The sequence below is a fragment of the Pongo pygmaeus genome, chromosome 15 (assembly GCF_028885625.2).
Source record: "Pongo pygmaeus isolate AG05252 chromosome 15, NHGRI_mPonPyg2-v2.0_pri, whole genome shotgun sequence".
In the NCBI taxonomy this organism is placed as follows: Eukaryota; Metazoa; Chordata; class Mammalia; order Primates; family Hominidae; genus Pongo; species Pongo pygmaeus.
Window position 1 is genome coordinate 84,979,140 of NC_072388.2, and position 144,179 is coordinate 85,123,318.

Consider the following 144,179-nt stretch of genomic DNA (forward strand, 5'->3'; position numbering starts at 1 on the left):
GTGAATAGTGCCACAATAAACATATGTATACATGTGTCTTTTCATAATCCTTTGGGTATATACCCAGTAATGGGATTGCTGGGTCAAATGGTAATTCTAGTTCTAGATCCTTAAGGAATCGCCACACTGTCTTCCACATTGGTTGAACCAATTTACACTCCCACCAACAGTGTAAAAGCATTCCTATTTCTTCACATCCTCTCCAGTATCTGTTGTTTCCTTTTTAATGATTGGCATTCTAACTGGCATGAGATGGTATCTCATTGTGGTTTTGATTTGCATTTCTCTGATGACCAGTGAAGATGAGCATTTTTTCATGTGTCTGTTAACTGCATAGATGTCTTCTTTTGAGAACTGTCTGTTCATATCCTTTGCCCACTTTTTGACGGGGCTGTTTGTTTTCTTCTTATAAATTTGTTTGAGTTCTTTGTAGATTCTGGATATTAGCCCTTTGTCAGATGGGGAGATTGCAAAAATTTTCTCCCATTCTGTAAGTTGCGTTCACTCTGATGGTAGTTTCTTTTGTCATGCAGAAGCTCTTTAGTTTAATTAGATCCCATTTGTCTATTTTGGCTTTTGTTGCCATTGTTTTTGGTGTTTTAGTCATGATGTCCTTGTCCATGCCTATGTCCTGACTGGTATTGCCTAGGTTTTCTTCTAGGGTTTTTATGGTTTTAGATCTAACAGTTAAGTCTTTAATCCATCTTGAATTAATTTTTGTGTAAGGTTTAAATAAGGGATCCAGTTTCAGCTTTCTACATATGGCTAGCCAGTTTTTCCAGCACCATTTATTAAATAAAGAATCCTTTCCCCATTTCTTGTTTTTGTCAGGTTTGTCAAAGATCAGATGGTTGTAGATGTGTGGCATTATTTTTGAGGCCTCTGTTCTGTTCCATTGGTTTATACATCTGTTTTGGTACCAGTACCATGCTGTTTTGGTTACTGTGGCCTTGTAGTATAGTTTGAAGTCAGGTAGCATGATGCCTCCAGCTTTGTTCTTTGGCTTAGGATTGTCTTGGCAATGCGGGCTCTTTTTTGGTTCCATATGAACTTTAAAGTAGTTTTTTCCAAGTCTGTGAAGAAAGTCATCGGTAGCCTGATGAGGATGGCATTGAATCTATAAATTACCTTGGGCAGTATGGCCATTTTCACGATGTTGATTCTTCCTATCCATGAACATGGAATGTTCTTCCATTTGTTTGTGTCCTCTTTTATTTCGTTAAGCAGTGGTTTGTAGTTCTCTTTGAAGAGATCCTTCACTTTTCTTGTAAGTTGGATTCCTAGGTATTTTATTATCTTTGTAGCAATTGTGAATGAGAGTTCACTCATGATTTGGCTCTCTGTTTGTCTGTTATTGGTGTATAGGAATGTTTGTGATTTTTTCACATTGATTTTGTACCCTGATACTTTGCTAAAGTTGCTTATCAGCTTAAGGAGATTTTGGGCTGAGACGATGGGGTTTTCTAAATATACAATCATGTCACCTGCAAACAGGGACAATTTGACTTCCTCTTTTCCTAATTGAATACACTTGTTTCTTTCTCCTGCCTGATTGCCCTGGCCAGAACTTCCAACACTATGTTGAATAGGAGTGGTGAGAGAAGGGCATCCCTGTCTTGTGCCAGTTTTCAAAGGGAATGCTTCCAGTTTTTGCTCATTCAGTATGATATTGGCTGTGGGTTTGCCATCAATAGCTCTTATTATTTTGAGATATGTTCCTTCAATACCTTGTTTATTGAGAGTTTTTAGCATGAAGGCCTGTTGAATTTTGTTGAAGGCCTTTTCTGCATCTATTGAGATGATCATGTGGTTTTTGTCTTTGGTTCTGTTTATGTGATGGATTACATTTATTGATTTGCATATGTTGAACCAGGCTTGCATACCAGGGATGAAGCCCACTTGATCATGGTGGATAAGCTTTTTGATGTGCTGCTGGATTCGGTTTGCTAGTATTTTACTAACGATTTTTGCATCGATGTTCATCACGGGTATTGGTCTCAAATTCTCTTTTTTTTGTTGTTGTGTCTCCGCCAAGCTTTGGTACCAGGATGATGCTGGCCTCATAAAATGAGTTAGGGAGGATTTCCTCTTTTTCTATTGATCGGAATAGTTTCAGAAGGAATAATACCAGCTTCTCTTTGTATCTCTGGTAGAATTCGGCTGTGAATCCGACTGGCCTGGATTTTTTTGGTTGGTAGGCTATTATTTATGGCCTCAATTTCAGAGCCTGTTAGTGATCTATTCAGGGATTCAACTTCTTCCTGATTTAGTCTTGGGAGGGTGTATGTGTCCAGGAATTTATCCATTTCTTCTAGATTTTCTACCTTATTTGTGTGGAGGTGTTTATAGTATTCTCTGATGGTAGTTTGTATTTCTGTGGGATTGGTGGTGATATTCCCTTTATCCTTTTTTTATTATGTCTATTTGAGTCTTCTGTCTTTTCTTCTTTATTAGTCTTGCTAGTGATCTATCAATTTTGTTGATCTTTTCAAAAAACCACCTCCTGGATTCACGGATTTTCTGAAGGGTTTTTTGTGTCTCTATCTCCTTCAGTTCTGCTCTGATCTTAGTTATTTCTTGCCTTCTGCTAGCTTTTGAATTTGTTTGCTCTTGCTTCTCTAATTCTTCTAATTGTGATGTTAGGGTGTCAATTTTAGATCTTTCCTGCTTTCTCTTGTGGGCATTTCCCCCTACACACTGCTTTAAATGTGTCCCCAAGATTCTGGTACATTGTGTCTTTTGTTCTCATTGGTTTCAAAGAACATCTTTATTTCTGCCTTCATTTCATTATTTACCCAGTAGTCATTCAGGAGCACATTGTTCAGTTTCCATGTAGTTGTGGGGTTTTGAGTGAGTTTCTTAATCCTGAGTTCTAGTTTGATTGGACTGTGGTCTGAGAGACAGTTTGTTGTGATTTCTGTTCTTTTACATTTGCTGAGGAGTGCTTTACTTCCAACTATGTGGTCAATTTTGGAATAAGTGTGATGTGGTGCTGAGAAGAATGTATATTCTGTTGATTTGGGGTGGAGAGTTGTGTAGATGTCTATTAGGTCCACTTGGTGCAGAGCTGAGTTCAAGTCCTGGACATCCTCGTTAACTTTCTGTTTCATTGATCTGTCTAATATTGACAGTGGGGTGTTAAAGTCTCCAATTATTATTGTGTGGGAGTCTAAGTTTCTTTGTAGGTCTCTAAGGACTTGCTTTATGAATCTGGGCGCTCCTGTATTGGGTGCATATATATTTAGGATAGTTAGCTCTTCTTATTGAATTGATCCCTTTACCATTATGTAATGGCCTTCTTTGTCTCTTTTGATCTTTGTTGGTTTAAAATCTGTTTTTTCAGAGACTAGGATTGCAACCCCTGCTTTTTTTTTGCTTTCCATTTGCTTGGTAGATCTTCCTCCATTCCTTTATTTTGAGCCTATGTGTGTCTCCGCACGTGAGGTGGGTCTCTTGAATACAGCACACTGATAGGTCTTGACTCTTTATCCAACTTACCAGTCTGTGTCTTTTAATTGGGGCATTTTGCCCATTTACATTTAAGGTTAATAATGTTATGTGTGAATTTGATCCTGTCATTATGATGTTAGCTGCTTATTTTGCCTTTTAGTTGATGCAGTTTCTTCCTAGCATCGATGGTCTTTGCAATTTGGCATGGTCTTGCAGGGGTTGGTACCGTTTGTTCCTTTCCATGTTTAGTTCTTCCTTCAGGAGCTCTTGCAAAGAAGGCCTCATGGTGACAAAATCTCTCAGCATTTGCTTGTCTGTAAAATATTTTATTTCTCCTTCACTTATGAAGCTTAGTTTCGCTGGATATGAAATCTTGGGTTGAAAATTCTTTTCTTTAAGAATGTTGACTATTGGCCCCCACTCTCTTCTGGCTTGTAGTTTCTGCCAAGAGATCTACTGTTAGTCTGATGTGCTTCCCTTTGTGGGTAACCTGACCTTTCTCTCTGGCTGCCCTTAACATTTTTTCCTTCATTTCAACCTTGGTGAATCTGACAATTATGTGTCTTGGGATTGCTCTTCTCAAGGAATACCTTTGTGGTGTTCTATGTATTTCTAGAATTTGAATGTTGGCCTGCCTTGCTAGCTTGGAGAAATTCTCCTGGATAATATCCTGAAGAGTGTTTTCCAGCTTGGTTCCATTCTGCTCGTCACTTTAAGGTACGCCAATCAAACGTGGATTTGGTCTTTTCACATAGTCCCATATTTCTTGGAGGCTTTGTTCATGTCTTTTAACTCTTTTTTCTCTAAACTTCTCTTCTCACTTCATTCCATTAATTTGATCTTCAATCACTGATACCCTTTCTTCCACTTGATCAAATTGGCTCCCGAAGCTTGTGCATGTGTCACGTAGTTCTCGTACCATGGTTTTCAGCTCCATCAGGTCATTTAACGTCTTCTCTACACTGTTTATTCTAGTTAGCCATTTGTCTAATCTTATTTCAAGGTTTTTAGCTTCTTTGCAATGGGTTCAAACATCCTTTCTTTAGCTCAGAGAAATTTGTTATTACCAACCTTTTGAAGCCTACTTCTGTCAATTTGTCAAAGTCATTCTCTGTCCAGCTTTGTTCTGTTGCTGGTGAGGAGCTGTGATCCTTTGGAGGAAAAGAGGTGCTCTGGGTTTTAGAATTTTCAGCTTTTCTGCTCTGGTTTCTCCCCATCTTTGTGGTTTTATCTACCTTTACTCTTTGATTATGGCGACCTACAGATGGGGTTTGGGTGTGGATGTCCTTTTTGTTGATGTTGATGCTATTCCTTTCTGTTTGTTAGTTTTCCTTCTAACAGTCAGGTCTCTCAGCTGCAGGTCTGTTGGAGTTTGCTGGAGGTCCACTCCAGACGCTGTTTACCTGGATATCGCCAGTGGAGGCTGCAGAACAGCAAATATTGCAGAACAGCAAATATTGCTGCCTGATCCCCTCTGGAAGCTTCGTCTCAGAGGGGCACTTGGCTGTATGAAGTGTCAGTCAGCCCCTACTGGGAGGTGTCTCCAAGTTAGGCTACACGGGGGTCAGGGACCAACTTGTGGAGGCAGTCTGTCCGTTCTCAGTGCTCAAACACTGTGCTGGGAGAACCACTGCTCTCTTCAGAGCTGTCAGACAGGGATGTTTAAGTCTGCCAAAGTTTCTGCTGCCTTTTGTTCAACTATGCCCTGCCCCCAGAGGTGGAGTCTACAGAGGCAGGCAGGCCTCATTGAGCTGTGGTGGACTCCACCCAGTTCGAGCTTCCTAGCTGCTTTGTTTACCTACTCAAGCCTCAGCAATGGCGGACGCCCTCCCCCAGCCAGGCTGTCACCTCACAGTTCTATCTCTGACTGCTGCGCTAGCAGTGAGCAAGGCTCAATGTGCGTCATACCTGCTGAGCCAGGCATGGGATATAATTTCCTGGTGTGCCATTTGCTAAGACCATTGGAAAAGTGCAGTAATTGGGTGGCAGTGTCCCAATTTTCCTGGTACAGTCTGTCACACCTTTCCTTGGCTAGGAAAGGGAAATCCCCCAACCCCTTGCACTTCCTGGGTGAGGTGATGCCCTGCCCTGCTTTGGCTCGCCCTCCATGGGCTGCACCCACTGTCCAACTAGTACCAATGAGATGAACCAGGTACCTCAGTTGGAAATGCAGAAATCACCCATCTTCTGTGTTGATCACACTGGGAGCTGCAGACTGGAGCTGTTCCTTTTTGGCTGTCTTGGAACAGACCTCCAAAATTCTAAATTTAATCATATCTGTAATGTCCTTTTTGTTGTTGTTGTTCTTACTTAAGGTAACATTCAGCGACTCCAGGGATTACAATGTGAATAGTTTTCGTGGGCTATTAATCAGCCTACCAAAATATTCATCTACCAAAAGAACATAATTACCAAGCTGAAGTATTAATTCAATTAGAAATGCATAATTTATTTGTGAAATTCCTTGGTTGGCAGTTAGATGAATAAAGAAAAAATAAATAATTAAATAGATCTATTCTGGTTTATTTTTTTGAGTGAGTGACTGATAATTAAAGTCTTTATGGAATATTTTATAGAACTTGCCAAATTATTAGAAAAATTAAAATAAGAACATATTAATTTAATCTATGATTAACATATTTTAAAATTAATGATGACAAACTTACCATGCAAGATTTTCAAATATATTAACATTTTTAATGATCAAAATCTTTTGGCATAATAGTAAAAACTGTAAAAAGTGACCAGTGGAAAGAAAATTAAAATAATTGACAACATGAATCCTAGCTATGATCAAAAAGGAATACAGAAAATAGTGAAACATTTTCTTATGGGCTTTAATTCTGAGTTTAAAGATGAATTAATGTATCTTGTTCTTCATTCCATATGTTGAAATAAGCTGCAAGGAATACGTTTAAATGGAATCAATTTGTAAAATTAAGGATGGCAACCAAATGTAATGTTCTTTTCAAATCTTAAGAAGATTAATCAATAATGACTGTCATGATAACACTAAAAGTATAACGTATGAGTGTATAGTATGTCATTCATAAAGTTTCTCAGTAAAATTGTGCCAGGGAGAATTTTGGATGCAAGTAATAGAAAATCTTGCCTAGAGTGTCTTAAGCAATAACAACAGTTAATTATCTTAAATAAAAGGAAGCCTGGAGATTGGCAATACAGGGTTAGTACAGCTCAATATTTTTACCAAGAGCATTATTCTACTCCAGTGTCTGCAGCTTGTTGCTTTTTTGATCACAAGCATATTGAAATATGGTTTCCAGATGGCTGCAACACCTCCAGACATCATGACTTCATTCAAAGCCAATAATCATAGGAGATGTTGATAAAAATGGGTTTTTCCACAAGTTATTATTTTTCCTTTTTGTTTTTTCCAGCAAATGAAAGAAACAATTCCCTGAAGACTTTTCAGGAAACTTGATCAATAGACTCAATGGCAAGAAATAAGTGATATGGCCACAGCTAGCTGCAAAAGTCTGGCAAAGAAAGATGAAGTCTATATGCTTAGATAGTCATTATTAATCCTTGGGATTGAGCATGTAATTCTTCTAAACACAATCAGTGTATCTTAGCCAGGAAAAAATGAGTAGAATAGCTATTGGTTAAGAACTAAAATGTGTGTGGCAGAAATCTATAACATTAATGCAGTACACAGGGGATATTATATGATGATAGAATAATATATCAAAATGTGGATACAAACAAACTATATAATGCTAAAATGCACTTACTAAATAAATGAAGGTAAATTAAAATGGTGCTCAACATTCATTCATTTATTCATTCATTTGATGATTAATTACTGTTTACTATATATCAGGTATTATGCTAAATCCTCAGTGTATATTGTATTAGTCAATGAAATGATCTCTGCCCTACAGAAGCTGAAATTGAATGGTTGCCCCAGTAAAAATGGAATAAACTCTAGGAAATCTAGAATGGTTTTATGTCTCTGGTGGCATTTAAAACAGTCTCAGTTTCCTTGGAGATCAATCCTCAAACTTTTAATGGCATGTGTAAAACTAGAAGGTCAATTCTAGGAACATATTTCAATTTTTCAGAATTGTAAACGATCATTTAATGAACAATTAGAAGCAACCAAGTATCTAATAGCAAGTGCATGGCTTATTCAACCAAACTTTTCAATGCATTAAAATTCAAAAAGGGCACTAAAAGGTACGGTTTTGGACTATAAGCTTGTATAGAAATTTGTATGTGAAATAACAACATGAAAAGAAGATAAAAACAATATATTGACATGGACTACAATCTTTCTTACCGATCACAGGTCTGAGTACATGTTTTTACTACTTACATCATGTCTCCTCTTATGGACCATCATCAATACCTAACCTGGAAAATTTTCCCTGCTTCTTGTCATATACTCAAAATTAATTGATATTTTTTCTCTTAACACTAATAAGTTTTTAATTACTTCCTATCTTATCTGTTATCACAATGAATCAAATTAGTTAGGTATGCTTATGTGTCTGGTTTTTCAACACCTCATTAAGGGAAGAAACAATAGGCCATTCATCTTTACATTTCTGGGACCAGAGACATAGCAGTTTTGTGTGCTCAATATCCCCAAATATGACTATCACAGGGAAGGTGCCCACAAAATGTTTGCTGAATGAATCTAGTTAAGTCCTCAATAAATACCAGCTGAGTGAATGAATGGAACTTCATAGAACTATAATCATATTGATGATCTGCAGTAAATTTCAAATTGTTTAATACAATTTAACATTCATGATATGCATTTTTCAGGTAAAATGTAACAGCTTGACTGTTGTACATTAGGATGTTCTTGAAATGTGAAATCTAAATAAATATGTATACAAATTTGAATATCTCTTTTCGTGGCAGCTCTCCTTGGCTGACTTTTCTGGATCCCCTTTTGGATCTACTGAACTCAGTATCACACGTAACTTAGCTTTGTTTGATTCAACCTGCCACACAGTTCACCAGCCTGGATCTTGTTGATGTAGCTCATTATCCATAAGTCACTACCTGCATTGTTTAATTTAAGATCTGGGGTAACTGCATACTTGTGTTTTGTTGTTGTTTCTTTTTTTGGGGGGAGAGGAATTTACATGAAAGCAGAACAGAGAGTACCATGATTATACACTAAATAGAATAAGAGAACAGAGTATCATTACTTTTTATTCTCTTATTCTTCTCCTCTCAACAGATTACCCACAAAGTGCTGTTCACTGATTTTGTCTCCTTACCTACATTACAAAACTATGTGTTTTATTTAAATATGCCACCAGCAAATCATCTGAGCATTCCACTTGAATTAACACCAGGTTTATACACACAAAAAGAATAATGAATGGATGGTTCAAATAAAGAAGGTGTGCATACATATTTTGCTAGGGTCTCTGAAATTAACCTAAAGTAGCCTGGATCCCTGTTTCAAAGTGTTAATTACAGTGCCGGGGCATTTCTATTTTTTTTCTCCTTTTTGTGAAGGTTTTGATGTTTTCTCCAATAAGGACAACTATCTAGATTGCTTTAAGTGAATGTTCTTAAAAGCTGCTGGCAAAGATAGACAAATCTAGAAAGCCTTGATGTTGTATAAACAATATTATTTTCATTACATGTACTTCTACACATTCCCATGAAAAATTAAATTTTGGCTCCTTTTGAGAGCCAAAGGTGAGTGTGTGTGGAGTGAGGGAGATTTATATGAAAGGACACAATGCAAAAGATGAAAATAATTCTATCCCCTTTCCCTTAGACAAATGGTTTGGGTTTAACTGCCCTTGTTTTTGTTGGATGTGAATAGAAAAGAGAAGTATGTTAATCTTCTTTTTCAAAACATACAGACTTATGGAAATGGAAGTGAACAGCTGTTCAACTGTCAAGTCACCAGCTAAATTCAAGTCTGAGAAAATAAGACAATCTGTTTAAATGAAACTTTATGTGAATGAAGGCCAGGGTTTTTGGCACTTGTGTTTGCAAAAAAAAAAAAAAAAAAGAAAAGAAAAAAATTTTAAACAATTGTTACTAAAATAAATAATCTTTTTCTAGGATGACCTTTGTTTGTTTAAACTGTTGGAAAATCAATATTTAAAATGAAATCTAGAAACTGAAGTGTGCCCTCTGCAGGATCACCAGAATGATGGGAAAACTGAACACAATCAACTCATGAACTCCCCAAGGTCAGAGGTTTGGTCTAATTCAATAACTAATATCTAGAAGGTATTCTAGAAAAATGCATGTTGACAGAGTGAGCAAAAGTAACAGTCAAAGAAACCCAGGAATCACATTTCATGCCTGTATTAGTCTGTTCTCACACTGCTAATAAAGACATAACTGAGACAGGGTAATTTATACAGGACAGATGTGTAATTAATTCATAGTTCCACATGGCTGGGGAGGCCTCATTATCATGGCAGAAAGCAAAAAGGAAGCAAGACACGTCTTACATGGCAGCAGGCAAGACAGCGTGTGCAGGGGAACTGCCCTTTATAAAACCATCACATCTCATGAGACTTACTATTACAAGAACAGCATGGGAAAACTCTCTCCCATGAGTCAGTTACCTCCTACCGGGTCTCTCCCATGACACATGGGGATTATGGGAGCTACAATTCAAGATGAGATTTGGGTGCAGACACAGCCAAACCATATCATATCCTCTGTTTTCCAAAGATCTTATATAATTTAGTTCTACTTTAGAAAACTTAATCCAATGATAATTGGCAGTATATACAGTTGTGTAAAAGATGGGCAATTGTTTGCATACTTGTAACAGTTCAGAAAATTAAGATATAAGTTATTGGTTAAGAGAGGGAATAGCCTCTCTCATTATGACAAAAATTAATAGGTTGATTATTTTTTTCATATATGATAAAAATCTTAGTTCATATATGTTTCAATTTAAAAGACATGAGAAGATAATATGATTTTTCCTCCAAAGTTGACTGGTTGGCTATTAGGCTGCAAATCTCATAATATAATGACCTTGGTATTTAAATATTGGACATTAGATTTGCAGGTGCAGAAAATCAATTGTGTCAATATACAAAAATTTTATTATACTATTACAATGATTCACACTAAAAATATTTGGCGGGGATTGATATATAAATATACATGGCAATGTATTAATTTATAATGGTGGTGATTTCTCTAACCACCTTCACCCTGGCTATATATCATATAGTCATAGTTGGAAACCACCGGGGAGGGTCACTCCAGCTGAGAGAGGCAAACTGTCAAGTCCCTACACTCTGACATCATCCTGCTCAAAAGGGTTCTCCATCCGCCGTTGCTCTCTTTTCTATCGGTCAATGCCTCATGTATAAGGAAACATGATCTTCTATCATCCACTGTACTGTTCTTCTCAATGTTCGGCACTTGCTTTTTTTGGACTCAGCTCTGTACCATATCCTCATCTTCAAAACTTTCCCACAGTATTTTCTAGAACTATCCCTCTAGAATAATAATTAAAAAAAAAAAACCTATCTTCAACTTCTACATTCCCTGCCATAAGTGAAACTTGACTCATCTGAAGATATCACCTGTACTGTTTCCCTCTTAATGCTAGCTGCTTATTTTCTGACACACACACACCCACACCCCTGGATGGTGAGGTGCTATTTCTGAACTCCCTAAACTGCAGTGGTACTTCTAGCAATAAGACACCATTCTCTTGTAAAACTAACAAAAAACACATGCACATACTGTATTGGTTTGTTTTCAAATTGCTATAAAGAAATACCTGAGACTGGGTAATTTATTAAAAAAAAGAGGTTTCATTGGCTCATATTTCTGTAGTCTGTATAGGAAGCACAGCAGCTTTTGCTTCTGGGGAGACCTCAGGAAACTTATAATCATGGTGGAAGGCAAAGGGGAAGCAGGCACATCTTATATGGCTGGAGCAGGAGCAAGGTGTTAGAGATGGAGCCACATACGTGTAAACAACCAGATTTCTTGAGAACTCTTTCACCGTACAGTACCAAGAAGGGATGGTGCTAAACCATTCATGAGAACTCTGCCTCCACGATCCAGTCCCCACGTCCAACAGTTTGACTTAAGATTTGGTGGGACACTAATCCAACTCACCTACACACACACACACACACACACACACACCCACACTCCCCCCCATACACACTCACACTAAACACATTTGAGATTCATTTGAGATTCATGATGTTTCACTATACAATTCCAACTGCTTTCTTATTGCTATCATCTAACTTCTGGTAATTGGTTCACTAACATATCTTCACCCAAATTCTGTGATTGCCATCCTTCATAACACATGAACCCTCTATGCTTAACATACTCATCTCTGAAGAATCTGTCCTCTGTCCTATCATACATCCGTATCTCTCACACTATGAATTTTGTTATAAATGCAGATTATCTCTACTACAGAATTGCCAATTCAGTTATTACACTCTCTGAGTACAACTTGCTTTCCTAGCTATGGTCATTTCTGTACTTCAGTGAGAGTCCCAGTTCATGGCATTTCCAAATTCGTAGAGTTCTTTAGGCGTCTCATTTTTGTTATCAACATTACTTTCTAATCATAAATCTTGTTCAGAATTTCTTGTTGACAATTTCTTCTCATCATTATATTAAAAGTGTCAATTCTTCTCCACATATTTTCAAACTTGAACTCAGCCTCCCAGTTCCCAGCCAAAGAACAATCTTATCTCTTCACATAGAAAATATATCATCCTCAATTTCTGCTTCCACCGATACAAACCTATCTACACTTACCTCTATTTTGTCCTGCTTCCTTCTGCTTAAGCATAGGTACTTGGGGACTGTTTCCTCTCACGTTCAAAGAAATCTTTTCTTATATGAGTTCTCCATTATCTCCTATCTATTCATCAACATTCTCACATTAAGATCCTAACTGTTCCAAGGAAAGTGTTTCTGCTTTTTTAGCTTTATGGATTTTCTACGTTGATTCATTTTCATGTAAATAGAAAATGTGAGATAAACTTTTATCTACCTTATTGAATATTAAGTAAACTAAAATGCTTAAAAAGCGTTTTTTCATACCGAAGAACTAAACTTTTCTCTGTACTTGGACACTTTGATAAATCATAATTGGTCGTTTACAGATGGGAAGCTTACTTGCAAATGTTCTAAAGATGAATGCTTCCTTTTGTATGACATTTTGATATAAATTAAGATCCATGTGTTTCATATATTGCTGAAAAAAATAGTGTTAAAACAATACTTCCTCTGCTGAATAATATGTGAAACTGTATCTTTGATTAGTGATCCTGTCTCCTCTTCCACAGCAAAAAATAACCCTCAAATTTCTGTAATTCTTTCCTACTTCCTTTGCTTCTGCTATGAATGTTTTCTTATGACACTGGAAAAAGTTTTAGTAGCTAACTATATATATTCACATACATACATATGTGTGTATATGTATGTCTACATATATGTGCATATCATGTGTACATATTTATACATACACATTTATATCACAACGACAATAGATATAGCATTATATGGCTCCTCTCCCACCTGTTATTTTAGGAGCAGCTGTAATTCCTAAATAAGCCTTTATTCTATTGATGTCCCTAGGGATTGTCCCCATTTGCGCCCAGGAACTCATTCGTTACCCTAATGTAGCATCTGCAGCTATTTTTGTTTCTTATTTTTCCTGTGAGGAGATGCTACAGGAACTACAGACCCAGGAAATCAACTGTTATGACTGACTCTCAGTTAAAATCGGTGCCTGCCTCTGAGCTATTGATGATTCTAAAAAGTACAGCATCTACTACCATTACTTCCTTATGTATAAGATAGGCTATTGATCCTACTGCCATGTGCAGTAGTACTGATTCTCACAAGTTTTGGTGCTGTTTCCCAACTCTACACGTGCCACAGTAATTATCAGCATTTGCCTTAATATATGTTGGGTTGTTCCTTGAAATGAGAATTCTCATCTTCCCATTTATTATCTACTAAAAATCCAGGCCAACATCTGGCCCTTCTTGGCATAGATTGGGATTCAAAGGGCCTACCATGTATGAAGCAGATTATTGATTTTGGAGTAAGAAAGATCAATGGGAGTATATCCAGATCTCAAGAGTTTTATTACACAACATGGGAAAGAGATGTGTGAACAACTATGTGGCCATGGCTGTAATGGAAAAATGTAGAGAGTGTTCTGAAAGCACAAAGGAAGAGATATCTTATTCTGTCTGAGTGTTACAGTTTGTCACAGTAGAGAAAGTCTTTCACTGGGTTTTAGATGGTGGAATAAATTCACTCAAGAGAGAAAAAAAAAGGAAAGAAATCCCAAGCATAGAATTGTATGAGCAAAAGGAGTAAGCATGAATATTTATTCTAATTCTGGGAATCACAGAATACTCCCATGGCATTAGAGTAGAGGTTAAAAATCTCAGATGTCTTTATGGGTCAGGAGGTGCTAAAGTCAAACCATCTAGATGTTGGGATGTAGAAAGAGATTTTAGTCGCATGCCACATGATAACATTTTGGTCAATAATAGAGCATGTATATGATGGTGGTAATACCATGCTCTTACTGTATTTTTCTGTGCTTAGATATGTTTAGGTACACAAATACTTACCATTGTTTTCTAATTGCCTACAGTGTTCAGTACTGTAGTATGTTGTAGAGGTTTATAGCCTAGGAAAAATAGGCTATACCATAGAGTGTAGGCATGTGGTAGGCTATATACCACCTAGGTTTGGGTAAGTATACTCTATGAGGTTTGCACAATGACAAAATACCCAATGATAGATTTCTCAGAATATGTCTCCATATTTAAATGACACCAGATTGTATTCATAAAGTACATTTGTAAAGGGCTTATGCACTTCCGTCTGTGAAAGAAGCAACCAGTGTTCAACTCCAGATAATTGTTGCCATGTTGGAATAATGGATTGGCAAAGACAGATCTTTTTTTAAATTTAAAAAGTACATATTTTAATATGAAATTTTAAATCTCAAATGTATAGTTTTATAATATTGGTACGAATTATATTTTTATTTAATTTTTTGAATTCTCAGGGCTGCCACTCTTTAAGCAAAATAAACAGTTTTTTGAGCATCATCTCTTTTTTGGGTCATCATTTTGCAAGATGGAGATTGTAAGTGTTGGATGAGATGTCATATGAGACAGTCATACTAAGTTTGTTTCTGCTAGGTCTGAAGTAATAGGCCAATCAGGAACCATTGTTTTGCCTTACTCTAAAATGTTCCACCACTGTTACTGACAATTATTCTCTACTCTTTTTTTTTTAAGATTCTTCTTGACTTTGTCTCCTTCTATCTCTTAATCTTGGATTTATCTCTTGGATAACATTTATCTTGGATCCATTTGTTCTTGGTTTCTTGGAGACAGTTTCTTCGTCTCATTGGCCAACATTTATTCTTTCTGCTGTTTCCTCTGGGTTCAAACTACATCAAGATGGCTTGTGTTTCATAATCATTCACTCAGAAATCAAATTCTGTATTATTGTTCAAGATCTTTGTCAGAGAATGTGGCTTTTACATGGAAGAGGGGATGTACAGACAAATTTGTTCCAGGTTCAAAGGAACTTTGCTTAATATTCTAAGGAAATAGGAATATATGGATCTAAAAATAGAACATTATTGAGGATCTACAAGCAAGGAAGTAGCAACATTCACTTTGAATTTACATAGCAGTAGTATGAAAATGGATCATGAATGAAAAAATATCTAACTCTCAAGGAAATCGTTTTTCAGCAACTTCAACCTTTATCATTCAAACCTTTTTTGTGAAGGCCTGCACCACTTGTCTCCATCATATTATTTATCACTAAGTAATAGCAGTGTCTCTCTCTTCCTCTCTTCTCTCTCTCTCTCTCGCTCTTGCTATCTATCTATCTATCTATCTGTCCTTATTATTTAATTCCACTGTGCTAGCAATGTATTTTAATTCTTTCAAATTTAAAAATTTAATAATGTATGATTGTGACACAGAATAGAGTCTGTGTGTTCACAATATGAACATCTTGGTAAATGTCCTATGTTCATATAAAAAGAATCCGTGTTCGGCCAGGTGCGATGGCTCACGCCTGTAATCCCAGCACTTTGGGAGGCTGAGGCGGGTGGATTATGAGGTCAGGAGTTTGAGACCAGCCTGGCTAACATGGTGAAACCCTGTCTGTACTAAAAATACAAAAATTAGCCGGGTGCAATGGCGGGCTACTGTAATCCCAGCTACTCGGGAGGCTGAGGCAGGTGAATCGCTTGAACCCGGGAAGTGGAATTTGCAGTGAGCGGAGACTGCACCACTGCACTCTAGCCTGGGCAACAGAGCCAGACTCTGTCTCAAAAAAATAAAAAAAGGCACGTTTTGCTGTGTTTCAGTGGAGTATTCTATAAATATCAATTAGACCAAGTTGGTTGATAGTATGTTCAGGTCATCTGTGTACTTACTGATTTAATGTTCTGTTAGTTGGTGAGTTTTGAAGCTTCCAAATATAATTACAGATTTTTCTATTACGCTATCAGTTCTATCCATTATTGTTTCATATATTTTGAAGGCCTACTATTGGATCCATACAAGTATTTAGGATTATTATTTCTTGCTGATAAATTATGCCCTTAATAAAATTTGTAATATTCTTCATCTTCACTGGTAATAACCCTTGTTCTGATGGCTACATTTTCTATTATTAATATAGAAACATAAGCTTTCTTTTGGTGTTCAAATAGTATTATTTTTCCTATCATTTTGCTTTTAATCTGTCTTTATGTTTAAAATTAGCCTCTGCTAGATAGCATATAATTGAATCTTATATTTTTAAATCCAATTCAGCAATGTTTGACTTTTAATCGAGTGTTTAGGCCAATTGTACTTAATGTAATTATTGACATGGTTGGATTTTAATCTATTATTTTGCTACTTATTTTCTTTTTTTCTATTCCCATTCCTTCTTTTCTGTTTACTTTTAGATTAATTGAATCTCAGGTTTTTGTTTGTTTGTTTGTTTGTTTGTTTTGAGACAGAGTCTCACTCTGATGCCCAGGCTGGAGTGCAGTGGCACAATCTCAGCTCACTGCAACCTCCGCCTCCCGGGTTCAAGCAATACTCCTGCCTCAGCCTCCCAAGTAGCTGGGACTACAGGCACATGCCACCACGCCTGGCTATTTTTTTATTTTTAGTAGAGACGGAGTTTCACCATGTTGGCCAGGATGGTCTCGATCTCCTGACCTCATGATCAGCCCACCTCGGCCTCCCAAAGTGCTAGAATTACAAGTATGAGCCACCACACCCAGCTTCAGGTTTGTTTTTTATACTCACAGTTGGATTATGGCTCCTAAAAGTATTTATAGCTATTTGAGGATTATTACTCTTTTAAATTGTTTTTGAATTGCCTACCCTAGAGTTTACAATATGTATCATTAATTTATCACAGGCTACCTTCAGGTAATATTATGCTACCTTTTAAACAGGAAAAATCTTACACAGTATACATTCAATTGTTCCCTACCATTCTTTGTACTATATGCTACCTTTTAAACAGGAACAAATTTACGCAGTATACATTCAATTCTTCCCTACCATTCTTTGTACTATTGTTGATATAATTTTACTGCTACTTATGTAATAATTCCACAATATATTTTATTATTTTTGAGTTAAACAATTAGTTATCTTTAGAGTTTTTAATAAGAAAATATATTTTACTTTATGTTTATTTTGAACATCCATGGATTGTTTATTTCTATGTGTTGATTGAGTTTCTGTTTTGGTATCACAGTCTTCCTGCCTGAAGAATTTTCCTTAAGATTTCTTTTTTTTTAATTTTATTGTAACTTTTATTTTAAGTTTAGGGGCCCGTGTGCGGGGTTCTTGTAGAAGTAAACTATGTGTTGTGAGGGTTTGGTGTTCAGATTATTTAGTATCTCAGGTAGTAACTACAGTACCCGATAGATTTTTTTTTTTACCCTCTCCTTCCTGCCACTCTGCACCTTCAACTAGGCCCCAGTGTCTGTTGTTCCCCTCTTTATGCCCATGTATTCTCATTGTTTGACTCTCACTTATAAGTGAAAATAAAGAGTATTTGGTTTTCTGTTCCTGCAATCATTTGCTTAGGATAATGTCTCCAGCCCCATTCATGTTGCTGCAAAGAACATGACCTCATTCTTTTTTATGAGCATTTCTTATAACCCAAGTTTGCTGGAAATGAATGATTTTGACTTTTACTGAAAAAGTTTTAATTTTCCCTTCATTTTGGGTATATTTTTGTTGGGTATAAGACTCTGGGTTGATAGACAGTTTTCAAAATTATGTATAAACCACAGTTATCTATTACTCTATTGTATTCTGATTTCCATAATTTTTGGATCTTTTCTATGTCCTTCTCTTCTGCGTGTAATGTATCCCTTCTTTTTTTTCCACTGGATGCCTTTAATATCTTCTGGTTTTTCTATTTTCAGCAGTTTGTCTATGATGAATTTCTATCCTCCCTCCTCTTCCCACCTTGCTGGTGCTTCTCTGAGATTTTTAGTCAGCAATTTGATGTATTTTATTATATTTGGAAATTCTGGGTCAAATATCAAATATCCTGTTAGAGATAGAAGTGGTCAGGTGGGAGAGAGAGAGAGATTCAGATTTTAAGGAATTGGCTTAGGCTCGCAGGCAGGAATTTCCAGCAGGTGTCAATGTTGCAGTGTTGAGTTCAAAGGCTGTCTGTGGACACATTACCTGTCTTTTTAAGGAACCTTAGTCTTTTCTCTTCAGGGCTTCAACTGATTGGTTGAGACCCACTCATGTTACGGAGAATAGTCTGCCTTACTCAAAGTCTAGTGATTTAAATGTTAATCACACCAAAAAATTTTCTTCAAAGCAACATCTAGACTGATATTTGACCCAACAATTGGGCACTATAGTCTAGCCATGTTGACACATAAGACTGACCATTACAGGTGGAAGCTAATCTAGTGAGAGTTGAACTGGATTAAGGTTCGGTTATTTCTACAGTTACCTTCCATGGACTTCAGCTTAAATTCTCCAAATGTTGCATTAGTGCTTAGAATGGAGGCAGGGTGCTGGAGGAATTCTTCTTATAATTGTGTCTCCACCGTCTTCTTTCAGCCATGCCAGAATATGTGAACTACATAAAGCGTTGTTTTACCGCACTCTTGCTTCTCCCTCAGCGTTAGACTGTTCTTGCTTACTGTTCTGTGCTAGGATAATTTGTGGGGCAGGGATGTTCTACTGCATCTTTAATCTTAGTGAGGCGTTGTGTATCTTATCCTTAGGAGTAGGTTTCACTGTTTCTCTCAAGTAGAAGCCGGTTTCTGCTTTGTATATACAGTCTGACTAGAATGCTGTCTTCTTGTCCGTCTTCCAGTTACAGGAGATGACTATTTGTTATTAGCATGCAATCTTAGGCTCAAGGCATTTCCTACAATTTTCCCAGTATTTGAATTTTTTCTTTCGTTCTTCCCTCAACAGCAATGTGTCTTTACCTGTGCCTTGTGATCAAGAGGGTTTGCCGAATCTTCCTCTGTAGCTTAAGACATTTGCTTCATCGGAGAAAAGGGTTTGGAGAAATGCATCGTGTCTTTTGCCTGTATCCTTTGAATTACTAACCACCTTTTTAATCCCAATCACCAGCAAGTGTGGGCTCCTTGGTTTCCTGCCCTGCTGTCATTCTTTCTCCTTAGCACCTGGTAGAGGCTTGTGGAAAAGAGGTTGTAAATGACTGCAGATTCCTTTTTGTTTCAGGTGCTTCCAGAAATTTTGGATTTCCATGTTATCCTACCTATGAGTTGGAAGCTGATGTTTTATCTCATCAATTTACATGATTTTACGCAGCTAGATTGGTGTCTCTTCTTAACACACTCTGCTAGGGGAGACCACCCTTTGTTTCTTGCTTTCGAGGAGAGATTGTCCTATTTTTTTAGATTTTTATTGCCTTGAGAACTCACCTTTTAAAAAGTAGAAGTTATTATTTCAAAATTTATCTGGATTTTTATTGCTGTTAGAACAGGAACAACATTCTTTGCAGCATCTACATCCTAGACAGAAGTAGCATCTTTATATTTACTTGTTATTTCCCATATCACCAAATAAGATGTGGACTATCTTATTGAATATGTTTGTTGCTTAATTATTCCACTTCACACCACATAATGCAGACTGAAGTCATGAGGCTAATTAAATGCTAAAAATATTTATTGACTGATTCAGTGTTAAAGATCATTTCACCATCTATGCATAAGATTTTCCCCCCTAAACTGGATCATATAATAGCTAGAAGCTGTATTCTGAATTTTAAAATAAAATAGGCATTGGTTTCCTATTTGCAATAGGTTTGGGCCATCTAATTAGTTGTATTTGTTTTACAGAAACTTACAGTTTAATGACCATTACCTTGATAGCTCATTGCTTATGGTGCAGTTTCATTATACCTCTGTGGTTTCCCCAGACTTTCCTCAGGTTTATGATCCAAACATCCTTTCTCTCCATAGCTCTTTAGTTGAGAATAAAATTTTCATTATTTGCAGTGAGAAAGAGGCTAAACAGCAACTGAAGCTTGTATTGTTGATTGTGTTTTTAATGTTATTACCATTAGGAGTACTAAGCATTGATTAAATGCCCATTGTGCAGTGAACTAAGTAAGATAGCAAAACTTGGTATCCCTGCATGGGAAACTTACATCCTTGAAAAAAATGATAGACATTTCCTCTTAAAAAATATCCAGTAGTACTTAAATTTGCTTTGTGACACTAAAAACCTTAGACTTGGTGGAAAGTTGGTTGTCAGCTGATTTAAAATCCTCAGGTGGGTCTGAGTTCCTGTACAACATCCCTTTGCTTGAATGGTTTCTGTGCTTTTCCAGGAAGCAAGATCCATTATTAGATAGCTCTAAATGCTTTCTTCTCCTGAGATAAAGCCCAAGATAAGTTATGGGTGAATTTAACATAGACGGGGGTATGGTCAAGATAACCCCTGAATATTAGGGTCATTATTTTGAGCACAAGACAGGAATTATTTTTACCCACCTCTTCTTGTGCAGAGGGGAAAAGTCAGGTCATAAGATTAGGTCAATAGGATGGTTGGGAGGCATTTTAGCTGAGCAAGTCATAAGGAAAGACATCTTTTTGGCTGTCATTCTGTGGTCAGTTGGTGTTTATTTCTTGGTCAGGATGGTAGGGAGGACAAAACTGAGCATGATAAAGGTGATCATTTGTTTCTTGTGTGTAAACTCCTAACTCATCACCAAGTTTTGACATAGAGTGTTAAACTGAGCACATTTTATTTAGAGGACATGTCAGGGTGTGCATCCATTATTTATAGAGAGTAACATGCACTTAGTAGAATGTGAATTCATAAACGGTAACTATTTGTGTATTGCATTAGTTTTTGGGGGGCTGTGTGATACTGTGAAACATATATTTGGTCTTCATCCCATTTCCTAGCTTATGTTTTCCAAGAGTGTCTTTTGTATGCTAATAAGATGGCTGGTAGCTGGAGGGCTCTAGATAGCCTCAGGTTCAGGGCTGGTTGCCAGGTCAAACAACCTCATGATTATCAGATTGGAACTTTTATTCCCTAACCCTACTCCATTGACCTCCATTGAGGAGATACGGGCTGAAGGTTGAGTTGCCAGTGATGTCATCGGTCATGCCTATGTAATGAAGCACCCATCAAAATCCAAAAGGGTGGGTTCTGGGGCTTCCATCTAGCTGACCGTGTTGAGGTTCCTGGAAGGTGGTGCACCTGGAGAGGGCATGGAAACTCTGCCTGCTTCTCCCATACTTCTCCCTCTGCATCTCTCCCATCTGGCTGTTCATTTGTATCCTTTGTAATATCCTTTATAATAAACAGGTAAATGCAAGTAAAGTGTTTTTCTGAGTTCACTGAGCCACACTAATGAGTTAATGAAATGTGGGCAGGGGGCATGGGAACACCAATTTATAACCAGCGGGTCAGAAAACAGGTCACAACCTGTGCTTGTGACTGGCTTCTGAAGTGGGGGACAGTTTTCGGGGACTGAACCCTCAACCTGTGGGATCTGACATTATCTTCAGGCAGATGGTGTCAGAATTGAATTGAGTTAGAGGACCCAGAGGACCCAGCTGGGTTTGCTGAAGAGTCACCTGCACGTTTGGTTATCAGTAGGGAAAACCCCTCACATATCTAGGGTATAGTTGGAGAAACTGAATTTGTTTTTTCCTATGTCTTTACAGGCTGCCATAATAAAGTACCATGGACTCAGTGGCTTAAACAACAGAAATTTATTGTGTCTTAGTTTTGGAACATAGCAGTGCAAGGTCAAAATGGTAGCAGGGTTGGTTCCTTGTAAAGATTGCGATTGAGAATCTATTTTGTCTCTTTCCTAGCTTCTAGTGGTTTTGTTGGCACTTCTGGCTTTCCTTGGTTTAGAGCTGCATTACCCGGATCTCTGTCTTCATATTCACAGAGAGTTTTTCCTGTGAGTGTAATAGTGCCCAGATTTTCCCCTTTGGTAAGAACACTAGTCATACTGGAGTAAAGGCTCATCCTACTCCAGTATGACCTCATCTTACCTCATTGCATCACCAGTAATCTTAAGATTGTTGCAGATGTCATGAGGTAAGATGAGGTCATACAACGGTAGGATGGATCTTTGAGGCACTGGGGGTTAGAACGTCAACATTTGAATTTGGCAGGTGATACACTTCGACCCACAACAGGTGTGTAAGCAATAAGATTAATGCTTTAAAAGATTCTGATCCATGAGCTTTGGGAATCCATCCTTGAAAATGCAATGGTTTAGAAATTACAAACAATTATAAGCAAAATTCCAACAAAGCATAGTTGTATAACTGTATAACGAATTAGGAGTGTCAGGACTAAGCTTTCTGTATAATGTTTTGAATTCTCAGATATAAGAGAGCACTCACCTTGTGGCTTTAACTTTAATCTTTGCAGGATACACGCAAAAGGAATAAAAATATTTTTGTTAAGGAAGATTGCAAAGAGTTAAGTTTTAGTTTTATAAATAAAGAGAAAAGTGGTGAAAATAATTCAAAACAAAAATAAATCAAAATGTCATGTGTAATGAAATGGCAAGAGATTTATTTTATAATCTACAGGTTGCTTAGCTTGTTTTTGTGCCACAGTAACTTTCCATGGGCAGCACGGAGAGGCAGAAAATGTATGGTTATGCTTTTTATTCACGATGTAACTTTGGGTTTGCTGTTTTACCCCTGAGTCTTTAAACTAAATATGTAGCATTCTTACAAGTAAAATGGGAAAAGTAAATCAACTTGTAATGAAGGCTTGATGAAGCTTAGGCTATGCTAATGAAATATTAGTTCTATTCTTTCACTTTTTTTCCCTCCAGATTTTAACCCCTACTTTCCTGTTAATCAGGAACGTGATTAACAGGCACTGGCCTTGGGGAAAGGGTGAATTTGTAAAAGTACATTTGCTGAAGGAAATACGCAAACATACTCATTATGAACATAGACACAATTGAGTGAATAAAATTTAGAATTTCTCATATTACTTCTCTAACAGAACCCAGTTTATAATTTTTTAAAAATTAAGATAATGTGGAACAGAAACAAATTTGGAAAATCAGACCTAAAATGTCTCTAGTACATTTATCTGCTTAATGTTATATTTGTATTAACCACACCCCATATTCAATAAAACCTTAAAACTCCTAATATTTAGATTTTATTTTTAGATTTATGTATTTAAATAGCAAATTGATTAAAACTTTTTCTGGTAATCAAATCTAGTGAGAGAAAAATCATAAAGATTCCTGTCACACAACGGCAATAAAAATCAATGAGTACCTTCAAATGTTTGCAAGAAAACTTCAAAACAAAACTTGTTAAGCTCTGCATCAATAAGCATTGGTGCAAAAAATTATTGCTTATCCAATCACTAAGCCCTGCTGAAATTTTTCAAGTGCCTTAGGTCCTGAGAATCTAATGATACCTTAGCACGAATCGATAATATAAGGAAGAATGAGAAATGGACTATTAAATTTCTAGAAAAATGGAATTTTTTTTGTAACATGTGAGTGTGTATCTCGTGTCTTAAATAACATTCTCTTTTTTTGAATTTCAAATTTATTGACTGGTTTTAATGCAATCCCAATTTAATGGGTTGGTGAGTGTCTGAATAATAAAAATACACATATTTCCCATTGAACAATTCCTCCTGTGGTTTTGTTTCGTGATTAGACCCTGTGAAAAGCTCATTAGCAGATGTCCATTAGGCAATTTACAATATTTGCTTGAACTCACTTTGGTGAATGAATTATCTTAATCCCAAACTAATTTCCAAAATCTCCTGTAAAGTCAAAGAGCCACTTGTATATTTTCAAAAAGACAAAGGAAAAAAATATTTACTGGTTACTTATTACTAAGCAAACAAAAGTAGTTGAGAATATTGAAAATTAAACCCAAACCTTTAGAATGAGTTATGTGACCTGTTCATTGGACCACAACTAAAAGGAAAAAAATAGTAGGCATATCAGTTTGACTTTTTTTATTGGGTACATTAAACTATTTTAAGATCCTTTGTCACATTGATTTCTTCACTTACTCATTATTTGTTTTTGTTCATTAAATTATGATTATTTTTGGCCCAAGTGCAAAAAAGAAGATATTTTATTAAATTGGGTATGCAAATCTAATTGCAAACACTACATCTAGAGGCATTTGGACATTTTTTTCCCCACCTGGTTTTCAGATTTGTTACGTAAGTATGAGCCCATAACCTCTCATCTATAATTCTCAAATCCAAAAGCCCCGAAAGCTAAATTAAAAAAATAATAATTTCTTAAAAGCAAAACCTGACCTTATGTGAATCAATGGGATGGTAAAACCTGAGGTCATTCCCACTAAATGTGAGCAGTCAGATGTTTCACAGAAGAAATGGTGCTATTTTGATTACTGGCCTGCTGAAAAGGTTTAAGGTAGATGTACTATATTACATTTACAAACTCTCTAAAATTATGAATACATAAATAAATCTGGCCCCAAGGGTTTCCAATGAGAAACTCCAGACCTGCATTTTCTCCCTTCTTCCCTAGAAGAACCTATATAACTTCCTAAATATCACAAAAGTGTTAATCACTGTGTGTGTTTTGTACATTTATTTATTTGATATTTGCTATAGGAATGATGCTGACATCATAGTGACCCATTCTGTGGGTAGAGAGACTGATACCTTTTGAAAGATTGAAATTATTTTTCATCACCAGAGGACTTAAAGCATTACAATTAACTTAGAATAGATTTCCCATACATTCATATGATAAGGCAGAAGGTAGGACCATTGATGTTGGTAATAATTTTAGTAAGACCTGTCTTCATTTTGACTATGGGTATTGTTATTATGTGGGCCAATGAAATAATTCATTTCTGACATGCAAAATAACTCATTAAATATAAGTGTCTTTTGGCTTGAAAACCCAGTTCATTCTGCTAGAGTGATACATAGGTAAGAGAGTCTGGGATGCTACAGAGTCAGATGAAATTTTAGCTTTTAAGATTGAAAAGTTCTATGTTAGATGGAACAGGTCTCCTGGGAGACAGTTTCATTATATCCTTGATGTTAGCAACGTTTCTCTGATAGAATTTTCGTTTTCCTAGTTTCATTCCATTGGTCCTGGGCATGTCCTTTTGCACTACTCTAAATAATTCAATATTTTGTAATAGCTCCTAGTAAAGGGCTCTTTTCACTTCCATTTCCTGCCCTCACATTATCCAATAAAACCTTTAGTTTAAATTTGCTATTCTTTAATATCTTTTAATTTTATTCTCTGGACCTTAGTCTGTGATTCATCTGTCTTTTACTACCCCAGTTTCTCTACCAGATATGGTCAGAGCTATCTAATGAGAATAATAATATGCTTTTATACAGAAGTAGAACCAAATGCAGCAATGCGTATCTTTTTTGCTAATAGTTCTGGGACATTATAGGTTGCTTCTGCCAAAAGCCAGTTGCCTCTCAATTCCCAGTAAGACAAATTAAACCTCATGAAAATGGTGAGTAGAATAATTAAAAGTCAAGAAATAGCTGGATTTTTTTCCCTTTAACAGATGCAAACACCAAACTTACTTTCTATCTTATAATTAGCTAACATTTGACATTTTGTTATTTTCTTTGTTTTCCTTGCCTGCATTTTCAAAACCACCGTTTTACATGTTCCAAAATATCTTACTTGGAATATTTCAAATGCACCTTCTTGCATTGTTGCTGTCCTCTTTCTTTTACCTTACTAATAGCATTAGGGAAAATGTATTGAGAACTTTTCTGCTCTTTTTGTTGTACCTTCGACTTAGTAAATCATTGTGCAAGACAGGAGAGTGAACATCACATGAGTTCTACTCCTATTGAAACTTTCAATATTGTAAAGAAACAGACATATACAAAAATTAGAAAAAAAATACCATGGCCCCTAGTTAAAAGTAAATATGAGTGACCGGAGACAGGGACCTGAGATACAAAGAAATGAGTGTAAACTACCATCAGACTTCCTAATAGAAATTATGAGGATGCCACCTTAAATTCACTTAACCTATAAATTGGTTAAGATTAGAGTCAATTTTGATATATGTAGCAGATTAAACATGACCACAGATTGTTTGCTGCTTCTCCCCTGGAGTTATGGAGACCATTTTTTCGTACCCTTGAATCTGGGCTGCTTTTGCAACTTGCTTTGATCAATAGAATCTGATGAAAGTAATGTGGTAGTTCTGAGCCTAAACCTCAAAACTCTTTACAACTTCAGTTCTTGTCGTCTTGAAACACTGAAACTACCATGTGAAGATAGCAGACCTAGCCATGCTGAGGATAAGAGATCCTGTTGCAAGAGGGGTACCAGAGGGGTACCTGAAGAAAACCGACAACAACCATCAGGACTATGACAGGCCATCTTCGCCCACCCCAGCTCCTGATGGCACATGAGTGACCCCAGGCATGACCAGCAGAAGAATTTCACCTCTGAGCTCAGACAAAATTGCTGACCATAGAATCATGGGCTAATCAGTTTATTGTTACTTTGAGCTACTACATTTTGGGGTTGGTTTATTATGCAGCAAACGTAACTAATATGTACAAAAGCAAACATATAGACAAGGCCAGAAAAAATTGGTTTAATAAAGGGAATAATTTAAAAGTGTTTTGTATGATAATACACTGTTTGCAGTTTCCCTGGAGGTGTACATTGGTCCAGCTCTAATGCTGATAATACCATCATCAAAATCAAGCCCTTGTACTTCAATCAAGCTCTTGTCTGTGAAATATGCAAATGGTTGGGTCGAAGATATTTAACCCTTTGTTTTAAAAGGGTTATTAGAACTTTTGCAAAGAGTTGAGAAGAATCAAATCAACAAAATAATTAAACGTGCTACTAGAAAAATCAGGTACTTACATGTAAATTTTCAGGTGCTTTCTAATTTAAATTTTATTTTCATCATAATAGTAGATGTACACATACATTTTTCACTCCTACCATTTCTGTTCCACTTCTCAGAGCCAACCACACTTAAGTCTTTTAGCTCTTTCTCCTATTTACTTTTATGCCTTCAGAGAGCATAGTTAAAAGTGATACATTTTGATTTTTCAATTTTAGATAGTATCTCTTGATTTCTTATCATGGCTGAAGAGGATGTAGCAGCCACACATATATCACCACTCCAGCTATACATACTTCGCCTTTCCCCTTTTCCTGTATATAGTACTTTAAATTTAATTAATATTCAGCATTGATTTATGATTACAACATAAATAAATGTTCTTCAAAGTAAAGCCATGCAATGCATACTTTCTTACTTACAATCTTTTGTATTTTCTCTAAAGTTAATAATTGCTTCCCTTATTTATTTTCTTAGTCTTCCATGTCTCCATTACTAATTAATTGCCAAATTATCTTCTGGACTTATAAAACTTGTCACAAAATGATAAAACACATCTGGGAATCAACCTATTCAACTTTTTCCTTGTAGACAAACTATAGTTTAAGACATCTAGTTTCCTGTCCAATATGGACTTTTCTCCAGGCATAATGGACAGCTGTTAATCCTAGTCTGAAAACTTTCCTTAACTGCAATACTGGGAATTCCTTTCCTTTCTGCCAGGCTGGTGCTACTGTTTCCTAGATCCTGGTTTTTCTTTCTTCCTTGGATTAATGCTTTTTTTGTTGGATCTCATTCCCTAGTAACTTCTTCGCAAAGGATAAATGGCAACAGAACAACTCTGATTTAGAAACCCAGGAATTCCATACACCCTGCAGTCTAGAATTCGAACAGTCACACCTAAGGCAGGGCAGAGTACATTCTGCCCGGTTTTCTGGGCAGCTCTCACATGAAAGGACAGTTTTTGAGACATGGTCTGAAAATTTGTTAATGCATGCTCACATATGATTGTTGTTTTGTACTGAATATAGTATTATAAGATGGGTATCATTTTTTCTCAGAATTCTGAAAGCATTGCATCAAAGTGATGTATCTTTTGATGTTACCTTTTTAAGCCAAAACTTTTTTTTTTCTTCTGAAACATTTGGAAACTTTTACCCTGGTTTTCTACAATTTCTACATGGTGTAACCTGGCACACGTCTCCTTTTATTCATTTTGCTGAGCTTTATGCAATCCCGTTTTATTTCAATACTCATGCCCTTCCAGAACTAAAAAAACTGTATTTATTTGTTCATTTGATGTATACATTTTCCTCTTAGTGTTTCCAGTTCTGTCTTCCTAGAACTCTTTTTAATCATATTCTGAGTTTATATTATAATTTGACTGTTTTCTTCTCCAATTTTATATCTCTTTGCCTTTTGTTTTACTGTTTTCTTAACTTGGTTTTCCCAGTGTCTATTATATTTTAAAAAAATCTTTGTCATATTTTCAATTTTTATGAGTTTATTCTTGTTATCTTAATGCTTAAATATTCTGTTGTTCAATTGATGCAATATATTTTCTTATCTGATACTAATTATACTATGTTTATAGGCTTTTTCTGCCATAGGCGTTGCCTCTGTTTCCTTGAAGTTCCTTTATTTTGTAGAATTGGTTTGTTGTCTTTCATCTTAGAGGCTTTCCATAAACATACCATAATCCTTGGCCAGCCATTTCTGAGAGGTCTTTAAAAATTGGAACCTAGCTTGTCAACTGGTGGCTTTCACTGTAGAAAGATAAGAGTGCAAAAAATGTGTCATTTTTATTGGAGGTTCCCCATATGTCTATTTTTATAGGTTTTACAAATTGTAACTCATTTCAGAGTTTTGGATGTGAATTGTAATTTGGCCTCTACTTATGGAGGTGTGAGCTTCGGCTTTGAATGGCTTTCTAACCATCTATTCATCTGTTCTCCAATTTCCAACATTTTATTTATATCTCATAGTACCCAAATGATTCTCTCCCATTCATTCTCTTCATTTGTGTGGATTTATGATTTTAAAAATAATGACTCATTCTTAATGGAGGTTCTAAGGGAGATTAGAGATTTACATACATGGTAATCTACTATGTTTTACCAAACATGTTTTAATAGTTTTATTCTTGGTCCGATAAATATTTAACTTAGAAGAAAATATTTTTAGCTGGCAGTACATTTAATTGGCATAGAATTTAAAAGGTTATGCTTCTCAATGAACTGTCTGGCCTCCGTTTTTAGAGGCACTTGTTTTCAGCTTCTTTTTTTTTTTTTTTTTGAGACAGAGTCTCGCTCTGTCGCCCAGGCTGGAGTGCAATGGTGCAATCCTGGCTCACTGCAACCTCCGCCTCCCAGGTTCAAGGGATTCTCCTGCCTCAGCCTCCCGAGTAGCTGGGATTACAGGTGGCTGCCACTATGCCCAGCTAAGTTTTTTGTATTTTTAATAGAGACGGGGTTTCACCAGGTTACCCAGGTTGGTCTCGAACTCCTGACCTCAGGTGATCCACCCGCCTTGGCCTCCCAAAGTGCTGGGATTACAGGCATGAGCCACTACACCTGGCCTTTGAGCTTCTTATATCATCTTCTGAGTGTATCACACCCATTCTGCCCTTTGATGTTTGGCACTGGACAATAAGAATTAAAGATCCTTCCAGATTAGTTCATGTAGAAGTATCTCAGTCTTTACGTTAATTTCATTATTCCAATAAATGATTGTTGCATTGAATGAATATACCATAATTTATATGCATTTATATAACAATCACCATATTGATGAGTATTTCAAATTTTTTTGTTATAACATCTAATGCTTCAATTACTATTGCTATAGAAACAACCTTTAATCAAGGAGCTTATATATCTGCAGGGCAACTTAACTAGTAGAACTGTATTTTTAAAATGTAAGTTTCCATGGAAATTATGAAAATTTAGATTCCAAAAAGGATTACGTGAAAGTATTGTTTTCCAAAACTGTTACGAACACTGGCTTCATAATATTTTCAATTTTTGCTAACATAAAAAAATTACATTGTAGCTTATGTGTTTTTTTCATCTTTTTATGAAGGAGGTTTGGTAGCTTTTCATATTTTTAGAAGCCTTTTTTTTTTTTTGCTTTTCTATGAATTATCAGTTCACATTTTTTGCCCATTTTCTATTTGGTTTTAGACAATTCTCTTCTTGATATCTAGAGGCTTTTTTTTTAATTAAAGCGTTGTGATATAAGCTGTAAATTATTCACCAAATTTGTTGTCTTTCAATATTGTTTATGTGATGTTTTTGCTATGCAGACTTTAAAAAAATTGTTACAATTAATTATATCGGTGTTTCCACTTATGGATTCTGGATAGTTTTTTTCTGATATATTAAGGTCTTCCCTTCTCAAAAGTATTAATATTTGTCATGTATTATTCTAATCCTATTATGTCGGCATTTTTTCCTTCCTGGAAATAATTTTGAAGTAAGGCAGGAAGTAGAAATTCAATCGTTATTACTAATGGCTACCCTTTTCCCCAAAATCATGTATTAAATAATTTTTCTTTTTTCCCAGTAACTCGAAATTTTATTATTACGATATCATGTACTAAATTCCTGTGTGAATTTGGCATATTTCTTGGACATTCTGTATTGTTCTATTGATCTGTTCGTCAATTTTTCAACTGGTGCCATATTATTTTAATTATTTCAGCTTTTACCCATGTTTTAATACAAATGAAAGCTAGTTCTCGTTAATATTTAAGTTTAGAATGTTCCTGTCCCTTCTTTCTTATTTAGTCATATACTTATATGATAGAATAAGCTTACCATTTTACAGAAAGAGAGTTAGTTGGTGTCTTCATTTGACTTTGTTAATTAGAGTTTAATGTGGGAAACTCCATTATGTGAACTATCTTATACACACTATCGCTCATCTTAGCATTTAAATTTTGTGTCTTCTCATAGCAGTATATACATTTTTAATATTAATCTTGCGTATTTCTTCTTAAGTTTATTACCAAATATTTTATTATTTCCAATTCTACTTAATATTTCCCAGTGATTGTTGTTTACGTAACATGTTTATTTTTTCTACAAGTTAACTTTGTATCAAGTCACCAATTAAACTATATTATCATATATATTATTTTCACTGTAGGTTTTCATTGCTTTTTTAAGTTAACAAACACGTTCTTCAAATAATACCACTTTAATGTCTCCTTCCTTTTCAAGCTTTAAATTTAATTTAAATTTAAATTAACAAATCATTGCTTGATTTGTTGTCTGGTACCTTCTAAAAATGTTAAAATCAGTTAGTCTGCATATATATGTATACATATATATAATATATAATATTATTTTCTTACCAAGCTTTAGAACATTCTTGATAGATTTAAAAATATGTCTTTTCCTCTTATATCTTTTTTCTTTTTCCTCTCTCTCTCTTTTTTTTTTTTTTTTTTGAGAAAGAGACTCACTCTTTGCCCAGACTGGAGTGCAGTGGCACAATCAGGGTTCACTGTAGCCTTGGCCCCCAGGGCTCCAGCAATTCTATTGTCTCAGCCTCCTGAGCAGCTGGGACTACAGGTGCGCACCACCATGCCTAGCTAAGTTTTCTCTTTTTTGTAAAAACGAGGTTTCACCATGTTGCCCAAGCTGGTCTCGAACTCCTGGATACATGCTATCCATCTGACTCAGCCTCACGAAGTGGTGGGACTACAGTTATGAACCACTGAGCCCGTCTCCCCCTTTTCTCTTCCTGAGCCCTCATTCTTCCTCTACCATCTTAATGTTGCCATGTATGGTACAAAGAGCAAATGCCAGGTGTTTCTCAATAGAAATAAAGTGGGAAAGAGTACCCGAATTTTCCCATTTTGTGGTTTGTGATTTATAAACTGTTTTAATCAAATTCACAGTCACCTTTTGACAGAGTGATCCAAGGGAGAGAATTGGTGAACCCACCAAGAATGGGGTTGTAGGACACCTGACCCATTCTCTTCTTTCAAACAAGGGATCAGATTAGTAATTGTGGCTATATGATAACTCATTTTTAAAACTTTTTATTGAGGTAGGGCACATATACAATGAAATAATAATAAAATATATAATGTTAAGTACATACACATTGTACAAATATATGTCTCTGACAACCACTACTGAGATAAAAGTATTGAAAATTTCCAGCATGGCACGTGTATCACTTTCATCTCAAGAACTCATCCTCCCTACAGCCTGTGTTAGTTTCACCTCTTCTTGAACCTCATATAATGGAATCACACAATATATACTTTTTTTTGCCCAGCTTCTTTTACTTAACATAGTGTCTGTTCTGTGTACATCAGTAGTTTATATATATATATATGTTTTTTTAGACGGAGTCTCGCTCTGTCTCCCAGGCTGGAGTGCAGTGGCGCAATCTTGGCTCACTGCAAGCTCTGCCTCCCAGGTTCACACCATTCTCCTGCCTCAGCCTCCCGAGTAGCTGAGACTACAGGAGTCCACCACCACGCCCAGCTAACTTTTTGTATTTTTTGTAGAGATGGGGTTTCACCGTATTAGCCAGGATGGTCTCGATCTCCTGACCTCGTGATCCGCCCGCCTCAGCCTCCCAAAGTGCTGGTATAACAGGAGTGAGCCACCATGCCCAGCCAGTAGTTTATAATTTTTATTATGGTTTCATATTATACTTTATGAACATACAATGAATTACATAGATGCTATTGTCAATGGATATTTGATAGTTTTCAGTTTTTTGATTTATTTAAAAAAAGGACTTTTTTTTTTTTTTTTTTGAGGCAGAGTCTCGCTCTGTTGCCCAGGCTGGAGTGCAGTGGTGCAAAAAAGGACGTTCTTTGGTTTTTTGTTCTTGCGATAGTTTACTGAGAATGATGATTTCCAATTTCATCCATGTCCCTACAAAGGACATGAACTCATCATTTTTTATGGCTGCATAGTATTCCATGGTGTATATGTGTCACATTTTCTTAATCCAGTCTATCATTGTTGGACATTTGGGTTGGTTCCAAGTCTTTGCTATTGTGAATAATGCGGCAATAAACATACGTGTGCATGTGTCTTTATAGCAGCATGATTTATAGTCCTTTGGGTATATACCCAGTAATGGGATGGCTGGGTCGAATGGAATTTCTAGTTCTAGATCCCTGAGGAATCGCCACACTGACTTCCACAAGGGTTGAAAAACCAAACACCGCATATTGTCACTCATAGGTGGGAATTGAACAATGAGAACACATGGACACAGGAAGGGGAACATCACACTTCGGGGACTGTTGTGGGGTGGGGGGAGGGGGGAGGGATAGCACTGGGAGATATACCTAATGCTAGATGACGAGTTGGTGGGTGCAGCGCACCAGCATGGCACATGTATACATATGTAACTTACCTGCACATTGCGCACATGTATCATAAAATCTAAAGTATAATAATAATAATAATAATAATAATAATAATAAAAGAAAACAAAAAAAAAAGGACGTTCTTACACAAAATTACTATTACCTGAAAAAACCTGTTTTGGATATTTTTATTTACTTATGGATATTAACACATTCTTTTCTTGGCTATGTACCTGAGAGCGGTATTGATGAATCATATGGTAGGCATACATTTAGTTAGCTTTAGTAGATAATTCCAAATATTTTTTCAGTCTGCCTATATCAATTTGCATTTCAACCAACAATGTAATAGAACTCCGGTAGCTTCATGTCGTTGCTACTTGGTACCATTAGACCTGTTAGTACTAGCCATTTTGGTGGTAGGAATGGTACAGGCTGAGGTTTTAATTTGTTCTCTTCTGATGAATAAACATGTTATGCTCAAAAGCCATTTGGATATCCTGTGTTTTGAAATGCCACTCACATTTTTGCCTAATTTTAATTGAATTTGTTTTTACTTTTTTATGGTGGAATTTCTTTATTTATTCTGGATATAAGTCATTTATTTGATACATACATTGGAAGTGTATTTTTCTCAGTCTTTGAATTATCTTCTTGCTTTCTTAATGATCTTTTGATGAGAAGAAATTCTTACTTTTAATAAAATCCAATTATTATTATTTTTTTCCTTTTAGGGTTAGTTGCAAGCTGTTTACTCCAATGTCATGAAGATATTGTGCTATGTCTTCTCTTAGAAATGTTATTATTTTGTTACATTTAAATCTATGATTAATCTTGAATATTTTTGTGTATGATGAGAGTTGGGGCCTCAAGATTCAGTTTTTCAAATTATCCTAGCATCATTTGTATAAAAGGCCATCTTTTCCACGACTGAATTGTAGTGATATCTTTGTTATTAATCAGGTGACAATATGTGTGGGCGTCTGTTTCTAGACTCTATTATCTTCTTTTGTTTATTTCTGTATCTTGAGCCAATACCATAATTTATTTACTATTATAGTGTTATACTACATCACTGTGTGGTGGTATAGATCTTTCAACTTTGCTCTTCTTCAAAATAATCTTGTTTAATCTAGGTCCTTTAAATTTCCTTACATCACCCTGTTTACACATCACACACACACACACATACACACACACACATACACATAGTATGCTGGGTTTTTATTGGGATCAGATTGATTCATGAAACTTAACATTGGCTGAGCTTTTTTGCTAAGTACTTTTTATTCAATAATTTTTGCAACACTTGTGTGACGTTGTTCAAACAGTCGTGTGACATTCGTACTATGTTTATCATCATTTTACTAATGAGTAATCTATGCTTAGAGAGTGTAAAAAATACCCAGGTAAAGTCAGTATGCATCAAATAATACAGACGTGATTGGCTCAAATACCTATTGCATAATTTGTTGAAAGGCAGCGTCTTTTTTAGAAATTCTGTGAGATCTTTCGTTTTGGAATATTGAACAGACAATTTAATAATGAATAAAATAAACAGTATGAATGTAATTCAAGACTATTTGCCCTTGGAGTTGGAGCATAACAAGGAGTTCTCAGTATCAGTTTAACACACTACTGGCTGTTTATGGTAGATAATAATTACATGACAAAATAATTTTAGATTATTAGTGATAATAAGAAATGGGCCTGTTACAATAATAATTACCTTTCCCTTCAAGATAATATGACATAGCTGTGGCACTTAAGCTCATTTAGTTCTAAAGATCCTATGACTAGAGTTCTATTTCACCTTAATTTTAAAACAGGTCAGATAAGAATATAAGAAAATATTTGGTATTTCTTCTTTTTCCCTATTACTTGCTTGACTGAAGATACTGGGCAAAATTGGGAGAACATAATTATTTTTTCAATCTATATTTATTGATCTTGATAACTTCAACCTTAGCATCCTAATTATACTAAAATAACCAGTTGGTGATAATTTTTGCTGCAAATAGGATGCTAACAGATTTTCAAAACTAAAGCATTTTCTGTTTCCCTTTTCTTTATGGGCCATTGCTGTATTTTCCACCTCCTTTATGTAATCATTTTAGTATCCAGTGGTGTCACAATGCCCACTGAATGCCCAAGGTTCAGATGTGACTCAATCCATGACTACCTTCCCACGCAGTTTGCACAGTCAAAGACAGCATTCTTTGCTTTGAGGCTAACTAAAAAATCCTCATTGTCTGATTGTAAATTCTTTTGACAAGGTTGTTTGACCTAAATTTTTGACCAAACTAAATTAATATTAGGAAAATTAGAATAGTGAGAGGGCCTGATTTTAAGGACATTAAATTTCTCAATGGAGATAAATTTCTCAGTTACCATATAAATGAATACAGTATTTGACATAGACCCTCTTCTCTTTCTCATTTCATTTAACTTTATTCTTTTGAATGTGCTGATATGCTTGATTTTATTAAATCATTGGTTCTCAAGCACTTCCTTTAGGTTTCCTAAGGAAGGGGTTTATAACTCCTCAATTGTTCCCTTAGCCCCTTTACCTTTACTTCCCAGCAGTAAAATTGGCACTTCTGTGCAAAATTCCATTATCCATATGGTAGAAAATATACCTTTTCAGTTAAGTCTGGGATTAGGTGAACATTTTAATGTTTGTGATTCTACATAGTTTTTTTTTTTTCTTGTTTTGCTTTATTGGTTCTTGGGTGGGTCTAAGCATGCACTTCTATGTGTAAACTCCATCTTTGGAGAAATATGAACAAGGATCTTCTGGAAAAGGCTATCATTAAAAATCTTCTGAAGGTAAATACATGTTGCACCAGAGAAGAAATAATGAAAAATGAATCTAAAATCTTCATTCAAAGCATACTTGAACTACAGTTGACAACTATAAAGAAGCTCCCTTTGAAAATCGCAATCATTCTTCATGAGGGACGTCAGAGAGGGAAAGCTTGTCTTGTCTTGTCACTGAGGCTTCCTCAGTCCTTAGAACAGTGGCTGGGACATACAGTAAAGGTCACTTGTTGACTGATTAAATTCATTTTCCATTTATTGGATTGTGATCGTGCAGTCCGACAGAGGTTGGAGAAACCTTTACAATTAAACGTATCATGGGGAAATGAGGGCCATGAATTTAGGTGGAAGCAAAATTGAGGAGAAAACTGAGTAAATTATTAAATAAAGTTGATCATTATTCTTCAAGTTCATCTGCTATTTAAGAAATAGTGTCTTCAGTAGGCAAGTACCTACTGAAGGCAGAGTTAGAAATGTAAAGCAAAGCAGTGATGAGAAAAAAAGTTGTCAGACGCAGAAGATCATGTAGTTTCCAGCTAAAATGATCTTCTAATTACTGCCCCAAGAATCATACTGAGCTAGTCATATAGGGAGAAACATTCCTGTATAATTCCTTAAAGTCCTTAAAAATCATCATCATCATTATTATTATAAAAATGTTATTATAGTTTCTATTTTTGAATATGTGAAATATGGCAGGCATTGTGATCATCACTTTATGTAATCATCACAAAATGTCCTGTGAATTATTATTCCCATTTACAGAAGAAGAAACTGAGACAAAAATTAAATAACTTGTTTGAGGTCATACAGCTGGTAAATGTCAAAGCCATGACCAAGGTTTTCTCATGACAACACTAATGCTCTTAAGCACTAAGGAGCTTTGCATCATAAGAGTAAAATCTCTGACAATGTACGCTTTTCCCTCAAGATTTATCAGCTCACCTTAGTTTGACGTCACCTTAAATTTCATAAGTTGAATGTGTAGATTTTAATAATATAAATAAAAATATTCCCACTGGATGGAAATCAAGCTTTCTCCACCAGCCGCTCTACCCTTCTTTCAAAAGAACCCTAGGAACCCCTGGAGTCTGGGATCAAACTAATGCTAGGTTAGAGTATGTGGTTTAGAGTATTAGAAATAATGGAATTGATCAGCCATCCCCAGAAGTTTCAGCTCTGGGAACAGAGTCATCTTCAGTCATACGACCTAGGTCTCTATAAATAATGAAGTGGTGGGTGTATCGTGGTATGGGGGAAAAGCATCAGAACTGCACAGTGATTTCTGAGAAGTTATTTAATCTTGAAAGAAACCAGGAAGTTTTAAATGGTCTGTACTCTAGCCAGACTCCTTATATTATCTTCATTATTTATGAATTACTGGAATCTTAATACTTATTTTATACTTTTGTAAATCATCACCCTTCTACTCATTTCTTAATTATTTTACTATATATGTGCATATTCTTATTCCTCAAGTTTCTTTCTGTTTTGTTTTGAAGAAATGTAATAATATTTCAAATTACTGCCTTTGTCCCCAAGACATCTGCTTGGTACTAAGAATCCCAAGTTTGCATGAAGAAAGAGAAAATATCTGCTAAGTGGTATTATATAAGCAAGTGACTTCTTTAATGGATCCTGGGCTGTTCTTTGTCTTTAAGTAAAATAAACTACTACAGCCATTAAAGCTTTCTAACATTACTGATCCCTAGAAAGTGTTAATCTGCAAATAGTCAATTAAGTGATATTTTTGCTACGCTGAGCATTACTATTTGGTAGTTTGACAATCTGTCTGTTGAAAAGGGAAGACAGCCTTTTGAGAAAACTATTTGTAGTCACCGGGTAACATTGATTATCTATGTTTGCCAATGCCTGGAGAAAGGAAAATCATTATGAACGACTCAGATTGCATATAAATATGTTGATAAATATGTTTGACAATGTTCAAATGTATTATTTCCCTTTACTTGAAAGAAAATTGTTTGCCAATCTAAGGAAGGGATAAATGACATACACAAGGCAGACTAGCTCCTTCTTTATCTTTCTTTATTTCCCTGCAGAGCTAACATCTCTACTCCTCTGCAAGATGACCTCCTCCTGCATGCACACAGCAGCCACTGGCTCATAGCAGCCTGAGAGCCCCCAAATCCCTCTGAAAATTGCTGTGAAACAGAGATTTTCCTCTTTCCCGAGAACCAGAATGAGTCAGAAGCCCAGTACACATGGGAACAGTTGAGCCTTTGGATCTTCTGTGCAGTTTCTCCTTTCTGATAAGTTATTCTTTTCCTGCAAATGATTCTCTCCCAGATAACAGTCTGAGCAGGGAGGAAAAGAAGAAATGGACAATTTGTCTATTGAGTCAAACTTCAAGCAGCATTTGATGTACCCTACCCTTGGAAAAGGGCTAAAACTGCATTTAGTTTGTGGCAAATGTGAATTATCATCTTTCTATGTCAAGTTGTTCATGTCTTTTGATAACATAGCAGATGATACTTACTCAGAGTATTAATCATGGCACTTAACCTACTCTGAAAGAAAACTCAAATACCCTTAGGGAGAGCTTCCATTACCAGGATATCCAATATTCATTTGCCCTAAGTGCAATCTCCAAAGATGCAGTCCTATTTAAATAATCAATTCTTCTCAATCACCCCACCCAACAATGACTGGAAATTACTCCAAAGAAAAGAAGAATGGAATAATCAACTTTGAAAGAAAGTCATTTTTACATTAAACTTGGAACCATTTTTTCTCACTCTCGTCGTTTATATTTTTCCAATACATATTGTAAGCAAACATATACGTCAGTACATATCACTCGTTGAATTTGTCAGTCAAATCTAAACATCTATAGGGGACTGGTATTTGTTTAGCCAAAAGAAGCAAAATAAAGAAAAATGAATTATAAAAAGCAAGTTATAAATGTAGCTTAATATTTGTGATAATTTTATTAATCAACGTAATTTGCATCTTTGCAACAGGTGTCTTGAGTATATTTTTGTTATTGAACGTGGGTCAAAGAGTGAAAACTAACTCATAGAGTTGGAATTTGCATCTACACATTAGTATCATTGGTCCCAAGGCAAAAGCCCTCTTCCTTTCATTTAAAAATGAATATATAGTTTGGAAAATTAACTGGTTATTCTAACATTGCAAAATATCCAAGTGTGCATTCACAGTGAAATAAACAATGTTTGGGTCTTGGAAGAGCTCCATGTAATGATAATGTGAATTACTTTAGTTCGTTATTTTTATTGATCAAAAAACTTGACAGTAACAGAATCCTGCTTCATTATAGTGCTGTATAGAACAAACTATACCACAGCAACAGCCATCAGAGGAATAATTTATGATTATAATAATTCCAATCTTTTTATGACACTTTGCCCTGTATTCTTTCAATTGATCTTTACACAAACTTTATGGTTTTGGCAAGAGAAAATAAAGACCTAGATATGGTCCTTTAGTGCTTTACAGAAAGTCTTTTTCTTTAGTTACATTGATATATGTGACTTCAATGTTTAAGTAGCTTGACTTTAGAGAGTATTAGAGTAAATATTGATAAATCTGAATAGGTGTCTCCTGGCGTTCTATGCCAATGTATCACAATGGCATGGCCTGTACTTTCCTGAAATGCTAAGTCAATGTATAGCTTCTGGATCTACACATTAGCATTATAGGCACTGAGGCAAAAACCCATTCCCTTCAAAATAACAGTGACCTTCCTAATAGAGGTAATGTCTCCTCTGTTCCCCCCCAGCAACTTTCCAGTCACCCACAGGGATCCTCTCAGCTAAATAGCCATCAGCTTCCTTTCTAATTTTATGGTGGGAGGATAGGAAAAAGACATACTCCCTGAGGCATTTGGAAAGTTTAATTGTATTTTTGAAGCTAGTTTCTCATATAGGATGCAAAATTTTTCAAAATATAATGAATTTAAATAAAATGTAAGATAAAATGAAGGTGGCTGTTCTTGATGATTAAAACTATCTTATTAAGTGATTTGCAGTATACGTTCTCTACACAATTGATGTGTGTGATTATTTATTGATTTACCTGGGTTTTGTTGTGGCATTGTTTGTAAAATGAAACCAAAATGCCACTTTTATTCTTTAACCTTAGTTAACTAAATAATTTCCTGGTTGATCTTGTTAATTCCATAGGCATGAGGTTGAGGGGAGGGTATTTACTTTTTCTGTTGCTATCTCGTTGTTAGTGATTACGTTTGAAGTTATTTGTACTTTTTAAAGAGACATAAACAAGTAGTCTAAGGTATTGTATGATAGATTTTTCCAGGTAAAATATTTCAGACCCCCAGCTTATAAGTTGCAATGAATTTCTGTTTAGGGTGATCACTGTCCCTCGGGGTTATGTTGGCTATAGCTGGCAGACAGTAAGGGGGAAGTGGGGCACCCAGAGTGTTGAGTGCTTATTCATTCTTAATGTGACAAGACAAGGGGCATCATTGAAGGTCATGCAAAAAATGTGTTACTTATGTCAGTTGAATTCCCAGATATAGATAATATATGATTTAAGCATCATAATTGACTCTTTGTTCTCATTGTCAACACTTTAGGGTGACAATGGAGACAAGAGAACATAGGCCAATGTAGCATGTGCATTTTAAGCACAATTTTCTCTCTTTCTTGGATTGATAAACTTATTATGAGGGTGTATTAGTCTTAGTTCTCCAGAGAAACAACAAATTAGGAGCATATATGCATATATACAGCTTATATGCATATGGTGTTGGTTTACATTGTTACAAAGGCTGAGAAGTCCCAAAATCCGCAATCTGCAATTGGCAATTTGAGACCCAGGAGAGCCAATGGTATATTTCTAGTCTGAGTTCAAAGGCCTGAGAACCAGAAGAGCTAATGATCTAAGTAAATTCTAGTCTGAGCTCCAGGGCAGAAGAACACTCATGTCCAAGTTCAAACACAGTCAGTCAGAGAGTGGATTCTCCCTTACTCCACCTTTTGCTCTAGTCAGGCCCTCAAGGGATTGGATTAGGTCCACCCACATTGGGAAGGGCAAACTGCTTTACTCAATCTGTATTCAAAGGTAAATCTCATCCAGAAACATCCTCATGGATACGACCAGAATAATGTTTAATGAAATATCTAGGCGCCTGTGCCCAGGCAAGATGACACATAAAATTAACCATCAAAAAGGGACTAGCTATGGCCAAGGTTAAGGCTTTTGAAAGAATGATTTGCTTAAATTATCTTTCTTCTGTATAATTTCTCTATTGAAGATCCATGCACATTGCTCTGGAATGTGATTTGTCTCAGATCAATTCAATTCACCACACATTCATTGAGCCCCTATGCTTACAAGATATAATGCCAAGCTATATGGGAAATTGAGTGGCACAAAAGCCTTAAGAGTGTATAATCTGGTATTGAGAGATGAATATCCCCAGTTGTAGTGAAAGGCAGAATATAATAAGCAAAATAAGACAGACATCAATTAACTTCCAAAGGAGGACAAAGAAGGGAAGAATTTATTTCTGCTGTATCAAGAGATACATAAGAAAAGGTTTAAATTTGCCTGGATTGTGAAAGATGAACACCAGGGCTTGAAAGTGGTCAATTTTATATTATAATAACTGTTCCAATTTGATACAAATATGTTTTTGAAGCTCAGAAAATTTCTTGAATGAGTGAATGTAAATTGTGGCAAAAAGCCGAAAGAGAACACTAATTTTACCACAGGATTTGCCCTTAGCCATTTTTGAAGTGGAACTATTTTGATGGAATCCCCAAGGAATTCCCTGAACATAAGACGTGCGGTTAAGGTATTTGTCATCCTTCTACCCAGCTTCTACCATAAAGGTATGGTCATTCAGAAGGTGCAGTGTTCATTGAGTGTCACCTACCAGGGAAAGAATATAGACCATGAGACATCTTAAAATATAAATTTCAATCATCTTTTTCTGCAGAAAGTACTTACTCTCTGCAAAGAACTAATGTTGTTTTATGAAGTATTGAACCTGGAGTAATGATATAATGTGCCTTTTGGTTACAACCTGTCTGTGACAGGTTGTAAAAAATTATCTTGGAAACATAATTTTAATAATTAGCTTTCATATTAAGTCAAAAATTATTGCACAGACATTATTTCTATTAGCTGTATGTGTAATAGAATAAGACTGTACTAATAAACACTTCTGTAGAAATTAATATTTGATTTATGTTAATTTGATCCTGACTCATAATTCTAATCCTTAATGATTAATGGGTACTGTATGTATGTGCAAGATGGCAGGAGAGGACAGAAAAGTTGAATTTTTAGCAGGGTAATAGAGAAGGGTAAGGAGTAAACAAGATATAGGTGTTCTTTACCACAAATAAAGTCTAAAAGAGAAAACCAAAGTTTTCTACTAGAATAGTTGACAATGATGTGTGTTATTCATTTAGTAGCCATTATGTATAAGTTATGTGCTAGTCATCTCAATATTGAGAGATCCCATATTATTTACAACCTTATATAAGAAAGAATCTGAGATTGAGACAAAATTTAGTAGTTTTTTCTTGTTCTTTTTTTTTAATTTACACAGAAAGCAAATAATAAAGCTCAGATTCAAATAAGAATTAATTTTACTTCAGTCATTCAAAAGCTCATACGCTTTTTAATATATCACATGGTTCTTATACAGTAAAGCCTACATCAGTTTATTTATTTCATCATTGAGATGTCTCTTGCATTCTTCGCCCCTTTATATACTTCCTCTGTCCTTGACTTGGCTTGAATGAACTCTTTCTTATAGCATTGCAATGTTTTTTTCATCTGATTTTTCTGCCTCTAGTTTTCCATTTATGCCAGTTGTCTATTGCTTGTCTCTCCACTCCAAATGCACTCTTGTTTGTGCATTTATATCACCTAGGTTTGTGATATAGCTGAAACCTATAAACGTTTCTCTTTTGCCCACAAACACAAGGTTTGCTCTGTTAGTCAAAAGTGCCACACAGACACTGCAAATCCATAGCAGAGGAAGAGGTTCGTCTTTCTGATCCTAAAGGGTTGTTTTGTTTGTTTATTTGCCGGAAAATTGGCAATGCTTGGTGCACAGTAAACACTAAGTAAGAAGGACGTTAGCTTTGCTTTAATATAAATAATAATTTTATTACAACAGAGATGTCTCGTCAAGAAATGAGATACTTGTGCATGTACATATTTCCTTACAGAAAAATGTGTTCAATATAGTTAGCTATTCCTGTTGCAAGTGATCCTCCCACCTCAGCCTCCTAAAGTGTTAAGATTACAGGCATGAGCCACCGCGCCTGGCCATTAGCTATTCTTGAACATAAGTCAGAGCAAGGAGAGTGACTGTTAAATGAGTGACTATTGCAAAGGAATTCAAATTCCAGATAAGACATCTGGGAAAGGTAATTGTTAAGATCTTTTGACCCTTGATAGTTTATTCTTGATTTCATAGAAAAACAATCCAGTGAAACATTTACTGCTTATCTTCTTAAATACTCATTTGTGTCTGTGTACCTTGTCTTACCATTGTGCTATTTTTCCTTCTAACAGTGTTCTCAAGGATGTACCAGTTATACAGTAGAGTTAATTTATTTGTAGTGAATAGGGATGCAAGTTCCTACTTCTAATTTTCAGTTTTAATCACCAGAAAATGCATGGCTGCTTGATGGAAAATACTAGAGTTTAATATGAAAACCTTCACGTCAACATTTCAGTTTTCCCTCATTGCCTCATTTCCCTAACAAATACTCCACATTCTCCAGTGTTTAGCAGACAATAAATCAGTGCTGTGGCTCATTTAACACTCATATTGGAAGGGATTTATTCTCCCTAAAGCTTCAGAAGTTGGGCCAAATATTCAATTTTTATATATTCAACCCCTCAAATCCAAAAGATGTGATATGAACCAAACTAACAACACAAACAAACTCTCTGGGGGAAAAAAATAATACAGTGGATTTAAAATCACTAATAGATAAAATGAGGACACATTCCCCTGGGTGGTATAGAATTTCTGTCCTCTGCTCCAGAGGGTGCATTCCTTTTCAGCAGCATAAATCTATCTCCTTTGGTCAAAGAGATGATTTAGTCTCCAGAGCCAAGAGAAAAATCCTGTTGGATATTAGAATTTGGAGAGTTCTAAATAAAGTCCTGTTTGGAGGACTCCAAACAGGAATTTATATGCCAGAACTGGTCAATGGTCCATCTAGTTGAGCCTCCTGCTTCCTCCTGCATCGAATGATGGATGTGTTAGAAGAAAGGAATAAACTCGCCATGATGCCCCTAATTGAGAAAAATAGCCACACCAAGGAAATTTCTTCTTAACTCTGGTACTGGGTTAGTTTATTCCATCATGCCTGAGGCCCGATAACTATTTACCTCTACACTACTGTTACAGAGAAATTCTTTTATTTTATTTTTATTTTTGGTAGGAACACACTATTAAATTTCTCATAAGCATTTAATTCTTAATTGAATCTTATTAACTTCTGCTGATTAACAACTCACTGTAGAGTGAACAAGCAATCACATTCCACCTCTTAATTTTGCTTAAAAACTTCCAGCTAAATGTACATAAAATAGTGATACCTCTAACTTTATTTCTTAATATTATATGCCTATAAAAAATGTGACCCACTGGAAGTCAACACATAAAAAATTCTCTGTAATTAGTTATAAAATGTATTATTTGGTTATTAAACTACAAGGAGTGAAAGTTCAATTCGTGACTTGTGAGTGTTTCAAGCCCACTCTGTATTATTTGCTTAAACCTTGTAAGAACCTCATATTTCTTTACTAGGAGAAAATTGCCACTGAGCTAGACTACATTAACATGAAATATGTTTAACGATATCCTTGCTTGGAAACTACTAACAATGTGTTAACAGTTTTCCAGGACACTGTGGACAGTGTATTTTACTTTTTTTTTGACAACAGGCTGCAAACCACTTTATTCAACTCTGTATTACGTTGTTAAGGCTCTGATGGAAGGACTTTAAGTAAACAATCTATGTCATCAAAGGACTCAACTCATTGTCATCACCTATAGAATGTTGAGCAATAAGGGCAAGGTCAAATCTTGCATTAGAACTCTGTGCTACTGTGAGTTCACTGCTACTCAGGCTTTCAGAGCAGGCATTTATGCTTGTTGGCAGACTAATTAAGGGAAATGATATGCCAAAAGAGTTCTCGCCTCATCATTTTTTAAAATGTGTTTACTCATAACTGTGCTTGGATTGGTGGTCAGAAGGGCTAGAAGAAGCATTAATCCTCCAACAATTCTCTAATTCTTTTTGCACGAACAGCTTACGTTATCACCTGTTTTGAGTGAAACGCCATAAATTGGTCCCAGGTAATTGTAAATCATATAGTCAAATATGAAAGCTCATTCCTCTGAATGGTAATAGGTTAACAATCAAATATTTATTTATTTATATGATTAATGTGACTAAAATGAGGTTTATTTAAACAGCATAGAATGAACATCAAGAGAACAGGACTTCTGCCTGCATGCCCCAGATTTGAATCCTTGGCCCAAACAGTCATTTCTATGTGCAATTAGGCAAACCATGTATTGTCTATTAACCTACTTCATAAGAGTGCGATGTGAAGATTATAACTTTTAACACACTTTTAGATCATTGTTTATATTATTACCACTATCATTATATTTTATGATTTATAAATTATGTGATTAATGTGAATAAATAAATTATGTGAACAGAGTATTCTACAACTAAACTACTTTTAAAAACCAGAGTAGATTATGAGTTGTTTGAAAGAGAGATAGAGAGAGAAAAAGAAATAAAACTTTGACAATAATATGTTGCTCTTATATAGCATATTACATTGTTTTCCTTATTTGAGTCTCACAAACATCATGTAGGGTATGTTAATTATTATTATAAAACTTTGAGAAGAGTGTATTTTTTCCCTCTAGGAACTAAGCTCCTTTAGAAAAATAATGTGAATGTACTTTTATACTGTTACAAGGTAGTACTAGACTGATAAATATGTCCTCACAAATGGACATAGCACTTGAAAGGTTTTGGAGCTATATGGCTTGTACATGTCATTATTATATTGTTTTTAAGTGAATATCATTTTCTCCAAGCCCATGCATATGTGTATAAGCTTCTGTTAGAGGTAAACAGGTAGATGACAAGTTGTTTCTTTGCTTAAATTTTAGTTGCAAGGCAAATTTCCTAACAGCCTCTGTTCCATGTACCTGAAGAGAAAAACAAAAGACAGGAAATGTAAAAACTGGCAAGAACTTAATACAAATTTACGATGAACTCTGCATGCACTGACATAGGCAATGTGAAGACCCTAGAATGTATACTAACACCCAAGTATGCAAAATCTACAGGGCCAAGAATAGAATCTGATATATAACGAATGCTTCATGAATATTTCTGTATACACACACACACATCTATTACATTTTAGAGGATAATTTATTTTATTTACTGTGTAGTTTTAAAAAATGTTTAAGTGATACAAAATAATTGCACATATGCAATACAAAATAATTACAGAGTCATATTTTGATACGTGTATATAATATCATGATCAAATCTGAATAATTAGCATATCCATCTCCTGAAACATTATTTCTTTGTGTAGAGAACATTCTAAATCCTTTCTTCTAGCTATATGAAAATATACAATAAATTTTTATTAACTATAATTACCTTATAATGCTATAAAACCTTAGACTTCTCCTTCTAGCTATAATTATGTATCCATTAAACAACCTCTCCTTATCCTTCCCTCCCCACTACCCTTCTCAGCCTTGAAGAGCCACAATTCTACTCTTTATTTTTAGAAGCTAAACTTGTTATCTCTCACATATGAGTGAAAACATGTGATATTTGTATTTCTGTGTCCGACTCACTTCACTTAACATGATGTACTCCAGGTTCATCCATGTTGCCATAAATGACAGGATTTTATTCTCTCAAGGCTGAATAGTATTCCACTGTGTATATATGAACATTTTCTTTATCCATTCATCTGCTGATAAAGACTTAAGTTGACTCCATATCATGACTATTGTAAAGAGTGCTGCAATAAACATGGGAGCACAGATACCTCTTTGATATACTGATTTTCTTTCCTTTAGATAAATACCCAGTATTAGGATTACTGGATCGTATAGTATTTCTATTTGTAGTTTTTTGAAAACTCTGATACTGTTTCCCATAACGTCTGTACTAACTGACATTCCCACCAACAGTGTATAAGAGTTCCCTTTTCTCCACATCCTTGCCAACATTTGTTATTTTTCATTTTTTTGATGAGTCATTCCAACAAAGTTAGCCATCTCATCGTGGTTTTGATTTGCATTTCCCTGATGATTAGTGATGTTAAGCATTTTTCCATATAATTGTTGGCCATTTGTATGTTTTCTTTTGAGAAATGTCTATTCAGATACTTTGCCCAATTTTAACGGAATTATTTGTGAGGTTTTTTTTTGCTGTTGACTTATTTGAGTTTTTTTTTACATATTCTGGATATTAATCTATTGTCAGATGAATAATTTGCAAACATTTTCTCCCATTCTATAGGGGTCTCTTCACTCTCTTGTTTCCTTTGTTGTGCAGGAGCTTTATAGTTTGGTAAGACTGCATTTATCTATCTTTGCTTTTGTTGCCTATGCTTTTGAAGTCTTATCCATAAAATTTTTGCCCAGAACAAAATTCTGAAATATTTTTCCTATGTTGTCTTTTATTAGTTCTATAGTTTGAGGTATTATATGTAAGTCTTTAATTCATTTTGAGTTGATATTTGTACATGTAGAGAAATAGATGTCTAGTTTCATTCTTATGCATATGAATATTCAATTTTCACAGCATTGTTTATTGAAGAGGTTGTCCTTTCCACAGTATATGTTCTTGGCACCTGTGTTAAAATCAACTGTCTTAAATACATGGATTTATTTCTAGGGTTTGCCATTCTATTCCATTGGTCTATTTGTCTCTCTTTATACCAGCACCATGCTGTTTTGGTTGTTATAGCCTTGTAATATATTTTGGAGCCAAGTGGTATGATGCCTCCAGCATTGTTTTGTTTTTGCTCAGAAATACTTTGACTATTCAGAGGCATTTGTGGCTACAGACAAATTGTTATCTAGGATTTTTTTTTTGTTATTTCTGCAAAGAATACCATTGGTATTTTGTTAAGAATTGCATTGAATCTGTAGATCAGTTTAGGTAATATGGTCATTTTAAGAATATTAATTATTTAAATCCATAAACATGAGATGTCTTTTTATTTTTTGGTGTACTCTTCAATTTCTTTTATCAATGTTGAGTAGTTTTTATTGTAGAGATGTTTCACCTCCTTGATTAAATTTATTCCTAGGTATTATTTTTTGTAGCTATAGTAAATTGGATTGCTTTCTTTATTTCTTTTTCAGCTATATCATCATTATTGATGTATAGAAGCACTACTCTTGGTGGAGGCAGTTCTAATGGCTTTCATTTGGTCTTTCTCACCATAATAGTCCTCACCCTACAGATCAGGGAACCAAGGTGGAGATTCTGCCAGATGCTGAATAGGTCTATTCAAATTATGCACCTGGACCTGGGGAAATAACCAGAAGATGGGTTTGGGAACCCATGTAAGTTGAACCTGAGCTTGAACTCCATTAATCACCTGACCTTGTAACCCCCTATTTTAAATGGAGGGCCACAATGATGTTTCAGGTCCTGAAATCAATGTCAGTTCAGAGTCAGTGTCCAGCAGTCCCAAAAAGTTCTGATTATTTTCCTTTCCCCAGTATTTATTTACCTAAGTAAAAGGTCAGAGTTTCCTTTGGGGAAGGATGTAAAAGATTGACAGTTTAAATTGTTGGCAGTATACTGGGGTCCTTCCTCAAGGCGACTCAGCCTCCCCTTCCTTCAAGGGGTTCTGGGTCTATAAACTGGCTCAAGTCTGGAAATTGATTGAGGGTCTATGATTCTCTATTTTTATGATTCAAGTTAGACTTGTGTTCACTTGATCTAGACGTTTGCTGCATATACAGATCAAGTAAGAATGTAGCAGGCTTTCCATTTATTTTGCTTCAAGGAGCACCATGATTAATTAGACAATGTTGTAGGTCTACCTGGGTCAGACGATTCTGATTGTTGTTTTGCCTCTGCTGTCTCTTGCTGTAACCATGTCCATCTTGCCTTTGGCAATTGAGTGCTGCCACTTGGCCCCTGCCACCTTGGGATACAGTTACTCCCATTGCATTTAGGTTTTAAAATTAAGTGACTGTGGTTCTCACTGTATGGTCTGGAATACATAGAAGAGAAATCTCAGAGGTCTTCAAGGATGCTGGTTCTCTCCTCACAAATCTATTTCTCAGAGTATTAATGAAAGGTGTATCTTCTGGACCCTCACAGTGTGGGTGACTAGGTTTTATGTGAAAAATCTGCGTTAGCATTCTAACTCCCTAAGCCTTTGAATGTCTTCCTTTATATTAAACCAAGGAAGAGAAGGCATTTCTAGCTCTCATGGTGGGCCAGCTTTTGATCCATATTTCAGCCAACCAAACAAATAATTAGAACTTTTATTAACTCCCCAAGCTGCAACATTAAATCCCTGCTTAGTGAGCCCATGTTAATAAATTCAACCTGATCCAGCTTTATTTCCTTCTCCCATTATCCTGCAACCTTAATATCCATTCCCATTCATGTTTCCCCAGTTTTCTGCTTGTATACAAAATAGAACAGTCAGCTAGTTCTTTGGAGTATAGCACACTTCCTCATTGCACCTCACCTTTAGGGACCTCTGGGACTTGAGTCCAGTCATTGTTCTAGAAGAAAAGAGGCATGGTGGGAGTGGGTTCCCAGGAGAACCAGCATTGTCTTGTTTGTCAGCTGCCTCAGGGGATGCCATTATTGTTTCCTCAGGCAATGCATGGTTAATTCCTCCAGATAGAGGCAGAAAGATGAATACCACTGTGAGGGCTATTGCCACTGCCACTGGGAGTAGGGAGGCCACTTCCCCTGGCAAAAAAGGCTCATCAGAATTTAGGAGCTCATTGTCCCCAAGCTTCATTGGAGTCCTCCCATACGTTCTTATTCCAATGTACAGTATCCTATTCTTTTCCAATCAATGTCCTCATTTTAACAGTAGTCACACTACGAGGCTGAGAGTTCACCTTTTGTTGTAAATCAGCTAATGACATGATGAGGGCTTGTGTTTGATTTTCAGCAATCAACCTTGTGGCTACAGAAGAGAAGATTCTCCTTCAGAGAATACTTAGAAGCTTTTAGGCTATTTATGTGCATCTGCAGCTGAGAGTCCAAATTCCTGAGCTTGTCCTTTAATTCCATCTATTTGTTTAGTGATGTCAGGAGCAATCAACCAACATTTCTTGGTTTTCCACAAATATTTGAAGTAGAGTCCTTAGCATTTGAAGGTCTAATGAGATTAGAAAGCCAATTGTAGAAACCTCAAAACCGATTAAAATTCATCTTTAAAATTCCGTTCCTTTAGAACAACTTCTGATACCAAAATCTCTATTAGTCAGGGTTCTCCAAAGGGAAAGAAACAATAGATCTATATAAAAGAGAATTTTTGGGGGGGAGTTGGCTCACACAATCAGAAAGGTGAATTACCGTGATATGCCATTTGCAGGCTGGAAAATGAAAGATGCTCGTAGCATGGCTCAGTCCAAGTCCAAAAGTCTCAACACCAGGGAATTGACAATGCAGCCCCTAGTCTGAGGCTAAAGGTTTGAGAGCTCCCAGAAGGCCACTGGTGCAAGTCCCAGAGTCCACAAGCTGAGTAATCTGGGGCCTGATATCTAAGGACGGGAGGAACAAAAGGCAATCCAGTCTAAAAGGGAGAAAGAGAAGGAATAAAGCAAGTTGAATATCCACCCTACTTCCCCAAGTCCTGTTCTAGCCAGACCCTCAGTTTATTGAATGGTACTTTTCTAATTAATGTCCTCACTTTAACAGTAAACACCCTACAATCCTGAGAGTTCACCTTTTGTTGTAAGTCAGCCAATGCCATGATGAGGGCTGTGTTTTATTTTCAACAATTTCAACCTTGTGGCTACAGGAGAGGAGCGTCTTCCCACTTACTGAGGGTGGGTCTTTCTCCTCCAGTCCACTGACTCACACGCCAATCTCCTCTGGAAATACCTTCATGGACAGGTCCAGAAACAATGCTTCACCAGCCCCATCTAGGCCTCCCTTAGTCCAGTCAAGTTGACACCTAATATTAACCATCACACAAAGTGAAAGAAAAGTCTCAAGAATAATTCATAAATAATCTTTTCTGAAATATTTGGTTTACCAGAAGGAGGAAATGCATTGCCAATTGCAATTTAATTCACTGAATTAATTTTGACTTGATTACATCCCTTTATAGTTTTCTTCCTTTCTACATTCTTGCCCTTTCTCTTCGCATTTTGTACAGATGAAGCACACTGTCTTTTCAACACTCAGTTACCTAGTATTTTTATAAAGGTGAAATATTGTTACAGAGAACATCAGGGGTTATCTTGAAATAATTACAATAATAAGGCTGAAGGTGATAGAAGCTAATATTTATTTCGGGCTTACCAGTTTGAGATTTCACTTTATATCCATTACAATTGGAATGTCAGCTCAAAAGGGGCAGAGATTTTAAGAGTCCTGTCCATTGATGCTTTCTTGATGTCTAGAGTAGTGCTTGTAGGCACTCAGTGAATATTTATTATATTGTCAAATGGTCTCAAATTCTACAAACAATGCAGCAATGAAGATATTATTCAATATTATATCCTACTGCTTGGAGACTGATGGGTTGCGTCATGCTGCTGGCTTCTGTCATTTTCCAGCTTGCAGGTGAGTTATGTATCTTTCCAAACATATATAGGTGAGAAATCAGATAAGCATGAAATCTGGATCTGCTGAAAGACGATCTTGGAAAATTACTTTCATTTCATCTAGACTGCTCAATGCACAGAAATCTGTAGAAGTATGTTGCATGATTACTTATACCTACTGAGCAAGTGGGCACACAGATTCTCTAGATTAATTAGGATTGGGGGATAGTAGACTTATATAAAAGGATCCAGAAATCAAACCTAAGTCTGATTATAACCATGTGTTTAACTGTAATCTATACTCCCTGGCAAGGAGAAATTAATGGAAAGAGGGTAGAGTTAAGATATAAATTCTGAATGTTATCTAAAGTTTATAGTGTTACTGTATGCGTGTGCACATGTTTGTATGTGTGGGAGAGTGTGAGACAGAAAGTGTAATGGAGATGGCTTGGAAGGTATCTTAGATTCTTCTCTGATGAATTATTCATCTGTTAGAGCTTTAGTGATTGCATCTTTCATAATGTTTGTATAATTGCTTATCTAGGTAAACTTGATTTTTCACACATCTTTGCACAAACATAACTTTGCATATAACTCTGTTTCTGAAAGCAAAATATAATGCTGATTTAATTATTTGGCTAGAAATACTGCCCTTCACCCCAGATAGTGAATATCCTAATGAGAAAAGGAAGTGAGTCTTATTTCATACATGCCACAAGCATTGTGGGGCTTCAATTAATGTGTGCTGAATTAAATTGCTAGAGATGTAACAACTACTTTAGTTTCAGAATAATAAAAGCAAACACTTACCAAACACTGTATGCCAAGCACAATAGTCTAGGTGATATAGGTACAGCATCTAATATCCTCAATTATCCAACCAAATAAGGACTATTATCATCATTCACATTTTCCTGATTAAAAAAGGTAGGGTGAGGTAACATGTTCAAGGTTATGCAGGTAGTGAAAAGAAAAATGGAAATTTATACAAAGGCCCAATTGTTATTTGTTTTTCTTGGGAGAAATGAGGCTTATCTCTTTATCTTCAGGTAAGTTACTTCCTCTTAATGAATGGAGAAGCAGTGATCTGTGCCATGCTGTTTGTGAAGTACCTAAAAGTACAATCCGAGTCTTATGACAGCCAATCTAGTGATATTTCCACTACTTCATTAAACTCTGACCTACTTGTAGATGACAACACATCTGCCTTGTTGAAAGTCATATCCCAGAACTTGGTATAATGACCCTCATATTGTCAGTAGCCAGTAAATATTTTCTGAATTAATGATGGAAACACAATAGAGCTCACTGGAAGTCATATCCCAGAAATTGGTATAGTGACCATCATATTGTATGTAGTCAATAAATATTTGTTTGCTCAATTAATGATTAAAACACAATAGAGCTCCCTCAGTTTCCATAAGAACTTGATCCTAAGTTAAAAGGTAACAATTTAAGACACGCAATTGCAGTGTTAAGGCCTCCATCTGTAAAGGAGCACATTCTTTATAGCCTTGCAGACCAATAATCATTAACAGACTGGATATCAAGTTTGAATAATAATATACTGAGCTAGGTTTTATAAGGGCATTAATTCACATGCACATCTACAACAACCCCTGAGGACTTTGTAGAATGTGAATATAGACATTATGTGATTCATGCCTTAGCTAGGCACCTCTGGGGCATGTCATGATGGCTTGCATTCAGCCACAAGTTGGTGAGAAATATTTGGAAATGTCAGAACTAGCAAAGAACATAAAATGTGCAATTGAAAACTCACCCAGAGATTTCAGTGAGGCTAACTCTTCTGAGATCTGCAAGAGGCAGTAAGCCAAACCTCAGCACTGTTTCAGTGATCAGATAAACACGCGTTTGCATGTGACAGTAGCCTTTAACAGATGATCTGTGGGAGCCTGCCAGGGAAGGTGACCTGATTAGCACTTGACTGGGTGCTCTTCCCTGCTTTCTGCCCTGGGCCAATTTCTGGTTTTGTTGCTCAGACAGGCTTGCTTCCTTTGTAACACTGGTATGCAGCCACAGTTTGGGTCCATTTATTTCACACTCGTCAATTTTTTTAGTGTGTAATGGAAGGCTTCACTTGGAGCACTAAGACATAGGATGGGTGTAGCAAACCTGTGCACCACACGCACAAGGTTAAATCACCCTCATTGCCAGGTAAAAATTGAAAATTGTCAGGACCCTAATGCCAACTTTTTTTCTCCCCTGCCTTTTTTTTTCCTTTTAAAATTTATCATTGAAATGGAAAAAAAATGTTTATTTCAATGTGCAGGTATCTTCATCCCTCACTCAGCTTATGACTATCAAGAAGGACAGTTTAAACCATTAAAAGAGAACTAAAGAAAAATTCTGTAAGCGTGGCTTCTATCTGTAGCTCTTCCATGAAGTAGCTAGGCGCTCTGCCTTGTGTGTGAGGTAACTTCTGCAACATGAGAGATAAATTATCTCTAGTGATCTGTTTTATCCTCCATAATTCAATAATTTTTTTGTTTGAATATTATCTTTTATTTTTTCTGAAAGAATCACTTATTATGCTCAACATAGTAGCCCTACAGAAGAGAAATCTATAGTTCCTAGAATCCATACCTCCCACCTTTTCTTGTGCTACTTGGAGTTCTGGGGTTTAAGTATGACATGGTTTGGCTGTGTCTTCACCCAATCCTCACCTTGAATTATAATAATCTCTATGTGCCAAGGACAGGGCCAGGTGGAGATAACTGAATCATGCAGGTGGCTTCCCTCATACTGTTCTTGTGGTAGTGAATAAGTCTCATGAGATCTGATGGTTTTATACATGGGAGTTCCCGGGCACAAGCTTTCTTGCCTGCCACCTTGTAAGAAGTGCCTTTGCTTCTCCTTTGCCTTCCATCATGATTGTGAGGCCTCCTCAGCCATGTAGAACTGTGAGTCAGTTAAACCTCCATCATTTATGAATTACCCATTCTCAGGTATGTCTTTATTTGCAACATGAAAAAGAACTAATACAAAGTGCTTTGGTGTGTTTGAAATATTTGCTATATACCAAATATTTTTCAAGTATTAGATCTCTTGTCTGTTTTTTTTTCTTATTTTCTTTTTCCCATGTAAGTTTAGCACAGTGATGTTAAAAAAGTAAAAATATTAAAAGCTACTAACATGAACTGCACAATTAGAAACAACTTGGAGACTTTTGCATCTGACCATGCTGTATGATTTTATTAAACCTGCAATCTCACATAAAAAAATTAGAATTCAGGATACGATGTGTTTAAATGTAGCTCCTTGAAGGCATCAGAACATATCCAAGGAGCCATGACTTGAGAGAACAAGATACCATAGATTAGATAAATTCATTGAAATGAGTGTGATATTCCCTAATGCTTTTCTTCTTAAAACCAAGAGAACAGCAGATAATGGGTTAAAAAATCTAACGAAAAATTTCTGACGGTCTCAGGAAAAAAGCATTAGAAATGTAGGGCCTATCAAGGAGCAGGGGCCCTGGCAAATATCTCTGGGTTTCAGTTTAGTTTTCTGAAAAGTTACTTGTCAGAATAAATGCAAACAAGACTAGGCCAGACCTCACTCAGATGTGAATTATTTCAATTACAGACTTAGTCAAGGTGCTCTTCTAAAAGAACATTATATATTTTTTTCTCTGGAGGGAGAAAAATACATAATATCTACAGCCTGTACAATGTTTCATACACTCAGCCTAGATTTTACAAAAAAAATTACAGCATGCCTAGCGAGAGGTTCAAAAGATTAAAAGTATGCCAAAATACAGACAACAGAAGTATATAGATTATTATCAGTCATTTAACTTTGTCACTTATTAACTTTAAAATAACTGTGAGGAAAATGCTCAAGAAAATAAAACACAATGTGAATAGATTTATCAAAGTACTGCAATCTAAAAAATTATGTAATTAAAATATTAGAAGTGATAGTTACAACTAAAATTTTTAATTTAAATGAGCTAAACAGCAAATTAGAAACAATGATACATCTTGAATTAATTTTTGTATAAGGTGTAAGGAAGGGATCCAGTTTCAGCTTTCTGAATATGGCTAGCCAGTTTTCCCACCACCATTTATTAAATAGGGAATCCTTTCCCCATTTCTTTTTTTTGTCAGGTTTGTCAAAGATCAGATGGTTTTAGATGTGTGGTATTATTTCTGAGGGCTCTATTCTGTTCCATTGGTCTATATCTCTGTTTTGGTACCAGTACCATGCTGTTTTGGTTACTGTAGCCTTGTAGTATAGTTTGAAGTCAGGTAGCATGATGCCTCCAGCTTTGTTCTTTTGGCTTCTTAAATGTTAGACCTAAAACCATAAAAACCCTAGAAGAAAATCTAGGCAATACCATTCAGGACATAGACATGGGCAAGGACTTCATGTCTAAAACACCAAAAGCAATGGCAACAAAAGCCAAAATTGACAAATGGGATCTAATTAAACTAAAGAGCTTCTGCAGAGCAAAAGAAACTACCATCAGAGTGAACAGGCAACCTACAGAATGGGAGAAAATTTTTGCAATCTACTCACCTGACAAAGGGCTAATATCCAGAATCTACAAAGAACTCAAACAAATTTACAGGAAAAAAACAAACAACCCCATCAACAAGTGGGCAAAGGATACGAACAGACCATTCTCAAAAGAAGGCATTTATGCAGCCAACAGACACATGAAAACATGCTCATCATCACTGGCCATCAGAGAAATGCAAATCAAAACCATAGTGCGATGCCATCTCACACCAGTTAGAATGGCGATCATTAAAAAGTCAGGAAACAACACGTGTTGGAGAGGATGTGGAGAAATAGGAACACTTTTACACTGTTGGTGGGACTGTAAACTGGTTCAGCCATTGTGGAAGACAGTGTGGCGATTCCTCAAGGATCTAGAATTAGAAATACCATTTGACCCAGCCATCCCATTACTGGGTATATACCCAAAGGACTATAAATCATGCTGCTATAAAGACACATGCATATGTATGTTTATTGTGGCACTATTCACAATAGCAAAGACTTGGAACCAACCCAAATATCCATCAATGATAGACTGGATTAAGAAAATGTGGCACATATACACCATGGAATACTATGCAGCCATAAAAAATGATGAGTTCATGTCCTTTGTAGGGACATGGATGAAGCTGGAAACCATCATTCTCAGCAAACTATTGCAAGGACAGAAAACCAAACACTGCATGTTCTAACTCATAGGTGGGAATTGAACAATGAGAGCACTTGGACACAAGAAGGGGAACATCACACACCAGGGCCTGTTGTGGGGTAGGGGGACGGGGAAGGGATAGCATTAGGAGATATACCTAATGTAAATGACGAGTTAATGGGTGCAGCACACCAACATGGCACTTGTATACATATGTAACAAACCTGCACATTGTGCACATGTACCCTAGAACTTAAAGTATAATAATAAAGAAAAGCATTTAGAACCTGGTGAAATTGATATTTCAAAATATTAGAGAAAATATAAATAATTCAATAAATGGTGTTGAGATAAAAAAAGAAACAAGATAGAAAGGATTAATTAACTGGAAGCTAACTAGGTAAAAATTGTCATAACTGACAGAGGGAAAAACTTATAAATACAGAAAAAAAGCTTAGAGATTCATATGAGACGAGTTAAAAACTTGAAGCATCCATGAGTTTAAAGTACCAAGAGAAAAGAAATAGAATGTGGTTAACAACAATATTTGAACATTATTTGGAGAGATAGTTCCAAAATTGATGAAAGGCATCAAACCACAGATTCTCAAATATTTAATTGCACATAGCAGAATATTTACAATAAAACCACGCTGAGATACATCATACAAAATTACTGAAAGCCAAAGATGAATAAGAAAAAATTACAAAAGTAAGCTACAATATGTTCAAAGGAGCAATAATTAAATTACTGGTTTGTTTTTCAGTTGAAAAAAATAAAGCCAAGGTAAAGACGATAATCACCTGACCTGATTAAAAGAACAAATTCAACAGCTATTCCTACAACAACACAGGTTTTAAAGTGAAAGGAGGACAAGATACGCTCGGCAACACAATTCAGAAAAACACTTATATGGCTGTGCTAATATTCAATGAGGTAGCTCCAAGGAAGTGTATATTATGAAAGTCTATTTCCTAAAATAAAAGAGTCAGCCTTATGAAATAATTTAGCACTTTAAAACTTGTAGTCATCTAAAAACATATCCTAAAAAAGAAAAAAAAACTAACAGAAATAAAAGAAGAAATAGATATATTTGCAATTAGAAGGGGAGATTTTAAAATGCCGTCTTTTGATACTAATAGAACAACAAGCAGGCAAACAATTCTGCAAGGGTAAACTAAGTAGACTTAATTGATAGATCTAGAATCATAAACCTCAAACTTCACAACACACATTGTTTTTCAACCTTAAACTTCACAATACACTTTTTTTTTAAAGTGCACATGGGACATTTAACCAAAATTAACAATATGCAGATCGGTAAAACAAGTATCAAGAAGTTTCAAAGTATTGTTCATTCAAGTTGACTAGGTGTAGTCATCTTGAATTTAAATGTAAATCAACATTACAAGGCATAGGAGGCTTCATCCATACCAAATTTACTTAGCTTTAAGAAAAGATAAAAATATGCAATACAGCATGAATACCAGGAGCATAGCAGTAATATCAGGCACACCATCTCATATCTCCAATATGCTCTTGGGATGTGCATGCTAATGACCAGTTGAGTTTAGAGAAGCTAGCCTCTCTGGGGCTCCTTCAGCTTTTATGACATGTTGATTACATAATACCCTCCTGAATGTGTGCTTTGCTTCCGTTGTCCAGAGTAGTTCAGTATCATCCATAACAGGTTACTCAATAAGCAATCTCAACAATAAAGTACAGGTACTCATCAAAACATAGCACTCATTGTGAACCTAGTATATTCCTACACATTTCTTGACTTATTATAAAATAATTCTACATGTATCATTCATGCACAGGTCTTTCTGAGGTTACAGAGAAGAATTCAGATCAGCTACTAACTCACCTTCCAGAACAGAAAATAATTAATATGAAGATAATTATAACACATTAAACTTTTTGGAAATTAAACAATGCATTTCTAAATAAATCATGGTCCAAGAAAGAAGGAGAACAAAAAAATTTGTGGGATATAGGGAAAGTTCTGTTGAGAAAGAAGTTAGGATAAGTCTAGGAAATTAAGCACCATGAAGTATAGAAGGATGGGAAAATAATATTTAAAACAAATCTATAGTAGAAATAATAAAGCCAAAGTTATTTGAAAATAAAACTGCTAAAATGAGCAATCAACATAATAATACACAGATCACCAATATTCAAAATAAAAAGTGGACCTTAAATCAAATTTTATATATTAAAAAAAAAGCACAATAATATTATGAATGTCTGTGTTAACCAGAAATGATGAGATCTATACATTTGGAAAGAAATGGTTTATTTCTTAGAAAGGGTTGCAACCTGCAGCCTTGCCATCCTACAGGCTGGGAAGAGCAGCCTTTGGCAGAAACTGAAAGCAGACACTTGATGGGAGGGAAGGGTAGAACAGGAAGTTCCACCCTAAGTGTGCGTATTTAACAGGTTATAGGAGGAGCTATAAATATTAGTGAAGGGGGCACACATGCATAGTAAGCAAATATGCATGTTACATGTACCCATGTTCACTTTGGAGTAGAGCTTTAACACTTAAATATATTACATTTAGGCCCTTATACATCAAAAGGTGAAGCTGAGTCATGAAGGTCATGAAGGCCCTCAGTGTGCAGCCTCTGTAAACCTGCTAAAACTATTCTATGGTAAGTGTTGTTTTATCAGCAGAGAGTTACCGAAATTCATCTCTTGTCCAATCAAAGCTGTAATTATGGTTTCTGAAATGGGGTGGAGCATCAGTTAGTGAGCATCTGGTAGTCAGTGGGCTGCAATTGTTTCAATATTGTTTATCTAAAGGCTGCTAGAAGAAAAAGAAAAAAATCTTGTGGCAGTTTGAACATAGTTTATTTTTTAAGTGTAGAAGTGCATGACTTAACCCTTAGTTGGTATGGCCTTTGGTTTTGTTTAGAATTCGATATCTCATTGCCACAAAAGTTCGTTCCATTTGTCTGATCTCTATTTTAACTTCTGTATACTATATATTTGGAAATCTACATAAAATGAACAAATATTTTGAAATACCGTATCTACTAAAAATTGGATACTTAATTAACATACTTCTCTGTGATATTGTGAAATATATATTTAGTTTTCATCTCTGTATCCTGGCCAGAACTCCACAAACCCTGGGAAGGTCTGGAGTGATGTGTGTCTTTTGTGTGCTAATGAGATGACTGGTGGCTGGGGTCCCTAGATAGTTTCAGTATGGGGGTTAATCCCCCAGAAAGACCTAGGAAATATTAGAAAGTTGGGACTTTCGGACCCACTTCAGTCTCTGGGGGAGAGGGGCTGAAAGTTGAGTTGATAACTAATGACCAATTATTTAATTAATCGTTTTTTTTTTTTTTTGAGAAAGAGTTTCACTCTTGTTGCCCAGGCTGGAGTGCTATGGCGCGATCTCGGCTCACTGCAACCTCCACCTTCCAGGTTCAAGCAATTCTCCCGCCTCAGCCTCCCCAGTGGCTGGGATTACAGGTGCCCGCACCTATGCTCTGCTAATTTTTTTATATTTTTAGTAGAGTTGGGATTTCACCATGTTGGCCAGGCTGGTCTCGAACTCCATACCTCAGATGATCTGCCTGCCTAGGCCTCCCAAAGTGCTGGGATTACAGGCACGAGCCACCACGCCCAGCCTAATTGTGCCTTTTGTAATGAAGCCATCATAAAAACCCAAAAGGGCTAAGACAGAAGAACTTTTGGAAGGCTGAACCTATGAAGATTCCTAGAGAGTGGTATGCCCAGAGAGAGCATAGAAGCTTTGCCCATCTTCCCCCATGTCTCTCCCTACACATCTTTTCTATCTGGCTGTTTATCTGTACTCTTTGTAGTATTATTCATAGTAAATCCATAAAGATAAGTAGAGTGTTTTCCTGAGCTCTGTGAGCCACTCCAGCAAATTAATAAAACCCAAAGAGGAGGTTGTGAAAACCCCAACTTATAGCTGGTCAGTCAGAAGCACAGATCACAATCTGTACTTACAAATGGCACCTGAAGTAGGGGGCAGTCTTCTGGTACTGCATCATCAACCTGTGAGCTCTGATGTTACCTTCAGGTAGATAGAGCAAGAATTAAATTGAATTAGAGGCCACTCAGCTGGTGTCTGCTGCAGAATTAATTGGTTGCTGGTGGGTAGAAATCCCCACAGATTTTGGTGGCCAAAGATGCTGTGTTAAGTGGAGCCAGATACATGAGAGTGAGAAAAAAAAAGAACAAAGGAACACTTCGGGTTTGTGTTTTTCCTTGAATCTCAACATTTCCACAATAAAATCCAGGCCCAGGAGTTCATCAGTGAATTTTTTCAAACATTTCAGAAAGAAACAACATAAATATTACACAAAATATTTCAGGAATAGTGTGAAAACAATTCACAAATTATTTTCTAAGGTCAGGAAAATGTTGATATCAAAATAGCTAGTAAAAAGAAAGGAATGTCACAGGCCAATCTTTCTCACAAGCACAGTTGCCAAGTTCCTTAAAAAAATGAGAAAATTAAACTCAGTCGTTTCTACAAATGTAATTCTTCAGGGTTATGTTTGTTTATTCCAGAAGTGCAAAGTTTCTCTAACATTTCAAACTCAACCATGGAAATTAACTTTATCTACCCACTTACATACCAAAATAGCAAAATAAACCAAAACAAAGTACTTGCAAGTAACAAATGTTGGTGAAGACATGGTACAATTGGAACTCTCATACACTATTAGTGGGAATTCCACTGGGTACAACCATTTTGATAAATTGTTTTGTAACATCTTCTAAAGTTTAATATATGTATATCTTATGACCCAGTAAGTATACTCCTATGTGTATGTTCAACATAATTGCAGAATTATATTTAACAATGGCTATACATGAGAATATACAGAGCAGCATTATTCATGATAGCCCAGAGTGGAAATAATATAAATGTCCACCAAGCATAAGTGGAAAATATAATTTGTGGTATATTCATCCCATATATTGATAATACTATAAAATTAAAATTTAAGTTCATGCAATGATATGAAAAAATCTCAGAGACACAAATTTGAGTACAAAAGCTAGATATGAGGGTGCATATGCTTTGCAATTTCTGTCATATAAAAGCAAAAATGAAAAAAGCTAATCAATGGTTATAGAAGTCAGAATAATGTTTATTTTAGGGGGGATAACATCTGGGATGGGCCTGAGGCAGTCTGTTGGAAAGCTGGTAACTTGCTATTACTCACTCTGGATGGTAGTTACACAGATGTGTTTACTTTTCAATAATTATCAAGATGAACTATTATGATTTATGCATTTTTCTTTCTATATACTATATTTTAAAATAAAAGAAAATGAACAGGACTATTCTTCCTCAAACAAAGAGATCATGTGATGAAGACTCACCAGGGCTGTTCTCTATAAGCTTGAAGAGCAATGGTATCAGGTAGGTCCAATTCCAAGTGACCAATTGGAAAATGGAAAATTATCTAGTTATGTTTCATAGGGAATTTGTGGATAACCAGAGGATTGAAATTGAGCCAGCCAATGTTTTCAAAAACATTGTAACAGTTTGGCTACAGAGATTTACCCCTAGGGAGATTAAATGGCTTTACCAAAATTTTAAATAAGATATTCAGCCATTTTATCATTGGCTGTATAATCAGTTGAGGGAAACTGAGGATGCTCAGATGAACAAAGAGGTGAAAGTGAACAGTGGGTAAAGAAAATCACATTGCCAGTAGGCTCATGTCCTGTGCTCAAATTGAAGCCATATCCGTCTTACTTTTTTGGTGTGATAATAGAACAATAGGTAATAACTCATGACTATTTATAAATTAAAAGTAGAAACTCTGCAACATAGTTGATGGGGCTACATATAACTTAAAGTTAAACCTACTCAGGAAAATAGGAAACACAACCTTATTCTTACATAAATATTTTCAGCTCATGTTATATGATGGCCATATTTCACTTATCCATCCATCAATTGTGTGACACATTTGGAAATTGAAGTACTATTGAGAACCAGAGAATGAGTAACAGAGATCTTAACAAGCAAAGTTTGTTAATTTGCTCACAGGAAACTATCTCCGAATCTAACCCACATCCTTTGATTCTTAACTTAGGCACAAGTTTGACACTTTTGGTTTATGTGCTCTCCATAAAATTGCAACACCAAGATTAGGCATTCTGATATTCTAGAACGCCAATATTTTCCTTAAGCACTTTATTTCAGGGATTGATTCGTAGCTTCAGTCATTCTCAGCAGGATGGTGTTTTTTGGTTTGTTTGTTTGTTTTTTGCCCCATGTTCCTCCTTCACTGTCCTTGAAAACAGAAGCCCTCTTTATGCTTTCACTCAGCTCTAGCAGCGACTTCCTCATGATTGTCTGTCCCATCTTCCATGCTACCAAGGAAAAAGAAAAGTTTTGCTTGGATCTTGTGGGAGGGCCCTGTGAAGCAGGTGGATGCCTCTATAGAAAACAGATTAAATCAGGGTAATCTCTCCCATGTTGGTAGGTGAGGGAACATTAAAAGATCTGGGCAGAGGAGCTGCCCAGAAGCAGTGGTTCTAAGTGATCCAAACAGAGGTAATGAAGAATTCAGGACTATAGTTAGACCAGGCCACAGAGGTGGCAATGATGAGTAGGCACCACTGGTGGAAACACAAGTAGAAGAAAGTAGGAGAGTCAGTAAGGCTAATACTTTCTATCAAAATGACTATGCTTGTTACTTTAATCCGTTCTTGCGTCTCTGAAAAGGAATACTTGAGACTGAGTAATTTATGAAGAAAACAAGTTTAATTATCTCACGGTTCTGCAGACTGTACAGGAAGCATGGCACTAATATCTGCCCTTAGGGATGGCCTCAGGGAGCTTGCAATCGTGGCAGAAAGTGAAAAGGGAGCAGGCATACCACATGGTCCAGAAAGAGGGAGCAAACAGGAGAAGGGGGAGGTGCCACATACTTTTAACCAACCAGATCTCACATGAACTCAAAGCAAGAACCCACTCATCACCAAGGGGATGGCACTAAGCCATTCATGAGGAATCTGCCCCCATGATCCAAACAATTTCCACCAGGCCCCACCTCCAACACTGGGGATTACATTTCAACATGACATTTGAAGGGGACAAACATCCAAATTGTGTCACTTGTTGAACATTAATACTGCAATAAATGTGTGTTTTCACCACGTTTTGGAAATGCTTATACATTTTTATATTAGAAATGCATTAATTTTTGACTCATTTAATTTAATTCATGAATAGCTTATTGTATGAATTGTAAATATAAAAACATTTTATATTTATATTTTATAACTATAACAATATTGTAAATAGATGTAAAAATAAAACATCAATATTTAGGTGTCACACAAGAGAGATATATACATGTATACATGAATATATGTGTGTGTCTACGTATACTTCTGTACACACATCTATAATTAATACATAAATTAGATAGATAAATGCAGATCACTACATGGTATAGCAGAGTTTAGGCACCTAATAATAGTGGAAGGTAGGAAGAAGCAGGTTCACGGGTGTTAGTGAATAATGACTGAAGAGAGATATATACATGTATACATGAATATATGTGTGTGTCTACATATACTTCTGTACACACATCTATAATTAATACATAAATTAGATAGATAAATGCAGATCACTACATGGTATAGCAGAGTTTAGGCACCTAATAATAGCGGAAGGTAGGAAGAAGCAGGTTCACGGGTGTTAGTGAATAATGACTGTGAATCTAACAGATACAAAGGTGAAAACAAATACGTCAAAAGTAAATAGAAGAAATAAAGCCACCCAGTAAAGGGCAAATCCAGTCTCTGGAAGAAATCTGCACCATGGCCTGGATCAGTGTTAGTGTTCACAATGATGACATGGAGGAATGTGAAAAACAGTTATTATACTTTTAAAAATTTAAGTACCAAATAGTATAATTCTTTACAAGTATAGCTAGTTTCCAGATGTGTAAAGAAAACTTCCATCATTAAAAAATAATTCAAAAAGCAATTTTCTGAATATTTAAAGAATGTGCTTATCTATGTCTTCCTTTTAAAACTATCCCCTGGCAGAAGTTCATTGAGTTTTTCTATTTAAATAGAAAAGGCTGCCTTTTGTTAATGCACTTTTGTTAATTGCACGCTTAATGAATCTCCACAGGAGTCCCACCGTGAGAGGCACGATCCTATTTCTCAAATAAATATTTCTCAAGCTTCTACGGCCCCAGATGAACTTTTCTATTTCTACCAGGGCTATCATAATGTGAAATCTTGGAGAAAGTCAACAGAAATTTAGGTCTCTCTGTTGAGAGATATTAAATGTGAACTCTGTGAAGCTGCTCTTTTGGTGGCAGGTTGAGTATCAAGAGAGATTTTTATGAAGTGTGAAATATATCATGGATTTTCTGAGTTTTAATTTAAAATATTATAAACAGTTGTATATTCTTTGTTATTACATTTTCTTAAGGGAGGGCCCCATGATGACATCTCTGGGCTGGAGAGGCAAAACATATGAATATACTGGACCAATCAAATGATAGGCTTCATACAACTTGGACAAGTAAGTCTATAATCAGGTGGATTCTCAATATTATCTGAAAAGATGAATAGAAATTTATGAGCTTATGTGAAATTTATCTGTGTTTTGTTAGCATAGATATTTCAGAGCTCAGCTCACACATCACTGCACCCATATTGAGGAAGGCATATAGAAGGAATGTCTAACACATTTTATTAATTGGGTAAGTAGACCAGCGTGATTTAGCAACATATACAAATACAGTAACACATATTAGAAGCCTTTTCATTACATTATAACAGGAGTAGCAGTAACTCAAAAATGGCATTATAAAAGTAAAGATCTTTGGGAGTTACTTTAATGAAAAAATGTAACTTGTGATTATCACATCTTTAATTATGATATTTAATTACGAGCTTAACATTGACCTTTTTCCTCAAGCATTTAAACATACCAACTGAGAATATCCTCAAATTACTAATTTTCTTGCTAATGTTTTTTCTCATATTAAAAAAAAGTAGTAAATTCTAGCCAAGTCAATGTCCACAGGTATCAGATTTAAATTAGTGGAGCCCTGAGGAATGATTTTTTGTTTTTCTTTAAGAGAAAACATGTAAAAATAGTGAAAACTTGGCTTTATAAATATTGAACTTATCCCAAAATTCCATACAATGGTAATGACTGGGGAGCTAGTACAGATTATCAAGGTGTTTTATCAGCCTTTGAGACACTACTTGTCTGTAGAATTACTGAAAATGCACCTCCCTCTTGAAACGTCATTTTAAAAAAGATGATGCATTTCTGAAAGACCCATGTGTTTTTTAAAACTCCATAATGACTATTTTCTACATACTCACTGATCCCCTACTTGTTTGATGGGAGCAACGGTTCGAAACAAAACTAAAATCAACCAGATACTGGCTCTGTCTAATCATAGATTGATTTCAGATTGGTTGCCTCTTTAGATGTCATATAAGGTAGCTCTGCTAAGTTCATGGTCTCATCCCTGTTTGGGAATCTCGTTGTGTGTGAATTTGGCAGATGGAAAGAGCTTAGAGGCCGAGGATATCCAGGATGCACATGTTGCCAGCAGCTACTATCAAAGTTTAAGGTAATCTAGGGAATACTGATCCCCCTAGGTGAAGATCTTCATAGCTCATAGTTTCATAATAGCATAAATTATGTTATCACTACTTCATTAGAGTACTGCTGTGGGGCCTCCCAAATTGGCAAGATATTTTATTATTTAAAGTTTATTGCAATTACTAGACACTTCCAAACCAGAAACCTATGATATCCCATTTTCCTCATTTGGATCTTCTAATTTTATTTGCATGTATAACATCTGTTTAGCTCAGAGCAGTGAACAAGCTATTAAGACTTAGCTGATAATAGAAGCTTTGGGATTTTTATTTACATATGTTTCAAAGATTAACATAAATACACAGAGAACACACATACACGTAAGTACAAATGCACACATGTATGTGTTTAACTTTTAAACTATGTATATCCTTAATAATAATTATTAACATCTTTTACTCCCAGTGATTTGCCTTTTCATTTGTCTTGTTTCTCAAGTGGGACATAAGTGTCATGGGGAGGATCTGAAAATGGACTCCTTAGAAAGAGACTCTGAGATGAAAGGTAATTTGCGATTTATTTGGCAGTGTTTTTGAGCCCTATATTACTAAGATAGTTAGAAAAGCAGGATTGAGCACATGGAGAAGCTGACCTGGAATGAAATTGCAACTGAAATTTTATTGCTCCTATAAGAAGCTCTGGAGCTGAGATGCCCTTTCACAGTGGTTGCTTCTAGTGAGGGTGCAGTAGGGGGTTGGAGAAAGGGGCAACCTAACCTTGAACCAAGCAGTTGCAATGGGCAAGGCCAATCTCAGGGATCAATGCAGCTATAAGCCACTAGGGTGTGCTCTTCCTAACAGCTGGGGCATGGCTGTGTCATACTTGACCCAGCACCAGTTTTCAGTATAGGGGGTTTTGGCTTTATTTATTTTATTTTATTTTATTTTATTTTATTTGTATGTCCCAAAACTTAGAATGGCACCTAGAAGATAGTATGTGCTCAGTAAATAATTTCTTAAAGAAAGTTGTTTATCAAAATCGTATAACTTACAGATTATTAGATTGATGAAACCCTAACAAAATAGCTATGAATCACAGTGCAGAGTGAAGAAAGAAAAATTTTATCACTGTTCTCCCAATTATAATAACATTATGCTTGATATAAAACTGATTAATTGTTAGAGAGGTCGGCAGGAATACTTTCTCAACATTCTTCCAGTAGATTATAAGGAAGCACTTTGGAAAATACTAATATCATAGTCTAAGAAATCTCATTATTAAATAGAAAAAAAGAGTGTATAGGTGACACCAATGGAAAATTTTGAAATTTTAATCAATGTCTGTGAATATGATAACTGTGGAAATAGGTATGTCGAGTTATACTAGCCTGCTTCAAATAAAAGTGTTTCAGGGGACTTCGCTTAACACATGAATTATATATTACATTTTAAGCTAGTTTCTCAATTCATTGGTTAGAAAATTGTTATGTCTTTGATTTAAAAAGTCTTATTTCATGTACCTGAATTGAAATTTTCAAAATATTTATGGAAAAATTTAACCAATTTAATCATTCTAATAACAATTAAGTCTATTCAAATATGACGTGAATGCTGATCTCTTCAGATACATATTAAAATTGGAATAATATGAAAGAGAATTTTATGGCCCCAGGACAAGCATAGAATACAAATATGTGAGGCATTACATGTGTATCATGTGTAGAGGGAACAAAATATCTGGCTGATTAATTTCTCCCAGCAAAATTTAATGCCATGGAAAATACAGCAACACCAATCAGAAATTCATGGGAAAATTTTATCGAACATGAAGCACCTAGTACTACATGTTCAACGAAGTCAAGCTTTCCAACAATATCAAGCCTATGGAAAGTCATGTACCTATTAGAAATCAAGGAATTTTAACCCCAGGTTCTCTTCTTGAGAACAGTGCTTGAAGATAAACTACAGCCAATCAAGCGGTGTCTGATGAAATTAAGTACAGAAGGGCTGCTGTTGTTTGCACATTTGCCCCTCCCAAATTCATGCTGAAATTTAATCTCCAATGAGATACTATTGAGAGTTGAAGACTTTAAGAGGTGATTGGGTCACGGGGGCTCTGCCTTCATAAATAGATTAACCCATTAACTGGTTAATGGATTATCATGGGAATTAGATTAGGGGCCTTATAAGAAGAGGAAAAGAGATCTAAGCTAGCACCCTTGGCTTCCTCACCATGTGATACCCCCTGAGACTCTATAGAGAATTACTATATATTCAAATCTGGTGAGAGCCTCACCAGATTTGAACTCTCAACCTGGGACCTCCTGGCTTCATAAGTGTAAGAAATAAATTTTGTTTTTTTATAAATTAGTCAGTTCCAGATACTCTATTATAAGCAACAGAAATATGGACTAAGACAGGAAGTTGGTACCAGAAATGAGATTGTTTCAGTTAACAAACACTTTAAAATGTGCAAGCAGCTTCATAGCTGGGTAATGGGCAGAGGCTAAAAGAATTTGAAGGATCAGGCCCAGATTCTGGTGAGGGCTTAGAAGACAAGAAGACTAAGGAAAGTTTAGAACTCCTTCGAGATTGGTTAAGTTGTGACTAGAATGCTGATAGAAATATGGCCAGTAAAGGTCATTCAGATGAGATTTCAGATATAACTGAGGAAGAAGATATTGGAAACTAGAGGAAAGGCCGCCTTTGTTATAATTTAACAAAGAACTTGGCCACACTGTGTCCATGCCCCAGGGCTTTGTGGAAGGCCAAACTTGAGAGTGATGAACTGAGGTATCTGGCCACAAAAAGCTTTGAAAAAGTTCAGGAGAGGAAACCAAGGTTGGAGCCCAGTGATCATTTGCTAAAGAGATTAGCATGGATAGAAGAGAGCTAGGTGCGATTGCTCAAGACAATGGAAGAAAGATCCCCAATGACTTTCAGAGATCTTTGAGGCTGCCCCTTCAATCACAGACCCAGAGTTTTAAAAGGGCAGAATGGTTTCAGCGGACAGGACCAGAACTCTTCACAGACTTGCTGCCCAGCCTTCTCAGGACCCTGTTCCCGACACCCTACTCCAGTGCTCCACAGCCACAGTTCCAGAATGTACTAGTCATAAACCTTAGGAGTATCAACATGTTAATTTTGAAGACTTGCAAAAAGCAAGAGCTGTAGAGACTTGGAAGCCTCCACCCAGATTTCAAAAGATGTTTTCAAAGCCTGAGGCCCCAGGCAGAGACTTATCACAGGGGCAGAGCTACTGCATAGAGCCTTGCTAGGTTGTGGGGTTGAAGTTGCCTCAGAGGGTCTCCACCAGGGCAATGCCTAGTGGAGCTGTGGGAGCAAGACTACCACCAGGATGCCAGACTGAGAAATCACTAGCAGCATGCAACACCCACCTGGAAAAGCTTTAGGCACTGAACTCCAACCTGTACAAGCAGCCACGTGGGCTGCACCCAGAAAAGGGGTTGGGCTCCCTGACGCTTTGGGGGCCCAACTCTGCCCCACTCCAGGAGGCAGCACATGAAGTCAGAAAAAACTATTCTCCAGGTTTAAGATTTAATGTTTGCACAGCTAGATTTTGGACTTGATTCGGGGCCTGCTATTCCTTTCTTTTCAAGTATTTCTCCCTGTTGGAATGGAAATGTCTATCTTATGCCTATATTGAATGTTGGAAGCACATAACTTGTTTTTATTTCACATGCTCACGGATAAGACTTGGAATTTTGGATTTTGAGTTGGTGCTGGAACAAGTTAAGACTTTGGGGATATGGAGATGGAATGAATGTATTTGTATGTGAGAAGAACATGAGTTTTGAGAGGCCAGGGGTGGAATGCTATAGTTGAATATTTGTCCTCTCCAAAACTCAGGCTGAAATTTAATTCTCAGTGTGGTTGTATTGAGAGGTCAAGCCTTTAAGAAGTGATTGGGTCCTGAGGACTCTGCACTTACGAATGAGTTCATCCATGCATGGATTAACGGATTATTGGATTATTACAGGAATAGAATTGGTGACTTTATATGAAGAGGAAAAGAGACCTGAGTTAGCACACTCAGTATCTTCACCCCTTGATACCCTGGGCTGCTTTGGGACTACTGCAGAGAGTTCTCACCAGCAAGAAGGCCTCACCAGATGTGGCCTTTCAACCTTGGATTTCTCAGCCCCAAGACTGTAAGAAATAAACTGTTTCTTTATAAATTTCCCAGTTGCAGGCATTCTGTTATAAGAAACAGAAAATGAACCAGGACAGACAGCCATTAGATGCTTGAAAGATATTTAAGTGTAAAACTGATAGTTAAAAGAAAAAAAGTATCATTGGATTGCAAAACAAAATATAAATGTAGATTTTTTGACATGTAAAAATGACACAAAAAACTTAGGAGAAAAAAGGTGTAAAGAAATTAGGAGATAGAGTATGTTAGTGTTGTCTCTTTTCTAACAGCTGAGAAGGCAAGTGATAGATTCATAAACATATTTTAATGTACTCAGGAGAATGAATTGTTGAGAAATGGGTTACAGGAGTAGCAAAAACATTAAGAAAGAAGAAGGTTAATTTATTAGTGCTTATGTTAAGTAAATAATAGGTTAAAGAAATAGAGAACTACATTTGTATTAGGTAACCTCTTTGTGATTTATTGTATAAAAGATAATGTTAAAAGTACACAATAAATACAACTATTCCTATATATTAGAGGGTCCACACCCACAAACACACACACACACACCCCAACACACACAGCAATGCAATTTAAATACATGCCAAGACTTGTAAGTTAAAACTATAAAATAGAAATTATAACCTAAAGTAGTCTGACAGAACTAATATGAAATATATCAGTTATACCATAAATATAAACTGAGTAAAGGCACATGTTTAAAGGCAAGATTTATAAAATAGCATACAAAATAAACCCAAATCTAGGCTATAAATCTAGAATAAAGACACACAGATAAGACAATGACTTAGAAAGTTTAAAAATAAAAGGAGAAACAAAGTTATATTAGGCCAATGCAAACAAAAGAAATGCAATTCACATTTTTATCCCAGAGTTTTTATGACAGTGTTCCAGATAACATAACATAAACATTCATAAAGCAAATATTAAAGAATAGACCTTAAAAATACAGATAAACTCACTATTAATAGGAGACTTTAATTCTCTCTCAGTCCATGAAACATTATATAACTAAGAATGTAAAATATAAGCAAAATTAGAACTGACTGATACATAACTAATTCTGAAAATGATAAAAATGGAAAATATAGCCTTATTTCAGGTGTCCATGGGACATTCATAAACATTAACCATACACTACTTGGCAACAAATTCTAAGTTTTTAAATGCCAAAGAGTAAACAGCAAAACATCTGTGATCACAATACCAAATTAAATTTGCAAATGAAGAACAAAATCAGAAACAAAATGATCCTTTTATAGATAACATTCTAATAATCTTTATAAACTACTCTTAATTGAGAAAATACAAACATAAATAGTAGAACTTAAGAAAAACAAAATAATAGATAAAAATACTATTACTTAGAACCAATTAGATCTAGTAAAATATATGCCACAAGGAAAATTTTTAGTCTTCAATTATTATATTTTTAAAACATAAAGGAAATAGTGAAAACTTTCAAAACAAAAAAGTTAGAATAAAAATAACTAAAGACTTAAAGGGAATATGAAGAAACAATAAATATAAAAGAGAAATTAGTAAGAAAAAAGAATAGAATTATAAACAGACACAAATGCTTTTTTGAATAAAAATAACAAAGTAAAAAATTGAACCTATTTAACTTAAGAACAATGTAAAATCAAAATGTAAAAAAATTAAGAAAAATATTCAAGTTAAATGAAACAGTGAAAATTTTAAATGGCATAACACTAGCAAATAAACTTAAAGAAATAGGTAAGAATAGGTAAGTTTTTAGGAAAATAGATTTTACCAAAATTGACTGCTGAAGAGATAAAAGTCTACAAAGATCACGTTCCACAAGGGAAATACAGGGTGCTGTGTAAGAACTACTCTCAAAAGAGATAACACCACAGCCAACTATTTTACAAGGAAATTTTACCAAACATTTAAAAAGTGAATATTTCCATTGCTATTTAAACTATTTCAGAACATGGGGGAAAAATAAGGAAGGAAAATGACCAAACTCATGTATGAAGCAATTATAATATTGAGCCCAACATTTAATATAAAAAAGGAAATTTAACTTATCACTATTAATAAAAATTATAAAAGAAACACAAATGCAAAATCCTGTGAAACATAAAAATAAAAACACTTGACTAAGTGGAAATTATTCCAGGAATACTAGTGTATACTAATGTTTGGAAATCTATTAATAAAGCAGTGAAATGGCAAGGGATAAAATGTGATGATACATTCCTTAATTAAAAATGAATGGATATTTGTTAATATGACAAAATATATGTATTTCAAACACAAAACTGAGAACCTGCTTAATGAAGAAACACTTGATGAAGTCTTTCAAAAGTCAGGAACAAGAAATAGACACAATGAACACTAGTAACAAACATCAGACAGCAGATATATAAGATAAAACCACAAAGATGTATAAAATTTGAAAAGGAAGAATTAGCATCTTAAGAACAAATTCATATATAAAATATCCATATATAAAATTCATATATAAAATATTAGATTATATATATACACACACGTATATATATACACATATACGTATATGTGTACATATATGTACACATATACATATATACACATATATACACACATATAAACACACATATATGTATATATATACACGTATACGTATATGTGTGTATATATATGTGTGTGTGTGTGTATATATATGTGTGTATGTGTGTGTGTGTGTGTATATATATATATAGAAGGTTGGGGAATTTTATTGCTTGAACAAAGAATCTAACAAAAGAATCTGAGTATATAATGCATGTATGGGGCAACTTCACTGAAAAAGGTGGAGGAATAAGATGCTGACCTAAGGAGCTTTGGAAATGAGTGAAATCTATAAGTCTAAAGACAAAAAGAATTGTACACAAGCACTGTGCTATAGTTGATAAATTTATTTCCCACGGGGAACATAACTCTCCATTCTTTAAACTCAGAGTGTTCATAGTGCCTTTCTTCCAAAAATTACAATATAAAAAGGAAATAAAAGGTTAGCTTGATAGGAGATAAAGCTAAAAGGAGAAAAAGTAGCTCAAAATCATTGACCAAGGTTAAGAATAAGTGATTAATTACATTTCTTTTATTTTATTATACTTTAAGATCTGGGGTACATGTGCAGAACGTGCAGGTTTGTTACATAGGTATACACGTGCCATGGTGGTTTGCCGTACCCATCAACCCATCATCTACATTAGGTATTTTTCCTAATGCTATCCCTCCCCTAGCCTCCAACCCCTGACACGCCCCAGTGTGTGATGTTCCCCTCCCTGTGTCCATGTGTTCTCATTGTATAACTCCCACTTATGAGTGAGAACATGCTGTGTTTGGTTTTTAGTTCCTGTGTTAGTTTGCTGAGAATGATGGTTTCCAGCTTCATTCATGTCCCGGCAAAAGACATAAACTTACCCTTTTTTATGGCTGTGTAGTATTCCATGCTGTATATGTGCTGTATTTTCTTTATCCAGTCTATCACTGATGGGCATTTGGGTTGGTTCCAAGTCTTTGCTATTGTGAATAGTGCCACAATAAACATACGTGTGCATGTGTCTTTATAGTAGAATGATTTATAATCCTTTAGGTATATACCCAGTAATGGGATTGCTGGGTCAATTGGTATTTCAGGTTCTAGATCCTTGAGGAATTGCCATACTCTCTTCCACAATGGTTGAACTAATTTACACTCCCACCAACAGTGTAAAAGTGTTCCTTTTTCTCCACATCCTCTCCAGCATCTGTTGTTTCCTGACTTTTTAATGATCGCCATTCTAATTGTTGTGAGATAGTATCTCACTGTGGTTTTGATTTGCATTTCTCTAATGACCAGTGATGATGAGCTTTTTTTCATGTTTTTGGCCACATAAATGTCTTCTTTTAAGAAGTGTCTGTTCATATCCTTCACCCACTTTTTGATGAGGTTGTTTTTATCCTTGTAAATTTGTTTAAGTTCCTTGTAGATTCTAGATATTAGCCCATTGTCAGATGGATAGATTGCAAAAATTTTCTCCAATTCTGTAGGTTGGCTGTTCAGTCTGATGATAGTTTCTTTTGCTGTGCAGAAGCTCTTTAGTTTAACTAGATCCTGCTTGTTAATTTTGGCTTCTGTTGCCATTGCTTTTGGTGTTTTAGTCATGAAGTCTTTGCCCATGCCTATGTCCTGAATGGTATTGCCTATGTTTTCTTCCAGGGTTTTTATGGTTTTAGGACTTACATTTAAGTCTTTAATCCATCTTCAGTAAATTTTTCTATAAGGTGTAAGAAAGGGGTCCAGTTTCAGTTTTCTGCGTATGGCTAGCCAGTTTTCCCAACATCATTTATTAAATAGGGAATCCTTTCCCCATTGCTTGTTTTTGTCAGGTTTGTCAAAGATCAGATGGTTGTAGATTAGTGGCATTATTCCTGAGGCCACCGTCTGTTTCATTGGTTCATATATCTGTTTTGGTAACAGTACCATTGCTGTATTGGTTGTTGTAGCCTTGTAGCATAGTTTGAAGTCAGGTAGTGTGATGCCTTCATCTTTGTTCTTTTTGCTTAGGATTGTCTTGGATATACAGGCTTATATTTGGCTCCATATGAAATTTAAAGTAGTTTTTTTCTAATTATGTGAAGAAAGTCAATGGTAGCTTGATGGGGATAGCATTGAAACTATAAATTACTTTGGGCGGTATGGCCATTTTCACGATATTGATTCTTCCTATATATGAGTATGGGATGATTTTCCCATTTGTTTGTGTCCTCTCATATTTCCCTGAGCAGTGATTTGCAGTTCTCCTTGAAGAGGTCCATCACATCCCTTGTAAGCTGTATTCCTAGGTATTTTATTCTCTTACTAGCAGTTATGAACATTAGTTCACTCGTAATTTGTCTCTCTGTTTGTCTATTATTGGTGTATAGGAATGCTTGTGATTTTTGCACATCAATTTTGTATCCTGAGGCTTTGCTGAAGTTGCTTATCATCTTAAGGAGATTTTGGTCTAGATAATGAGGTTTTGTAAATATACAATCATGTCATATGCAAACAGAGACAATTTGACTTCCTGTCTTCCTATTTGAATACCTTTATTTCTTTCTCTTGCCTGATTGCCCTGGACAGAACTTCCAATACTATGTTGAATACGAATGGTGAGAGAGGGCATCCTTGTCTTGTGCCGGTTTTCAAAGGGAATGCTTCCAGATTTTGCCCATCCAGTATGATATTGGCTGTGGGTTTGTCATAAATATGTGTTATTATTTTGAGTACATTCCATCAACACCTAGTTTATTGAGAGTTTTTAGCATGAAGCGGTGTAGCATTTTATTGAAGGCCTTTTCTGCATCTATTGAGATAATCATATGGTTTTTGTCATTGGTCTGTTTATGTGATGGATTACATTTATTGATTTGCGCATTTTGAACCAGCCTTACATCCCAGAAATGAAGCTGACTTGATCGTGGTGGATAAGCTTTTTGATGTGCTGCTGGATTCGGTTTGCCAGTATTTTATTGAAGATTTTTGCGTTGATGTTCATTAGGGATATTGGTCTGAAATTTTCTTTTTTGTTATGTCTCTGCCAGGTTTTGGTATTGTGATGATGCTGGTCTCATAAAATGAGTTAAAGAGGAGTCCCTCTTTGTCTATTGTTTGGAATAGTTTCAGAAGGAATGGTACCAGCTCCTCTTTGTACCTCTGGTAGAATTCGGATGTGAATCCCTCTGGTCTTGTGCTTTTTTTTGTTTGGTAGACTATTAATTACTTCCTCAATTTCAGAACTTTTTATTGGTCTATCCAGGGATTCGATTTCTTCCTGGTTTAATCTTAGGAGGGCGTATGTGTCCAGGAATTTATCCATTTCTTCTAGATTTTCTAGTTTATTTGTGCAGAAGTGTTTATACTATTCTCTGATGGTAGTTTGTATTTCTTTGGGATCAGTGGTGACGTCGCCTTTATCATTTTTTATTGTGTCTATTTGATTCTTCTCTCTCTTCTTCTTTATTAGTCTGGCTAGCCGTCTATCTATTTTGTTAATCTTTTCAAAAAACCAGCTCCTGGATTCATTGATTTTTTGAAGGGTTTTTCATGTGTCTATCTCCTTCAGTTCTGCTCTGATCTTAGTTATTTCTTGTCTTCTGCTAGCTTTTGAATTTGTTTGCTCTTGCTTCTCTAGTTCTTTTAATTGTGATGTTAGGGTGTCTATTTCAGATCTTTCCTGTTTTCTCCTGTGGGCATTTAGTGCTATAAATTTTCCTCTAAACAGTGCTTTAGCTGTGTCCCAGAGATTCTGGTATGTTGTGTCTTTGTTTTCATCAGTTTCAAAGAACTTCTTTATTTCTGCCTCAATTTTGTTATTTACCCAGTAGTCATTCAGGAGCACTTTGTTCAGTTTCCATGTAGTTGTGGGGTTTTGAGTGAGTTTCTTAATCCTGACTTCTAGTTTGATTGCACTGTTGTCTGAGAGACTGTTTGTTATGATTTCCATTCTTTCCCATTTGCTGAGGAATGTTTTACCTCCAATTATGTGGTCACTTTTAGAATAAATGTGATATGGTGCTGTGATGAATGTACATTCTGTTGATTTGGGGTGGAGAGTTCTGTAGATGCCTATTCGGTCTGCTTGGTCCAGAGCTGAGCTCAAGTTCTGAATATCCTTGTTAATTTTCTGTCTTGTTGATCTGTCTAATACTGACAGTGGTGTGTTAAAGTCTCCCACTATTATTGTATGGGAGTCTAAGTCTCATTGTAGGTCTGTAAGAACTTGCTTTATGAATCTGGGTGCTCCTGTATTGGGTGCATATCTATTTAGGATAGTTAGCTCTTCTTGTTGCGTTGATCCTTTTACCATTATGTAATGACCCTCTTTGTCTTTTTTGATCTTTGTTGGCTTAAAGTCTGTTTTATCAGAGACTAGGATTGCAACTCCTGCTTTTTTTGTTGTTTGTGCTTTCCATTTGCTTGATAAATATTCCTTCATCCCTTTATTTTGAATCTATGTGTGTCTTTGCACGTGAGATGGGTCTCCTGAACAGAGCACACTGATGGGTCTTGACTCTTTATCCAATTTGCCAGTCTGTGTCTTTTAAATGGGCATTTAGCCCATTTACATTTAAGGTTAATATTGTTATGTGTGAATTCGATCCTGTCATTATGACGCTCGCTGGTTATTTTGCCCGTTAGTTGATGCAATTTCTTCATAGTGTCGAAGTTCTTTTCAATCTGGTATGTTTTTACAATGGCTGGTACTGGTTGTTCTTTTCCATGTTTAGTGCTTCCTTCAGGAGCTCTTGTAATGCAGGCCTGGTGATGACAAAAATCTGTCAGCATTTGCTTGTCTGTAAAGGATTTTATTTATCCTTCACTTACGAAGTTTATACTGGATATGAAATTCTGGGTTAAAAATTCTTTTTTTTAAGGATGTTGAATATTGACCCCCCATGTTCTTCTGCCTTGTAGGGTTTCTGCAGAGAAGGCCGCTATTAGTCTGACAGGCTTCTGTTTGTGGGTAACCCGACCTTTCTCTCTGGCTGCCCTTAACATTTTTTCCTTCATTTCAACCCTGGTAAATCTGACAATTATGTGTCTTGGGGTTGCTCTTCTCGAGGCATATCTTTGTGGTACTCTCTTTCCTGAATTTGAATGTTGGCCTGTCTTGCTAGGTTGAAGATGTTCTCCTGGATAATATCCTGAAGTGTGTTTTCCATCTTGGTTCCATTCTCCTCATCACTTTCAGGTACACCAATCAAACGTAGGTTTGGTCTTTTCACATAGTCCTATATTTCTTGGAGGCTTTGTTCATTCCTTTTCATTCTTTTTTCTCTAATCTTGTCTTTATGTTTTATTTCATTAAGTTGATCTTCAATTTCTGATATCCTTTCTTCTACTTGATTGATTCAGCTATTGATACTTGTGTATGCTTCACAAAGTTCTCATGCTGTGTTGAGCTACATTAGGTCATTTATGTTCTTCTCTAAACTGGTTATTCTAGTTAGCAATTTGTCTAACCTTCAAGGTTCTTAGCTTCCTTGCATTGAGTTAGAACATGCTCCTTTAGCTTGGAGGAGTTTGTTATTAACCACCTTCTGAAGCTTACTTCTGTCAGTTCGTCAAACTCATTCTCTGTCCAGTTTTGTTCCCTTGCTGGCGAGCAGTTGTGATCCTTTGGAGGAGGAGAAGCATTCTGGTTTTTGGAATTTTCAGCCCTTTTGCACTGGTTTTTCCTTATCTTCATGGATTTATCTACCCCATGGTCTTTGATTTTGGTGAACTTATGATGAGGTTTCTGTGTGGATGTCATTTTTGTTGTTGATGCTATTCCTTCCTGTTTGTTAGTTTTCCTATGAACAGTCAGGCCCTTCTGCTGCAGGTCTGCTGGAATTTGCTGGAAGTCCACTCTAGACCCTGTTTGCCTGGGTATCACCAGCAGAAGCTGCAGAACAGCAAAGATGGCTGCCTGCTTCTTCCTCTGGAAGCTTTTTCACAGAGGGGCACCGCTAGATTTCAGCTGAAGCGCTCTCCTGTATGAGGTGTCTGTTTGACCCCTGCTAGGTGTTGTCTCCCAGTCAGGAGGCATGGGGGTCAGCGACCTACTTGAGGAGGCAGTCTGTCCCTTAGCAGAGCTCGAGTGCTGTGCTTGGAGATCTGCTGCTCTCTTCAGAGCTGGCAGGCAGTAATGTTTAAGTCTGCTGAAGCTGCCCCGACAGCTGCCCTGTCCCCCAGGGAGATGCGAGTTTTATCTATAAGACCCTGACTGGGGCTGCTGCCTTTTTTTGAGACGCCCTGCCGAGAGAGGAGGATTCTAGAGAGGTAGTCAGGCTACCCCAACTTTGCAGAGCTGTGCTGGGCTCTGCGTTGTTTGAAATTCCTGGTGGCTTTGTTTATACTGTGAGGGGAAACCGCCTACTCAAGCCTCAGTAATGGTGGATGCCCCTCCCCACACCAAGCTCTAGTGTCCCTGGTCGACTTCAGACTGATGTGCTGGCAGCGGGAATTTCAAGCCAGTGGATCTTATCTTGCTGGGCTCTGTGGGGTGGGATCCGCTGAGGTAGCCCACTTGGCTCTCACTTCAGCCCTCTTTCCATGGTAGTGAATGGTTCTGTCTCACTGGTGTTCCAGGCACCACTGGGGTATAAAAAAAAACTCTTGCAGCTAGCTCAGTGTCTGCCCAAAGGGCTGTCCAGTTTTGTGCTTGAAATCCAGTGCCCTGGTGGTGTAGGCATCCAAGGAAATCTCCTGGTCTGAGGGTTGTGAAGACCATGGGAATTCACAGCACAGTCCCTCAAGGCTTCCCTTGGCTAGGAGAGGGAATTCCCCAACCCTTTGCGCTTCCTGGGTGAGGTGATGCCCCACCCCACTTTGGCTCACCCTCCGTGGGCTACACCCACTCTCTAACCAGTCCCAGTGAGATGAGCTGGGTACCTCAGTTGGAAATGCAGAAATCACCCACCTTCTGTGTTGATCTTGCTGGGAGCGGCAGACCAGAGCTGTTCCTATCCTGCCATCTTGCCAGCTGGAAGTGATTAATTACATTTCTAATAGGTATTCTTGCTATGAAGTGATGTGAATTTTTCTTTACCTCTGTGATGTTGTTCCTCCGGAAACATATAACAGTATGACAAATCAAATATATTTTGAAAAACCAATGCTTCATATATGTAGAATTTTCCAGTGAAACTCACCTTATAAACCATTGTTAAGGTCGAATATTTCATGAGGGAAAATGTATTATTGCAAGATAGTCTTACTAATCTTTTATGAAGTAAATAGCTATCTTACAAATTAATTTTGGTAAAACTGTTATTGGTTTAAGATGAGTTTTCACCCATCTTCCCACCCATGGAATCACTTGCTAGTGCTAAACAAATAATATTTTATGGATTTTCACATTTCATAAAGGATAGTGATTGCAAAATAATGAGTTTAGTCTTTTGGTCAAAAAAATACTAGTTTTAAAATATGAATTTTTAAATGTAAGTTTTTACTTAAAACTTGTCAGACGACCTAGTTGTATGAATTAAGCGAGTCACTTTTATTTCAACCTTTTTCAGTGGGTTGAGGCAAAGATCAGATGATGTTATGTGTGTAAGAGCACTTTGTAAATTTTAAGGCAGCAGAAAATTATAAGTTATTATTATGAAGCAGTCATTTGCTGAATTGTATGCTAGGATTCTCAAAACAAAAAATAGACTTTCTTTAAAAAAGTCACCTTTTCTTTGTTAGAAGAGGAATTGGTAAAACCTTTAACCTTGTTTTTGTTTTCATCAGATGCTGTCATGCCTGAGAATTAGTCACGTTAAGAGCATGACAACATACTTTGGGGGACTAATGATTGTTCAGGGCAAGACTATGGACAAAAGAAATAAAAATTTAAAAGGCAGAGAGAATGAAAGAGGGTATATGAGTGAGAAGAATATATACTTTACCTCCAGAGCCACAGAAATAGCTTATTTGTATAGATTTTTAATTAAGAATATTTTTAAAATCATTTAAATAATTGCTTATTGTAGTTGTAATCATATTAACTTTCCAAAATTTGGAAGAATAATGTGAAAATTAATAAATTTTAAGCTTGTTCTAAGATACTTATGTGAAATGCCATGAATAATGACAACATATAGTAATAGTTTATGCTTGTATTCTAACCAGTTGAATTAGCTATTTTTTTCTGGTAACACAGTCTTCCAAGATTGTGACATGATAGTTCAAGCCAGCATGGTATCTGAGCTTCTTATTCTATGGTTTCTTTTCCACTTAATCTATTGACCCAACTCTATGATTGCTGATATATCATTCACTCACTCTCGTTTTTATATGTTAAGATCGATGTTTGTTTCTACATTCAGGATTCAGCTTCTTTGAATTTGTTTCTGATTCTGACTTGCTGACTGTCTTCTTAGGAGTTACTTATTACAAAACATGAATAAATAGAGTCTAACTCTATGAGTTTTTCTCAGGAAAGGAAAGACTTTTACAGGTTTTGAAATTACAATGATAAATTTTTGTGTACAAACATGATGTTATCACACCACAGGCAAAACAGAACAAGAGTTGACAAATCAGTAGTTCCTTCAGTTGATTCACAGCTTTTCAACCGAGGTTTGGATTTAAACCAAATTGATTGTTGCATACTTTTCATCAACTCAACTAGACAAGTTCATAGTAAATAGAGAGAAGCAAAGAAATACTGAAGATCAAAGGATTTTTGCGTGTCTGCCTTAACCTTGGGCTATGTCACTCTTAATAACAACAGATGGTGTTATTCCCTCTGAAGTCCTGTTTGCTGATGCTATAACTGACCAAAAACTGAGGTTTTAGTGAAAGTGCTCACAAAGACTCTACTAGATCATTTCACAAGATGGCATTAACTTTCATTACTGGTAACTGTAAAGGCAGTGTATTTTGGCTGTGTTATATTTACATTGCATTGCCTATAATTCAATATCCAAAAACATTTTAACCATTCATGGGAAAAAAAGAGAATGTTAACATTGAACAAATTACCAAAGATTATCATACCAGCAAAATGTATAGTCACTGATAACATTTTTTTCTTGTCTACAATAAAATTTGAAATCTTTAAATTTCAAAATAAAAAAAAAATCAGGAAGAGTCTTAAACTGAGGTTCAGAAAAACTCAACTGACCTGGCAAAACTTTTCAGCAGCCATTTGCTTAGTCTTGGTAGGTTCTGGTTTGAAAGTTAATTAGCATCAAATAAGACGGCTGGTACTGATTCAGCAGAGACTGCATACTCTCTCCTCCTACATATTCCTGCCTCCTCTTCCCTCTCCCTCCATTGAGAGACTTTCCTAAACACAGCAATTTCCCCCATCCATTGATGGCTTTCAGATGGCACTAATATTACTGAACATCCAATGCCTTACTCATAATTATAGTATGTTAGAATTAATAAAGATTGAATGCATGTAATGATATAAACATAGCTACAGATGTATAATATAATAATAAAGAAACTGATTACCAAAAATGAAAAGAATTATCTATATAATGCTGTACCCCAATATTAGAGAATAAGTTAAAAATGAAGTACTCTTAGCTAAAACTTAGATTTTCTTAATTCTGGTTAAGCATTTTTTCAACTGTACCTTACTTCTATTGCAAGGGTAGTTGTAGTCCTAAGTGTGGTGATTGTTAGTATTGTAATGGAAAAAACAGCATTTGGATTTGGCAAACTCTTAATACATATTATCTCATTAATATATCTCTGTGGATTTAATAATAAGCTGCTATCACTGAAATCCCAATGATGCTGATTAAGAACCTGAAGAAATGAAGAAACTAATAAATACACATTATGTGAGAGATATTATGCACAAAATTGTATAGAAATTTATTTCATTTTCATAAGCGTTCTCAATTTGAGTTTTTGTATTAGTATTTTTATGCAAACAGGAAATAAGGTTCAGAGAAGAAAAATAACTTCTCCAAGATGTATAACAAGTAGTGATGAAATTGAATTTGAATCCACCTTATTGTTAGCTTTCCATCTGAGCAAGCAAATAATGTGTCCAAGGTTAAGCAGTAGCATTTGAATGCAGTTTCAAATGCAAGATATCAGATTCACTATCACTTGCATTTTCCATAACATTGCACTTTAGACTTTTTAACAGAGGTTTCTCGGCATTTTTTTTATGAGAAGAAACTATTTTTCAATTTTAAAACCTTGAAATTCTAAGTAAGGTATACTTCTTGTCAGTATGAATATTTGCTGTATCTGAGAAAGGGAAATTTGTCAACATCAATAAGTTTGAACGCCTATCCAATGTAACACTCAGGTCCCCTTTGAAGATTTATATTATTTGATTAGTAACTTTATTATATGTATTCTCATGTACATTAGATGATGTACATGTATAGTTTACCTGTCTAATCTATCGATCAGTCTTCTATCAAATAACTGTATTTGCTTATCTATTATCAATTTAACTCGATGGGGTTGACATGAGTTAAAAATGTAAATCTAGGCACATTTCTTCTATCTTCACTAAATTAAATGCTGTGAAAACAGGTTCATTTATTATCTTTTGTAGCATATGATTCGTTCCAAACAATTAATGATCCAATTGGCCACGTATAAAATTTTGTAATTTTTCCATAGAAGAAGGGTGTGCATTGAATTTTCTAAGCATGCAACTCAACCTATATTCTCCTTGGTGGAAAAAATACTAAGTTTTAAGAAAGAAATTGGAGGATATCCTAGGGTCTCAGCCACAAGAGATAAGGGGCTATTGTGTTTTGGTGAAGAAAAGTAAAAATAATAATATTATACTAACAATGCAATGAAGAAAATGTTATCAAGAAATGGAATTTAAGCATGACCATAGAAAATTCTATGAAGGTATTGCTCCAAGCTGCATCTACAGAGAGGTATCAGATAAAGGCAGCCCAAGTTATAAAAAATATATATGGTTTTGGAATTCAAGAGGGATAAAATAAAAAATCCTGCACTGTGATTTGAAAAATCACTTTGACCTAACAGACATTAAAATAAATTCACGTGAAAATATTGAGAACACACTAATGAATAATGACCTCAAGGAGTTAAAAACTTACTGGAAGAGATGGCCCTAAACATAACACGTAATAAATTAGTGAACATGTGAAAAGTGTTTTGAGGCAGGAACATACAGAAGTCAAGAGTATCACTTGTGTATTAGTCAGTTTTCACAGTGAGAGCTACATGAGATTGGGTAATTTATGAAGAAAAGAGGTTTAATTGAATCACAGTTCCACATGCCTGGGGAGGCCTCAAGAAACTTACAATCATGGCCCAAGGCAAAGAAGAAGCAAGACACATCTTAGTGTGGCAGAGCAGGAGAGAGAGGGGAGTAGGAAACCACCACACACTTTTAAACCATCAGACCTCGTGAGAACTCACTCACTATCATGGAAAGAGCATGGAGGAAACCAACCCCATGGTTCAATCACCTCCCACCAGGTTCCTCCCTAACATGTGGGGATTACAATTTAAGATGAGAATTGGGTGGGGACACAGAGCCAAATCATATCAACTTGAAAGATTATTTTAAGGTCATTGCTGATAATAATCCAGTTAACCTTTCTGAGAGATTACAATATGCCAGCTGCTATGCTATGGTAATTTGAAACATTATCTTACATCATTTGAATAATCCAATGAAAAAGATTATTAAATTCCCAGTTTGCAGTTCAAGATTCTTAGAGAGTTGAATTACTTTGTTCAGAGGCATAAGAGATAGAAATAAGACCAGACTCCAGGGTTGTGTAATGTGAGAAATGCTATTTTCCTGACAGAAACTCAACTGCTCTCTTTGCCACACAATTACTGCAAGGTGCCTGTTAATCCATGCTGCCCACACATTGAGCTGTTGATATTTATTAATGTTCAATGCAATATAAAGAGTGAATTAGCCGTGGCTGATAAAGTGCACATCACTTTAAAATATACCTGAATTTATATTAGATTTATTATTATTATGAATCAAGGATATTAAAAGTAGAGCCATATTAAGAAAGTTCTCCACTAGTCATATTTTGCTTTTTGTTCTCTAATATACATTTCCCCACTGGACCTTGTTTTTCTTTCTGGCAGTAGCCTCTCAATGACTCTGAGTGTATATGGTTTGGTGAAGCTGACACATTCATGCCTTCTGCCTTGTATGATCCAGACCTAACAAATTAGTATATTTTATCTCTTAGGTCATAGCAATTGTTTGAGGACTATTACTCAATTTGTTCCAATAAGACCCAATTGGAGACTTTAAGAAAAAAGACACTCACTTTTCTCTTTAGTGACTCATCTGCGGGGCATAAATTTAGAGATTTTGGTAAGGGTGGACAGCTGAAGAAAGTCCACCTGAGAACAATTTGATATTTGTGTCGATTTACAGGGGGAAAAAAATGACAACAGCAAGATTAAGCATAGCGTGTCCCATGGAATGTATGTGATACACTTATATTAAACATTCTTTATTGTCTCTCTGAAATTTTAATTTAAGGAGACATCATTTTATCTGACAACCCTAAATGCAAGGAAAGCAGAGATGAGATTTGAGGAAAGAGAGTCCAATGACATCACCTGAATTTATAATCTAATGTCACCAAAAGTCAGCTGACCCTTTAACCTTTGAGTTATACAATACAAAAGATCATTTATGTCACTGGTAACAGAAGAAGCACTACCTAAGAGGATGTTCTAAAAAATAGGAAGAAAAATAATTCGTATGCTTGAAACTCTTTGAACCACTAATATAAATAGAAGACATCAAATCACGTTTTAGTATGTTTGTGAGAATAATGCAAAAGAGAAAATGGACTTACACAACATTTTGGAGTTTGCAAAAGGGCCATTTGAGATCGAATTCTAAAATTATTTCATATTTGATACATCCAGAATGCAAAGGTCAAGGTTATTTTTCATGAGAAGGGATTAAACAGCCAAAGGAGAAGAGAATGTATTCCTCTATAAAGCCAAAAAGAATCCAAACATAAAATGCATTGAGTATTTTATATCAATATCTGAAAAAAGCACAAAGTAGTAATGCCAATAACAAATATTCAGATAGAAAAATAATGTAAGAAAATACATTGGATAGGTAATGATGAAGCCTTTTCCAATTATCATACCCTCAATAATTTCTCCCTCCTATATATTTTTATATTACTTATCATCTATACCATTATTTATCTCCCATTACTGCTTTTCATGCAACGATGTCTCTCATATTATAAAACACATTTATTCTTTATTTTGAGATTATAATTTCTGTAAGAACAGTGTCAAGAGGAAACATCTTGGGTGATGAAAATGCTTATTATCTTGATAGCAGTGATGGTTTCAAGGTTGTATGCATATGCTAAAATTGATTAAATTGTACAGTTTCAATATGTGCAGTTTATTGTACTTTAATTGTACCTGAAAATATTTTTTTAAAGCATGTGGACTTGGTTGAGAGTTACCTGAAGACTCTAATACCAGGCTAAAAATTAGAGAATAGAGGAAAAAGTGAGGACCCAAAGGAGTTAGAGAAAGAGCTCAGCTTTAAAGGAGGCTTTCTTACAAAAGATGATCAATAGTTACAAACATAAGGTGCAATATATTCTGTGCTCCAAAATTAATGGACCCACATCAGGAACTTAGTGTCAGAAACCTTCAGGCGGTAGTCAGTCTTGTATGTTTCTAGAGATCTGTTTTGGAGTTGATTCATGGATTGGTATATGGTAAAGATAAAGCACTTGGTTCCAATCCCTGGAGATTCCGGAGATTTAGATCTAGAGGAAAATGACAGAAACAACGGACATTGGGAAGTAGCTCCTGAGCTAAGAGAAAAGATCATAGAGTTTTGAAATCCATAAGAAAAAAAAGGTATGTATTTTGTGGAATAGAAAGGGCACTATCAAGTGCTATTGACAGATCAACTAAAACAAGGACAGAGTTGGTACTATATCCTGATATAAGACAGTGAGTTTCATGATAAGCCTCATCTGCTGGTGAGGATAAGATTGTGTAATGTACTGCCAGGTTTGATTGAGGAAGACTCAGTGGTTGGAAGAAGCTTGCACCTAAAACCTCAAGTTGAAAAGAGGTGGGACAGGAAAAGGCTAAGATACAGAGCAATTTATTATGTTTCTATGCCTCTAAACTCCTGGCATAGTGTTACTGGCAAATCAGGCACTTAATAGATGTATGTCAATAGATTGCCACATGAATAGACTCAAGGAATTTGCATATGATAACAAGGTTAAATATTTCATATGACTCATCTGGAAAAATGAAAGATAAAAGATATGATTAAAGTCTACGAGATTTGAGGGATCTGAATTGAGTGAATGCAAATGTCCTCATTAAATGCTTGATTATTAATATGATGAGGCTTGCTTTAAACTTGAAAGAGACAATTGTGAATAAATAAAGGTAATAACACTAATTTTTTTTAAAAAGGTTAATAAACGTTTGGACCTATAATGGAAGAATGAGCTTGAGTGAAAAATTTAATGTAATTCAATTACATAAACATTTGGGGACAATCCCAAGCTCATTTGGGGTTGACATTATGCAACAAAATTATGTGCTACTAAAAAATTCTTCGACTTTTTCCCTTAAGAACTCCATGATGAAATTCAGCTCATTTTTATCGTTTTTTTATTAAAAAATACTTAACTTGTTGTACATAGTGTTTTACTGAGTTACTTTGAGCATTTTCCTCAGATAGAAATGATTTAATTACATATAAAATAACTTATTGACAATCAATGACATTAAGTGGTATTTCATATTTTTACTTATTATTTTATTTGATTAAAAGTAATACTTACATATTTTCCCCTTTGATTTTCGACAATAGTGAATTCAGGTTCCAAAATAGCTACAATAGTGATTTATGTATAAATTATATATAGATAATTTAGCACATATGCATGTTTGTTTTTGTGCTATTTAATATAAAACTTTCTAATAGTTGAATAGTTATGTTTCCATAAACAATAGCTCTTCATTTTTTATTTTTTATTTTACTTTAAGTTCTGGGATATATGTACAGAACGTGCAGGTTTGTTACATAGGTATACATGTGCCATGGTGGTTTGCTGCACCTATCAACCCATCACATCTAGGTTTTGAGCCCCGCAAGCATTAGGCATCTGTCCTAATGCTCTCCCTCCCCTTTCCTCCCACCCCACGATGGGCCCTGGTGTTTGATGTTCCCCTCCCTGTCTCCATGTGTTCTCATTTAAACAATAACTCTTGATCAAAAGTATTGGACATCTAAATGGTTTTATCCAAATCCGCTTTACAGGAATCCAAGTACTTTTATTAAAAATATTATTAAAATGCAAAAAAATTCAGTTGGCTTAAAACTCCATTTTTTTTGTGGGACTGTCATTCTGTGCCAATATGTGTGAATGACTTCTATTCTCTAAAAACTATCTACAAAAATAAATTACTGCAAAGGGGGGGTTCACTGTCAGTATTTTAGTTGACCTGACAGGACAGCCAACGTCTTCCACTTTCTAGTGTCAATGCGCCAGCATCCCCTAGTGGGCATTGTTAAAAATAAAACTTAATTCTACTGATAAGAAAGGTGAAGGATGTTTATTTATGTATTAGGTTTATTTTGTTGGAATTCATTTGCATAATTAAAATAACTTTGTATTTATGAGTGCATATTGTCAATAAAACATTATGTAACTGCAAATACTCTGGTTGGGATGGTACCAGCTGTCATCTATTGCCCTGAAATATTTGTGTATTTAAAAAGTTTACATACGCAGTATTTTTGGATTTATATGTGTGTGTACAAAGTAATTTAAGCTATTCATCATTTATATTTGTTTGAATATTCATAATTTATATTTGCGTGTTTGACAAACATTTTTAATTGAGGTTTGTGCTATGTATAGTTACAATTACAGACAGAAGTTTGACTCAACTGGAATTATTGTGGCATTAAAAATAAGCATTGATTTCTATATGAGACTGATTTTATTCAAATCCTAATTTCCCTGGTGATTAGCCTTGTGACCTAGAGAAATTTTTTTACCCCTTTGAAATCTTATTTTCTTCATTAATAAAACAAGGGTAAAAATATACATACTGACTCAAAATTTTTAGGGAAGGTTTTCCAGAGTCTGGTAACATCTGTGATTAACAACACGTATGTTTAAAATGCATAAACATGTACACAATTTTAATATTAAACATTAAAAACAATGTAAAAAAGCTAAGGAATTCTTTTTTTCTTATTTTTCTTTTCTTTCTTTCTTTCTTTCTTTTTTTTTTTTTGAGACAAAGTTTCACTCTTGTTGCCCAGGCTGGACTACAATGGCATGATCTCGGCTCACAGCAACCTCCACCTCCTGGGTTCAAGCAATTATCCTGCCCCAGTTTCCCAAGTAGCTGAGATTACAGGCACCCACCACCACACCCAGTTAAGGTTTTCCTATTTTTAGTAGAGAGGGGGTTGGCCAGGTTGGTCTTGAACTCCTGACTTCAGGTGATCCACCCTCCTCGGCCTCCTAAGTGTTGAGATTGTAGGCAAGAGCCACCGTGCCGGGCCAAAGCTAAGAAATTCTAAGCATAAAAATGCATTATAGATGGTGCTTTGGGCTGAAATAAACACAAAGTAAATAAGTGGATATTTATTTTTATAAGAATAAATTAAATACTTTTTCTGTGTTATTGAAGAATATCTGATATAGGTTAGCTGTTGAGAAGTTTACCGTAAGTGCTTATTAATTAATTTATAGGATATACAGAAGCTCTAAAAAAAGCCAAATCAAGTGCTAGAGCTTATTCATGAAATGGTTTTGAAATTGGGCTTATAAAAATGCTTCTTTGTGAAACTGTTTGTAGATATGAAAGAAAACCCTGCTAGAATTCTTTCTTAAGACATTAGATTATCTCTATATGTAGAACTAGTTCTGCATATTTTGTCTGAATTAAGAAGTTTTCTAGAAGGTTAAAATAAAATGTTATTATGGAAAGTGAGCAGAAATTTGAGATTATCAGGTAAATTTCTTAATAGTAAGGTTTTGAGAGAGATTTATTGAATGCCTGAAAAAGTGGGAACAGAAGAAGAGTGAGGCACAAAACACTCAATGGGTGCAGTTGACAGAAAAAAAGGCTGAAAAGCAAACTTCATCTTTTGCAGTTAGGCCCTATGATATCTGGAAGCTGTCTGGAAACATTGTTTTGGTGAGTGCACTTCAGAATTTCTTGGTTTCATGCTTTATAAACAATCTGTTTTATGGTTCACTGAATAAAGCAGATCTTCTTTGACCACAGTGGTCTGTGGTAAAGTAAAGCCTTTAGCCAAATGGATTCCAATATTCACTCCCATTGGCTATGGTCTTTAGTTACCATATGTTACATGGTATATTTACATATCTATTAATGCTTCTGTGTTCTCCTCCCTGCAAGATGAGAACTTCCTTTGAGCATCAGCAATCTTTCCTTTATATGCAACATAGTAGAGATAACCAGGTCAGATTTTTCCAATAAGTTTGCAATAGTTATAAGGAAAATTTCCTAAATATTTGTGTCCATAAAAACCACCTACAGTTATGTGAAAAATACAGATTTTTTTCTGTATTTTCTGAGCACAGAATCATAAATTTCTTTTAGATGTGTTTGGAAATCTATAGTTATAAGATGCAACCAAATTTATTCTTATGGTTTTAAAAACTTCATACATAAATTCATAATCATAAATTGATTATATTTAAAACAAATGTATAATGAGAATGTGAGCTCAGAGAGTAGAATTTAAACATTAAAAACTACTAGAAGTCATTAAACAAACAGTGAAATTGTAGTGGTGATCTCTTTCCAATAACTTTAAGTATAATTGTTCATCCTTTAGATTAGGATGATGAAACTGACTTTCTTTTTCCCCCAGACTGCTCTTGGTTTTAAATAGAAAATGACCAAAAGATAACTTCGTAATTCACCTTTCTTTTATCTTCTTATTTTATTTTTAGCCTGATACAATATTTCCTGTGGCAAGGAAAAAAACCACTAAGCTATCAATAGCTCTAAATTTCTTAAATTTAGGTATATAGATATCCAGATTTCATGAAAACAAATGAAAGATTTGAAGTTATTTATTAGCAACTTTTTCTTTTGCTATGTAGCAAATTACCATAAATTGAGCAACTTAAAATGACAAAATTTTATTATCTCACAGTTTCCTGGGTCAGAATTCCAGCAAATTTTAACTTGTCTCTCTACTTAGGATCTTATAAAGCTGAAAATAAGGTGTTGTCCAGATGTATACTTATCTGGAGTCTTGACTAGGGGAAGATATGCTTCCAAGCTCACTCAGGCTGTTGGCAGAATTCATTTCCTTGCAGCAGTAGACTAAGGTATCCACTGCATTCCTGGCTGTCAACCAGGGACCACTCTCAGCTTCTGGAGGCCACTCTTAGATCCCTGCCATGTGCCCCACTCCATCTCAGCAATGGAGAATCTTCTTCACATTAGTTCCTTCTTGCACTTTAAATTTCCAATTCCCATTCTGCTACTAGCCCGAGAAAATTCTGCTTTTAAAGGGCTCATGTGATTAGATCCGTCTCACCCAAATGCTCTCCATATTGTAAAAAGTCAACCAATTTGGGGCTTTAACTACATCTTCAAAATCCCCTCACAACAATACCTGGAGTCATATTATTGAATAACCTGGGGATTGGAACATTGGAATGCCATCTTAGAATTCTACCACAGTAGCTCACTCACTGAAGCAGTTTTTCCAACTTGTAAATGTCTTGTAATATATTACAAATTCTGTCTCTCTACTCCTACTGGACTTCTACAATTTGTACAAGTCAAAATGAAGAACATTAGTTCTAAAGAACAGTCAAGAACCACTGTGCAACGCTGGATGAAAACATGTTACTTCTATACAGAGGTTCAGAATCTTTTCTGGTCAAGAATCTCTTTGAGAATCTGACAAAAAGTTGTAACTTATTTTCCACTTCGTGAAACACACACATTTCAGTCATTTTTTTGAATGTTAAGAGATTCTGATCTAAGTGAAAGAGAACAACAATGAGATTATCCAGTGTCTATATATGCCTCTGATAAACCTATTAGAAAATAATGTTGGTCAACTAATGTTAACATAAGATTTGGTTCACTTATCCAGTGCTAGTATGATGTATATTTTAATCTAGCTCTCTTAGAAACTATTCTTTCGTCAATCAGTAAAATAATTTCTATTTTTTTAAATTCTAAAATATTTACTTGAAAAATAAAGATTGAATGTATTTAGGATGTACAATGTGATGTTTTTATATGCATATAGATTGTATATTCATTACTGCAGTCAAATTAACACAGCTATCATCAATACCCATGTTGTTCATTAGATTTCCAGAACTGGTTCATGTCAGAATTGAAAGTTTTTACCTTTTAACCATTATCTCCCCATTTCACACACGCTGTCCAAACCCTGGACGCCATTGTTCTATTCTCTGCTTCTATGAGTTCAACATTTTTTAGATACCACAATATGAATGAGAAAATACAGTATTTGTCTTTTTGTGCCTGGCTTATTTCATTTAGCATAATGTCCTCTAGTTCATCCATATAATTGAAAATGACAGGCTTTCCTCATTTTGGCTGAATAATATCCCATTGTATCAATATACCACAATTTCTTTATCCATATATCTGTCAGTGGACATTTAGGTCATTTCTATACCTTGGCTGTTGTAAATAATGCCGCAATGAACACGGGAATGCAGATATCTCTTCAACATACTGATTCAATTTCCTCTTTGACAAACTGATTGCATTTTCTTTGAATATATACTTACAAGTGGGATTGCTGAATCATATGGTAGTTCTATTTTAGAATTTTCCTAAAATAAAGCAAAACAAAACACAATGAAACAAATACTGAACTATGTTAGCACGTGGGATAGACTTCTGATGCTACACCCAGCTAAATTTATACTCAAAATTTTTTAAAGGAAGGAAACAAAAGACTGAATTTAGCCTGACCAGTTGTTGAAAGAAATGAATTAAATCCTCTGTTGTTTGCAAACCAGATTATGTGTCCATTCTGAGAAACTCATCCTGCTCTGTTTCTACTTTGCCACATAATATGTAGCTAAATATGTCACACCCTCGTGACCAAAGGAATTATGATGCCTTGGAAAATATCTGAACTAGTCCTAAAAGACAGCTTAATCATCTGACAAAATAACAGTATCTGCTTCACTGTTTGTAAAACTCGGGCTCTAAGTACTGTATTTTTCTTATTATTACTGAATAAAATAGCACATGAATGAAAAAACAGGGAAATGTACTGGAGAAATGTATTAGGTATCCTCAGTGGATACCCAGTGCCTGCTGCCTCAAAGGTCTGTGAAGGAAGATTTGATTTCTTTCTCCTGAGACACAAAATTGCAGGTCCAGGATGTGTGTTACTGTGTAACAGTGATTATCTTACTTCAAGGCTCTGTGGCAAATGCATGCCTGGTTTGTGGAAAGATGAAAATTAAATACAGACATCAGAAATTGAGAGTGAAAGGGATTTGTTAGGTGTTTTCACTAAAATGCTAAAGAACTCCCATTAAGCTACATGTTTTAATAATTAAAACATTGCTTTAAATTGGCTTCAAAACTTAAGAATATCCAGAGAAACTAGAAAGGGTATTAGGAAATAATTACATTAAAGTATTAAAGATCAATTTCTCATGGTTTGGTAGCTTCATGTTATTATTTCTTTAAAAACGATCAAGGCAAATGTTATAGAAACATAACAAAAGATGCTTTTCTAGGGCTCTACATTAATAGTCAGTACTAAGCAATTTTTTAATAGAATTTATTGAGTTAGCTCACCTTGGTTTTAGGAAAACACATGGCACCTTTTAGGAAGTTTGAGGAAGGAAACTTCTTGTTTCTCTTCCTGACCAGAGGAAAAAAAAAAAGCCAAAATGACATTTACTTATTAAAAATGATCAGTTTGGAAGTGTGAAGGACTGGATTTCAAAACAGCACTTTCCAATCTGGATGAAAGATAATATTCATATCTGATCAATACAATCTATTCAAATCCAATCAGCATGATTTTTATATTTTCACTTTTTCTTCTTCCAGAAAAATAACATTAATATTTTGATTAGATCAACCACGTAGAAACCCCAAGCTTCAAAATGAAGTGAATTTCCACCAATTTCTCTGTGCAGTTAGGAAATTTTGGAGGTTCCTCTTGTTTTCCCACACTAGAGGGAGAGGGCATGAGTGAGACTAGGCTGATCTCCACGCAGAGTGACATATTATTCATATCGTGACATCATTTCATGTGCTTTTCAGTGTAATTGGATTTCTTCTATCTTGTAGAATCTACAGTTTAGATCTTGACTCTTATTTCAGGGATTGATTCTAGTTTGTCACATATAAGATCAAGGTTGAATAATATTTTCTTTAGCGAACTGTACCTGTGGCAACCATGCAAATGTTCCTTTCAAGCTTCCAACTGAAGGGACTGTAATGGAGCAACGGCTCTAGCTGCTTCCTGCTGCATGGAACAAAAATCCATCGCCACACTGACCAAAACCTATATTTCCCATAGGCTTCTGCATGCAATGGACTGAGGAGGATGGAGATACCAAGACAGGTTTGTTTCTGGAAGCCATAAGACTCCCGAGCTGGTTGACTTTGGTTCAAGAACCCTTTGATGACTTTGCCAAACTGCCTTACTTTGCAAGCTGTTCAGAATATTTACAACATCTCCCCTTTTCTATCTTCTTCAGTTGGGTGTAAGACCCATACTGGGGATCAACAGCTCACCTATTATTCCATGACTTTTTTTTTTTTTTTTTTTTTAATGACTCTTTTTCTATCTTCTTCCTCAGGGGTTTTCCCTAACAAAATCACTGCATGTTTAATCTAGCCTTGGAGTCTGCTTCTCAAAGAACCTGAACTATCACAGTTTTTTATGTGAAGTCATATAATTATACTATTTATAAGGCAGAGAGAAAGAAAAGGAATATTTTTAAATTTTTATAGAATTATGGAGTATTTCAGAATTACATATCTGTACAAACAAAAATAAGTCTAATAATAAAATAAGATTGAGAAAATTTGGGTTCATCTTAACATTCCAGGACCCTATTATGGTGGTAACAGATTTAAAACTATAAGAATGTTTCTTTTCCTACTTACTGGATTTTATTAAGTCAGATCTTTTCAGCTATGTAAACAAATTGTGTTATCTTTACAAAACAATTGAATTTATGGTTTATATCTGAATTCACAGGCATGGCATGGATGAGTCAAGCTCTAGCATATCCTCAGTTTATTCCAACTGTGTTATTTGATGTGAGTTTTCTTTTTGCTTATCTCCAGCTCAGCAACCAACCTTAACCAAACTAAAGGTAAAACAACCTGCTAACATCAAACATGACAGCATCCCCACCTAATAGGCTCTATTGACATTACCTTCCTCTGCATATAGAAAACAAGCTCAATATTGCATTCTCAGAGTTATGTGGAAAATATATTCTTCCCTGCTCAATATTATGGACAATGGTGAGCAAGAAAAGAAGTTTTTGAACATTTTAAAAGTAGAAATCCATTTACATATACAGTTTTATGATTATAACTCTCAACAGTTATTTCAACATCTTGACTTAAAGTTTTAGGAAACTCTTAAACTGAATGTAAAGATAATTTATCTTCTATATATTTTTAATGAACAGTTTGGTACTTTAAGTTAAATATTTGAATATGCATACACAGACACAAACATATATTTTTGTACATAATACTTTGTGTATGATTTTTAATTATGATTTGTTTAAATTACACAAATTTTAGATACACATAATTAAACTTGAAACAAATTTTAGTGGAAGCACAAAGTGTGTAAGTTGGTACTAGTATATTATAGTTTTAAAAAAATCACTGAGTTGTTTATGTATATACACACACACGTATACGTATAAAATATTTGTTATCCTTGATCACTTATTTTGTCTTAAAGAAATGTGCTGTACACAGACATGGAATCAACCTAAATGTCCACCAATGATAAACTGGATAAAGAAAATGTGGTACATACATACCATGGAATACTATGCAGCCATGAAAAAGAATGAGATCATGTCCTTTTCAGGAACGTGGATGGATCAGGAGGCCATTTTCCTTGGAAAACTAACACAGGAACAGAAAACCAAATACACACTCTCAATTATAAGTGGGAGCTAAATGATGAGAACACATGGACACATAGAGGGGACCAACACACACTGGGGCCTCTCAGAGGGTGAAGAGTGGGAGGAGGGAGAGGATAAGGAAAAACAACTAATGGGAAATAGGCTTAAAAGCTCAATGATGAAACAATCTGTGCAACAAACCCCCATGACACAAGTTTACTTATGCAACATACCTGCACTTACAGCCCTGAACTTAAAAGTTAAAAAAAAAAGTGCTGTAAATTAAGAGTGTACTTCCAGGGAGGACAAAATTTGCTGAAAAATCAGTTAAAATGGGAAATGGGATGAGGTACAGTAATTCAAACAGAGGTTTTGTCTATATTTTGCCAAATACATTTTTTCTTTAGCTTAAATTGACATAGAATATTTATTATATGCATGTACCAAGCCAAAGTTTGATAGACCTGTAGCTCACTAAATTAATGTGTTTTCATGGTGTTGTGGAAACAGTTTGACTCTATTTTAGTGCTTTGCCAAACGATATTATCTCTTTTAGGCTAGCTCTCTTCAGTGTCAGTTAGCAGTTAGAAGTACAGACCTTAGAGTGTATCCTTGATTTCCCCATGTGAATATTTATTTAATTAGGCCAATTTTCTTACATATTTAATCTTTATTTAAATATACAGTATTACAGAGTGTTACATCTACCATTTGTCACATGTGTGTGTACATGTGTATGATCTTTATTTGCAAAAGTAATGCCACTGACAGTGGTTTTGATTAACTTGTGGATGTGGTTGAGAAAATGTATGCATCATTAACAGTGCTTTCCATACTGAACATATTACATTTGTGGTTGCAGGAGCTGTTTGCAAAACCTGTTGTGATTTGCTCTTGTTTTTTCTGTTTGGTGTGAAATCTTTATCCAGAAAAATCTAATCTAGATTGCGGCAAAGCCTACCTCTAATAGGGGATTCTGCTCTGTTAGAACGTAGGACATGTCACTGCAGCGATGCAGAAAGAAGGCTGGTAGTTTTTTTTTCCCATCATTAGTGATCTTTTTAATTTTTAATTTTTGTGGCTACATGGTAGGTGTATTATTCATGGGGTATGTGAGATATTTTGATACAGGCATATAATGCATAATAATCACATCATGGCAAATGGGGTATCCATCACCTCATGCATTTATCCTTTGTGTTACAAACAATCCAATTGTATGATTGTACTTATTTTAACATGTACAATTAAATTATTATTGACTATAGTCACTCTGTTGTGCTGTCAAATACTAAATCTCATTCATTCTTTCTAACTACTGTTTTTGTACCCATCATTGTTATTGATAATAATCTATCATTACTGCAGTTTAGCAGTAGAATTTATCGAATGAATTGTTAAATTGTACAAAATAGTTTTACCAAACATAGCATGGTCTCTCTGATCATACAATGCCAAAGTACAGCATAGTCAGATAGAAATTAACATAGAATGGAAAGGGAAAAATATCAAAATGCTGTCACTTTTTGTAGAAATAACATATGAATACAACTCATAATTTTTAAGTTATCAGACTATGTATTCAGGGTGTACACAAGAAAAGTAAAATGCAATGTTAATGCTGTGTTACATGAATTATATTTTTGGGTTTTCCAAACTTCTTAGTTTATAGTGAAAGCATTATTCAGACATTGAAGCCACTGCTATTTATTGGTGCTGTCTGTTAATAACTCTATGACACTTCCACCTTCTAAGTCCTCACAAAGGCACTGTGAAGATTTACATTCATAACAAGTATGGAACCCGGAGTGGAGGGGTTGTAGCTATGAAATTTACCTCTTAAACCCGTAGCATATATTTGGCAATGAAAATAAGTTACATTAAAATTTCCCCCAAGCCCTCCTCACCTTTGAGAATAACAATGTTCTTAATTCTACTAAAACATTTGAAAAGCTAGGACGAGTCCAAGAATCTGCCAAGAAGGGAAAACTACCAGGTGTTTAAATGGCGAGCATCCATGGGATACAGTTGAATGAATAAAGATGAATAGGGATGAAACATTTAGTTTGAAATAAATTTAAGTGAAAATTAATCCAGCCTATGACTGAAATATAATTTAATCTGTTGATTTTACTCTAGTTAACCCCTACATATAAAAATATGCACTGAGAAAACAGGAACTTGGTATAATATATATTGCAAAAAACATATGGTCAGTATCCAACAAGAGTGTCAACCTCAAAACCAAGAAAACATACTGCTCCCACTAGACAAATATTAAATTTGGGAAGCTTGTTAAGTGCACAGCCAGAAAAAAATATGACATATATTATAGGAAATGGGAAAGATAAACCAAACAGGAAAAGATAAAACATAAAGTTGCCAACTTTGTAAGAAATTTCACCAAGATGGGTCCTTATCTTTCACAGATAGATAATCATACCTGTGATGGAAACTGTAAGCAAAGGATTGACCCAGAACAAAATACTTTTCAGTTTCTATTTATTTGTTATTTTTCTTTTATACAAAACAAAATATCAAGAGATGCATAATTGGAGGTTTTTTGGGATTAAGCCCTCAGCCGATCATGTCTGCAGAGAACATATTTTCCTTGTTTCTAGTGGCAAATTATTTAGGAGTTATCTTGTATTTTCTGAAAGTTATAATTTCAAATATTTTCTTTATTTTAGACCACGTATCAAGGATTGAGTTTTGGTACATAAATAGTTTAGCATTTGCTTTTCTCCGAAAGATGGTGTATTAGGGTTCTCTAGAGAACAACAAAACCAGTAGGGTGTGTGTGTGTGTGTGTGTGTGAGTGTGTGTGTGTACATATGTTTGTGTGTATGTATAGAGAGAAGGAAAAAAAGAAGTTAATTTATTTTAAAAAACTTAAAGGAATTCCAGTAAGTAATGCATATAACATACAAAATATGTGTTAATTGACTGTTTATGTTATCAGTAAGGCTGCCAGTCAACAGTGGGTTATTAGTAGTTAAGTTTTGGGGGAGTCAAGATTTATACACAGGTTTTTAACTGCTTACGGAGTTAGTGCCCCTCACTCCAATGTTGCTGAAGGTTAATGGTACTAAATTTAAAAAACAGTTATTCTTAAGTAGATCACATACACACACATAAAATTACAACACTCACGTGTTCTGTGTTCAAACATGTAAAGACATAACGCCGCATATTGTGCTTGATTTTAAATAATTAAAATTCTGCAGAAGTATAGTTTGATAATCGTAATAGATATTCCTAGGAAAGAACAAAGCCCAATTATTTTATATTTAGGTTGTTTCCAATATTGTTTTAGTTGTAAATGTGTGTGAACTAAATATGTCTAGCATTGGCATAATCATATTACCAGTTCACCGCTTTAATATCCAAGATGTTACGTTTGCTCATGCTCATCAGCTTCTTAACATCATAGGTAGGGATGCTAAACACATTTCTACTGATTTCATATGTATTTCAGATATGAGAATGACATAGAACATGAATTTTGGAGTCCAGGTTGAAATGCTATGGACTGAATTGTGTCTCTCCAAAATGCGTATGTTGAGATCTATCTTAGACAGCTCAGGCTGCTATAGCAAAAAAACACAGATTAGCTGGCTTATAAACAACAGAAAATTATTTATGATAGTTCTGGAGGCTGGGAAATACAAGATCAAGGTGCCAGCAGATTCAATGTCTGGTGAGGGCCCATTTTGTTTTCCATAAATGATTGTCTTTCCCCTGTGTCCTCACATGGCAGAAGGAGTGAGGGACTTTTCGGGAATCCCTTTCATAAGAGTACTAATCCCATTCATGAATGTTCTGTCCTCCAGATCTCATCATCTCTCAAAGAACCCACCTCCAAATACCGTCACTTTGGTAATTAGGTTTCTACATATGACTTTTGAGAGGACATAAACCTGCAGTCTGTAACCACCCCTAACCCCAAATGTCATGGTATTTGAAGATGGGGTCTTTGGGAGACTATTAGATTTAAATGAGGTCATGAGAGTAGAGATTAATGTCCTCAGTCTCCAACGGTGGGATTGGTGGCCTTCATAAAAAAAGGTGACAGAGTGCTTGCTGTCTCTTTCTCTCTTTGCCATGTGAGAACATAGCAAGAAGGCATTTCTGGCAAGAAACCAACAACGCTGGCACCTGATTTCTAGCTTCTAACCTGCCACCCAGTCCATGGAGTCCTGAGCAGACTAAGAAAGATACAATAACAGAGAAGTAAGATTAAAATAAATATTCAGAAAGGCCAATGTTGAAGAAAAAAAAAAATGAAATCCTTCAGTTAAATATCAAACCTGGTTATTGAAACTAAATGCTATGCAAAGTCACTGAGCTACTTGTGAAATAACAGTATTGCATATGAAGTCATTATCAGCTGTTTGAAGTGTTATATTTGCCCCAGTTTTGTCACTTGGATTCCATGTTCACAGTGTACATAGCATATATGGCCAGAAATTTTCAAAGTGCCTGAATATGTGTTGCCAGTTGTAAATACAACTATGTATTTGTCATCAGTTGATGAATCTTGTCTTATATCTTACTCATATAGGGTAAATTTAAGATATCTTTAAATTTATTATAATATCATTAAAATTAAAGAGCACCTTATAATTTTATGCTTTACACATTTCATAATTTACTTAACAAAATAATTTAGGTAAATAAACCACTAGATTAAAAAAAAAAAGTAATTCTAGTGGTCACACATTAGTCCCCAACCTTTAAATTTTCAGGTAAATTCTGTTATCATTCATGGTGGATGCAGTTCTGTCTTAGGCACTGGATAGTTTCTTAGCTTTATCTTCAACAGCTGTGAAAGAAACCTTCTAGCCCTCTCTGATTTTAATTTAGATGTGGAATAGTCTATCCTGAAGCTTCTTCATCTATAGAGCCCTCTCCACTTAAAAAGGAGCATGACTTGGGATTAGGAAAAAATGTTCTACAGGTTCCTTAATTGTTCTACTGAATCTCACAAGAAGCAGATAGAAGATTTCAGTTGTGTTTAAAAGATTGATAGGCAGATATCAAAATGGCTTCAGGGCAGATCTTCAAACCATAAATAATACTCACTGAGAAATCATGCTTCTAAATATTTTAACTATCTGGAGAGAGTGCTCCTTTCTCAGAAAAGTATATGATGACCTCTCCTTTAAAATAAACTAAATTTGTGTATACGTTAATAGTAAATAATTGGTATTCTCAATTTCATACATAATTGGTTTATTTTTCTGTCTTTGACTATTGACTAAGAAAGCACAGACATCCATCTTAAAATGCCACAGGTAAGACGTCCTCAGAGGCCACCTCTCTAGACCGTGTCATGGAGGTATTTTCTGTGTGCACCCTCATGGAGGTGGTGGAAGAATGTGTATATAATTTTCCCAGAAAAGGATATTGCAACGAATTATATTTTGCTAGATAAGTAGATGACTAGAGATAAATAGAGATAACTAAGATAGAGGAAGAGATAGTCAGTGAATGGACTCAGATAAAGAATGCCTTAATTGTGTACTGGCTCTGCTTCTCCTAACTGAACTTGAGTGCATCGGTTACTCTCTTTTTATGAAAATAGGATTGTAAAACCTATGAGATGATGGATGACAAAGTAATCTAATATTAGTGACTCAAATGGCACATCCTTGTTTAAATAATCCTAATGCAGTCTGACACATCCTTTAAAACACATGGGGGAAAAGGAGATAATGAAACTCCCGGTTGGAATAATGTGTGTTTGTCTATTCATCTAATTCTTCTTCCTTAAGAAAGAACTGTATTTGACCCAGCCTTTTGAAAAGTTGTACCAATATTTGTATACATCTTTCATATATTTTTTTCTCTAATAGGTGCTTTTTTTTTTTTTTCCTGAAGCTTTGGTAGTGTAACTGAAAGAGTCCTGGAATTGGAAAAGAAAATCCAGAAGTTGAGTTCCATGACTTTTTTGCTGTTTGCCTTTGGGTAAGTCTATGATATCCAATTTCTGCATCTCTCAATTTTGTTTTAAAGACTAAATAAGGTAGTATACATGTACACATGTACAGCTAGACTGTAAATCACTATTCAAGTATGTGTTGCTTTCATCATGTTTCTACAGAAAAGAGGAAACTTTTCCATTATGTAATAGGTTTTTAATTTACAAACTCTAAACTTGATCACAATTTGTACTAGCATTTGGCCATTCTGTGTTTTTCCTAGTCAACGAGTAACTGTCATGCAAAAGGTTGGGGGGAAAAGAAAACCTGCATTCTTCACATGGCCCTTGCATTTAAGAGGTTAAAAAATTGTTTTAGGTCACAGACACCTCTGGTTTTCACAGTTTACCATGGTTTCATTTGAGCTTGCTGCCATGAAAGGTGTGATTGGTCTTAATATAGAGTTTTACTTCTAATTATTATTATTATTATTTTTATTTATTTTGAGACAGTCTCGCTCTGTTGCCCAGCCTGGAGTGCAGTGGCGCCATCTCTGCTCACTGCAAGCTCCGCCTCCCGGCTTCACGCCATTCTCCTGCCTCAGCCTCCCGAGTAGCTGGGACTACAGGCGCCCTCCACCACGCCCGGCTAATTTGTAATATTTTTAGTAGAGACGGGGTTTCACCGTGTTAACCAGGATGGTCTTGATCTCCTGACCTCATGATCCGCCCGCCTCGGCCTCGCAAAGTGCTGGCATTACAGGCGTAAGCCACCAAGCACTGGCCAGTTTTACTTCTTAAAGAAAACAACCAAGACATAAAGATCTGCTTTGTAGAAAAAGAAAGAAAGAAAGAGAGAGAGAGAAAGAGAGAAAGAAAAGAAAGAGGGAGTGGGAGAGAGAGAGAGGAGGAGGAGGAAAAGGTAAAAAATATATATTAAATGTTGTTGACACTTGCACCAATATTGAGAAAAGTGTCTAAAATAAGAGGTAAACAATACTACATTTTACTGTGCTTAAACATTGTTTTAATGTCCACCAAATGTAGGCACAGAACAAAACCAACATACACACATTTTACAGACTCTGACTAAAGGGGAAAACAATTCTAAAGCAGATGTTTCTTTTCTCCCTTTTGAACAAATATTTTATTGAAATTCTTCACACCAGACAGACTTTATTAATTAATCTGAAAAAGAGAGTGATGGGTGATGCTGATTCTAATCACAGGAAAGAGATAACAAACCGTGGTCCATTTTTCCTGTCTCTGTCTGACATTAGCATCTGGTTCCTTGGCAGGCTCTGTCAACTTTTGCGTTGACATCCTAGGAGCTGCCTCGGCTCTGTCAGTTTCCTGGATGTCGCCGTTGGGCTAAGGCTCACCACATCATTTTATTTTGTTGTTACTCACACTGGGTCTTGATGAAATTCTTCCTTCTGCTTCTGCAATCATAGAAACATTATATGCAAAGTCAACTTAGTGATGTTTTTCTTTAATCCTGAGATGTTCATGTAAGTGCTTAATTTTTTAAGGTTGAATTTTATCTTAGATATACTTTGAACGAGCCTAGAAGGATGGCTAAATGCCGGAGAGTCAAATAATTCCAAAGCAAAGCAAGAAGTTATTTACAGGGCCGTGGAGTGCACAATGGGCCCACTGATGTGAAACCAAGCCAAGGAAGGCTAGAATGAAAGGAAGCGCTCCTAAATTTAGTCTCATTACTGGATTGCTTTGCTGAGGAAGGGGAGGACAAACCCAAGGTGGTGTCTAACACAATTGATCAAGAATTTAAAAACCTAGTACAGAGGGGAAATAGGAACAATCAAGGGATTACTCTTCTCACTTTCAAAAATTTAAAGTTGCAATTAAATTTAATATAGTCATGGAATCTTGGAATGGTTTCAAGTGAAATGCTATGTGTTGCAAATTAGACTGTAAGACATTAGTAGCAATCATGTTAAAAATGTTGTCTTTGTTATGTATTTTGTATCATATATTTAATTTACATAATTTACTTAATGATCACAGCCATGCTACTGCTTCCTGGCAAGGAAAAATGGTATGAACCAAAGGGTATTTAACTTATTAAAAATTTCAGTATTTTCACTTCAAAGCAGAGTTTTGGTCCTGGCTTCAAAATGTGGAAATGTTTTTTAAAATAGATCGATTTTTGTCTTTTTATAGTAAAATACATATTTTGCATTATAAAATACTCAAACTATATTGAAAGTCATAAATATGGAATCTTCTCCATTTTCTTTTCCTTATGCAATCTCCTCCCAAGAGATATCTGCTGATCAACATTCTTTCTATGCATTTACATGTGTACAATTTACACAAAAAATTTATTTTTTAGACTTAAATAGGATCATAATATGTGTGTTAGGACACTTGGTTTGATATACAACAAAAATGTTCTGGAGATGTTTTAATGTCAATTCATACTTTTTTTTAAATACCTGCATCATATTCCATATTGTGACTATTCTATGGATACACAACATACAGTTCCCCTTTTGAAAGACACTTGGGTCATTTCCAATATTTCAGAATGATGAGACAATATCACAATAAACCTTCTTATATATTCATATGATTGTGCACATGTGTAAATAGTTATTAAGAATAGAATTGTTGAAATGGAGCTTCTGGATTTAAAGATAGAACCATTTAAATTATTGGTGTATATTACCAAATAGGCTCAGTGAAATGTTTACTAATGTATTCTCCATCAATATTAGAGGTTCTGCTTCCCCACATCATTTTCCAACTCTTCCAAGTGTTTATCTCTGTAATGAGATACCTCATTGTGTTTTTGGTATATATTTCCCTGATTATGAATAAAGGTGAACTACTTTAATTTTTTTTCACTTGTATTTATTCTACTGTGAATTGACTAATTAAATCTTAGACTCATTTTCTATTTAGTACATTTCATTTTCCAAGTTATATATGAGAATACTATGTATTCTGGATAATAAATATTTGTTTATTAAATATGGTACCAATTTTGGCTTCAAACCATAATTTATATTTTAATGTTTTGATAGTTGACTTTATCATAATGAAGTTTTAAATTTTGACATAGTCAAATCTGTTGATATATAGCTTTTGGTTTTGGCACTTTTTAGGTAGGGTTTTCATAATTCAAAGCTACTCAGAATTTTATTTGATATTTGTCTTTAACAGTGGTTTGTTTAGTTGTCTGTTCTTTAAACCATTAGTGTGTATCGCAGTGTGTAACACGGAGTAGTGTTCTAACTCAATTTTTTATTCTTCACTTATAGCAGTAATTTTCCACCAATTGTTGACTAAGAAATACTTTCTTAAATTATTTAAAATGCCCCCTTTATCTTAAATTTAAATCTCTTTAAACAAGTTGTTTTATTTCATTCTATTTCCTTTGTTGATTTGTTTTACTGCAACCCAAAATGATAAATACTGCAGTTTTATAAAGATACCCTCATTTGTAAGTAATTTGTTTTTCTCATAAGTAATAATAGTGATATTATTTTTCATTAAATTAAAATAAGAAGAAATCAACTAGTTCATAAACCATTCTTTATTCCTATATCTTCAAACAAATCTATTTTGAAAGTGCAAAACAACAAAATTAGAGATGGTGTGGTAGACATGGGCAAGTTAAAAGTCAGTCTAACTTTCTTTTGTCATTAAGCTGAATCATTCCTAGTAAGCCAAGAAAAGCTTGGTTCTATCCTGTGCTGGCCTGTGTAATTCGAAAGTCAGGCTCTTTCTTGGTTTTCTGTCAGTTTATGTTCAAATGGACGTGGTTTCCTCAATTGCCGTATTAAAAGCTAAATACACTGAACAGTTTATGGGTCTTTTGTGAATGATTTACAAATTAACTGTGGAGCCAGACAACTATTGTCATTTCACCAGTGATGAAATTTCTCTCAGGGCAACTTTTGGCTGAGAAGAAACTTCAGTGGATGTTATTCATGTGTGTAAGTGTGCCAGAGAGAGATCCAAGGTACATTCCCACTTATCACACCCCATTAATAGTAAAAGAAAAACACAGACTACTGACATGAATTGTCTTATTTTTTTAGAGTACTCTGCTTGGAATAATATGCATTTATTGGAATGATTTTACACCAATCAAAATGAAAAGAGCTAGTCATGCCAGGGATATTTCTATTCATTTTTTCATTCATTTATGCATTTATTTGAAACACATTAGTTGAATATCTGATATAAGTGGTATGTTGTAATTGGGTGGTTATCATGCCTAATGGGGAACTGAGGACATTTGCATGGAAAAGAGAATGTTCATAAGAACGTCATTACTGAATGGTATAGTGTGCTTCTTGGGGTCTAGGAGGGGTTTGGGACACTGAAAATCTCAGCATAAACTTGCGCTCCAATAGTCCAAGGGCAATCCTGTGACAAAGTTCATCAGTACTAAAGGCATTAGAAGGAAACATAAGCTAGGGGAGGGGCACACTAATTGGTAAAGAAATATGAAGAGCTCTTCTCATATCCCTCAGAGGACAGATACTACACCCAAAAATATGACTGTATGTTTTAAAAGTGCAGAGAAACATGAATGCAGTTCACTTCTTTATTAGTTTCTTGTTGCTGCTAGAACAAATTATCTCAAGTATAGTGGCTTAAACAACATGCGTTTATGATCTTACAGTTCTGGAGTTCAGAAGTCCAAAATGGGCTTCTTCTGGAAGCTTTAGGGGAGAATCTCTTTCTGTTCTTTTTCCAGCTTCTAGAGGTTTCCTGGTCCCCTCCTCTATCATCAGAGTCTGAAATTACATTGTTCTGATCTGAACTTTCATCCTCACTTGCTTCTTACTTCCTCTCCTTCCTATTGCATCTCCTGCACTGACTCAGACTCCTCTGCCTTCTTTCACTTACAAGGACCCTGGTGATTACATTGGGTCCACCTAGGTCATCCAGAAAAATCTCCCATTCTCAAGGCCCTTCATTTAATCACACCTGAAATGCCCTTTAGCTATGTAAAGTAACATATTCCCAGGTTCCAGTAATTCAGATTTGGACATCTCTGAGAGGCCATTATTCTCCTTAGCATATGTATTAGGCCATTCTTGCATTGCTATAAAGAAATACCTGAGACTGGCTAATTTTTAAAGAAAAGAGGTTTAATTGGCTCACAGTTATGCAGCCTGTACAGGAAGCATGATACTGGCGTCTACTTAGTTTCGTGGGAGGCCTCAGGTAACTTACGGTTATGGCAGAAGGCAAAGAGGGAGCAGGCAGGTTATGTGGCCAGAGCAGGAGCAAGACATGAGGACAGCAGCAACTGGATGGTGCTAAACCATTAATCCAATCACCTCTCACCAGTCCCCACACCCAACATTGGGGATTACAATTCAACATGAGATTTGGGTGGGGAAACACATCCAAAATGTATCACCATACTCTGCAACAAGTTTACTTTCTGATTACATCAGCCAAAATCAGCTTCAGTTGTTTTCAGTGAAGAACAATGATTGAAACACCAGAGTTTCAGGTGTGCTTAGTGTAACCAAAGACCACCCTAGACCTACTGAGTAAGATTGTCTGGAAGTAGACAAGTGAATCTGCATTTATTTTTGGCCAGGTGATTCTGATGCATAGTAAACATATGGATCTATTATTTTAAAGTCACATTTATATAAAAATAGTTTTTAGAGTGTCTTTCAAGAATGCACTTATAATTTGCATTTTCAGCTTACTGTAGGACAGTTTGGAAAGCAATGGGATTTAGTGCAAAGATCCTAGACTTTGGAACCAGACTTCAACTTGAATATCTGCTGTCATCCGGTTTTAGCTTTAATCCTTGTATTAAGTCTGTTTTCATGCTCCTATAAAGATACTACCTGAGACTGGGTAATTTATAAAAAAATAAAAAAAAGAAGTTTAATTGACCTACAGTTCTGCATGGATGGAGAGGCCTCAGGAAACTTACAATCACAGCAGAAGGTGAAGGAAGCAAGGCATGTCTTACTTGGTGGCAGGAGAAAGAGAATGTGAAAGAGGAAGCACTAGACACTTATTAAACAACCAGATCTCATGAAAACTTCCTCGCTATCACAAGAACAGCGTGGGAGAAACCACCCCATGATCCAATTACCTCCCACCAAGGTCCTCCCTCAATACCTGGGGATTATAATTCGAGAGGAGATTTGGGTGGGGACACAGAGTCAGACCATATCAATCCTTCCCAACTCTTTCCATTCACAATTAAGATTGATCAAGTCCATTTCCCTCTAACAGTATGTGCTTTGTCGTTCATAAAGTGGGCCAATATAACCTACCCTCAGTATACTAATATAAAGGTGAAATAAGGTATTTATTCAACAAATAACAGTGCCTAAAGCATAACAGTTATGCCAAAATAATTATTTACCAAAATGCTGTACAATACATATATCCATGTAAAACAGTATCAACTAGAGTATATAATTAACTTTATATACTCTAGTTGATTTTTTTTAACTTTCTCATACTTTTGCATTATCTAACCTTCGTTTAGTGAGAACAGAGATCCAGAAATTATTTCAACCCCTCTTCTGTCCAGATGTCTTTTTTCTCTGCGTTCTTACTTCTACAACTTCCGGATGCAGGCTCTGTTGCCTGTTGATTTTTGCCCAGAGTCTTTGATGAAGAGGCTGTGGCATGTTAATCTCTGTAATACATTTTTCTGTGGGCTTTTTCAGCCAGTCTCTCTTTCATCTGGACCTCCTTTAGCCTTCAAAGGCACAATTCAGGGCCAAACCTGAGGTAGGTTTAAGGCCTGGAGTAAATCACATTGGGGGGGCCCCTTTCTTTCTGATTTAAAGGAGAAAGGGAGAGGTGATAAGACATAAAGAGAAGGGGTCCTTAAGCTTAAGAAGCATGAAGGCAAAAGCATCAGTATTCCAGGTGCCTGGATTCTGTGTTCTCTAACATTTGTGGGATAATTGAACACATTTGCTGTTACAGTCTCTGAAATTCAGAACTGGGTAATTGTTAAATATTTTTTAAAATAAAGAATTGAGATCAGAGGCTTTCCAATGGTATTTCTAGAAAACTATCAGTAAATTTCTTACTTTTCCTTCAAACATTATTTCATAGTCAAACATATGTTATTTTCAATTCCCCAAAACTGACATATGCATTTATAGTTGGTATCTGATAAGGTTATTTTTAGAAAGAGAAACTGAACTATAGTACTGCTGAAAAAAAGAGCCAACCACAATCATAATATATCCAGGAAAATAAGTGAAACATCTGGTCAACCAGCTGTATTTTGATGTACATATATCATAAGACTAAATTTACTAATTTTTGTGAATGATTTTCACCCTCTGCCTAAATATATTGATTATGACTCCATTTTCTTTGGAATGTGTATGTATGTAATTGGAAATGAGTACAAAGACACCCTAGCAGGTGGGTCACTACAGTGCTCTGTTGAGAGTTTAGGTCAGATTTCTATGACAGAATGTCAGGTATACTACAAAAAATTTAGTAACATTTTTAATGAAATGCCTAATAATTCATTTGAATTAAACTTTGATTAGGGAAAGCCAATTTCTTTGTTCCTCAACAAAGACTTCTAAATAAATTTGTAAACAAGATGTCTAAACAAATGTGTAAAAAATCAACCTATATTCATCTCCCTTAACTATTGCCCAGTTAGAATTAACAGATGGTTTTGAGGGCAGTGTCTATAGAACTATTTATTTTATCTCACCTAATTAACGTATTTCAGCTTTAGAGTGGCTAAAATACTCACAAAGTAGTTCCTGTGATTTTAAACTCGGTTTCTCAGTGTCTTGCCCTGCAGGAAAATGAAGTAGAGAAGTATATTTCTACTTCTTAAAAGGATAAGAAGTACTCCTTTTTCATTTCTTCCTAAATCTTTTTTTAATTCAAAATAAAGGTATTAAATTAATGTATGCATATATTAGAAACATAAAGATTCTTCATTGATAAGTATAAACTGGACAGTGTTTCATGTTTTGACTACTCTCTATTTACAAATAGAGAATATTTACAAAGAGAGAATGTTTTCTTTATTTTTCAGGGATATAAGAAAATCAAGATACTTACAGATTCAAAACTAAAATTCTTCCTTCCACCTGATGTTCTGCTTTCTTTTAAAGGTATTAAGCATTAGGCACTTGCCATATGCCCAATATAGTATTATACACAATGAGAGACACAAAAAAATCTCGGACAAGTTATTTGTTCATTGAAAAAACAGAAGAAAACAAAATTTCTTGTTTCTTAGGAGCTGACTCCTCTAGAAGTCATTCAAGTCATAAGGTACTATCATAAGGTAGTAAGGAACTTGTTCCAGATGGCATAGAGAGAAGTCACCATTCCTCTTTTCTTTAATGTGGCTCCCCCAAGGTGTGTAACATCCTGCAATTTGCCATTCCCCAAGACATGAATATGAATCCCGAGCTTCCAGGCACGAGCAGGAAGGATTCACTTTCCTAGTGAATATGAGCAGAGGGTACAATGTGAGAGGTGACTGTTGGCAAAGAAAAGAAAAGAGAGGGGCCTGGCAAGTCAGAATGTCCCCACTTTACATCTCACTATACTGAAAGGGGCAGACAAGGTGTGGGGAGATGTTTGGAATATCCTTTCTCACTGAAGCTGGGAGAAAGGCAATATGTTTAGGGCCACTCTCATGTCAGAGGGCAGGAGTTGGAAATCATGGGTAAAGATGTGGCTGGTGTGGGGTTAATGTAGGAGATATTGGTAGCTGTACCAGACTGGTGAGAGAGGATGGGGAGTAAGGCCCTGGGTACCAGTTCCATGAGAGGGGCTCTAGAAAGAGGAGGGACTGACAAGGATGCCAGGGAGGAGACATCTGCATTGCATACGTTCCTTTTTTTTGTATCAACAAGGGAATATTTATTTTTATATTTTTTAAAAAGCAAGTTCAAAAATTATATATATATTATAATTTTAAAAGCTAGGTGTATTTGTATGCATAGAACATACTTTATTATTTTAGTTTATTTTTATTTTTTATTATAGTTTAAGTTCTAGGGTACAAGTGCACAACATGCAGCTTTGATACATAGTATACATATGCTATGTTGGTTTGCTGCACCCATCAACTCGTCATTTACATTAGGTATTTCTCCTAATGCTATCCCTCCCCCAGCCCCCCACTCCCTGACAGGCCCCGGTGTGTGATGTTCCCCGCCCTGTGTCCAAGTGTTCTCATTGTTCAATTTCCGCCTATGAGTGAGAACATGTGTTGTTTGGTTTTCTGCCTTTGTGATAGTTTGCTGAAAATGATTGTTTCCAGCTTCATCCATGTCCCTACAAAGGACATGAACTCATCCTTTTATGGCTGCATAGTATTCCATGGTGTATATGTGTCCATACATTTCTATTTCTTCTGTACTGCTGCCTTTGAGGGGGATGAGGCCATTTGAAGTTGTATTTTAGCGTATAATTTCACCTTAAAATTCAAGACACTGTTGGTGTCCATGAATTAAAGAGTCTACTCCATTAAGAGTCTACTCTATTAGATTCCATGTCTATCTTTCAAGCAATCTTTGAGAGAGAAGAACACTTGCCCTTCACATTAATTTCTCAATTTTATTAAAATGCAGTCTATCATTTTGACTATTTTATAAAATTTACACAGATATGCATTTACACTTTTTTTTTCTGTCACAACCTCGACTTGACAGGAGAAAAAATTTGTCAACATTTTTCAAATGAAAAATAAATACAAAATGCCTTGCTCTCAGAAAAGCAATGAGAAGAAAATGTGAAGGAAAGGATGAACTATGAAAATATACTATGACCGTAGTTGGCGCAGAAAAAATTAAAATGTTGAAAAATGTAGCATTATACTTAAGATTTGAGATCTATGTGATGAATTCTGTATTTCCAACTAGAGGAAACTGCCTTCATGCTAGCAGCAAAAAACTGGACTTTCTGTTATTTGGTGAACAAATTACTAGGAGTTGCAAAATAAGAGGCATGCAAAATCATCTTACAGCTGACTTGTTCTGCAAAGTTCAGTGAATGTAAGGGGTGAACGCTTTGTCTGGCAAGGAATAAGAGAGATCCAGGAGGTTAAAAAAAGTGGCTGCCACCCACTGCTGCCTATTAAATAAGTATTATAATATTGGCAGCAGCACCTGGATTTTACTTAAAGTGGGGGAGAGAAAACTGAACCCCTGGCAGATTAAAGCAACAGTCATGCTGAAAATGTGAATACACACACACACATACAGAGTATATAATTTTTTTCATTTGTTTCTCTTCAGGCAAATTAAAGTATGGACTTCCCAGCTAATTACTCTTATCCTGAGTCCCAGGGAGTCGACCACCTTCACAATAATTTACAGGTTTTCTCCCTGCCAGTTCTGTTCTGTGTTTCATCCAAAAAGGCAGATACCCCATTTGTATCAAATTATGCATGACAGTTTGGGAAGTAGGTTGGGTACTTCTATGAAAGCCACAAAAAAACAAGCTATTGTGTTTCATTACCAACACCACTTTCAGTTACGAAGGCAAGAGCTTTTGCTGTTTTCAAAGATATTTTATCTCAATTTCGTGTGCCTAGTTGTGAAGAATTCAAAGTTTCCCTCAGAAGGTTTAAAGGGTTTGTAAAAAGTACACCTCCCAGGATGCCTTCTGTTCCTTGAATTTAGAAGAACAGAGAAAAGCAAAAGACGAAACCAAACAGAGACAATGAAAAAGATTAAAAAACAACAACAGAAACAAATCATGGTATATGAAATCAACTTTAGTTATCTGCAAATGAGGAGATTTTTCTCACTTCAGTTAACAGTTCATTTGGAATGCAATTAACTTGCATTATTGGGATCTTTTATGAGTTTTATATATGTATGTATGTATGTATAACTTTATTAACTTTTATTTGTTTCTGGGCAAAGAATATGGGCAATATCACCTACCTCAGTAGGCTAATATAAAAGTAAAATAAAGTATTTATACAACTTATTTACAACATAAATAAGGTATTTATGCTGAACTTCAACTAGTTCGGTGGGGGAGCATTCCATTCTTGGCTGACTGCTAAGGCTATGTGGTCTTATATGCAGCCTTTACCAGAGCCAGAACTTTGTCTCAAAAATAAAATAAACTCATGCCCAATAAAGCATAGCTTTGCCTCATAATCTTATAAACTTCATACAGCCTTTTTTTCAGCATTTTCATCTGTCATACAATTAGCTGGGTCAAAAAGAAGGGCAGTTTGCACTTTAATCAAAACCAGCTGAAGATATTTTTCTGGCCCTTGGTCACACCCATAGTTGACAGCCTCCTTGGTTACTGGTTAATGTAACCAAGCTTCTCATCCAAATGTGTTGCATGTTAACTCTAAATTCAGGAGACCATTACATAACAATAAGCGGTACAGGAGCAGCGATGAGTCCTTTACTTTATAGATGGTATCCTGACACAACACAGATTCCTTGATCCCCAGAAACTTTAGAGCTAGCAAACACCTCTATTTTTTCATGATGTTTAATCACCCTGCCTCTTGAATGTGACTAAGACATCAATTTCTTCACAGTCTCAAAATACAATTAAGATAATATGGTAAATGATGAAGACTTGTACAAGGTTCTATGGATTGGATTGTGAAATGATCAGGGTTCCCGCCATCTAAATTGTGTCTCAGAGTAAGAAAGCTGAGATGATCCTGAGACAAAATAATGAAAATACATATTCCTTCGAAATGACAGCAAAGTAGATATAGAAAAAAGAACATACTTCTTTCATGCCAGGTATCAAGATTTTTCTCATTTGCAGCATCAGCTGCAATTAAAGTCTTTATCTGACTATGTTTATTGATAGTCCTTGCTGGTCTCCGAAACCTATCTACTTCTGTACCAGCTGAGCTGGAGAGCTAGAAGGAATGTGATTGGAGTCCTGCCTTGCAAATTTTACATCTTTGATATTGGTGGTAATGTTTGTGATTCCACTAGAAATATAATCACAATTGACCCTTGCTCAATACAGGCATTAGGGGGACTGACCTCTTGACATTCAAAAATTTGTGTATAGATTTTGACTCCCTAAGACTTTTACTAACAGCCTACTGTTGACCAGAGGCTTTCTGATAACATAAACAGTTGATTAAACATAGTTTTTATACATATTATATGCTGTGTTACTACAATCAAGTAAGCTAGAAAAAAGTATTATTAACAAAATCTAAAAGAAGAGTAAACATATTTGGTATTCATTAAGTGAAAGTGGATTATCATAAAGGTCTTCATCTTTGTTGTCTTCATATTGAGTAGGCTGATGGGAAAAGGAATTGGTCTTGCTATGTCACATGTTGCAGAAGTGGAAGAAAATCAGTGTATAATTGGATTCATACAGTTGAAACTTATGTTATCCAAGAGTCAACTCTATTATAGTATTATTTACTTTGACTTTTAAAAAACATTCCAGAGACTTCTTTATAACCTTTCACATCAGAACAGCTTGTGGTCCAGGGGGCTAATATGGGAACCTGCCAGTTTCTAAGGACATACTTCAAGCATGCATTCATGAATTGGGTAAGTGTGCATGTGATATTTTTTGACTCCTAGTAAGCCTATAATATTATAGACAAATATTATAATGCAGTTTGTTGCTACCCCTTATAAGTTGCATCTCTAGGTCACATTGACTTTCTGTAATCTCAAGAGTTAATGGAAGCCAGGAGATCCAGCATCTCCCACTGCAAAAAAAAAAAAAAAAAAAAAAAAAAAAAAAAAAAAAAATCACCATTTTCTCTGTATTTTCCCATCTCCTTCCTTAAGGAAGTAGATTTATAGAACCTTTATAGAAGCTTATCATTACCATTTGTAAAGATAACAGTTACTTTCTCAAAATTACCAGGCCTTTTCTGGGTTTGTAGGTACATGGAATAATTTTAAAATAGAAATTGGGTGAGAAGTCAAAAGCATCTACCATGATTTGTTATAAAAATCAAGTAGGACCTCGATGGGATGCCCATCTTGATGATATGTGCTCTACAACCCCTATAATTAGTTAAGTGCTGTCAATTACCTCTGCAAGCCTCAACATTTAGGTTCCCATGGTGGTCTGCTGTCTTTCATGGCCCCCACACTCAACTTACCTCTGAAAGTCATGTTGGTCTTCGACCTCCTCAACTCTGGAATCTTTTTATTCTCATTATGTCAGGGAGACCATTTTGAAGGCCCCATCAGCTACCAGCTACTAAAATAATTTTTAGAAACTTTTGTTCTTTTCCTACCAATGCGTTTTAAAAGGCTCTGGTGTAGAAGGTACATTCTGGGTTCTCACTAACCATAGTTAATGGTTGAATGACTGAGCAAGAAAATTTCACTCAGTTTTTATAATCTTTCTTAGCTTCTTGATTTCTTATTCTATGATCTACCAAATGGTATTTATCATCTCAGTGATGTCATGAGCTATGATGGAATCCAGATTGTAACTGCTAAAATCAACACATGGACTCAAGTCTTTGTTAAGTGCACTCATGGTGATGAAGTCAACTTAACTCAACTTAACCAAAACATTATATTCTCCTATCCTTCATCAAATACTCTCAGGATCTATTTTGATGTTTTCACCAGAATTTTGCAAATCAAATGAACAAACTCCACTAACATTTTATTTATTTATTTATTTGAGATGAAGTTTCTCTCTTGTCACCCAGGTAGGAGTGCAATGACACGATCTTGGCTCACTGCAACCTGCGCCACCCAGGTTCAAGTGATTCACCTGCCTCAGCCTCCTGAGTAGCTGGGATTACAGGCCCCTGCCACCACATCCAGCTAATTTTTATATTTTTAGTAGAGACAGGGTTTCACCAAGTAGGCCAGGCTTGTCTCGAACTCCTGACCTTAGGTGATCCACACTCCTCGGCCTCCCAAAGTGCTGGGATTACAGGCGTGAGCCACCATGCTTGGCCTAACACTTTAAACATGTAAACATTTGTTTCCAAAATAAACTGGGAGCTTATTCTAGCTATAGAAATGGAGACAAAAGGATTGGGAGACTGGCTGAGAGCTCATGAAGAAGATTTGATTCTAGATTCAGGGTAATTCCTTCATGTGAGGAAGTCATAAACATTTTCAAGCAAAGCAGAAGTTCTTTGGGTGACAAAGGCGGTTTGGTGGAGATTAGGCATTGGAGCATCCCAAATGCACTACATCGTGTCTTGTAGCTCTGTCTCAATATCAGGATCCCACCTCTTATCAATATCTGAAATTTTGCAGACGATATTAGGAAAGATTATGAATTTGACTCCTTTTATAATTCAGCAACATGAAGACTTGAATTTTGCATTTAGATTTTTATCACTTTTATTCTGTAGCTGCTAAGAATGAGAGATTCTTTATCATAGTCCTGGAAGATTCTTAGGGTTTAGTTATTTTACCAGGTAGTTAGAGGTTGTAGCATGGTGGGGTATTTAGCTGTTTAGACTTGTTCAAAGCAATGGTCCACAATCAGAGTTCTCAAAATTTCATGTTCTTTCTATGGCAACTATCATTTTGTTTTCTTAAGGCCAACCCTCAATAAGCACTTAATTTCAGTCTATAACCAGTGAGAACTTAGCTTTCTGTTTCATCTCCTATCTTTTCTCTAAATAGTAATTATATTTTCACTTGGCAGGTAACCAATACCAGATTACCTGATTTCCCTGAGGGTTTCTTGCCTGCAACCCACTTTCTGTACCCAATTTCTATACCAGTGAGGGTTTTTTAGTGGAGAAATCAACAAGAGATGCTGCTAATTTTAACAAGAAAGGACTTTTTAAGGAAGTAACATAGATAGGCCACAGAATCCATTGGGAGGCTGAATAATCAACTTCAGACAATGAGAAAGAAACTTGAGGAGCTGGATGCAAGGTAATGACTCATCCTGGTTTTCCCAGGGATCTCCCTATTTTAGCACTGAAAGTTGATACCTTGAAAAATCCCTCAGTCCTTTGCAAACTAGAACCACTGGTCACCCTCACTGGGTGGCTACAAAAATAGCTAAGGTCACAGCATAGGAACACTCTGGCTAAATTGCCACTGTCACTACCACAGATGTCAGAAACTGTCTCTGATTCCACTGTGACCACTGATTCTGGAAATAATGTACCATTACCCACTTCCAAATTCTAAATGGTCACACAGAGTCTATGTTGGGCACTGGCTACAGAGTCAAAAAATTTATATCCAGATCATCTCTTTTGACCTCTGGCTTCTTCCTACTAAATGCCAAAGGTCAATTTTTTTGGCTTTCTTAGCTTCTCTTGTCAGAGGCTTAGCTCTTGGCTTTCACTAGAACTCTCAGGAGGATACACAGACCAAAAAAAAAAAAAAAAAAAAAAAAGCCATTCTATTATAGGGGTAAGTAAACAAGATGAGTGAAGAAAGGTAATATGATTTGGCTGTGTCCCCACCCAAATCTCATCTTGAATTGTAGCTCCCATAATTCCCACATGTTCTTGGAGGGACCTGGTGGAAGGTAATTGAGTCATGGTAAGTAAACAACAAGATGAGTGAAGGAAGGTGATATGGTTTGGCTGTGGTCCTCACCCAAATCTCATCTTGAATTGTAGCTCCCGTAATTCCCACATGTTGTGGGAGGGACCTGGAGGGAAGTAATTGAATCATGAGGGCGGTTACCCCCATGCTGTTCTCATGATAGTGAATAAGTCTCATGAGATCTGATGGCTTCATAAAGGGGAGTTCCCCTGCACAAGTTCTCTCTTGCCTGCTGCCATGTAAGATATGACTTTGCTCCTCCTTCGCCTTCCGCCATGATTGTGAGGCCTCCCCAGCCATGTGGAACTGTGAGTCCATTAAACCTTTTTTTCTTTATAAATTACCAAGTCTCAGGGATGCCTTTATTAGCAGTGTGAGAACTGACTAACACAGAATGAAACCAAAAGAACACTTGAGTTATCAAAAATCATATAAGATCATAGTACATGAAAACCATCAGAATATGAGAAAGCTTATTTAGCAGTTTGGTATAAAGCTATGGGGGTAGATAATACATAGATTATAGTATACTTAAGGAGTGAGCATAAGGATAGACTAATTCAGCATTTACCATCTACAAATTTCCAAATGGGTCAGAGTGTGAGCTTCTCAACTGAAGTCATTGATGTGTTGGGTTCATTTATTTTATTATTTGATCATGCTGTTTTCAATGGATGTTGTTTAATGTTTTAAGGAAAAACAGAATACAAAATTAAAATTAAATTGAAAATAAAGTATCTCGTGTAATTTTTCTGAAACATTGAATTTGAACTTCTGACTAGTAAGCCTTAGAGATAATTATATAAAACTGATGATCAGCTTGAAAACACCTCATTCTCAGTTCCATGGAGAATAGTCTGCACCATCTAGTCTTGTGTACATATGTTTTCACTACATTGACGTTCACTTGTTACATCGTGGTAGAGGATGGGAATTAAAAAAAAAATTTCAAGCAATCAAAAACCTTTCTAGTTTCCCTTAACTTCTAATTAGCTTCTGTGGAGTTGTTAAGGTACTGGTCAGGCTGGATAAATGATGAGTTCTAAGAAATAACCTCCCTCATTGTTTATCTTTTACCTGATAAACTGAAAATTAATAGTGACTTTGAAATCATCTTCAAAAACTCAGACAACACCTTTATGGTTTAATCTCCACATACTGCATTTCTAAGACTTTTAAAATGCCATCAACTTCAAGAGAAATTATTGTGAATATAACTTAGCAAAAAAGGGGCATGCATAGTTGTAATAAAAAATATATATCTATATGTCAGTCTTTAGAATACAAAATTGAGCATTTTGTAAAAATTACATTGAGACACAGTGTAACATTTGTTCAATTTTAACAAAATAAGCTTCAAGCATGAAATCAGAAGCAATATTATTAGAACAAAGATGACCTGATGACTTTTAATCTTAGGCCTTTTTACTTGGTGAGTTTTGTAATGAGAGACTGATAACCCCAGCTCAACGTTTTCAACCATAGAGTCCAAATGAGTAAAAGATAGGTCTACAATCTTTTCAAACATGTATGTCGATGTTTAATAGATCTTTTGGTTGCCACAGTCACTGTGTTCTCTGTTGCTGACCTCCAGCTTGCATCTGAGAGATGTAGGTGAGATTTTGTTATAAACTGGCTCCAACCTTTGCCTGGGAGGAACAAAGGTGTTTATAAATAGCTGTTCTTTTGATGCCTCCTGCACTGAGCTCCAGAAGGATGTCATTTATTATGACACTCATTTTGTGCATTATTAAATGAAATAGTAGAGAGAAGTGTATGACATCACTTACATGGCAAAGCCATTAATAGGCCAACGGCAGAGGCCACATTTCCTCTTCATCAAATTCTGACAGCTTTAGTGTCTATAATGTCACTGTCTATTTTGGAAGAGTTGCACCTATTCAGGCTGAATTAAAAGTCACCAATAGCAAAGTGTAGCCTATCAACGGGGAAATATTCATCATTAATCAACCAATTAATGTGTCATACTTCTGTGGACATGTCGGCTGTCACTTGAATATTTTTCCTTGTTTTAACCAAGAACTCAACTCCTTGATGTGGTAAAACTACTAAAGAAGGCAACAAAATTGTATGCTGAATGGTTTTTTTCTTTATTAATCCTAAGAGCAGTTATTGAATTAGTTTTAAACATTTGATATGAGATTGACTGAATGTTTACTAGACTTGATCTTTTAGGCCAATCTTGCTGGCTTATCTGGTTTTCTGGGAGAATACAAATCCATTGTATTTTATAAAAATGTGAAAAATCTCTTTTACAGCAACTATGTTGTCAACAGTTACCAAAAATGTAAAATATAGGCATGAAGAATGATAATGTTTATGGTCCATTTTATTTTAGGAGGCTTAGCCCAAGAATCAAGTAAAGTATACAGAAGATAAGAATTTGATCATGAGGAGAGTTTATTTCTTGAAATCAGAGTGAAGTACATAGATTAATTTTCTTTCCATGAATTTATATTTTGATGTTTTACTTTCAATGACATTTTCTTCTTGGGACATCTTGGAAATACTTCTATCAAAATATTAGAATTACTCTTCCTCAAACATTAAAATTGTTATGAACATTCTTTTTTTTTTTTTTTTTTTTTTTTTTTTTGAGATGGAGTCTCACTCTGTCGCCCAGGCTGGACTGCAGTGACGTGATCTTGGTTCACTGCAACCTCTGCCTCCCTGGTTTAAGCAATTCCCCTGCCTCAGCCTCCTGAGTAGCTGGGACCACAGGTGTCCACCACCACGCCTAATTTTGTATTTTTAGTAGAGATGGGGTTTTACCGTGTTGGTCAGGCTGATTTTGAACTCCTGACCTTGTAATCCGCCCACCTCAGCCTCCCAAAGTGCTGGGATTACAGGCGTGAGCCACCATGCCCTGCCAACATTCTTATTTTACATAAAAGATCCAAGGAATTATGTGTTTCCTAAATACTAATGTAATATTTAGTCACTTATTTTAAAGGAGTTTGCTGTATTCTAGTCTCCTGATATATATGTATATATACCAGGGTGTATGTAATGTTTAACACTGATGTAAATGTTTAACACGTTTGGCAAACAAAGAACCAGCTCTTTCATTTTATTAAGATAGATATCTGTACACATCTTAAATGTGTGTTTTGAGGCATATGGAAGAAGAAAAGAGGTTACGAGTTGCAAATCAAGATAGCATTGAAAATGGTGTGTCCACAGTGCTAGATATCAAGCATCTATCTATCTATCTATGTATATATAATTACATTTATCTATTTATATATATAGATATAGACATATATATAAATTTGATGCAAAAATAATTGTTTTTGCCATTAAAAGTAATCTTAACTTTTAACCTGTCACCTGTTTTATTCTTCCATATGCCCCAAAACATACATTTAAGATATGTACAGAAATCCATCTTAATAAAATGAAAGGGCTGGTTCTTTGTTTGCCAAACATGCTAATATACTTTGTATATGTGGATGGGAGTGCAGGAAGACTCTAGGAGCTGGAGAATGGTTTCAGATTGAGAGTCAACAAGAAAATGAGAACCCTAATCTTACATCCACAAGGAAGTGAATTCTGGCAATAATACTGAGACTGGAAGGGGACTCAGATAACATTGCAGTTTTGGCCAACAATTCAATTTCAACCTGGTAAGACTGCACAGAGGACCCAACTAACTAGTTTCTGGACTTTTGACCCCCAGAAAAAGTAACATCTGAAATTTGTGTTGTTTTATGCTGCTAAGTCTATGCTAATTTGCTATGTAGCAACTAAAAGCAAATACAAAATATATAATCCTTCCTATATCTTGTAAGCATTTTATTAATCATGAGAACACGGTTGGCCTATCCACTGAACAGCAAGAAAAATGCAGTAATAATTAGTCATTGCTGATGTTTGACTGATTGTGTTATGTAAACACCATAGTTGTACATGTATTTGCTGTTATGTTGTTAAGGATATACAGTGAAATCTATTTTATTTAACAGCTTGTTACTTTGACTTGTAAGCTTTAAATATTTTGACATATGGTATATAGGCTTCCACTTGTACTCTAGCTCAGGGTGTAGGAAATGTTGGTGATGAGCATGGCCAACTTCCTGTTCTAATATTCAAATTATTTCCACTGTTTCCAGTATCGAGTTAGCATCTCCGTTCTCTGTGCTTCCTCCAAACACCATCTGCATACCCCGGAATCATATAAATCACGTCAAATTATCATTTATTAGTGAGTTTCTCCTTCTACTAGATGAGCTTATTTCAGTATCTTTAGATATCTATCTTAATAAAATGAAAGAGCTGGTTCTTTGTTTGCCAAACATGTTAAACATTTGCATCAACCAGTCCAAACCATAGGTTGTTGTTGCATTGAAATCTGATCCTTCGGGAAATATTAATGAAAGTGATTATTTCTATTCCTTTCAAGGCAATTGATTAGTAAGTATTTGGCAAGGTTAATCTAATTTCCATAAAACTAAAATTGAGGCCCTATAGTCCCAAGTAATGTAGACCGAGAATCAACATTTAAAAAGCAGAAAAGATAAATATCATTTGGAAGAGTGATGGAAAAGATTTTTTTTTTGTCTCAGAGAAATTTGTATGTGACATTTGCACATGAAGAATCTCAAATGAACTTGACAAATGTTTTAATATTTTTAGTGTCCACATAAATGCTTCCAGTAATTATTTGTCTTGAGCTAAAAATTTTTGGTAACTATTACTTCACATTTTATTCTTGTTAATAATAATAGTAATTTATTATAGTAAAATGTTGACAATAAAACCAAAGGCATACTGAAGAAAATAAAGATCATTCATGCAAACAGGACTTCATAGTGGCTTTGAACAAGGGTAAAAGAGTTTATCTGCCTGCATCTAATATCATGACCTTAAACTATCAACTTAAACTCTCTTTCTCTTTGTTTCATCAACATTTGACAACAATATTCACATAATTGTATTATTGTAAAGATTTAAAAATTAATGAATTTAGAACGGAGTCTGGCATATAATAATTACTTAGTAGGTTTTAAACATGTTGTTGGTGGTGGTGATGATGATGATGATGTTGGCAATTGAAAGATGATTACTTTTCTTGAATTTAAATCAATAAATGCTACTACTATTATTACTTGTATTGTTATCAACAATTTCACTGGATTAATTCTAGAGCAATTAAAGATATAATTTCAACAAAAATTATATCACAAACTATATAAATTATATGTTCTGATCTTTTTCTGTTATATTATGAAATATTGTTTAAAATGCACATTATCTTATAAATAGAAAACATTTTAATTTTCTTTTAATCTAGTTTAATTTTTTGGATGTTTAGTCATTACTATCTAGGCATGAATAATACATAGGAATCAGTTTCTACATCAGAACTGAAAGTATCATCAAATAGTAATTATTTGATAACAATTCCATATTGAGAGTTGGTTCTGATTCAAAACTCAACCCGGTTGTTTATATCTTCCCCACTCCATCGTTTGCAGAATTTTTACTGAACACTACAATGACCGTATAAAAAGAAAAATTGATAGCAGAGTTGGAAACTAGCAAAAGATGACATCTCTAAGCCTGAAAGCCAGAAGGAATGTTGGGAATATATTGTTTAGAGGATAACTTTGCAGAAAGGTCAGCAAACATGCAAGCTACAACATGAGAAGAAATCTGTTCCAGAGCTCAGAGTGGGTGGGAAGGACAAAGTGGGAGCTGCCGGGGCAGAAGGGAAGGCTGGTGAATAGTCTATAATGGAGATTCTGGCTGCAATTAAATCACTTGAAGACATTTTTATTAACATACTCATTTTGAGAGCTCACCCCAGAGGAATTAAATCAGAATCTTGGTCGGGAAGAGGGGTGAGGTTGGGAGTAGCCCACACATTGCCTTTTTGTAAAAACTTTCCAGATGATTGTATGTGTGTAAAAATGGTTGTGAATCATTGGTTTAGGAAGCACATATAAAATATGCTTGTGTTTCCTGGAAAGTACAAGGCTGCCACAACAGAAAGAATGGCTGTTACCCTTGTTCTCAGTGTCTACACGTGTGGGTGGTAGGCTAAGTAAACTGAAGGTACTTCTACAATGAGATTGACAACTAGTATCAGCATGCCTGTGAGGGAAGAAGAGGCAGGGTTGGGCAGTGACCCAGCAAGTATTTGTTATAAAATATGAAGCTTTCATAGGAAATTCTTGAGGAGAAAAAAAATAAGATGACAAATAGTCAAATATACCAGGCAGAATAATAAATATAATGGATTTAAAGTTTTTTTTTTCTTTTTATTATTATTATTATTATTATTATTATTATTATACTTTAGGCTCTATGGTACAGTACCATTCATATAAGGACACATAAAAACAGTTATGCTCTTTGTAGAAGTAAAACAAAATCATAGACAAAAAATGTTAAAAGTGAAAAAATATATATTCAGCAAATGCAAATACAATATAGTAGTGGTTGCCATACAATATCAACATCATATAAAATTAAATTCAAAGAAAAACCACTCAAAGGGACAATGATGAGTCATTTTATATTGATAAAGGGTGCAACCTACAAAGACATTTTCAAAATATTTTAATGTACGGAATAAAGTTGCTTCAAAATATTTCAGAAATGTTATTTAATACCTATGAAACATTTTTATAGCATATGTTGTAGAATATCAATATTTCAATATCAAAGAAATATAATAATGCAGAAAATCCATAAGAAAAACAAGGTAAACTTCAAATTTGAATGGAATATAAAATACTGAAGACAAATATTTCTGTCATTCTTTATATTATTAACATATTTTTTAAAGGAAAGGCAAGTTTCATATATCTGCAATTAATTTACTGTTGTATTTGTCAATCTACCAGGACAGAGTTTTGAGATTACAAAGAACACAACATTCATCAGAATAAAAATATACACTTGGTTGTTAAAATGTATGTTTCATGTGTAATAATTCATTGAGTTTTATATTCTTAACACACTAAAGGTAAATAAGTTTCCAGTAAAAACAAATAAAATTTGCTCTCCTAAACTTGTGTCTTTCAGATAACCAATTATCTTATAATTTACATTTTAAACACAAAGAAAGCAAAATTTTAAATCAAATACACTGATTAATTAACTACTTGTAAAATTGTAAGAAGTCCATCCACTGTGAAACGAGGAACTATAGGCTGCCTATGTAGTGCAATGACTGGAATGGTAAAATATGTTACCAATGGAAAAACGTAAAAGTATTTGGAAGTATTTCAAAACTCTGGTTTTAGCCTTTACAACCACCATCCATGATAAAGGAATCATAGTTGCAGGTGGATGGGCACCTAAGAAAGGGGCTAGCTAGCCAGCCCCCTTCCAAGGAAAAGATGGGGTGAGGATTGTTAATGTTTTCCATCTGTGGTATTAAGAAGACTGCAGACTTAGTGGAAATCTTGATATTCACCAAGATCCCAGAGCAACATGGTATCTTGGTGATAAATTCACATCTAGTGTGTCTAAGTAAATAGTCTCAAAGAATGTATACATACTCTAACTTTGTATAGGCAAATGTAGCCAATAATTTCTAAGCTCCTGAAAAAATGGGACAGTTGGAAGAACTGGGAGGGAGTGTATCTCAGAAGAGGGTGAGACTAAGAGGACACGGAAGACATGGAGCTCACAGTCACTACTGACGGCCACAACGGACCACTGACACCAGTGCAGAGTGCTCAAACACTATCAAAACACTATCACTTCAACTGATGCCGGCACAGGATACTCCATTGAAATAAAATATAAGACAGCAGATGTCAGAAAGAACATAGGATGGCATGAAAACTGATTTCAGAACAGTATCAATTTCCTGCTCTCTCCCTTCTCTCTTCTGATAGCCTCTCCCACAAATTTCAGTAAAATTGATCACCTTTGGGGGACAGGTAAAGAAAAGGGGCAAGAAATATGTTAAGTTTGATTAATACTTTTACAAAAAAGTGACTGTATATTGAATTTGGAATTATTGAATTCCCTTGAAATGCCGTTAATCTGAGTCATTAGTAAAATACAGAGTTACTTGTAGTTACTTACCAGAAAATTAGAAGAAATATATTTCTGGACATCTGAGTAGTAACTGAAAGTTTCAAAGCTACCAGGCATTTATCCCTCTTGATTATCTGACCAATAATCGTTAACATGGCTCTCACTGGTGATGCTTCGTGGATGTTGTAAAAAATCTGCCAATGCATTGCAAACATAGTATAAGTGAATTGATAAGTAAAATGTGATATTATAAATGTTGTAAAATACACAAAATTTTAAGAAGCTAATAAAATTTATGTTGGAGGATATGTAAAAGCACAGACACAAGTAACTGAAATACATATATTTTTGATATTGTAACTTTCCAGCCTCAGATTTATTGAGGCATAATTGAAGTACAGTAAGAGTCACATTTTAAGGCATACAGTTCAATGCATTTTCACAGATGTTCACAGTCACATCACCAGTACCATAAGCAAGTTATAAAATATTTTCATCCCCAACAAAGTTCCCTTGTGTCTCCTTATAGTGTTTACCTATAGTCTTAATTAACAGAACTAGAACTAGACAACTTAAAAATTGAAGAATAAAAGGAACACACAAAATTGATGAAAACAGAAAACATCAGATATCAGTGAATGAATTCAGTGCTAGTGGATGAAGATCAACCTGCTGATACTAATACAATTTTTTAAAATTTTATTTCACAAATATTATTTACATTTTTATTATGTTTTGAAGTTGAATTCCTTGACTAAGTTTTTTATGCCAAAATGCTAAAGTGCTGTGGTCCTTAATAAGGGGACAGAAGTTCTTGTGTTACATCCATGTCTTATATATTACCTCAAAATATCAACATCCTCCTCCTCCTCCTCACCATCATCAGTCACTGAATCCCACTGTACTCCTAGAGTGGCATGGTGAAAACTGAAGATCTGAGGTTAACAATTGATTCCATACCAGTTCCCACTATAGTGGCACTGTCATCATGCTAAGCTGCTTCCTTAACCTGTAAGTGTCCTTAAGGAGCTGATTCAAACTTATAAGGTGATTGCCTCATATCTGAGGTATGAGACCTTCAAACCCTGAGATGATTTGTTTTATTCAGTGTCAAGATAAGCAAAAATTTAAGTGACTCGAAGTCACAAAAATATTATATTTCTAGAAGTAAGAATGCTTGACGCATTAACCTCATTTTTAACTTTTATTTTGGGTTCGGGGTACACATGCAGATCTGTTATACAGATAAATTGCATGTCATGGGGGTTTGGTGTACAGATTATTTTGTCACCCAGGTAACAAGCATAGTATCAAATAGGTAGTTTTATGATCCTCAACATCCTCCACCCTTAACCTTTAAGTAGGCTTCAGTGTCTGTTCCCTTCTTTGTTTCCATGTGGACTCAGTGGTTAACTCTCACCTATAAGTGAGAACACGCAGTATTTGTTTTTCTGTTCCTGTGTTAGTTTGCTTAAGATTGCATCCTCCAGCTCCATCCATGTTGCTGCAAAAGACATAGTTTTATTCTTTTTATGGCTGCATAGTATTCCATGGTGTATATGTACTATTTTTTTTAATCCAGTTTACAGTTGATGGACATTTGGGTTGATTCTATGTCTTTGCTATTGTGAACAGTGGGGTGATGAACATATGCATGTATGCATCTTTATGGTAGAACAATTTATATTCCATTGGGTGTATATATATATATATATATATATATATATATATATATGGTGTGTGTGTGTGTATCTATCATCTATCAATCAATCTATATACCTACTGATATCTATCTACTGATTGATAGATGATAGATCAGTAGATAGATAAATATAGATATATAGATATAGCTATAGATGTAGATATAGATATAGATACAGATACAGGATTGCTGGGTTGAACGGTAATTCTGTTTTAAGTTCTTTGAGAAATCACCTGATTTGGTTTGGCTCTGTGTCCTCAATCAAACCTCATGTTAAATTGTAATCCCCATGTGTCAGGAAAGGGGTCTGGTGGAAGGTAATTGGATTGTGGGGGCAGATTTCTCCATGCCGTTATTGTGAAAGCAAGTTTTCACGAGATCTGGTGGTTTCAAAGTGTGTGGCACTTCCCATGTCACTCTCAGTCTCTCCTGCCACCATGTGAAGAAGGTGCTTGCTTCCTCTTTGCCTTCTGCCATTATTGTAAGTGTCCTGAGGCCCTCCAGTGATACTTCCTGTTAAGCCTATGATGCTGTGACTTAGTTGAACCTCTATTTTTTCATAAATTGCCCATTCTCAGGTAGCTCTTTATATCAGTGTGAAAACAGACTAACACAGAAAATTGGTACCAGAAGAGTGGGGCATTCCTATAAAGATACCTGAAAATGTGGAAGCAACTTTGAAACTGGGTAATTGGTAGAGGTTGGAAAAGTTTGTAGGGCTCAGAAGAAGACAAAAAGATGTGGGAAAGTCTGGAACTTTTAGAGATTTGTTTAATGGTTTTGACCAAAATACTGATAGTAATATGGACAAAAAAGTCAAGGCTGAGGTGGTCTCAGATGGAGATGAGGAACTTGCTGGGAACTGGAATAAAGGTGACTCTTGCTATACTTTAGCAAACAGACTGGTGGCATTTTGCCCCTGCCCTAGAAGGGAGAAATGGTTTTGTGGGCCAGGCCTGTGCAACCTCAGGACATGGTGCCCTGAGTCCCAGCTGCTCCAACTCCAGCTGTGGCTAATAGGGGCCAAGGTACAGGTCGGACCGTGGCTTTACAGGGTGCAAGCCACAAGCCTTGGTGGCTTCCACATGGTGTTGGGCCTCTGGGTGTGCAGAAGGAAAAAGTTTGACAACCTCCACCTAGATTTCAGAGGGTGTATGAAAACACCTGGATGTTCAGGCAGAAATATGCTGCAGAGGCAGAGCCTTCATGGAGAACCTATACTAGGGCAGAGTGGAGGGGAAATGTGGAGTTGGAGTCCCCACACGAAGTTCCCACTGGGGCACTTCCTAGCAGAGTTGTGAGGAAAGGGCCACCCTACTCCAAACCCCAGGATGGTAGATCCACCAATACCTTGACCCCAGAACAGTAGATCCACCAACAGCTTGCAGTGCGTGCCTAGAAATGCTGCAGACACTAACCCCAGCAAGTGAAAGCAGCTGCAGGGGCTGTACCCTGCAGAAACGCAGGGGCAGAGCTGCCTGAGGCCTTGGGAGCCCAGCTATTGCAACAGCATTTTCTGAATGTGAGACATGGAGTTAAAGGAGATTATTTTGGAGCTTTAAGATGTAATAACTGCCCTGCTGGGTTTCAGACTTGCTTGGGGCTTGTGGTTCCTTTGTTTTGGCCAATTTCTCCCATTTCGAACGGGAGCATTTACCCGGTACCTGTACCCACATTGTATCTTGGAAGTAACTAACTTGCTTTTGCTTTTACAGGCTCATAGGGTTGAAGGGACTTACTTTGTCTGAGATGAGACTTCGGTCTGTAGACTTTTTATTTATGCTGACATGAGTTAAGGCTGGGGGACTGTTGAGAATGAATAAATGTATTTAAAAATGTGAGAAGGACATGAAATTTGCAAGGGGCCAAAGGTGGAATGATATGGTTTAGATTTTTGTCCCTGCCCAAAGCTCAAGTCAAATTAGAGAAGGGCCCCGGTGGGAGGTGATTGGATCAAGGATGGATTTCCCCCTTGCTGTTTTCATGATAGTAAGTGAGTTATCGGGAGATCTGATGTTTTAAAAGTGTGTGGCACATCCCCCTTTCTTCTGTCTCTCTCTCCTGTCTCCATGTGAAAAAGGTCCTGGCGTCCCCTTCCCCTTTTGCCATGATTGCAAGTATCCTGGGTCCTTCCAGTCATACTTCCTGTTAAGTCTGCAGAACTGTGAGTCAATTAAACCTCTTTTCTTTATAAATTACCCAATTTCAGGTAGTTCTTTATAGAAGTGTGAAAACAGACTAATGCATCACCAAACCACTTGCCGCAATGGCTGAAGTAATTTCCATTCCCACCAGCAGTGTATAAGCATTCTCTTTTCTCTGCAACCCCACTAGCACCTTTATTATGTTTTTTTGAATTTTTAATAACAGCTATTCTGACTGGTGTGATTTGTGATGTTGAGCATTTTTTCATATGTTTGTCGGCTGCTGGTATGTCTTCTTTTATCTGTTCATACCCTTTGCCTACTTTTTAATGGGGTCGTTTTTTGCTTGTTAATTTAAGTTTCTTATAGATTCTGGATGTTAGACCTTTGTTGGATGCATAGTTTGCAAATATTTTATCCCACTCTGTAAGTTGCCTGTTTACTCTGTTGATAGTTTCTTTTGCTGTGCAAAAGCTCTTTAGTTTAATTAAGTCCCATTTGTTTATTTTTGGCCTTGTTGAAATTGCTTCTGGCATCTTCATCCTGAAATCTTTGCCAGATCTTATGTACAGAATGGTACTTCCTAGGTTATTGTCCAGGGTTTTTATAGTTTTACATTTGACATTTAAGTCTTTAGTCCATCTTGAGTTGACTTTTGCATATGGTGAAAGGAAGGGGTCCAGTTTCAATTTTCTGCCTATGACTAGCCAGTTATCTCAGCACCATTTATTGAATAGGGAGCCCTTTCTCCACTGCTTGTTGTCAACTTTGTTGAAGATCAAACGGTTATAGGTGTGTGGCATTTTTACTGGGCTCCCTATTCTGTTCCATCAGTCCATGTGTCTGTTATCGTACCAGTTCTGTGCTGTTTTGGTTACTGTAGCCTTGTAGCATAGTTAGAAGTTTGGTAATGTGATGTCTCCAGCTTTCTTCTTTTTGCTTAGCATTGCTTTGGCTATTCAGGCTCTTTTACGTTCCCTGTGCATTTTTAAATAGTTTTCTCTAGTTCCGTGAAGAATGTCATTGATAGTTTTATAGGAATAGCATTGAATCTATAAATTGCTTTGGGTAATATGGCCTTTTTAACTATATTGATTCTTCCTACCCATCAGCATGGAATGTTTTCACAATTTTTTTGTGTCATCTCTGATTTCTTTGGGCAGTGTTTTGTAACTACTATTATTGTAGAGATCTTTCACCTCTCTGGTTAGCTGTATTCCTAGGCATTTTTTTCTTTTTGTGGCTATTGTAAATAGGATTGCATTTTTGTTTTGGCTCTCAGCTTGGATTTTATTGGTGTATAGAAATGCTACTGATTTTTGTACATTAATTTTGTATCCTGAAACTTTGCTGAAGTTGTTTATCAGAACAAGGAGCTTTTTGGCAGAGAGTATGAAGTTTTCTAGGTATAGAATCATAGCATCTGAAAACAGAGATAATTTGACTTATTCTTTTTCTATTTGGATGCTTTTCATTTCTTTCTCTTGCCTGATTACTCTGGCTAGGACTTTTAGTACTTTGCTGAATAGGAATGGTGTGAGAGGGCATTCCTGTTTTGTTCCAGTTTTCAAGGAGAATGTATCTAGCTTTTGGCCATGAAGTATGATGTTGTCTATGGGTTTGCCATAGATGACAAAGTTATTATTTAGAGATACATTCCTTCAATGACTAGCTTGTTGAGGTTTTTTTAACATGAAAGGATTTTGAATTTTATCAAAAGTCTTTTCTGCATCTATTGAGATAATCATGTGGTTTTTGTTTTTAGTTCTGTTTATGTGATAAATCACATTTATTGAATTGCATATGTTGAACCAACCTTGCATCTCAGGGATAAATCCTACCTGATCATGGTGGATTAAGGTTTTGATGTGCTGCTAGATTTAGTTTGCTAGTATTTTGTTGAGGATTTTTGCATAGATATTCATCAAGGATCTTGGCCTGAAGTTTTTATTTTTTGTTGTGTCTCAGCTAGGTTTTGGTATCAAGATTATGCTAGTCTCATAGAATGAGTTATTGAGGAGTTCCTCCTCCTCAATTCTTTGGAATGGTTTCAGTAGGAATAGTAACAGCTCTTCTTTTTACATTTGGTAGAATTTGGCTATTAATCCATCTGGTCCATGGCTTTTTCTGATCAGTAAGCTTTTTATTATTGATTCAATTTTAGAACATATTATTGATCTGTTCAGGGATTCAATTTCTTCAGGGTTCACTCTTCAGAGGTATGTTTTCAGGAATGTAGCCATCTCTTATGGTTTTCTAGCTTGTGTGCAGAGGGGTATTCATAGTAGTCTGTGAGGGTTTTTGTATTTCTGTGAGGTCGGTGATAACGTCCCCTTTGTAACTTCGGATTGTGTTTATTTGAATCTTCTCTCTTTTTATCTTTATTAGTCTAATTAATAGTCTGTTTACCTTATTTATTCTTCCAAAGAACCAACTCATGGACTTGTTGAATCATTTGTATGATTTTTCACATCAAAATTTCCTTCAGTTGCATCAACCTCTTGATAACTGTGTGGTAAAGAATAAGCCTGTCCATTTTATCCACATAGTTTCTATCAGTGTTTTGTTTTGCTTTTTGTTTTTTGCAGTTTATATTTCCCCTCTTTTTTTTTAATTAATTCACTTCTGCTAAACTGTAAATTGTTTCTTTACTTTTTTTTTTTTTTTTTTTTTTTGAGATGGAGTCTCGCTCTGTCACCCAGGCTGGAGTGCAGTGGCATGATCTAGGCTCACTGCAAGCTCCGCCTCCCAGGTTCACGCCATTCTCCTGCCTCAGCCTCCCGAGTAGCTGGGACTACAGGAGCCTGCCATCACACCCGGCTAATTTTTTATATTTTTAGTAGAGACGGTGTTTCACTGTGTTAGCCAGGATGGTCTCGATCTCCTGACCTCGTGATCCACCCGCCTCGGCCTCCCAAAGTGCTGGGATTACAGGCGTGAGCCACCACTCCTGGCCACTGTAAATTGTTTCTAAAGACAAAGAGAATCCTTTTAAATTTTAAGATAAATATAATTTGACAGGGAAATCAAGGTCACCCTAGATACAATTATATATGCTTAATCCAGAAAGGAACCTTCTTTCTGCCATCTTTAATTTTAAAAGGAAAGTCCTAACTCATTTTGGGGAAGAGAATTTGTTGTCACTTTTTCATAGCTTTCCCCATAATCAATTGCTGTCAAACCAAAGTATAGCGAAACTTGAAAAATAAAGTACTTTGGTTTAGTGAAAGTGATTTTTTCTTATAAATCTATTTTCAAAGTCCGAGTGTGTTATAATTAGGATGTATTAAATTATTCACTAAAAACAACTGCTGCATCTCATCAGATTAGTACTAGTGACACATACAGCTATAAATGTATCTCTTCAATGAGGTAGGCAACTGTAAGAATATTTCATTTTCAATGTTAAATGAATGAATTATATGTTAATTAATTTGTACTTATTTATTTATATATTAAATTTCTACTTCAGGGACAATAATGTTGGTGTAGAAACAAATATAACATAATTTTTGTTATTGTTATACTCACAGAAGACTTTGGGAAGCAAAATAAAGTTTTACCTGGTCAAATAGCAATGCATGAGGTAAACCGAAATTCAAAGCAACCCAAGGACTGACAGAAGGAAGATGATAATAGTTGAATAAACATTACACAGTGTTATAAGAATCAGATATGGAGACATTTACGAGAATTGAAATAGACTGAAAACATTTAACTTGGAGAATAAAGGATCTGAGCTGAGTCTTGAAGAAGACACAGCTTTGATGAGCATCAGATACAGCATTTGCAGGTAAAATGTAGTAGATAATGGGTTCTAATAATTATTTTTCCTAAAATAGTATATAGTCATTCAATGTCAGGCTCTATCCTCTGTTTGTCTGGATAGAGGATGTTAGGGCACATCAAAGACAATCACATTGCCCAAGCTTCTGCTGCTAGTTTATGCCAGAATCAGTTATGGCATCTAAGGTAAAACCTCTTCTCATGTCATCATGGCCACCCTGGTATCTTGGGGATAACCTAGTGAAGGCAGAGATGAGTTTGAATGATAGAATATTGGATTTTATTCACCTAAATATTTACACTAATATTTTGGAATAAGCAATGTGTCTCAAGTACAGCTCAAATAATGTGTTTCCCAAGACTGTCTTCAGATGAAGCCCATTTACACACTGGAGTGCCTTTCACAATCAACACTTCCGTCCTCTGCTTGCTATGCCTATAACCATATTAGTATACCTTATGGTATAAGGGACAATAGGCTCTGGAGTCATTGTTTGGATTTTGATTTTGGCTCCTTTCTTCGTTATTTTCTGTGTAGTACTGAGGATCTTAATCTCTCTGTGTCTTTGTTTCTACCATAATATCTACATGAATGAGATCTACTTTATAATATAGAATACATTAAACCATAAATGTACAATGTTTATTATATCTCCTAGTACATACTGAATGCTCGCTATCAGCCATTTATATTTTGGTTGTTAATAAATGCATTAATATAAAAGACAATGCTAAAGGTCACCAAACATCTAAGACGCCTGATTTATATTATTCCTACAAAAAAGAGCAATGGTTATCTTAGTTAATAAAAATTTTACTTAACATATTATACTCTACAGAAAATATTATTTATATTATTAATAATAATGGCTACCTTTTAGTGAATGGTTTTCACATGCCAAGCACAATACTAAGCATTTCAATTAAGATAACATACAAAAGAAATGGTTATCTCTGTTTGGTAATATTATGAATTTTTTTCTTGTATCACATCTGTATTTTAGAATAAATGTGTGTTACTCGGTTTAAAAAAAAGGATATAGAAAGATATTCTAACTATCAGGAATACAAGACACTTCGGAGCTGCAACTCATATTGCCTTCTTTGTGATGCGATACTGAATATTTGTTGTACTTCCAACCACAGATGGTATCATTCAGTGGTATTTAAAAGGACTTCTCTTCATAAATTCTGTAAAGTACATAAAGATTCTTTTCATAGGGAATGTAGTTGTGTGTTACTCTCTATGATGAGTGTTAATGTACACATTTGTTTTGCTAGGAAACCGAACATTTTTCAAAGATGTGTGAATTTATAATTTATTATGTGGATGAAAGATGTTCGTACATTATAACTCTTTTTCCTTCTAAAATTTACTGAAGGAGAAAAAAATTCCAACTCTTAAATCATTTCTGAATACTAAAATGTAGAATTATGGCAATTCAAATGGTGTTTATTATATACAAAAAAAAGAAAATGGGAATAATAAATTCACAGAAAGCTTAAACTAAGTAAGATAGTGATAAAATAATTTCTAACCTGGAAGTTTCCTGGTCTTGGTGTCAGTTAGAGGGATTGGAGGGGGAAAGGTACAGAAAGAAGATACAAGCTGAGAAAATGAAGACATTCTCATGATTAACAGGCCATTAGAAGTGAATTATAAAACATATCCTGGAGCCAGAATATCATTTTACTTACTGTTAAAAATGGAGAATCTATATTTCAATTGAAAGAATGTTCACTATAAGCAAGACTTTCCTCTGTGTCCTTAAATATGTGTCTGTGCAGTGAGAAACGTTTTAAGTTTATAATACTATAAATTAGAAGGCAAGAAGTTTAAGTCAGTAACTTATTTGACAACATAACTAGAGATAAAAATGAAGGATTAAAAATAACATATACCTATAAATTGTCAGTTGTTCCTAAAATCATCAGTCTGTAAAAGTGTAAATTCATTATAAAGGTCATCAACTTATAGAAGTTGAAAAGTGAATTAACTTAACTCTTAGGAAATATACATAGTGTAAAATATTATTGATACATTATTTATTTAGAAATTTATTTAAACAGTTGCATGTATATGATATAAAATATATATAGACATTCATACTATGTACTTTTAGATAAAGAAAAATCAATATATGCATATGTACATATATGTGTCTGCACATATGTATATACACACGTATGTATGAAATTAATATATACATTAAATACCATATGAGCATGTTCTAATTTTAAAAAGAGTTAAAATGTCTTGAATTCAGTTCTCAGGCATGCCCTGTAATTTTTTAATCAACTCACTTCACTTGATTTTTTTTAAGTGCTTATCATTATCTGAAAGGCTTCTTTCCTTACAAGTAGGTTTACTGGCTTATTCTCTGTCTACCCTCAACTAAAATGTGAGCTTCCTGTGAATTTTTTTGAGTAACAAATAATCAGCTCCCAGGATAGGGCTAGAATCATAATAGAGACCTCTGAAAGTATTATTTGAATGAATAAATAAATCTACCATTGAACATCAATGCATAAACTATAATTTGTGAGCCTACATCTTATTGTATCTTTTTCTTTTAAATCCCTAAGGCATATTGAAGGAATCTTTAATAACCCAATATTATATTAGTGAAGGAAATATTACTTGATTGTGGTAATTATTTCACAATGTACACATATATCAAATCATCACGCTGTGCACCTTGCATATATTCAATTTTTACTTGTCAATGATACATAAATAGAGCTGAAAGAAAAATTATTAATGAGAGTATTGTACCACTTGAATGATTCCTCTCACCACCATGAGGGATGAGTAGGGACTGTGCCCCTCTCATTTAAGCATAGTGAAAGACAAATTTCAAAGAGATCCAGCCAAAAAAATTAATATGTGTCCTGGGGAACATGTGAAAAGTTGACCAAAAAATCTAAGGGTGAGAGGCTGACTGTGGTGGCGGGAAGAAGCCTGTGATTTGAGGGATAACTGAACTCTTCCTGTTAAGTGTCCAAGTTTTGGCATACTTGATGTCATGTGTTCAAGGAAGGACATTCGGGGTGGGGACATTTACAGAGACTGAAGAGACAGAGGTTGGGGTTGTAGAAGCTGAGTGAGAAAGGTGATAGCATCTAGATTACATATAGACTTCCAAAGATTTTAGCTTTTATACTCAGAAAGTGGGGAGCAGTTAGAAGATTCTGAGCTGATAAGTGGCATGATTTATGCTCGAAATGGGTCACCCTAGCTTCTGTGTTGAGCATAGAAAATAGGAGAGAGAGGTGGAGGGGAAGACTAGTGTAATAATTCCGGAGATATTTATGATATCTTGCCCAGGTGGTAACCATTGTCATGTTTCACCTGGAACATTATAAATAGCCCCTGCTCCCTTTAACTGTCCTTCTTACTCTCTTCTCCTAAATCAATGATGTTGGATAGAAACTAAAAGTGAAAGAAAGAATGTGGAAGTCAGCTGTAGAGTCTCAGTTCAGGCAGCCAGCTCAAAGCAAGACCACACTGAGAGCAGGAAAGAGCTTCAGTTTAAGAGAAGTTTGGATTATTTTGATCACTACGTTGGATTAAATTAATTAATAAATAAACTGAGACCGTTCTTGTGACTATAAGTGACCATAGATATATTTTTTAATTTCTTGGCCGGGCACAGTGGTTCATGTCTGTAATCCCAGCATTTTGGGAGGCCAAGGCAGGGTTGAGGGGCAAGGGAGATCAGTTAAGGCCAGGAGTTCGAGACCAGCCTGGGCAACATGGTGAAATCTTGTCCCTAATAAAAATACAAAAATTAGCCAGACATGGGGCAAGTGCCTGTAATCCCAGCTACTCGGGAGGCTGAGGCAGGAGACTTGCTTGCACCCAGGAGGCACAGTTGCAGTGAGCTGAGATAGCGCCATTGCACTCCAGCCTGGGTGACAGAGCAAGACTCTGTCTCTCTCTCTCTCTCCATATATATATATATATATATATATATATATATATAATTTCTCAAGAGAGGACATAAGCTATGAGACTCAACCGATATTTTATCTGAGGGCAAGAGAAAACCAGTTTCAAGACAGCTTGAATGGTAGCCAGAATTAAGAAAAAAAAAGTTTTTTGCTTTTTGTTTTTTTCATTACATCCAACAAGTTCTGATCTTTTAACAGATTGGCTAAATGGGAGTTTTATTTATGTCTGTGGTGCTGTTTTTCCTTGGAAATGTTACAGACTCTTGATACTGGGATATTAAAGGTACTAGGAAGTCCTGCAGTAATAAAACCTTATTTCATATTTCCTAAAATCTGAACATGAGTCCCTTTGAAAGTATTACGTAAATGAAGTGAAAAAAGTTTACTCTTTTGAAACTCATGATGTACATGAGATTGCTTTCTAGCTTTGTCAGTTCCTAGCAGATCATTTCATATTTAGACCTTCTCTTATCTGTAAATAGCAAGTAATATTTTTATTACAGGTATTTTTGAGAAGAAGAATACAAATTATAATGTAGAAAAACTGCCTGGTTCAGTAACTATAAATGAAGTGGGTAATTAATAAAACCTTATTCATCTAATGTCTAGCACCAATGAAAAAATTACCTTTTCTTTCTATTTTAGTTAGACTTTGAGTGTAATTGCTTGAAGTAATTACATCTCTCATTTCATGGAAAATTATCAACATTGATCTATACAAGACCCATCTCTTGTTGACTGAATGTTTTATTCATTTTTAACTTCATTCCCTACTCTCAGTCAATATTTACTTTTCAGAAGTATTTTCTATGCATCATTTTGTTGATATATGCTTTTATAACATGTCTATTGTTGTTTGTGGTGCATATTATTTTAATTTATAAATATGGTATTATATTGTAGATTTTATCTCTTTCTCATTATTATTGTTATTATTATTTTTCATCTCCCCATTGTTTCCCTCTTTAGCTCTGTCTACATCTATATGATGACTATCTAGTCTTTCTGCATTATCCTCAATGATGTGCACCCACCGCATTTTACAAATACATTTCCCCAGTCATAGGCAACCACACTACTTACAACATCTCATTCTCCAAAATAAAACTATGATTAATATCTACACTCATGTCTCCCGAGGGGCCTATATGAGAATTTCTTTGGGATGTAAACCCAGGTGTAAGCAAATGTTTCAATTTACTCAAAATTGTGCCATAAATTGTCCAAAATGTTGCACCAGACTTGAATCCCACCAGTAATACAGTGTTCCTGTATTTCAACATCTGCTTATATTCCAACACCAACTTGACTTATCCAGCTGTTTAAAATGTGCCAGCTTAAGGAGTATAAAGCAATATCTTCTTGTTTTAATTTATAGTTTTCCGTTTCTAATGTGTTTTAAAGTCTGTTGTTGTTTTGATGCTTTCGGCTTTGTCAAATGCTTTAATATAACCTTTATTCATTTTTCATTTGTTTTCATCTTTCTTCTGGTTATTGTTGATAATGATGATTTGCAGGAGCTCTTTGCATATTCTTAGTCAGTCCTTGATGTTTTTTGATATTGCAAATATTTCTCTCAATTGGGCAGAGGGAAAATGTACGGCATAGTGGTAAAGAATATGGATTCTTCATTTACTTTCCAAGTAATCTTAGACAAGTTACTTAACTAGATTTTTGTTGGTTTTCTTTTTCAGTCATCAGCAAAATGAGCATAAGGACTCCCTGGCACACAGTAAACACTATATAGGTATTAGCTCTTATCATCTCTTTTTTGATTTTATTCATGGTGTTTTTGTTTAAGATAAATTCTTCATGTTGAGTTGTAATTGAATTTTTTATAGTTCAGTGTTTGTGGATTTTGTTTAGAAAGTCTTACTTCACTCCTATATCACAAAGTGTTACACTGTCTTTTCTTCTATTAAATTTGTTGTCTGACTCTTCACTTGTGGACCTTTAATCTATTGAATATATTGTAATTTTAACACTGAATGTGGTATTAGATAAAGATTCAGTTTTCTTTTTTCTCCAGGTTGAGCCATTTGTGACAATCTCAACTGCAAAGCCCCATTCATTCGTGTGGCCACCTAACCATTTATATTTTTAAAATGTGACACAAGCAAACTGTAAACTAAGAGTGTAACAATAGCTTTGATATTAGTGTTGAAATGGAGAATACGACTTGGAATAGGTGGGAAGGAGCACCTGAGTTTATGGTCTAATCTGCCCCCAGAGAAATCAAAGATTTTGTGAGCTACAATTTCTGATTCTATGATATAAGTAATCATTTGACTCTAATAAAATAATTTTGTCACCTTTCAAAAGGAATCTTGATTACATGCTAAATGACTGCATCCATATGGTTTTGGAATTGCTATTTAAAAGACAAAGCTTTCCTTTTTAAGCTCTCTCTGTGTTCCTTTCCCTCCTCACCCCAATATAATCTGATTTAGTTAAGAGTGGACGTGAATGGATTCTATTTCTTCAAGGAAATAAAAAAAAAATCTCATTCACAATTACTGTAATTATTAGGTATGGAACAGAGAAAGAAGAGAAAAGGAATGTAAGATGATGATAGGTTAAAAGGATCATGGGCGTCGAAGGTAGATGTCTTTGGGATGTAAATCTTGGCTAAATAATTTTTAATACACATGTCTACTCCAATACTCAGTTTTCTCATCCTTACTGCATACATTTGTGGTGTTATTTTAATAAAAGAACAGACCTCTTAAGTTTCTAGCCAAATGTTTGGTAATATAATAGTCAATACATGTTAATCTTCCTTCTTTTGCTTTCTTAAATATAAAATTAGAAAGTCAATTTACAATTATAAATGCAATTTTCTTTATAAAGATAATGTTTTAACTGGCTTACATTTTATGTTTTTCAGACTTGCATCATTTATATTTTTAATTCATCAAGGATGAGAAAATTGATTAACACAAAATCTTTTCATGTCTTTTCTGATGAGGGACTAGCTGAGTCCAAGAAGAGAAGCCCTTGAAGAGTGTATTGAATTTTAGACAAGCATTCACACATTGGCTTCTTTGGTGCCAGGTAATTAGAATTTGTAATTTGGTATTAATTAAATTGCAGACTACACAAAGGCCTTGATCAGTGGCCTTTTGACTGCCTCCACCCTTTTTGGAGGAAACAAACAAAACACAAATTAGCCTTTAAAAATATGCCCATTGATTTCTCCTCATCTCCCCAAACATATACAACCCCACCAGATATATATTTATGTTGGGTATAATGTCAACATATATCAAATGTGCCAATTAAACACAGAGCTCCTCTAAACTACTGAGCATGTTATTATTATTATTTTAATTTTTAAAACATTTCTAACTTAACAGAAACATTGGCTGGGCAGCACTAATTGTATCATTCCTATGTACTACCAACTTCTCACCAGTATTGAGCTTGATCTTCAAAACTCTCCCCAGATAGGGCTATTTTTCCTTTGGCTCTATTCTTATTCCTTCCTGTTTTCCCTCCTCTGTTTTTGATGCTTTTTATTTTGGTTAGCATGTTTCTGATCAGCATGAAAACTGCCCAGAAGCTTTCCTGTCTTGCAGAACTAGTTAATGAGATTGTTGCTGCCTTCAGATTCTATAAAGGACTTCTCAAATATTGGGTGAGATTAAAGTCAAAATCAAGAGAATTTATATTTCAGTTGAATCTATGTAAGTCTGTTAAAAAAGTAATGGGCTCAGGGTCAAACATCAGTAATTGACCCTCACTCTACAGATTATTAATTGTATGACTGTATTTCTCAGTCTTCTCATCTATAAAACCAGGTTAGCAAAAACTGCCTGCCTACTTCAAAAGGCACATATAAAAACTAAACTAAAAGCCATACAAAACAAAGTGGATAGCTCATTTGCTTTACTTGGAATGACAATTCAACATAGTATTTTAAATTCCTGTCTTTTAAAACAGTGATTTCACACATATTGGCTCATTAAATTCTTCTTATTATCAAGAGTTGCTTAATACATTTGAGAACACAAAACAATGGCCTTTTCTGTCCCTTTTTTAGATGGTAATTATTCTTTAGTAAAGTCGGGTTGTTTTAATTGAAAATGAATTTAGGTTTTTAATCAGGATTAGCACAAGTCGATGTGTTCTCAGTTGTTGAAAGTTAAACTAGTATTGCTATATTTCAATGATTGCTAGAATAAAGAAATAAAAAATAAAGAAATTTTGAGTAAAGCTTTATGAGTTATATAAATGCATAATTATATTTGCATAGATAAACAATAAACTTTTTTTCTATTTTTGGTAAGTAATAAGTTAATATGTAAGAATGAAAATGATTCAAATATTTGGCTGTTTCTAATCTTAGATTAAAGAATGAAGAAAGGATCAAATCGAGACATCCAGGGGGAAAGAGTTCCCTGGCAAAACTCCAATCTGCCTGAGCACTGAGGTGGAGCCACAGAAGTCCTGGTCATTTGCAACCGGGAGGAGCCTGGCCCCTCCTCTTCCTGTGTGGAATCTGGGATTTAATCTGTGAGGAGGGAAAGCCACGGGCAGGAAGCACAGGCTCTCACTTCACTAAGAGTCTCTGTTTCCCCTTTTTATTTCTTTATGCCTAATAAATCCCATTTTTCTTACTCTTCAAATAGTCTTCAACCCAAAATTTTCATGACCATGGAACAAGGACCCCATCTTTAGCTGAACTAAGGAAAAGTCCTGCAACAAAATTCTTTGCTAAAAATACTCTGAGGTTGCCTTTTCCTTCTTAATCTTAAAAGAAATACATTTCAAGGGTTAATGTTTTAGTAATTCAAAAATTATCAAGCATTTGTTCACAACCATAAGATGTGCATTGTTTTATATTCCTACTTAATAATAGACTATAATTGTCTAATTAGACTGCCGATGTTGATCTTTGTGGCTCATTGCATTGATTACAAGCAGTGTTTTGGGTTTGTGTGTGTGTGTCAAATTTAGGGTTTTTTGGCATGGCTGCTGGTAGCCTGTATCCAGTATCCTGTATTAATTCTAATATTTGCATTTTGAACGTATTTACAAGTTGCTAAAATAGCAAAGCTTCAAGACGAGCCTGGCTGATATGGCAAAACCCCGTCTCTACTAAAAATACAAAAATTAGCCTGGTGTGGTGGTGCACGCCTGTAATCCCAGCTACTGGGAAGTCTGAGGCAGGAGAATCTCTTGAACCCAGAAGGCGGAGGTTGCAGTGGGCCGAGATCGCACCACTGCACTCCAGCCTCGGCGATAGAGTGAGACTACATCTCAAAATAAAATAAAATAAAATAAAAATAGCAAAGCTATGTATGGTTTCTCTGAGTTTTGTAATTTATCATTGTTAACTGCAGAAATTTATTATATGAGACATATAAGTGAATTTGGATTGGGTTTAATTTTATATTTTTGAATATAGTTCTTCAAGATAAATTTTATCTTAGACCTCAAGAAATAAAAATAAATTAGATATACAAACAAACACAAATGTATGCAGTCCTTGCCTAATTTAAGACATTAACTTGGGATAAGTCAAAGGTATATGTTGCAATTCCTGGAGTAACCACTAAAAATAATACAATACTATTATATCTAGAAATCTAATAGAGTAATTAAAAAATTTTATTAATCCCCAAAAAGGCAGAAAAGTTAGGACATACACACATACACACACACACACACAGATACAAAAACAATAGCAGTTAGAGACCTAAATAAAATAATCATCATAATTATACCAGGAAAAGATTGCTAAACAGAATTTTAAAAGGATCGATTTTATCCTGTCTACAAGAGATGCATGTTAGAAACAAAAATACAAAAAGATTGAAGCAAAAAGATGAAAAAAGATATACTAAGCAAACAACAGTAAGTCAAAGAAAGTTGGATGACAATACCAATATTGGAAAAAAATCAGCTTCAAGATGAAGAGGAATATGAAAGAAGGACATTGTATAATGATAAAAGGATGGATATATTTTCAAAGTATAATAGGTATAAATATATGTGTCCAATAAAAGATTATCAAATGTAATGAAGCAAAAACTGTCAGAATTAAAGACAGATGTACAGAAATTCACAATTATAGTTGTTGACTTTAACTTCTCTCATTCAATAATGAATACATTACTAGACAAAGAACCAGTAAAGATATGAAAGATGAAAATGACACTACCAACTCCTTTATCCTAGTTTTTATTTATAGAACATAGCACCCAACAAACTACAGAATGAATATTTTTTCCAATCTCATGTAGAAAGTTCATCAAGATAGACTATATTATGGGCTATAAACAAATCTCTATAAATTTCAAAAACAAAATAAAAATAAAATAAGTAAGTTTTCTGACCACAATAAAGTTATAATAGGAAACACAACCTTAAAAATGTTTTGAAAAGAACCAAACATTTAGACATTAATTAACTCATTTCTAAAGAACTTATGAGCAATTAGCAAGTATTTTTTAACCAAATAATAATGAAAGCACAACACATCAAAATTAGTGGAATACAGTTAAAGCAGTGCTTTATTTCAGAACATGTGACTTTAAATTCTTATATTGGAAAGAATAATAACCTAAAGTCAAAGATACAAACTTTCATCTTTGGGAAGTACAAAAAAATATCAAATTAAACCCAAGAAAAAAATAAGTAATGAACAAAAAAATAGAAATAACTCATGCTATAGAAAAATCAATAAAAAGGTAATTCTTTGAAAAATTTAAAAAGTATATATAAAAGTCTAGCTAGATAGTTCAAGATAAAAATAAAAAAAGGAGAATACAA

The 144,179-nt window shown here is 35.4% G+C and overlaps 2 long non-coding RNA genes across 2 annotated transcripts; one reads left to right on the forward strand and one right to left on the reverse strand.

The window, feature by feature from the left end:
* Positions 1–38,031: 38,031 nt before the first annotated feature.
* On the reverse strand, positions 38,032–94,510 carry LOC129012770 (uncharacterized). The gene is made up of 5 exons (XR_008493713.2): positions 94,075–94,510; positions 93,045–93,089; positions 86,859–87,002; positions 86,052–86,193; positions 38,032–38,317 (listed from the first exon to the last, which is right to left on the reverse strand). It is a non-coding gene; the product is annotated as an uncharacterized LOC129012770 (long non-coding RNA).
* A 44,586-nt stretch (positions 94,511–139,096) lies between these two features.
* Positions 139,097–142,030, forward strand: LOC129012769 (uncharacterized). The gene is made up of 3 exons (XR_008493712.2): positions 139,097–139,149; positions 140,290–140,456; positions 141,751–142,030. It is a non-coding gene; the product is annotated as an uncharacterized LOC129012769 (long non-coding RNA).
* Positions 142,031–144,179: the final 2,149 nt, after the last annotated feature.